The 123,666-nt window shown below is 48.0% G+C and overlaps 4 protein-coding genes across 23 annotated transcripts; 2 read left to right on the top strand and 2 right to left on the bottom strand.

Annotated features, from left to right (window-relative positions):
* The first annotated feature begins 719 nt into the window (after positions 1 to 719).
* Ttbk1 (tau tubulin kinase 1) lies at positions 720 to 35,360 on the top strand. 3 transcript variants are annotated; one of them, XM_087184583.1, is made up of 16 exons: positions 720 to 814; positions 3,414 to 3,575; positions 7,577 to 7,724; positions 7,991 to 8,064; positions 8,235 to 8,375; positions 8,538 to 8,642; positions 8,890 to 8,955; positions 9,247 to 9,339; positions 9,419 to 9,544; positions 11,648 to 11,802; positions 12,529 to 12,760; positions 12,898 to 13,073; positions 15,143 to 15,704; positions 20,332 to 20,610; positions 30,209 to 31,788; positions 32,540 to 35,360. In XM_087184583.1, the coding sequence occupies exons 2-16, from the start codon at positions 3,468 to 3,470 to the stop codon at positions 32,928 to 32,930; spliced, it is 4,236 nt and encodes a 1,411-aa protein (XP_087040709.1). In that variant the 5' UTR covers positions 720 to 814; positions 3,414 to 3,467; the 3' UTR covers positions 32,931 to 35,360. The 3 variants fall into 3 exon arrangements, with proteins under 3 accessions (XP_087040709.1, XP_021115436.1, XP_004846568.1); XM_021259777.2 differs by lacking the exon at positions 20,332 to 20,610; XM_004846511.4 differs by lacking the exon at positions 20,332 to 20,610 and having other exon boundaries at positions 32,543 to 35,360.
* Positions 35,361 to 41,440: 6,080 nt separating this feature from the next.
* Slc22a7 (solute carrier family 22 member 7) lies at positions 41,441 to 47,818 on the top strand. 9 transcript variants are annotated; one of them, XM_087184590.1, is made up of 10 exons: positions 41,441 to 41,707; positions 42,866 to 42,969; positions 43,090 to 43,244; positions 43,353 to 43,521; positions 44,422 to 44,545; positions 44,829 to 44,938; positions 45,278 to 45,492; positions 45,775 to 45,883; positions 46,465 to 46,671; positions 47,025 to 47,818. In XM_087184590.1, the coding sequence occupies exons 1-10, from the start codon at positions 41,501 to 41,503 to the stop codon at positions 47,068 to 47,070; spliced, it is 1,446 nt and encodes a 481-aa protein (XP_087040716.1). In that variant the 5' UTR covers positions 41,441 to 41,500; the 3' UTR covers positions 47,071 to 47,818. The 9 variants fall into 9 exon arrangements, 8 of the variants coding, with proteins under 8 accessions (XP_087040716.1, XP_087040715.1, XP_087040713.1 ...); XM_087184586.1 differs by having other exon boundaries at positions 41,584 to 42,181; positions 42,840 to 42,969; positions 43,419 to 43,521; XM_087184585.1 differs by having other exon boundaries at positions 41,590 to 42,181; positions 42,840 to 42,969.
* On the bottom strand, positions 45,704 to 60,217 carry Crip3 (cysteine rich protein 3). 2 transcript variants are annotated; one of them, XM_004846510.3, is made up of 8 exons: positions 50,219 to 60,217; positions 49,910 to 50,004; positions 49,622 to 49,679; positions 49,392 to 49,523; positions 48,665 to 48,736; positions 48,486 to 48,580; positions 48,335 to 48,392; positions 45,704 to 48,168 (listed from the first exon to the last, which is right to left on the bottom strand). In XM_004846510.3, the coding sequence occupies exons 1-8, from the start codon at positions 50,259 to 50,261 to the stop codon at positions 48,107 to 48,109; spliced, it is 615 nt and encodes a 204-aa protein (XP_004846567.1). In that variant the 5' UTR covers positions 50,262 to 60,217; the 3' UTR covers positions 45,704 to 48,106. The 2 variants fall into 2 exon arrangements, with proteins under 2 accessions (XP_004846567.1, XP_087040717.1); XM_087184591.1 differs by lacking the exon at positions 49,392 to 49,523.
* Positions 60,218 to 60,355: 138 nt separating this feature from the next.
* Positions 60,356 to 100,739, bottom strand: Znf318 (zinc finger protein 318). 9 transcript variants are annotated; one of them, XM_013072910.3, is made up of 12 exons: positions 100,162 to 100,735; positions 96,496 to 96,647; positions 87,597 to 88,233; positions 85,211 to 86,647; positions 83,759 to 83,858; positions 80,927 to 81,228; positions 73,885 to 74,088; positions 73,333 to 73,432; positions 72,261 to 72,379; positions 70,769 to 71,857; positions 62,764 to 62,914; positions 60,356 to 61,502 (listed from the first exon to the last, which is right to left on the bottom strand). In XM_013072910.3, exons 1-11 carry the CDS (start codon positions 100,528 to 100,530, stop codon positions 62,792 to 62,794), a joined length of 4,632 nt encoding a protein of 1,543 aa, XP_012928364.3. In that variant the 5' UTR covers positions 100,531 to 100,735; the 3' UTR covers positions 60,356 to 61,502; positions 62,764 to 62,791. The 9 variants fall into 9 exon arrangements, 7 of the variants coding, with proteins under 7 accessions (XP_012928364.3, XP_021115431.2, XP_012928363.3 ...); XM_013072909.3 differs by lacking the exon at positions 60,356 to 61,502 and having other exon boundaries at positions 62,570 to 62,914; XR_002395654.2 differs by lacking the exons at positions 60,356 to 61,502; positions 62,764 to 62,914 and adding an exon at positions 67,446 to 67,683 and having other exon boundaries at positions 67,805 to 71,857; positions 100,162 to 100,732.
* Positions 100,740 to 123,666: the final 22,927 nt, after the last annotated feature.

Consider the following 123,666-nt stretch of genomic DNA (forward strand, 5'->3'; position numbering starts at 1 on the left):
GGCATCTAACAGAAGTAAACAGTGCCACTATTATTACTGTTGTTATTATTGAAGATAGCAGAGTGCATTTGTTGCAGGCATACATGATGGAAAGAAGGCGGAATTGAGGAATTACTCAAAGAATGTTGAGTAACCCCATCTGTCGGAAGGGGAGGAAGAGCCCTATGGGTGCGTGTTGGGGAGTTTTTAATGTCAAAGAGTAAAGAGTGTGCATTATTTGGTAAGCAGCAAGAAACAATAACAGTTTGTCAACAGATGGGAGAAAAGGCCAGAGAAAGCACGGCTAAGCCGAGACAGAAGGCGTGGACGTGGCAAGGTGAGAATTAGGGCTGGCGTGTGGGTCCAGGCAGGGCGGGTGGCCGGGGTGTGTGTGAGGACAGGTGCAGGGAGCCGGCTGCAGAGGCGGGACAGCGACATCCCGGGAGTGGGAGTGGGACGATAGAGGGTGGTGGGGACAGGTGAGGAGTGAAGCGGCCCGCTGGGAGTCGGGCGGAGGCGGAGGCCGGGAGGCGGCGCCGGCCGGAGCGGGAGGGGCTGCGCGGTGCGGGCGGCGGGCGTGATGTCAGCGCGGGGCGGTGATGTCAGGCCCGGTGCTGATGCTGGCGGCGCGGTGCATTGTGGGCAGCTCCCGTCCGCCGCCGCCGCCCGGGGAGGATCGGGCCGGGCCGGGCCGGGCCGGGATGGTCCGGGTCGGGAGGCCGCCGCCGCCGTCCCCGCCGCCGCTGGGAGCCGGGCGACCCGCGCCGCGCTGAGCCGCCCCCGCTCCCGCCGTGCCCCGGGGCCGGCCCCGGGGGATGGAGCCGGCGCCCCGCAGGTGAGGCCGGGCAGGCGGGCAGGCGAGCGGCTCCTGGCCTCGGCTCCAGGCGCGGCTCTGCCGCTGTTGCCGCCCGGGGCGGGGCGGGGGCGCGGGGACGGGGACGCGGGCCTAGCCGCCTGGGCCGCAGCGGAGCCTGGGCCTCCCCGCGCGCAGACCCACCCGGGGACCCCAAGGATCGCCCTCCTCGTCCCAGCCTCCTCCATCCCCTCCTCACCCTCGCGATGCAGCAAGTCCCTCTCCTGGTCCGCTGGCTTCCTCACCTGTCACTGAGAGACCTGGCACCCTCCTCTGTCTCACCCTCTGATCCCATCGCTCCTGTCCCTTCCTTTCCTCTCTGCTCCCTTCGAACCTCTTCTCACCTGTTCCCAGTACCACTCCTGGGCCTCAGCACTCCTTACCTGGGAGTCCAGAGTCCCCTGCATACCCAGCTCACACGGCATAGTTACACACAGTGACTCTTATTTTCACACAAATACACACCTAGGGATTTACCTCTCCCTGAGTCTGTCTCTGTCACACACACACACACACACACCCCAGCCCCACACTCTCAAATACTATCTGAAAGACATTCAAAACTACCTCCTCCCCAATCCCCCTCCTCACTACCACCCGGCCTCCAACTCCCAGAGCAGCGTGAGTGGCAGTGGTAACGCTGAGTTTTTTCAGCATGTCTTTCGCCCTGATCCGAGCCCAGTGCAGTCCTCTGAGAGGGACAGAGGGAAGGATGGTACTTAGAGAAAGACAGATCTCCCATTTCCCACCTCACCTCCTTCTTTTAGGATTCCCCTTCTCTAAAATGGGAGCAGGACAGTTTTCCTCATTCACCTATAGACGCAGCCATTACAGGACTGCAAGGCCCCCCAGAGGTCACTCAGTTCAACTTCTTTTTATTTTTAATTTTTTGGTGGTGCTGGGGATCGCACCCAGGGCCTTGAGCATGCTAAACATGCACTCAGCCACTGAACTACACCCCGGGGCCAAGTTCAATCCTTAAGGCCCCTTCCTACCAGCTCCATCACTTCCTCAGTCTCGTCTCCCCATCTTCATTCCAGAACCCTCAACCCTGCCTCCCCATCCATGCCATGGCCCTCACTGTCCTCCAAATTCCCGATCCCCCATAGCCCATGTGGCAGGAGGGAAAAGCTTTTGCAGATTGGAGGAAACAGTTCAGTTTCATCATTTCAAGAAAGAGGATGACAATGTCCTTCCCCATGATGATCCCTCCTCCACGTGTCCCCAGGGGCACGCCATGACCGGATGTGCCCATGAAGGATGTCCCTCGCCTTTACATCCCACCCTGCCCCCTGACCAGGGGTCTGGATGCTCGAGCCCCAGGGAATCATCCCACCCCAAGGGAAGTCAGGTTAATGTCCTCACCTCATCTGTACACTCCTTTAGTCACTTTCCTCCTCTTCCAGAATCCCCAACCTAAGTAACTTCCTTTTCTTTCTCTTGTCTGTGACTCTCCAGGGTCAGTCTGAGGGCACAGCAGTGTGCATGTAAAAAGTGTACGGGACAGAGGAGGGCACCATGCTAGACTGGGATGGCAGAGATCTCAGAAAGTCATCTCTTCTGGCCCTTTGCCTGCACACATGCACACCACAGACACACACACACACACAGACTCACACTGACACACAAGCACACAGACACGCAGACAGGGAAATATCCACACACACAGGCACACTCATGTAGAGGGATGCATGCACAGAGCCACACACAGACATACACATATGCACACACTTTCCCTGGGAAACATGTGCCGCACTGTCCCACCCCTCATTTGGGATGCTCACCCTGATGTCCATGTTCTACACAGAGACAGATGTGGCCACACACTCCCCCAGACCCATGGCCCCCTATCACTCCTCCTGCCTGCTTAGGGTGTTCCCAGTATCCTGCTGTCCCCAATTCAGCCTGCCTTGTCCCTCTGAAGTGGTCACAAGGCTGTTGTCCTTCCTAGGTTCATGTCTTGAGTCTCTGTCTTGCATTCACCACTGGACTCCATTCCTGCTCCCTGGCCCCATGGTGGGGTGAGCATGTCTCCCGCCTCTCAGCTGTGCACCCGTCACTTAGCACCCCAAGGGGCTGTCCAGCACCTCTGCATTCCCTTGTCACATTGACATGGCTGACAGCAGGTCACTCCGCTGTGGGCCTCCCGTGGGTCACCCTCTGGTCAATGTCTTACCCTTTTACCAAGCCTGGCATGCACAGCTCTTTGGGCATTTTGTGGCACAGGGGGTAGAGACCACAAATGGGTCTTTCTGGCCCAGGTCTCCCAAACACAAGCAGAGGTCCGTCTCATGTGTTTCCTCGCGTAGCAAGTCTGCCCCACCTGAGTTAGCATGTGTCTTTGGCCTGTGTCCACGCCATTGTCCTCTCCTTTTCCACATGTGTTTCGGTGCTGATTCCTACATCTCCGGTGTGCAGTCGGTGTCCCCTCCAGTGACCCCCATTCCTAGGTGCATCCGGCAGGCGGTGGACCCCCTCCCTGTGTGAGGGCGTCCTGGGCCAAATCCTGCAGGCAGTGGAGCCCTCTCCCTGTGTGCTAGGGTCCTGGGCCCAGCCACTCACTGCTGCTCCCCACCTCTAGGTAGATGGCCCCCCCAGGGCAGGCCCTGCGGACACCCCTCCCTCCGGCTGGCGGATGCAGTGCCTAGCGGCTGCTCTTAAGGACGAGACCAATATGAGTGGGGGAGGGGAGCAGGCCGACATCCTGCCGGCCAACTACGTGGTCAAGGACCGCTGGAAGGTGGTGAGTGCCCCGGCCCGGCGCGGAGGAGGGGGGTGGAGACTTGGAGGGCGGGTGCCCCCGGAGCGCGGCGTCCCCAGCTCTCGGCATCCTGCTTGCAGTCCTTATTTTGCGCGCACGTGCCGGCCCTCGCCGGTTCCTGGCACCCTCGGCCCCAACCCTCTGTGGTCCTCTCCCGCGGGGTCGCGTGGGCCGGTCCGCCAGGAGCGACTCGGGGGTCGGACGCCGCGCCCCAAGCCGCAGAGGCCCGCACGCGGAGGGGGACGCAGGGCGCTGTCCTGGCCAGACCTTGGGAAGGGCAGGGAGGAGCGCGCTTCTTGCTTCCGCAGGGCCGGGGGTGGGATTTGGGGACCCAGGCCTGGGGCGCCCCCGCCCTGCGCGCCCTCTCGGCCCTGCGGCAGGTGCGGAGCTCTCAGCTCCCGCACCCGCCCCGCCGCACGGCCTGATGGGGGCTGTAGTCCGGCCTCGCGGGTGGAGGCTGGCGGGGACACTTGGGGTCATGACGAGGCCACGTTGAGGACCAGGCCTGTGGCCAATCAGACCCCATAGCCTCCCCTTCTTCCCGCTGCTTCGAGCGCCGCAGTGTCCTCTGATCTCGTGGGGGCGGTGGTGTCAGAGGAGCAGCGTGAGATTGGGGTCCGCAGGGCTTGGCGACGGAGGGGAGATTGAGGACAGCAGGGGTCAGGCTTGCACTGAGCGTATGTGCGCGCGTGAGTGAGTGTGTGTGTGTGCGCGCGCGCGAGCGCCGGCGCCCTAGCGGAGGGGAAGCTCAGCTCACCAGGGGTGCGGGGTTGGAGGCGAGGGTGGGGCCTGGCTGCAGGCGGGTCTCCATGGCAACTGTCACCCTGCCCCGCAGGTCCCCTAGGGGTCCAGGGAGAAAGGAAAAGGTGGCTGCCGGCAGAGATGGGGAGGGGGCTCAGAGAGGAGACTTTAGGTTCCCCGGAGTGAGGGAAGGAGCTATGTGACAGAGGCGTCCTCAGAGGAGGAGTAGGACAGACACTGGAGGCGGAGCCACGCAGTCCTAAAAGGAGGAGAGTCTGCGAGGGAGGAGGCTTCTTCAAGACCCCCTGGGTCCCCGAGCCAGAGCTGGTTTCTGGCAAGTGAGGAGCTGAGGACAGACTAGTGTGTTCAGACTGGGACTCTGTGCTCCTAGGGGATGGGGCAGGAGTGAGGCTAGGGGGACTTGGAGGGGGGCAAAAAGCCAATTTTGCCAGCCCTGGGTCCCTGCCCCTGGGAACTTAGGGGCTGGGGTGCCAGATTCTCCCTTCTCAGTGGGGAATGGGACAGAGATGGGAGACAGAGCTCTGGGCAGGACATCTGCACGGAGAGGGGCCGTGGTCAGGGAAAAATGGGGCCAGTGGAATATTTAAAATAGTCACACCTGGGCTGGGGATTTACCTCAGTGGTTCCACCACCTGCCTCGAAAGCCAAGGACCCGAGTTTGATCCCCGGTACGAAAACAAAAACAAAAACAATAATCACACCTTATTCTTTCTGAGGGTGCTTCTCAGGATGAGAAGAGCAGACAGTAATAAAAGTGTAGCATTTATTTTGCGCCTTTACTGTTGCCTGGTGCTTACATGGGTTTTCTCAACAAGCTGGGGGAGAAACTGCTAGTGTCCCCATTTCACAGGGGTGGAAACTGAGGCCCAAGATTAGCTAATTTGCCACGTTCCCTTGACTGCTAGGTGAGACCATCTGTCTTTCTGCTGGGTAATAGTCACCAAAAATCAGGCTGCCCAGGAATTAGAACCATAGCTGAAGGGGTCTTTGTGACCAAATTCTAGTCCAGCTCTCTTCCTCTTCCAGAAGACAAAAATGGAGGCTCAAGGGTGCCCCAGAACCGGGCCCAGTAGCCAGGTCTGCTTCCTGAGTGATGCTGGCTCCATGGGCCGAGTTTCTGCTCCAGGTTAGGGAGGAGAGGAGGACTCAGGGCTGGCAGAGAGGGACTGAGTAGATGCTCCCAGTAAGGGGCTGTGGGCAGGGCTGCGTGGGGACTTTCCTGAGGACTCTCCACTTCAAGGCCCCCTTCTTCTATAATCAAAACTATGTTATGGCTGCATTGGTATAAAGAGAAATGTGTTCACACTATATATTAAATTTTTCTCTTTGGCCTAAAAGTTCATGTTTTTCCTTTTCTGATTTCAAAATGAAAACATTTTTATGAATCCCTAACAGTATGCTGCTGCCCACTAGATAGCTTGGCCCCCGCCACAGGCAGAGGGCAGAGGGTGCTGGGGAGGAGGTGAGCAGACACCCGGCTCCCTGCCCTGAGTGTCTGAGCTGGGGTGAGGAGGAGACAGGCAGGACCGAGGAAGGAGAAAGGCTCTACTTAAAAATGAAGGGGTAGCAAAATCCCCTTGGGTGCCCTGGGAAGTTGGGGAATAGGTGTCAGAAGTGTCTCTGCTGCCCTGGGCCGGGGTTCCTTCTCTCCAGTGAGGATTGTGGAAGCTGGCAGACCTGGGCTTGGTGCACGCCTGTAGTCCCAACCCTAAGGAGGCTGAGGTAGAGGGATTGCCATGAGTTTGAGGGCAGCCTAAACTACATAGTGAGACCCCATCTCAAACAAACAACACAGCAAAGCTCAGGGATCTGAAGACATTAGTGGCTCCCCTGAGTCTAGAGCTCCCCAAGAAAGATGGACGTTGTCTCCCTAGAGTTGCATCTGTCCCTCCTGGCTCTGAAACCCTTGCAGAGCCTGATTAACCCCCCTCACTACTAGAAAGATGCTCTGGTCACTGGCTGTGCTTCCTTTTTCTTTCTTTCTTTTTTGGTACCAGAGATCAAACTCAGGACCTTGGGCTTGTGAGGCAGGCGGCGGAACCACTGAGCTAAATCCCCGGCCCTGTGCTTCCTCTTTCCGTTTCCTCCTGGACGCAGGGACCTTTGTGTTCCCACCCAGCCTTTGCCTTCTCTCCTACATCTTCCTTTCACCCTTCTCTCTCTGGCCTGGCTGCCATTGTCACCTACTAGAACTCCCAGTCTGGCACTGCTGCCTTCACACTGAGCCCCATTCCCACCCCTTTTCATTATTTATTTTGAGACAAGGTCGCCCAGGCTGGGCTTGAACTTGCATTCCTCGTGCCTCAGCCTCTCCAGTGCTGGGATTACATGTGTGCACCAAGCCAGGCTATGCTGTTGCTTTCTTAAATCAGCACTTCTGCTCTCCTTCTTAAATCAGACTTAGAATTCAGAACCTTCTCCTGCTCCCCAGTCACTGCCGACCTGTATTCTCACCCTTCAAACCTCCTGGACCTCCAGGTTGAAATGAGTTCCAATCCCTCCCCATTACTCACTTTGCCTAGCCCCTGCCAGCTCTTTGCCACAGCCCTCCTCTCCTTCTCTGTGCTTCAAGGAGGCTGAATAGGAGGCCCAGAGGGTCAGATTTCGGTTCCACTCTTTTGAAGAGTGCCCCGACCTGGGGAGGAAGTCACCCTGCTTCTGGGTGTATGACCAGGGGCAGGAAGTGATGTGAGCATCTGCCATGGGCATGGGCTGTGGACACCCTCTGCTGAGTCCCCTCTCCCAGCTACTCTTTCCCTCAGGGGACATATTTCAGGAGACTACCAGCCCCAGGAAGTGTGGCTCTCTGGCTAAGAGGTCCCGGGGTCAGTTTATTTCTGGATGAAAGTTGCTTAGTCTGGGGCCCTGGGGAGTGTGATGGTGTTGTCCTTCTAGAGAAGGAAAGGTCTGGGACAGCCCTGATGTCTAGACTCTTACCCAGTCGGGCTGCCTCCGTGTCCTCACAGCGCCACAAGTGTCTTGTGTTTCCTGCTGCCTCTCTGACATCTGGTCTTGCATGTGTGTGTGTGAAAGACTGTGTGTGTCAGGCATTAGGACAGGGCTCTCCTAAGCATCTGGGTGCACCGATGGGATGGACCAAGGACCCTAGTGTCCTCCCTCCGAGGACCCTGTTGTCCCCATCAGCGAGGATCCCACCCATGGGGGCTGGGTGAAGATGGATTCAGCCTGACCCAGAGTACCCCCTTCCCCCATGTCTATAGCTGAAAAAGATCGGGGGCGGGGGCTTTGGTGAGATCTACGAGGCCATGGACCTGCTGACCAGGGAGAACGTGGCTCTGAAAGTGGAGTCGGCCCAGCAGCCCAAGCAGGTCCTCAAGATGGAGGTCGCTGTGCTCAAAAAGCTTCAAGGTACAGGCCTGGGGGGAATGGAAGGGAGGAGGCAATGGAGCCAGGGGCTGGGAGAAGCTGGGAGGCCCCGTGGGTGGAGGCAGAGTGAGGCAGAGTGAGGCAGGGATGGCACTTATTGAATGTTAGAGAGATGATACGGCTGAGGGCAGGTGGAGCAGGTGGCAGAGCCAGTCCTGGCCCAGCTGGGTACCTGGGACCAGAGTGGCCAGGAGCTTCCAGGGGCTGGAGGAGAAGCAGGCCCTGGGAGGCCCTGTCTGTGTCTCCAGGGAAGGACCACGTGTGCAGGTTCATCGGCTGTGGCAGGAATGAGAAGTTCAACTATGTGGTGATGCAGCTGCAGGTGCGTCCCCCTCTGGCCTCCTTTCTGTCCCCTCAAGCTGGGCTGGGCCTCGGGTGGGAGTAGGAAAGACTGGAGCCTGCAGTTGCTAGGATGGGAGGAGCAGAGGTGGGCACACACCTGGGGTCAGGGCCAGTGTCACAGGATGTGCGACCCCTGCCACCTGCTCCCAGGGCCGGAACCTGGCCGACCTGCGCCGCAGCCAGCCTCGGGGCACCTTCACACTGAGCACCACCTTGCGGCTGGGCAAGCAGATCCTGGAGTCCATCGAGGCCATCCACTCAGTGGGGTTCCTGCACCGAGACATCAAGCCGGTGAGGGAGTGAGCGCTGCCCCGCCCGGCCCTCCTCTCCCTGATGTCCCCTAGTACAGCCCCTGCCTGCCCCTCAGGGCCTCTCCATGGTTCCTTTACCAGCCCTCACCCCTACTGGGCAATCCTTGAACCTGGGAAGGGCTCACAGCCGCTGTCCCCCCAGTCGAACTTCGCCATGGGCAGGCTGCCCTCCACCTACAGGAAGTGCTACATGCTGGATTTTGGGCTGGCCCGGCAGTACACCAACACCACGGGAGATGTCCGGCCTGTGAGTACCACTGCAGATGGGGGTGGGACTGTCCCCAGCTTCTCCTGCAGCTGCCTAAGCTGGCCTGCCCTTGTCTTCAGTATCAGCACCCTCACATCCACAGTTGGGAACTTCTTTCGGCCCACAGTGGGCAGTGAAGGGCGTAGCCTGGGTGTCAGAAGGCAGAGCTGGGCTTGGGACCAGGGCCAAGATGTGGCTGTGGTCAGGCACAGTGGGTGATGTGCCTGGTGGTGTCTCTCCTCGGCAGCCTCGGAATGTGGCCGGGTTTCGAGGGACTGTGCGCTATGCCTCCGTCAATGCCCACAAGAACCGGGTGAGTGGCAAAGCCTGGACAAATGGTTGGACAGGCAGAGTGGGTGAGGTCTTGGTGGGGCGTGCTGCTGATCTCGGGGCTAGAAGGAGGGAAGGAGGGCTCCCTTCAGCCTCCTCTTTGTTCTCCACAGCAGACACTGTGCAGCTACAAAGCACAGCGAGATGTTTTGAGTATGGGATTCCCAACATATGAGGGTCAGAGATGGAGCTGAGGCCTCAGGGAGACCCCAGCTTTGCCATTCGGGGCTGGGAACCAGGCCTCCCTGATGGATGTCCCTCCTTCTCCCCATAGGAGATGGGCCGCCACGATGACCTGTGGTCCCTCTTCTATATGCTGGTGGAGTTCGCAGTGGGCCAGCTGCCCTGGAGGAAAATCAAGGACAAGGTGAGGCTTCTCCTCCCTGCTGGGCCAGGGAGACAGAGGGTCAGAGCAGCCAGGCTCTACTGTCACCCTCTGGCCTCAGGAGCAGGTGGGGATGATCAAGGAGAAGTATGAGCACCGGATGCTGCTGAAGCACATGCCCTCAGAGTTCCACCTCTTCCTGGACCACATCGCCAGCCTTGACTACTTCACCAAGCCCGACTACCAGGTGGGAGCCTGCACCCCATGCCTGTGCCTGCCCCTGCCCCAGGGTCCTGCCTCATGGCCCTCTATATCTCCCCTGGTCTTCATTTTTATTTTTCCTTCTCTGTGGTTTTGGAGATTGAACTCAAGGCCTTCAAACTGGGCTACATCCCCAGCCCCTCTCATTTTTTTTGTTTTATTTTGAGACAGGATCTTGCTAAGTTCCTAGGTTGCTCAGGCTTGGCTTGAACTCGCCATCCTGCCTCAGCATCCCAGAGTTCTGGGATTAAATGTGTGTGCCACCATGCCCAGCTTCTCCTTGTCTTCTAACTGTCCCAGATTCTTCTGTGACCCCCTTTATTTTTTTTTCCAGTACCAGCGATTGAACTCTGAACCTTGTGGTTTTGAGGCAGGTGTGGTACCACTGAGCTAAATCCCTGGCCCTTTCTGTGACCCTTTAAATGGGAGCCCCAGCTAAGATTTATCAACAGTCGACCCTGTTCTCAGTGCATTCCTCAAATTAACTCATTAGAGGTTCAAAAGAAGCCTTTGATGATAATAAGTGTTCCCTGTATTATCACTACAGTGCTTAATTCCTGAAGCCAAGCTGGGCATGAGGAAGCATGCCTATAATCATTCAGGAGGCTGAGGCAGGAGGTTTATAAGTTCTGGGCCACCTGGGCTACATAATGAGACACTGTCTCAAAAAAATGCATTCAAGTCCTTTACACCAGAATCCTGCAGAGGCCAAGTGGGGTGATTGTTCTTATTTCATAGATGGGGAAACTGAAGTGTGATATCATGGGATATGATTAAGAGCAGGGCTGGGCTCAGGGACAGTCATACATCACGTAACAACAAGGATACATTTAAATCACTGCTGTGTGAACATCACGGGGCATGCTCACATGCTCACCAAGGCCTAGCTGCTGCACATGTAGGCTGTACTTCATGTGCATATGTTGTAGCACACATGTCACATGTTATAGCACACTGCTCCTAGAGCCAGGACACCCAAGACAAGAGTTAACTAAGGACAAGAGGAGACAATACAAACAGGAGATGAAGCAGGCAGAAGCTGTGGGAGCGGCTGCGTAACAAGGCACACTGTTTACAGTAGGTGTCTATATAAGTGGAGGTGAGCCCTGCCCTGGGTACAGGGTGCTGTATTCTTCCATGACTGGCAGCACAGTAGGTTTGTTCACACCAGCAGCAGCACACTGCGCTGCTCCACCTTGTTACCTAGTCAGGGGAGACCTGGCAACAGAAATCTTTCGCCTCTATGCTAGTCTTAGGGTGTCACTGCCATGCGTGCTGTCTGTTGATGACCAAGACCTCGTTACGGTGCACAACTGTGCCTCTAATTCCCAAGTCCAGTGCTCCTTCCGAGGGTCTGTCACTGGGCCCCGGGGGACCCAGCGACTGATTGGAGAAGGGGGTACTGGTCAGCCATGTCCTCCTGGGAATCTGCTGTGGGCCAGCGTGGTCTGCACAATGTGGGGGCACAGACAGAACTGGGCACACAGTAGGTGCTTAGGAGGTGGGTCCAGAGGGCAGAGCCAGGCCAGATGGAGGAAGCTCTGGGGGCCCTGAAGGGTCTGTAGCTGCCTGCTGCCTCCTGGACCCAGAGCCCCAGTTGTCAGTACAGGTGCCTCTGGGGGTCCTCCAGGCCACACAGCTGCATTTGCTTCCCACACTGGGCCCTAAGTGGGCTGCTCAGGAGGTAGAATTGGAAGAAGGCACTGCCCAGTGTTGGGAGGGAAGCCAGGGAGTGGGGCATCAGAGAGGAGAGGAGGGGAGGCTGCCTTCCAGGGGCATGTCCCACAGGAAGCTCCAGAGCTTCCTGCTGAGATGGTGAAAATGGCACAGGAGTTTGAGGATGGTAATCAAAGGACTGATCTCAGAGGACCTGTGTCCAGCTGGTGGGGCTTAATCCAAGATGCTAATTTGCATGCTAATTTGCATATCATATGCATGTTTTCATTTAAAATCAATGTGCCCTTCTCCTTCCAATGCCCCATCCTGGAAGTTTCCTCTCTTCCCTTCCCCCTGCAGTCCCTGCACCTCCCCTTTGCACCTGGCCAGCCCTGGGGTCACCTCTCTGTCCTCCCCCATCCTGCCCCTGCAGTTGATCATGTCGGTGTTTGAGAACAGCATGAAGGAGCGGGGCATTGCTGAGAACGAGGCTTTTGACTGGGAGAAGGCGGGCACCGACACCCTCCTGTCCACGAGCACCTCCACCCCACCGCAGCAGAACACCCGGCAGACGGCGGCCATGTTTGGGTGAGTCTCAGGGTGACAGCCTGACGGGGGTGGCTACCCTGTCCTCCTGAACCCGGATATGCTTGGCTGTCTCCACCTCACTAGCTCCTTGACACCAGGGTTGTGGAACTTGGGAGGTTCTGCCACAGCTCCACCTAGGGTGGGTGAGCTACTCATTTGGAGCTTGTGACCCTAGCTCAGGAGCAAAGAACCCTTGGTGAATGACCAAAGCCCTGAGTCGAGTAGCTCCTTAGTGTCCCGAGGGCACACACTTCTGCTGAGTCCAGGATGTTTGTGACTAACGGTCAGAACTTCAGAGCCTTGTGACAAGCACTGAGACCAAGGTGGCCTAAGAAGGAGCCCCCCACCCAGCCCAGGGCCACGTCTAGGAGGGAGGCTCCCCAGAACTTGCCAAGGTGCCCAGGTCCGTAAAGAGGCTACTTAATGAGCTCAGAGTGGCTCATCCTTTTAGACTCAGTCTTGCGTGGAAAGAACCCAGGTGCTGATGCCTCGGGGAACGGGCAGGGCCTGGAAAGACACAGGGTGCCCTGAGAAGTAGAGCTAGGTGGGGATGCATCTGGTCTGAGGCCTCAGGGGCCAGTGCTGGGCCCAGGACCCTACATCTGCTGCCGGGGAGCCTCCTCTGCCCACTTGGGTGGCCTCCAGGGCCTGCTGTTGTGGGAGAGGCCTTGGGAGCATGGGGACCCCCGGCCAGCCCTGCTCCTCACCCCCACCTGGCCTCTGCAGAGTGGTCAACGTGACACCCGTGCCTGGGGACCTGCTGCGGGAGAACACAGAGGACGTGCTCCAGGGAGAGCACCTGAGCGACCAGGAGAACGCACCCCCCATTCTGCCCGGGAGGCCCCCCGAAGGGCAGGGCCCTGGCCCCCACCTCGCGCCCCACCCTGGGGGTCCTGAGGCTGAAGTCTGGGAGGAAACAGATGTCAACCGCAACAAACTCCGGATCAACATTGGCAAAGTAATTGAGCCAGGGAGAAGGGCTCAGGCCTCCCCTCCCGATTCCCAGCCCTCGGCCCCAGCCCATTCCTCCCGGGCACCTCCTCCCCAGCCAGCAGTCCCTGAGCAACCCCCTGACCCATGGCACCCCTCCTGCAGACCCCCTGTGCGGAGGAGGAGCAGAGCCGAGGCACGGGGGTCCCCAGTTCCCCGGTGCGTGCACCCCCAGACTCCCCAACAACCCCAGTGCGTTCTCTGCGCTACCGGAGGGTCAACAGCCCCGAGTCAGAGAGGCTGTCCACAGCCGACGGACGAGCGGAGCTGCATGAGAGGAGGTGGGTGTGGGGGAGGGGTGGGCAGGGGTGCTCAGGGCTCCCATGGTCCCCTCTGCTGTCACTCGACTGCTGCAGGGTCAGAGTGAGGTGGCGGTGTGGGGCGCTGGGACGTGCTGTAGGGTCCTGCTCAGTTTGGGGTCCCATTTGGCAGGGGCCAGTGATGGCCTGAGAAAGGAGTCCCAGCTCTGCAGGGCTGGGCTTGGAGAGGGGAGACCTGGTCCCCTGGCCCAGGAGAAGGGTGGCAGGGAGGTAGGCCTGGTTCCAGGACTCTTCCTATCCACTAAGTACAGATCCTAAGAGCAGTGGAGGCGGGGGCCTGGGAGGGGAACTGCGGGAGGAGAGGACAGGAGATGGACCACATTTGGGGATTGGGGCTGAGGGGTCTTAGGTCAGAGTGGGGAGGGGGTGTGGGAGAGGGTGGGCAGGTTGTGCCTGTGGGGGGCTAGCTGGGGAAGGACCAGGAAGAGCCCCTCTTGAGCTGTTGATGCAGGGAGCACAGGGTAGAGAGGCACCTGGAAGATGTCTCTATGTTCCTTGGCTCCTCAGGGTACTTTGCCCCCAGCAGGCCTGGGTACATGCCTGCCCCAGGAAGGCCTCTCTCTGGCTCAGCCTGGGGTGAAGGGTGAACTTTGGGTGCCCAATAAGCATCTTTCCTCTTGACTCATCTCAGAATGGCCCCTCTGGACTCTGCCCCAAACTGTATCCCTCCTCCAAGATGAGACTGGGTACTTCTGTGGGGTGTGGACTTGCCCAAGACTGGCCCATGTAGGAGACAGTCCTTGCTCACTGGGCAGGCGCCCAGCACTGAAGACTACATCAGCATCATGGAGGAGGGTTCTGGATGCACTCAGAGAAAAGAGGAAGGGCAGATGGGAGGGGGTCCCTAGAGAAGAGAAGGGAGCTGCCCTCCGTGGGAGGCCTGAGCAGGTTGGCTTGGTCACAGTGAACCCCAGCTCTAGGAGCAGCAGGAAGTAGAGGGCAAGGAGAGCATTGTGAGAGGGCAGGTTCAGGATCACATAGCACAGCCGCATGCGTCTGTGTGTGAGGATGGCACAGATCCCGAATGTGTCAGCCCTTAGTTCTTGGGGTGCCCTGGTGTTCAACAGATGACGGTTCTTTGTGCCACATCCTCCCACTCCTCACACACTACCTACAAGCAGACGAATCCTCACCTGGGGGCTGGTCTTACTGGCACTGAGAAGCTCTGGAAGTAGCGTGAGATTCCCAACAACACTGAGGTAATGGTAAGAGAGATGTCTGCCACAGGACTAGTGCCCCTAGGGGAAGCTGGGGGGAGCCAGGCCCCATTCCAGAGCTCTCAACCTCCTGGGGACACAGACATGCAACAGATATAAGGTCTGCTATTGGGGACCAGAGTCCCGTGGGTGCACGGAGCCCTCCACACGGGACAGGAAGGCCCTCTGCAGGCATGCATTGGAGCCAAGCAGAGAGCAGGGGACAGAGGGACAGGGTGTGTGTGGGAGGTCAGGAGGAGGGACACGCTGTATGGGGTGCAGCATGTATAAGGCCACAAAGCGTGACAGTATGGGCAATTTGGAAAATGTGAGTGAATTTGAGGTGGATTTCACTAGGGAAATGAAGAAACCGAAGCTCTGTCAGGTCAGGAGGGGCCTTGAGTGCCAGATTGAAGAATGCAGGCTTTGTTCTTGGGGTGAGGAGTTTGTCAAACTGGGGGCTGACCAGGCCCTTCCTAGGGAAGGCAATGGAGGAGGCAGTGTTTGCCCGGGATGCAGCAGAGAGCCGCTGGCTTTAGGAAGATTAGGTCCTCAGGTCCCCGGAGAGAGCCAGTGTTCATAGGGCACAAGAGGTAGTTTGTTTTCTGCATGTTCCTGTCCCTGCAGCACAGTGAGCAGTCAGAAACATTCGCTGAGTGAATGAATGAATGATGAATGAATGAATGAATGACAAATGAACAATGAAGCCTTTCAAGGAAGCAAGGTTTCAGGGTGGCAGTGTAGAATGTGGCTGGGCCTGGTGCAGGGTGGCAGAGGAGCTGTGGTCCCGGGGTCTCAGAGAGGCTGACACTGACCCACACAGTGGCTTTGCAGGTCTCGGATGGAACTGCCGGGATCCCCCTCGCGCCAGGCCTGCTCCTCGCAGCCAGCTCAGATGCTGTCAGTGGACACGGGCCACGCCGACCGGCAGGCCAGCGGCCGCATGGACGTGTCTGCCTCCGTGGAGCAGGAGGCCCTGAGCAATGCCTTCCGCTCAGTGCCATTGGCTGAGGAGGAGGACTTCGACAGCAAGGAGTGGGTCATCATTGACAAGGAGACAGAGCTCAAGGACTTCCCCCCAGGGGCTGAGCCCAGCACATCAGGGACCACAGATGAGGAGCCTGAGGAGCTTCGGCCGCTGCCCGAGGAGGGCGAGGAGCGGAGGCGGCTGGGGACAGAGCCTGCCATCCGGCCCCGGGGACGGGGCATGCAGACACTGGCGGAGGAGGACCTGCGGCAGATGCCACCCCAGCCCCCACCACCCCAGCTGAGCCAGGCCGATGGCCGGTCAGAGACGTCGCAGCCCCCAGCGCCTGGCAGCCCTTCCCACTCGCCCCTGCATTCGGGACCTCGCCCTCGACGGAGAGAGTCAGATCCCACGGGCCCGCAGAGACAGGTAAGGCTGGCTTGCACCCTGCTCCCTGCCCTGATGCCTGAGTCCTGGCGGGCAGGCCTGGCACATCCCACATGTGTGGCCCTTGCCACCTGGGAACCCCACAGTCATAGCTTTGATGGAGGGACACAGGGTCAAGGCCCAAAACTGTGTTTGGGGGCCTTCCCAGAGGAAGTGCCCCAGCTCCTGAGTGGAGTCTTTCATTATGAGTAGTGAAAAAGCAGGAGAAAAGCCTCCCAGGACAAGGGCACCAATGACATAGGCTGGCCCAGGGCTATCATGCAGGGCCTTGAGCCATGCAAAGGGTGGGGGCTGACTCTGGAGGCTCCATGAGCCACTGGGGGCTTTAAAGAGACATGTGGTGTGATTGTGTTAGTACTTTTGAGTGGTCCCTGGGGCTGCTGTGCAGAGAATGGATCAAAGGAGCACAAAACTTAGAAGCAGGAAGGCCACATGGCAGGCGACATGAGGAGAAGCCCTGGTGGCCTGGATGAGGGGACACAGAGCAAGGAGTTGAAGCCAAGAGGAGTTAAGAAGAGGACGGGAGGGCTGTCATGGGATGGAGGTGGGGGCCTCTGGGTGGGCAGCCGTGTCACCACTCCACGATTCTGCAGGGACGCTGGGTTCAGACTTGGACACAGTGACCTCTGGTGTGGAAGGCTATCCACATGGCCTCGGCCCAGGCTCAGGGGAGACAGAGATTTGGGGGCTTTGGAAACCATCAGAGTGCGTGGTGAGGTCACCTGAGAGGATGTTCAGGGTGGGAAGACCTGAGGGAGGGAGCAGCAGGGAAAAGCCCACGGGGGGGGCAGGAAAAGGAGCCCTTCGGGGTGATGGAGGAGGGGGGAGAGGTGCCAGGCCGAGGGGCCGTAGAAATGGTAGCAGTGGGGGCATGACAGGTAGTAGGGAGAGTCAGGAGGCTGCTCCTATGGTCAGCACAGGCTGGGGGACAGTGGGGAGAGTGGACCAGGTTGGCAAGGACTCTGGATTGGGCACAGGGACAGGCATGTTGGGGGCTGGGGAGGGCCAGGCAAGGGTGAATCTCAGTGCTGGGCTGAGGGTCTGAAGCCAGCTCCTGGTACTGTGGTTATTCCTTTCTAAGGAAGGTAGGATGTCAGAGTAGGCAGTGAGCTCGGGCCTGGCCAAGCTCGGGCCTGGCCAAGCTTCTCTGTACGGGGTAGGGCTGTAAGGGAAGTGGACAGTGACCCTTACCCTGTGTGCTGAATGGAGTCCATGATCTTTGGGGAGGCTGGGAACTCATGGAAGGGGTTCTGGGGTGGGGCTGGTCCACTCACCGGTGCCAACATTGGGAGTACACCCAGGTGGCACTGGGCAGTGCCCAGGTGCAGGGTTAGGGGCCGTCTCTGCCACTCGCTCTGGCTGGAATCCCTTGGGTGCTTGGAAAGGGTAGCTCTGGGCAGGGGTGGATTAGCTCTGTCCCACTCTCCTAGAAAGGCTCTCTGGGCCATGATCCTGGGGAGTGTGCTTCCTGACTGCCCTGGACACTGGAATTTGGGGGCTCACTCAGTCCTCGCTGCCCTGAGTTGGAGGCTTAGCCCTGGCCGGGAGCTGTGACCTGGTGATGATGTCACTGTGACCTGGTCATGGCTCCCATCACAGCGGTGCTTGGCCAGCAGGAGAAGGAGCAGGACCCGTGCAGAGCTCCTTGTGCCCCCATCCTGCACCCTCCCCAGCCCCAGCACATACTGTATGAGGGTCCCAGAGCCTAGAGTGGGCAGGCCCCAGAGGCTGTGCCCCAGGAAGGGCAGCGTCTAGGATGTGAGGCACAGAGTGGTGGTGTGGGGTGCTGAGAGATCCCAGATCAATGCCAGGGGGCCTTGGTTCTAGACCTGTCTCTTCTGGTCCCTTCCTGGTGACCAGGGGCCAGTTGCTGCCCCTTCTAAGGTTTGGAGTGAGGGAGATGAACCATTGCTGAGATTTCCCTCACCTTACATCCCACCTCAGTCTCGGGAATCATCCTCACCTTGTGGACTTCTGGCCAAGGGGGTGAGGAGAGAGAGATTTGGGGGAGCAGGCCCGTGTCTGTGGTGCAGTTAGGCCCATTTGTGACATGGACAGGGGCAATGGGTTGTGTGCCTTTGGGGGTGAGGCATTGCTGAGCCTCAGTTTCCCCAGTGTGCAGAGACTGAGGTTGCTCAGCTTTCTGCCACCATGCGTGTGCAAATCTCTGTCAGTGAGTTCGAGTGTGCCTTGGCATGTGGGTGTGTCCCACACAGGCATTGGCATGGGGGGCATGAGGCAGGTCTCAGGCATGCAGGGCATGATGGCTGCCTGGGCAGTCCCAGCTGGAAGGATAATAACAGTCATTCAGGATGAGGCTGACGGCTCCGACTTGACCCTGGTCTCAGCGCTGTCACAGTTCACACATGTGCTCCCCACCCCAACACTGTGACCAGGCAACCCTGACTTAAAAGGTTAGGAGGCTGGCGCTCAGAAAGGCTAACTTTCCAGTGTAGGTCTCTCCACCTGTACTTGAACCCAGGTCCAGGGTCTGTGCTCTGGGCTCTGCAGCTTGAGCCTGTGTGTTTAGCAAACGGAAGCACAAACAGACTGAGAACAGATCAGCTGTGCAGGGTCAGAGAGTGGCTGGCCCAAGTTCCAGGGTCCCTGGCAGGTCAATGTGCATGGCGGACTGTGTGTGCCGTGGGGGTAGATGGGGCAGCATGTGTTTTGCCAGGTGTTTCAGGGACAGTGGATGAAGCTGTCCTGCCTCCAGGGCAGTGGGGGAGGGAGATGGGGCAGTACTGTCCCCTTCTTTGGGGGGTGGTGCTGCAGGGCACTGGCCAGCCTGGGCTGCACCCTGGAATGAGTGTCTATCCTGGGGTGCCTAAAAGTGGCTAGAGGGACACCCTGCCCCTGCCTGGCCCCAACCACCTTTCTGTGACCTGGCTGGTCTGCTTACTAGTGTGTGAAGTGTGAACCCATCACCTCTTCCTATGGGGACCAGGGACACTGGCCACGGTGTTCAGCGTCTGCTGTCCTTTGGTATGTGTGACATGGGACTGGGGATGCTCTCTTTGCACGGCCTGGCTTTCTTCTTGTGGGAATTTCAGGTGCAGATTTCCAGGGACAGGACCCTCTGGGGCACAGGGTGTGCGGGACAGCAAGTGTGTGATTTGGGGGAGGGCTGTTTGCTTTAGTGTCAAGTGCCTCTGGCCGATAACACAACAGGTCAGCGCTCCCTGAGTACACAGACACTTGCCGGGAAGCCACCAAAGCACCTCCTGGTCATGAGCTAGGCAACACACTCGGGGCTGGGAACAAAGATGAATGAGGCTTGGTCCCATCCTCCCCATTCGCAGCTTGTGGGTAAGAGGGGTGGGGGTGGGGGGACGTGCATAATCAGGGCCATCAGGAGCAGGACAGGCTAGTGTCTGCTTGGACCAGGGACAGGGGAAGCTGGGGTGTTCTCACAGAGGTGACTTCAGATGAGTGTTGAGGCTAGGAGGTGGCCACAGGTGGTGCCTGACCTGCAAGGTGGAGTGTGCTGGGATTCAGTGGCAGCCTCCAGAACCCCTCTGGCAGCTGACAAACTAGCTAGGGTGTCAAACTGCTGTGGCACCCATGGGTGCCTCGGTCCCCCAGTCTGTCGGGTGGGCCTCAGACTCTGTGCCACCTCTTCAGATGGGCCCAGCTAGGCAGGATCCTAACCTTGGTCCAAAAGAAGCTGACAGGCGGAACAGGGTGAGAGCAAGCAGTCCGTTCTTTCTCCCTCTCTGCAGCAGGTGCCATGCCAACTCCCCTCTCCCTCTTTACCATCAGCCAGGGATGCTGGAGATGAGTGTCCCCAGCCCCTCCCCTTTCAGCCCCTTAGTGCAGGCCCAGCCACCGCCTCACCACCAGCTGGCTAAACTAGCCTCAGTCCCACGTCAGGGTAGAATAGCCAAGTGACACCCAGGCCACTGTTTCCATCCCCACATGCCTAGGACATGTCCCTGTCCCTCTGAGGGCACAGGGCAGGATTTTTCCTCATGGTGCCATGAGAGGGCAGGGGAAAGACACGTCTGAGAAATAGTTTGGCGCCGCCGTCCTTCCCGGCTGTCGACGCCTGTCCCTGTTCTGAAGTGACTTCCAGGACACCCAACCACTCAGGAGCCCAGCCCTCCTGCACTAAGTGTTCACAGCCTATGGGGCGAGAAGGTCCCCACCCCACTTCACATAGCACAAAGCTGAGCTGTGGGGGGAGAGGGGCCTAAGCTACGGAGTGGGGGTCAACTCGTGAGTAGCTGGGCTCGAGGGTCCAGCCAGTGTCCCCAGACCCTGAGGCACATGGAGCTGTCGGGGGACAGAGGCACATGGCACGTGGCACGTGGCTGGAAGGTGTAGAGGGCCTCCTGCCAGAGAGGCTCCACAGCCCAGGGACCAGGAGCTGGGCAGGACGAGGCCAGCCGTCCTCAGCTGGCGGGGCGCTGGGGTCGGGAGGTGTGGTGCGCTCGGCCGGCCGGGCCAGAGCCCGGCTGCCGGGAGGAGGGGATGCCTGGCCGAAGGAGGAGGAGGGCAGGCAGGGACGCCGGCCGCCGCAGGGGCTGTGCGCGGGAGCCCCGAGCTGTGGAGCTGTGGAGTCTGTGCCTGACGCCTCTTTTCCCTCCACTCTCTTGGTCTCTTTCAGTTGGAGGAGGACAGACTCTCGGGGCACTCTCTCCCGCGGTACAGCCCCCTGCGACGACTGGCGTCCTCCGTGTTCTCCTCCTCCACGCTGGAGACCGAGCATTACCCTCACCCCGGCGGCGGCGGCTCGGCGGGCTCCTCCGGCTCCCTCATTCAGCGCAGCCGCTCGGCCGAGAGCAGCCCCGTGCGGGCGCCGCACCGGCGCCACGCGCCCCTGGCCGCCAGCAACCACAGACTCGTGCCCTCGGTGCTCCGCATCTCGCGGTCGCAGCTGCAGCAGGTGTGGGCCCGCTTCACCCACAAGACCTAGGCGGGCCCCCCATGGAGGGGACAGGTGGGAGGCGGGAGCAGGCAGAGACCGTGGTTCCTCCCCAGGACGCAATAATCACCCACACACCCTTCCCACCCCCGTGCAATATGGCCCCCTCCCTAGAGTGCTGGCCCAAGGTACTATAACCTCCTGCCCCCAGTCTCCGTCATACACCCCCACCTCGTGTCCCTTCGCTGGTGCCAGCCCCGTGGTGCAGGCAGAGGTGGGGCTGATGGCGCGGGGGCCGTGCTGGAGCCACCTGTGGGTCCAGGGCCTGCTGGAAACCTGGGCGTGGGGAGATGAGGTACGCCAGACCCGAGTGGCAGGCTGGGACTTGTGCTGTTTAGCTGGATCTTGGCATGGCTGGGTCTGTGCCACCCCTGAAGGGCCGGTGGAAGATCCAGACCCTCTCAGTGGGCCACGAGGGTCACGGGCTGTGTGTCCAATCAGCGGCGGAGGGCAGGTCACGTGGCCTTGTGAATGGGATGAGTGGGACAGCGAGCCTGGGTGGCGGGCAGTGGGGAGTGGGCAGCCCGATGACCTAGCAAGCCTTTCCATGCCACCATCGTGGAGGCCAGAGCCCCTTCTCCCACAGCTTATGCCAGGGGCCCAGGGGGCATTCATGCCAGCTGCCCCGCCCGGAGATCTCTGTGCTGTCACTCACCACTGGCACTGGTTGCCCTTGCTCCCCTGTAGCCAAGGACAGGGGACTGAGGGTCTGGGGTCTGCCCCTAAAGCTGGCTGGAGACACGGGGTGGAGAAGGGGGTTGCTAAGGGTGGGGATGACTGTCGAGATCTGTGAGCATAGTGGCAACACGAGCTGCCCCTCTGCCCTCTCGGAGGGGACCCCCTCGTGTAGGTGCTCTGCCGAGCAGGTTGCCCGTGGGAGCGGCCGTGAAGTCAGAGCCAAAGGCAGGCAGGGCAGGTGGGGCCTGAGATGGCTGGGGTCCAAACACCTGGCTGTTCTTGCCCTCCCTGCCTGTTTCTCAGCCTTCAACCTGTTACTGCAGGGACCCCGAGTTTCCCGTTTTTCATTCCTGCTCATGCCGACCAGCACCTCTGCTCCCTGGGGTGACAGAAAGGATGGTGCCTGTGTAGAGAGGGGAGGGGGGCCGAGGACTTGTGTAGTGTGTATTTCAACGAGATTACGCCTGTGTGTGCAATGGTGTGCATGCGTGTACACCGTGAATGTTCATGCATGTGGCAGGGGTGCCATGGACAGAGTCTCAGCCTGGGCCCTGCACAATTCTGGGGAGTTCCATTTACATAGACCCCAGTGTGACTGGCCCCTGCTGAGGTGCTGCGGTCCTGTGTGAGTGTGTGAGTGTGTGAGTGTCTGTGTGTGTGTGTACACACGTGTATGTTAGGAAGCCAGTAAGATGCCTGTGCAGCCCTTCAAAGTTTCCTCTGTACTCGCTCTTGCCCTGGCTCCTTGCTCCACCTTCTTCTCCCTCTGACCTCCACTTCCTCCAACTCCCAGAGTCAGCCCATCTACCCTCAGATGTCTCCTGCCCCAGCCTGGGGTGGTGGGCAGTGGCAGAGCCAAGTTGTCCCCACGGATGGCCATACCATGGAGTGGCTCACGGGCTCAGTCACTCAAGCTACTCCCATAGCCACCCCTTATTTCTCCAAAATCTCTCTTCTTTTTTTTTTTTTCTTTTTTTGGTACCGGGGATCGAACTTGGGTCCTTGCGCTTGCGCAGCAGGCGGCGAAACCACTGAGCTAAATCCCCGTCTCTCTCTTCTTTTTTTTAATGAATGCCAGGGTCAGTTCTTACTCCTTGTTTCCCTTTCCACCCCTATCCTGGCTGCTCCTCCCCCAAACCCCCATTCTGGTGTCCTTCGGGCCATTTCCAGTGACCTCACTCTCTGCCCAGGTGGACAGGAGGAGGGGTCAGGGTAGAGTTTGAGGAAGAACAGAAAACAAAAAGCACAAGGGGAGGGGATGAGCATGGATATTGCCCACTCCCTTCCTTCCGGCACTGCCCCCCTCTGCCCGGTACCCTCTGGCCCTCCAGCCCTCTTCCCGTCCCCCTGTGTGGTGGCACAGGTGGTGACGTGCAGGGAGTGTTCCACCATCCGCTTCACAGGTCAGCAGCGAGCACTCTGTCACCCGGCATCCCTTTCCCGAGGTTCCACCACCCACCTAGCAGAGCTCTAGCTCTGTGACCCTTGACCCAGATCTCGAGGTTCTCTAGGGTCCCAAAGTGCCTTGTGACCGCTCAGAGAGGAGGACGCTCCAGCCTCGTTATCACCTCTGTCTCGTGTACCTGTCACTGTTGCCACAGCCTCGGGAGGCGAGGTCCTGCTCTGCATTCCCCCACTCGAACTGACACCCATGGGAGAGTGTGTGTCCTTCAGAACAAGGCCATGACTCAGGACATTTCGTCACCAGGGCACGTCCTCTGTGACGGAGGAGCGTTTGTAAGCCATAAATCTTGGAGCTAACCGGAAGTGAGCTTGAGAATACTGTCTTCTCAGGGCGGCTTTGACTTGGAAACTGCTAAGATCATTGAAGCCACCTGTGTTAGATCAAGGTCACGTGGCTTGGGTCTCTAGTCCCCAGGCCAGGTAGGAGTGCTGGGCACTGTGTGATGTCAGACTTTCTCTGCAGGATTTCCCAGAGCAGGGCAATGTCCCAACAAATTGTGCTCAGCTTGGGGAAAGGGCACAGCTCCCCAAGCCAGCTTTGAAAACCGATGGCACTCGGTTGGACTTTGGAAATGGCGTTTCCATACTTTGCACTCCCACCCTGCCTAGAGCAGGGTCTTGCATTTCTTTTTTTTTTTAATTTTATTTGACAGTCACTGGCACACAGTGCTTCTCCGGTGCCGGCCAGTGATTTGAGCACTTTACCATATTAACACACGGAAGCCTTGGGCGAGCCTGCGAGGTGGATCCAGTATTACTACACTAACCAACTCTGAGCAGCAACTGCAGGCTTGCTCTGTGGCATTTTCAAGCTTCGGTTGGTGTGTTGTTTTACTAAGGGTCCTTTCTGGCTGACCCATCCTCCTGCTCTGCAGGAAGAGGGGTATTGACCCAACCCATGCTTTCCTTTCCTTCCCTTCCGAGCCCACCCCGTCATGGGGTGGGGTCCAGGTACGAGTCTCTCCAGGGCCTGGACCCTGTCTCCCTAGGACCCCACCTCTCCTCCCATGAGGCCCAAGCATCCCATGGTAGCCCTGGGGACCAGGTGGGCAGATTGAATGCTCTGAACTTGGCCTGTGGCATCCATGGGGTCCTCAGGGTCAGGCTCATAGTCAGGGCAGTTATTGGCACCACTGAGCACCAGACAGGAGACTTGAGGCAGGTGTCAGCAGCTCACACAGGAGCCAGCGGTACCAGGGGATTGACAGGTTTGAGTACTATGGTAAACAGCCCCCCCCACACACACACATACCTGGCCACTATCCCAGCTAAAGCACTTGTTGCTACTGTCTTCCGATTTTTATGTGAAATCTCCCAGATTTTAATTGTTGTCATCGAATTAACACACACATGTACATGCACAAACTAGGTTTTTTAAAAAAGGAAAATTAGTTCGTGAGCCAAACAAAACCAGCTTCCAGAAAAGGTGCCCCAAGCTCATTTTGTGCCTCTGTGAGCCTGAGGATGCCCCCTCTTCCCCCTGTCAGGACTCAGCACTCCAAGGGCGGGGAGTGTTCTTCCCAGGAACCCAAACCTGGTGGGCTTCCCAGGTTTGGCGGCTCATGGCTGGGGGGCTGCATGGTGTGTGCCATGTATACCTGTCGTGTGACTGTGCCTGTATGTGCGGGGCCAGCAGGCTTGTTCATGGTGACTGCAGTGGGACCTCTTAATAGGACCAGGACTGTCCCCACGGGAGAGGGTGGGGACCCTGCAACGGCGAAATGCACTCTATTAAATTCTCATCAGTTCACACCCTCCCCCCACCATGAAGGCAGCTGGGGCCACAGCAATAACCACTCAATGCTCTCATTCCAGGGGATCCCAACACCCCACAATCTCCCTTTGCACTTCCAGTTTTAGGGACAACAGACCCAGCCCTACCCAAGGGTGTGTGCAGGGATGGTGGCCTCTCTGAGCCAGGCTGGCCCCGCGCCCTCCTTCCTGTCTGTCCCCTCATTCTGGGGAGGGGTGGTGCCGTCCGCTCAGGGTGCTGTGTCCGTGTGCATCTGGGGTGTCAGGCAGGGACCGCGCGTAAGGAGGGTGTGCTCCAGTTGAGGACGGGATGTTCCACCTGTGGGGACACAGATGATGTCGCATCCTCTGCTGTCTTGGGTTGATTTGGTTCCTGGGGAGGGAAGCCTAGACCTTTAAGGAGGGCCTGAATGCCACCCCCTGGTGCCTGGAACCCCACTTAGATCTGGGGCACTCAGAATAGAGGGCAGGAGCCAGCCATGCCCATAGTCTTCCCTAAGGGAGAGAGGCTCCCTTTGAGGGTCACATCCAATACCCCAGCTCCAGAGGCCCCTGGGCCTGTGCCCCTCCCCAAGGACTGTGGGACCCTTCCCAGCCCTGCCTCCCATCCTTGTACAGGCTGGAGGGTGGGCAGTGGGGTTGCCCCAACACCCCCTACCCTGCACATGCAGGCACATACACGCTCTGCAGCTGCACACACTCGGCCCACTTGGGACAGCTGACTGCAGTGTCCAGGGCACAGGGTTCTAACTGTAATTCCTACCCCAAAGGCCACCTGTTCCTGCTCCAAGATCCCTGCCCCCAGGACCTTCACCCCAACCCCCTTGGCCATGAATGTACCCCATCCTTATAACTGGCTGCTCTGCCCCAGGCGGCCTGCTGCTAACCCCTCCATACCACCACCCCCCCGCCCCCATGCTAGGTCCTGTTTGCTTTTTTGCCTGCTGGGTTCCTGGCCCCGGGTCAGGGACAGAGGTGGGGCTGGGGAGCTGGGGGACCCCCTGAGTGCTCCCAAGGCTGGGGTGCAGACTGGGGTGCAAGGGCCCATTGCCTCACCCCATCCTGGTTACCTCGCTGTCCACAGGGCTGCGCCCTCAAAATTGGCCTTGAAATTGGATGCCAAAGAGCCCAGAGTTGTGGGGAGCAGAGCTTAGAGTCCAGATCTCTCAGAGCTACCCGATCCCCCACCACACTTTTTGCCCACATCCAAGTGTGAGACCCCTGCCCCACCCTATCCAACACTAAAAGCCCTGGGGGACCCTAAACGTATCCCCACTTCCAGCGCTTCTCCTATACCCACCCCCAAAATAAAACTCAGGGACCAACATCTGCTTCCTTTGCACTTGCTCTGTAATCCCCTCACCATTTGGAGGGGCTTGGGGGGGTGGGGGCGGGCCCTAGGGTGACAATGTTGGATGAGGAGGGGGGCTGGGCTCCTTCCCCCCAGGGACTGGGGTGTCCTCTCCTGCCCCTGGGTGGGGAGGAGCAAAAAGGGAAGGGGGCGGCGAGGGGACCTCTGCTCCCAGGGTCCTGGGTCCAGCTGGTTTATTCCCGAGCCCCCCCTGCCCATCCTAAGTCCTTTCCCGGGTGACCCGTTTTGTACTGCAATAACTGTATTATACGCTTGCACTACCCTGCCCTGGCCAGCCCGAGCATGCATAAGAAACTCGATACACGAAGACAGGACGCTGATTTTTGGTTTTCCCCTCCTCTTTCTCTCCGGGGTGCGTCCTCCTTAGCATACATAACAGCGTTGGGGGGCCCGGACAGGTAGAAAAGCATGCACTGAGCCCCCACCCCTAGATGCGAGTACTGTACAAAAATCCAACACTTGAAACCAACACACACACACGCAGCCCCCACGGGGTGGGACACGGACATGCACCCACCACACACGGCTGCGGGGCAAGGAGGGCTCCTGCCGACAGCGCCGCTGTGTGAGGGATCTTGTGCCTTTTCAGTCCCTGTATGTTCCTGTAGACAATCCGGAGAGCTTGTGTACTACCAAATCCTGATTAAAGACGCCTTCCAGGAACCTGCGCCTCTGCCTGCTTTCTTTTCCCCCTCCTCCAGGTGGCCTGTGGGCAGGGGCCGGGGTTGGGTCCCCTTTCCAGATGGACCCGAGTCACCTCCCCTGCTTGCTGTTCCTTTCCAGGGAGGTGGTGTGCGCACTCTGGTCTCTGAATTGCCAACACGCCAGGGAGGGATGGGTAGGAAGTAGAGGTCCAGGCTCTCTTGGAGTCTGGCTGTCTGTCAAGGCAGGCGGAAAGGTAGGCTGCAGAGAGCTCTGTGCAGTGGAAGGCCTGGGGTCACGGCTGTTCCTGCCCCTCTCTTGCCTGTGCAGGTGTTGCAGGGCCTGGGACTGTGGCGACAGGGTTGGGTAGAAGGAGCACCAAGTCGGTGGAAGGGCTGAGACACTCAGGGTTGCAGAGACTTATGGACTGCAGAGAGGCTATCCCTCTGTGTCGCCCACCCCATCCTCAGGGTACTGCAAAAGAAGGCACCTGCCATCCCCTCTGGCTCAAAGCAGTCGTGGGGACAGAAGGGCCAGCTGTATTTTGTAACTATCACACATGCACGCGCAAGCGTGCGTGCACACACGCACGCACGCACGCATGCACACTGGAACAGCCAGAATGGGTTGAGACCTCGATCTGAAGGTCAAGTGTGGCATCTGTGTAGACCCACAGCACACAGGCAGCCACGTTCCCCTCTCCTCTTCCCTGACCAGGGGGCCCTCGGGGCCAGCTGGCAGGTGGAATGCAAGGGGGGCTCCGGTGTGCCAGAGATGGGCGGGGAGGACGCTGGGGAGGTGGCAGTGGTGGCTGAGGAGGGTTCTTGGTTCACATCGTCTCTCCTTTCAGACTGGGCAGTGAGGCATTGCTGAGTTGGGGGAGAGGAGGGGAATGAAGCCTTCCCGACCCTCTTCACCCTGGGACTTGGGGCTAGAGTGAGTTCCAGGTCCTGAGCTGACCAGGTCGTCACACTCCCTGATTTTCGCAGAAGCCAGGGTCAGTGCGTACCTCCAGTTCTCAGTGTCCCTGTGTGATTTTAGGACTGACGAAAACTCCAGCTCTCATTTCTCCTGACAAGGAGGAGCTGAGGTGAAGGCAAGTTCCCCCTGTGCTCAGCCAATGTGGGCACCATGGAGGCGGGACAAGGGTCCCCTTCCTCTGGGTGAGAACTTTCCAGAAAGACCAGGGCCTGGCCTGAGAGCAGGGGAAAGGGTGCTTCTAACAGAAATGTCCTAGGTGTCTGAGACAAAGGTGACCTGGGGTGTCAGAGGACTTGCTTGCTGGGCGGGGCAGGAGAAAAATGTGATCAGAGAGCTGTGTCTGCCTGGTCCTGGCCCTCAGTCCCGCCACCTCCCCCAGTCCCCACTCACCCCAGAGCTCACAACAGCTGCCTCTGCCCCTGCCGCTTGCTCTGGCCTTGGTGTTGGTACCTGCACTTGGCAAAGGTGGCCTGGCAAGAGTCAGTCGTTAGTGTTTGCTGAATGAATCAACGGATGAATGAGAACAAATGAATGGTGTGGAAAGATAAATTTGTTGGGCCTTGCAGCCCACACATGGCTGGGACTGCGCTTATCTGGCTGTGTGGGGTGCTGTCTTGCACCCCCATCAAGTTCTTACAGAGGCGGATGATGGGGAAGATGGTGGCAGCTTGGCAGGGACAAGTCACAGCCTCAGCAGGTGCTCAGCCTTGGAAATCCCCACCTTAACCTCCACTGGGCTCTGTGCTGCTACCTGAAGTCCCAGCCAGCAGCTGTGGACCCTTTTCCCAGCCTGGCCCTCATAGATGTGGTTCTGGCTTTCCGAGGTAGGGAGGGGACAGTGATCCTTAATCCAGGGTGAGCAGAGCAGGGTAGCAGGTGGAGGGTTGGAGGGAGCTCTCTGCAGGCCCTTTGCCTGTGTGCCCTCAGTTAGGGTCATGGCCCATGGGAGCATGCCTTTCCCGTTCTTCCCTGGGTAAGGGGATGACAGGCTCCCTAAAGAAAAGCTGTATCTGTCTTGTTCAACACTGGCCCCCAGAATCCGGGTCCATAGCATGGGACAGCAGATGTTCAAGGGCTACTTGAATGCATGAGTGAATGAATCAATTAATTAATGATTAGAAAAACCATCCAGGGGGCCTGACTATGGAAGCAAGAACCAGAATCCAGGAATACAAGTGGAAAGGAGAAAGGCACAAAGTCGGTTTGAGGGGTAGACAGAAAGGCTTTGCCAGAGACGAGCTGTTGGAGGAAGAATAGGAACTTATCAGCGAGCAGAGAGGGTGGTAGGGACCCCCAGGCAGGGGAGAAATGCAGAATGCAGAATGCATTCCAGAACGGCTGGGACCCAGGATAGGGGACCCATGGGTGCTCCAATAAGAGAGATTGGAACAGGGCTGGGGATTTAGTTCAGTGGTTCCATCGCCTGCCTCGAAAGTGCAAGGTCCTGAGTTTAATCCCTGGTACAAAAAGAGAGAGAGAGAGAGAGAGAGAGAGAGAGAGAGAGAGAGAGAGAGAGAGAGAGACTGAGCAGAAGGAGAGCCACGGCAGTAGGGGCTGCTCATGGGATGGGAGCTACCTAAACTGCTAAGGACCCCAGGGACCTGGAGTCAAATCTGGGCTTCAGGACCATTACCAGGGCAGCGGTAAGGACAGAGAAAGCGGGCTGGAAGCTGGGGACCCCAGGCAAGACAAGGTTGTACTGTGGACCTGGGGGCGTGGACAAGGAGATGGAGAAGCAGAGCTGTGGCTGAGTGAGGTGGTGTTAGAGCCGTCAGAACGTCCTGGGGCTTCTGGTCTGGATGGGCTGTGTTGTGCTAGTTCAGGAAGACAGAGACTCAGTTGTTCAGAGAGCCTAAGATGCAGTGGACACTCAATGCCATCCCCTACTAGGGACAAAGCCAGGTTGGTCTGCGCTGCCTGAGGCCCCAGTGCACTGTGTGTGCTGAGCAGTGTTTGGGGACTGGGTAGGGGAGGGCAGCGTAGGGACCAAGAATGTGATGGAGACACAGCAGATCCTGATAAGGTGCTCAGGGCTGTCTAGTTTGGAAGGAAGAATGTGGCAGGAGTCTAAAAAAGAACCAAGAAGCATGAAGCTTCAAGGAAGAAAACCTGAGTGTCAGTCTCCCTGGCGGGCTTGGCAAGGGCAGGAGGGAAGAGGGTTGGGTGACAGAGGACAGCCCTAAATTCACCCTGGCCCAACACAGGTCCTGGGAGCCCTGGACAGCCAGGTGTCTGGCTGCAGAGGGGTGGAGAGAGCAGGCCATCTGTGGGCCAGCATGGGCCCAGCCTACCTCATAGGGGACACGGATCCTGCTGCCCCCCCTGGGCTGTTTCCATATCTGCGTAGGGAAAGTTGACCTGAACAGTGGCTGTAGTGCCTTCTGACTTGCATTTGCTATTGATTAAACTCCAAGGTTTGCTCTGCGGCTCAGGATGGGCACAGTGAGGGGCAGAGCAGGGTCATGGAGAGGGCAGGAGATAGAAGAGCCACTAGGGTCAGGGCCTGGGACCTCAGGGGACCTGGAGCGTGGACTCAGTCGTTCTTCAGATTTACCAGGGACCGTTCTAGGCTGAGGACAGCAGTGTGTGAAATGGACGCGGTGCCCGAGGTGCAGTCTCCTCGGGCCTGGGAGGGGTGACCTCAGCGGGTCCCTGTGTGTGCCCCTGCAGGTGTTCTCGGTGGCGCCCCCATTCGAGGTGAACGGGCTCTCTCGAGCTGTGCCTCTGAGCCTGCCCTACCAGGACTTCAAGAGAGATCTCTCTGATTGCCGGGAGCGCGCGCGGCTGCTGCACAGGGTCCGGAGGGTGGGCTTCTCGCACATGCTGCTCGCCACCCCCCAGAGCCCACCGGCTCCTGTCCAGCCTCAGGCTAATGGGAAGGAGGAAGAGGAGGAGGAGGAAGAGGAAGAGGAAGGGGAGGAGGAGGAGGAAGAAGAGGAGGAAGAAGAAGAGGAGGAGGAAGAGGAGGACGAAGAAGAGGAGGAAGAGGAAGAGGAGGAGGAGGAAGAGGAGGAAGCAGTGGCTTTGGGGGAGGTGCTGGGGGCACCCAGTGGCTCCAGCAGCGAAGGCAGCGACAGGAGCACCGACCAGAGCCAGGAGGGTGCCCCGTCCACGCTGCTGGCTGATGATCAGAAGGAGTCCAGGGGCCGGGCCTCTACGGCTGACGGCGACCTGGAGCCCGAGGAGGGTTCCAAAACGCTGGTGCTGGCCTCCCCTGGTGACATGAAGAAGTCGCCTGTCACTGCCGAATCGGCGCCTGATCCCGACCTGGGCACCCTGGCTGCCCTCACTCCTCAGCACGAGCGGCCCCAGCCCACTGGCAGCCAGCTGGATGTGTCAGAGCCTGGCACGCTGTCCTCTGTCCTCAAGTCCGAGGCCAAGCCCACTGGGCTCGGGGCAGGGCTGGGGGCTGGGGCAGTGACCACAGGAGCAGGAGGTATGGCAGTCGCCTCCTCACCCTTCACCAAAGTCGAGAGGACCTTTGTGCACATTGCTGAGAAGTCGCACCTCAACATCATGTCTTCCGGAGGACAAGCCTCCAGACCTGAGGAGTTGAGTCTGGAGGTGCCCTCGGAGGGGGGCGCCACGGAGGAGAGGGTCCGGGTGCCCCTGGAGAATGGCGCAGCCCTGCTGGGGCTGGATGGGGCCGGGGTGGAGAGCTGTGCCCTGGCCAGGCCCCGCGGGGAGACCCCCTCGGAGGTGGCCACAGACTCACTGCCCAGTGGCCCGGCCCTTGCTGATGGGCCAGCCCCAGAATCCCTGCTGGAGCCAGGCCCTGAGAAAGCAGTCACTGTCTCCCTGGGCCTCCAGCCCAGGCCAGGCCCTCGGCCCCGGAGCCGCATCCCTGTGCTGTTGTCCGAGGAGGACACGGGCTCAGAGCCCTCGGGCTCGCTCTCAGCCAAAGAGCGCTGGAGCAAGAGGGCCCGGGCACAGCAGGACCTCGCACGACTGGTGATGGAGAAGAGGCAGGGTCACCTGCTCCTGCGGCTGCCCTCGGGGCCCTCATCATCCTCCAGCGAGGAGCAGCGCCGGGCCTCGGAGACACTCTCCGGCACAGGCTCGGAGGAGGACACGCCGGCCTCTGAGCCCGCCAGGGCTGCCTTGCCGAGGAAGGTTGGGCGGGCAGCCATGGCTCGCAGCCGGATTCCCCGTCCCATCAGCACCCTCGTGCCCACGCCCACCGCCACCCAGGAGCTTCCAGGAAGACCTCTCGGCACAGCGCCAGCACCTGACACCACCGTCACCAGCAGGTGAGAAGCCCTGCCTGTCCCAGGGTGGGCAGAGGGTGACTGCAGAAGGCCTCCCCAAGTGGGAACTCCCAGACCCAGGGTCAGGGCTGGGAAGGTTTGGGAGGGACCCTCTGGCTCGCCTCCCTCCCATCTGCCATCTGCCAGCTGTTGATTTAAGTGTCAGCCCTGTTACTGGGCCCAAGGGAGGGGGCACCAGGGAGGCCAGGGATGGGAAAGGTTGATGGGGACCAGTAGGGATCAGTCTCCAGGGTGACATGAGGTGTTTGAAGCCAAAGGATAAACCCAGAGCTCTGAATGAACGAGAAACACATTACTTCCTATTAATCTAACCATGCAGGCTGGGGTGTTGCTCAGGGATCCAGCACTTGCCTAGCATGTGGGAGGCCCTGGGTACCGTCACCAGCATGGAGAAACAACACACACACATGCATACACAAACACACATGCACACGCACACTCAACACACATGCACATACACACATGCAGATTATAGATTCCAATGCAAAATCTGTGAGGATTTTAAAAATGAAACAAGGCCCCCCAAGAAATCTCTTCCAGCTGCAACCTGGGTATACATGGCCCTCAGAGGTCCTAGCCTGAAGGATCAGGCCTCAGGTTACCCACATGTGCCTCTGTTGGCCATTTCTGGAGGTGCAGGGCTTTGGGACTCTAGGAGGATTCTAAAAATGTCTCTCCTTTTTTGTTTCTCTGCCCTCTTTTCTCTTGCCTGCCTTCTTCTCTGCCCTTCAAGTAGGCTCCAGCTGCAGAAGCCCCGAGGGTCGGCCACTGTTGCTGACTCCTGCCCCAGGCAGCCCCCCGGGCGCAGTCCCTGCCCTGGGAGAACCCCAACCACCAGGCCCCCGGTGCCCCGAAGCCCTGGCCTCCCCGCCTCCACCGTGCGACACCCCACCGTGTCCCCCCGGAGCCAGTCCCTGTCTCGCAAAGAAAGCCTGTCCCCCTCGCACCAGGCCCGGCCTGGGGTGCCCCCAGCTCGGGGTGTCCTTCAGGCCCGAGCCCAGCCTGATGGTGGCACCCCCTCCCTGGGAGGCCCTAAGAAAGGACCCAGAGGGAAACTCCAGACTCAGCGTGCAGCAACCAAAGGCCGGGCAGGGGTCTCGGAGGGCCGGACAGGGAGCAGATAGTGACGCCTGAAGCTCTCTGCGGCCCCCACCCTCACCTGGCCCCCTACCCGCAGCCGGCCACCCTGGAACCGCGCCCAGCACAGCCTTATGCGCCCCATGCGCGCACCCGCCTGCATCCACCAGGACCTTGTGGGAGGGGTCACCTGTCCTTCCTCTCTCTGCACCTCCCCAACCTGGTTCCTCTCCCCCCTGGAAGGCTCAGCCAGTTTTCTCCAGAACTCCACTTCTGGGGGTGCCCCACATCCTGCAGGCCTCAGCCACTCTCTGCCCCCCAGGGCCCTCTGCTTACACCTCCTATGGCACCTTGCCCTCCTTCCCACTCCCTTCCTGATACCTCTAACCCCTTTTCAGAGAAACAGCCTCAAATTCCAGCCCTCTCCATGGTCTCCTGGGAGCCTTGGTACCCAGGCTTGATCACTCAGCTGCCAGGCTGAGGTTGGGGAGGTGGGACCCCGGGGCCACCAGCCTACTCAGGTGTGAAGGGACAGCTCCCACCTGCCCCAAAGTCAGCTCCATCCTGGTCACACTGGTGGGAGGTAGCAGGCAGGTGCTCCTAAATTTGGGTGGGGACTCCATGGTCACAGTGGGAGGAGTGTGGGCTGCCTTCCTGGGCAAGTGATTCCCCATGGGAGGGGCTTTTAAAAGGTTCCACTTTCTTCCTGGCCCCTGATCCTGAGACCCTGACGATCAGGAATTTTCCTGCTATCTAACCTCAGTCCTGCCGGCCTGCTTTTGGCTAACTCCCCTCTCTCCTGGGTTCTGAGCAGGTAGAGAGAGGCTGGCTGTTATCAATTCTGGGCTGGCTTTGGAAAGTCCTGGACTCAGTTCTGGCAGGTCCTCCCAGCTGTGGGAGTGGAAGGAGGAGGAACAGCAGCCTACTGGCCCCTGGAGGCACAAAGGCCCTTTCAAATTCCAGACAGTGTTTGTGTGATGGGTCCCCACCCCATGCCACCCCTTCTCCAGCACCCCTACAGCCTGACCCCCCCCATTGCCCTGGGGACTTGGGGCCTCTTCCTGGGTCCCAGCTCCTGCAGAGCTCACCCTATCTTATCCTGAGCCTCGACTGCCGACGTCTGGGCCAAGCAGCATGCTGGCTAATGAAGGGACTGCCACCCCGGCCTGGCTCTTGTGTCCCTCCTGGAGCCACAGAGAGCAGGCCAGGGCTTCCAGGGGAAGAGGAAAAGAGGCCTCCGCATGCCCCAGCCATCTGGCCACATCTGTCACCAACACCCAGAAAGATGCCCTCAAGGAAGCCAGTCCAGGAGCAGCCTGGCAGTGCCCACCCAACTCCCTCAAGGGCTCAGCAGGCCTGGGCAGCTGCTTCCATGCTTCTCTGCAGGGGGCAGCTTCTCTGCAGACCACCCCATGGGAGAGCAGCAAGTGAACAGCCTTTGAGGTCCATCCCACGTGGACACAGGAGCTCCCAGAACACTCAGGAAACCTCTTTGGACCCAGCCCTCCTGTCCACCAAGGCCCCAGGCCCCGTGCTGCCCTCTGGGCCCAGCAGAAGGGGAGCAGGGGCCATGGCCTCCCACCCAGAGCTTCTCTGAATGACAATCAGCTCCAGCTTGCTTGTCCTCGGTGGGGCCCAGGGCCTAACCCCTGGGGCCCAGCCCTGGGCCTGCTCCTTGCCACCAACCGAACCGTGAATGTAGGGCCCCAGCCTCCCCTCTGCCCAAGGACCAGCAACACCCTGCTTTGGAGTTGGGAAGAAGGGCTACACCCACTGTGGGCTGGCAGAGACGAGAAATCAGTCTGGCCTGGGGTTTCCAGACCTCGAGGGGCTCCCAGCTGACCTCAGGCTTCTGAGTGTCAAATGTCACCAGGTGAGGGGGACAGGGTAGAGGGCCAGCAGAGGGGCAGCTGGGGCCTGGGTCTGCTCCTCTCCCAAGAGGGACCCAGGGCAGAGAAAGCCACATTTCTCAGCCCATCCAGCTGCAGCCTCTTTCTCCTTGAGCCTCCAGGTCCTGAGTGCCCCCCGAGTGTCCCCAACCTCTGTCCCCCCACCTCCCCCAGCACTTGCCCGCCATGACTGCCCAGTCAAGGGCTCAGACTCTGGGTGTGCTCATCCCAGAACGTACCTCCCCTCCCCAGCCGCATCACGTGCAAATGGGGTGCCAGGCACAGGGCTCCCCTTCCCAGCTCCTCGCAGGGGCCTGGCTTGCTCAGTCTTCTCAGCTCCGGGGACCAGCCCCGTGGGCATGGGGTGGGGGTACAGGGACTCGCCCTCCCCCTCCCCTTGGAAGCCACCGAAGAATGTTTACATGCCAAACAGAATGTAACCCCCGTCCCTCCCAGTCACTGCATGGCCTCTGCCCACCCCTTGCTGTCTCCCCCACTCCAGCACCCTGGAAGCCAAGCCGCTGTCATGATTAGATCGATCTTGGAAGGGAAGTAGCCATCACACCATTAAAAAGCCTGTGGACCTTTCTCTCTATTGGCCTGGACTCTTCTTCCCTGGGGAAGGGGGCAGGGCAAAACCCATTCCCAGGGATGGGGGTGGGGAGGGCAAATGGGCAGGGACACCGTGGAATAGAGCATCCTTTCAGGACCCATGCAGGTGACGGACACTGTCCTGCTGTCCTCCGACAGTGAAGCTGCTACTCGCCCCGCCCCCCGCCCCGTTACTTCCGCTGGGGGAGGAAGGAAGGACTTTCATCGCTTCGGGTGTCCTGTGCATTCACATGTGCTGTGGGCAAAGTTACACGTGAGCACAGCTCATCGCAGGACTCTCTGTTCCACTGCCCAGAGTCTCGAGTGCAAACCTGAAGCCAAAATTCCCCTGGAAGAGGGGAAGTTCCTCGTCAGATTGGTACAAGATCATTTGGGGTCAAAACTTGACAAGACCATTGATCTTTATTAATCCCTCTTCTTATATGTTTTCAGTGGAAATATTAACGTCTTTGATTATGGGCTGCCGCTGTAGATCCTTCAGGGTATTTCATAATATATGGAATATGCACTGAATTACCTTTCTTTTCCTTTTTTTTCTTTGTCTCTCTCTCTCTCTCTCTCTCTCTCTCTCTCTCTCTCTCTCTCTCTCTCTCTCTCTCTCTCTCTCTCTCTCTCCTGATTGGTTTGGATAACAGGCAATCTGCCTGTCCATTACTGGGGGTGGTCAGAGTGGGGCGGGGTCTTCCACATAGTGGGGACCCCACCATGAGGCACTGTCTTAGTTACTTTTCTCTCATTCCCGAGACAAAATACCCCACACCCAAAGTTAAAGCGGAAAGGGTTTATTTATCACACAGTTTGTAGAGGTTTCAGTCCGTGATCAGCTGGCTCCAAGCAGGGTGGCACATGGCGTAGGGGCATCGCAGAGGAGAAACAGTTCATGGTGCCCGCACAGTAGCAAAAGCTATGAGGGGCCTTAACAGCGTCTTTCTGCATTTTATTCAGACTACTTAGGGTGGACAGCACTCACACCCTTAATCCTAGTGCCGTCGGGCCTAGCCTCACCATGAATCTATCACACACTGTAGATTCAGCCACTTCTGAAAAGGCATGAGGCTTAGGAAAGACATCTAAACACAAGCCATAACAGGCACTGTTGGGTGGTGCTCTCTTCCTATGCACTGACGGGAGGTCTCTAAGCCAGGCAGTGTGTGCAGCATGTGCCCAAAGGTCTAAGTGGAAGGTGGTTGCTACACGGGCGGGGAGCTGGTCAGAAGGGAGAAGGTGTGTGATACACCTTTTGCATTTTGGGGGTGGGTAAGGGTATCAAACTCATGACCTTGTGCTTTCGAGGCAGGCATGCTGCCACTGAGCTAAATCCCCAGCCCACATCTTTTGCATTTTAAATAAGTTCACTTAGCAAAGCCTTCACCTAGTTATCACATACATGATTTCACCTTCCTTCTTATTTAAAATAGCAAAAGCAGAACATACATGTAGCAGATGCTAAAAACATAAAAACCAGGAAAAGCTCCTGTCCACAATCCGACTTCCTGTGGAGGGTGTGTTGTGGGCCAGTACAGACCTCCTTTTTATGTTTATAATAATAGCTCGCGCTCTCTCTGTCCACATATACAGGTTATACATAGTATATTTCTTATGAATAGAAAGAGAAGTACAGCTGGGCCTAGGAGTGCATACCTGTAATCCCAGGATGTCGGGGGCAGGGGTGCTGAGGCGGAGATGCAGCCTGCAGCTTGGTGACTTAGCAAGACCTTGTCTCAGAATTTAAAATGTTGGGGATTGCAGCTCAGTGGGAAGGTCTGGGTTCAATCTCTAGTAATATAAAAAAGGGAGGGGGATTTTATATCTACTACTCTGAAATGTGATGTTTATGCCCACAATATGTCTTAAAATACAGATTTTTTTTGGAGACAGGGTTTTGCTATGTAATTCAGGTTGAGCTTGAATCCACTATGTAACCCAGGCTGGACTTGTCTACATTTTTTTTTTTTTTTGCAGTACTGGGGTTCAAACTCAGGACCTTGTGCTTGTGAGGCAGGCGCAGCACCACTGAGCTAAATTCCCAGCCCATTTCCATCTTTTTATTTTTTTTATTATTTATTTATTTTTGGTAGATGGAACTCGGGAACTCGGGACTTGTGCTTGCAAGGCAGGCGGCGGAACCACTGAGCTAAATCCCTGGCCCATGTCTCCATCTTTTTAAAGTGACTTTATTGAGACATAATTTACATACCACACAATCCACCAATTTTAAATGCACAACTCTATGGCTTTTAGTATATTCAGAGTCATGTAACCTCACTGCAATCAATTTCAGAACATTCCATCACCTCCAAAAGAAACTCCACACCTTTCAGGAGTTGTGTCCACTTCCCCAACCCCTGCAAGCCCTAGGTAGTCACTAATCTACTTGCTGACTCTAGATCTATTTGGGATGTTTTGTATAAAGGAACTCATGATGTGATCTTTCTGTGAGAGCTTCCTTTTTGAGAACCCTCCATATTGTGAGCATTTATCCCTATGTCATATCTTCTTTATTATCAAGTAATACTCTTTTGTATGGATGTACCAACTGATGAATGTTTATCCACCAGAAACAGTGAGGATCCTTGTTTTTAATGGCCATGTAATATTCCACCACATAAATGTTTCATAACCTATTTAACCAGTCCCATATTGATTTTTCATTAGACTCTTTCCCATTTTTCACTATTTCAAAACATTGCCAGAACGAACATCTTGGCTCTAATGTTCACTTATTTCTGCAAGTCTAATTCTAAAAAAAATCCAGAGAATAATTAAATAGATAAAAATGGTATTTTATTACTTAAAATTTGTTTTAATATTGAGATTGAATGAATGAAAGAATGCTGTGGATTATTCATTATTTAGTGTTCAGTCAGTAAGTCATTCTCACAACCCATTTATGCAACTAACTCTGCAGGCTCTCTCGGAGCTGCACTGCTGCCAGAGGCTTTGCCAGAAGCCAAAGACTGTCCAGGCCCCGGTGAGAGTGCACAGATGGAGATTAACGTTCACTTGCACGTGGCGTGTGCCTGGACACACAAAGCTCTCGCAGCCCACACTGGGTGTGTGAAGAAAGATCCCGACAGATGCACTCCGGGGACCTGAGTTCAAAGGACAAACAGGAGTTGGGCAACTTGAGAGTACATTCCCAGGAGAGGAAGCAGATGGGCAAAGTGCAGAGGCAGAGGTGTGAGGCTGCGTGGATGCGGAGGCACGGGGTGAACGGGGAGTGGAAAGGGAGTGTGAGGGGAGCAGGGCTGGGCTGGCAGGCCCAGCTATGCCGAGGAAGACGCATGAGTGGTGCAGAGACCCTGCCTGTCCCCTCCTCTCAGAGCCTGAGCTCCACCGGGGAGTCACTCCCCAGGCCTTGCTCCTGTCAGGGATCACTGGATGGCCCCCAAAACACGAGTCTCGCCTCTGCCTATAGTCAAAGCTGGGTCTGAGTTCTGGGGCCCAGAGAAATTAGTGGGTTGCTCAGTCAGAGTCTAGATGAGGGGACAGAACCATGGCACTGGGAGATTTTGATACTTAAGAGGGTCCTTGGGGGAAGAAGACTGGAGTGGAGGTGGCTGTCTGCCATCAGCAGACTCTGAAGCCTGCTGAGACTTCCCCTTTGGCTACTCACAAGTCAAGGCCTGGATGAGGGCTGAAGGAAGCCAGAACTCCTCCTAAATCCTCAACATCAGGAGCCTGGCATTGCCAAAGGTGATGGGTGGAGTCCACATGGCTGGGAATCTGGCCTTGAGCAGATGGAATACAGAATACGACAAAGCCCATTTCCTACAGCTCCCAGGAGTGGCTTCCAGGTTCCTCTTCACCCTGCATACCATTTAGCCCACAGTGTGTCACCCACCAGTCACTGCTACTGGGCTGTGTGACAGTGACAAATTAGAAATGAGGTCCTTACCCTCAGGGAGCTATGTATCATCATCACCTCCATCACCACCACATCACCAACCTTACTGCCCCTTAAGCACATTCCCCTTCACCACCACCATCACTGGCACTGTCAGAGCCCCAGCTAAGATGGGGAGGTCAAGCTGGGCCTGGTGGCACATGCCTGTGACCCCAGCATTTGGGAGGCAGAGGCAGAGGCCAGCTGTTGGCAATGAGGCCAACTCATTGCCATGAGTTTGAGGCCAGCCTGGGCCACATAGCGAGTTCAAGGCCAGCCTGAGCTACATCGCGAGACCCTGACTCAAAAAAAAAAACAAAACAAAAAAAGATGGGGAAGTTATCTAAGGTCACTTTGTGGGGAGAGGGGCGAAAAGCCCACGAGGCCTAGAGTGTAGGAAGTCTCATTGCAGGCAATCCCAAATAGAAAACCGTTTATCCCAGGAACTTATTCTCCCCCGAAAGCCTCCAGCAATTGTAGTGACAACTTGAATTAAGGGGTTATGTGTCTAGCCCACAGGCTTCTTCCCATCCAGTTAGGTGTGCATGAAGGCTCCTTGTTGACAGCTGAGCTCAGTCTTGGATTCCCAGGTTGGAGGTGTGTGTGGCTAAAATACAGTCAAACCCAGCGCTGTTGTTTAGAGCCGGTCTGCCCTCTGTTAGACCTCACACCTGCCTGTCTCACTGTGGCCTCCACACATCACCACTCTTACCGCCATTCCCCAGGACATCAGAGAATAAGATGACACCAGGGATCTAATTCACTCTGAACTGCTCCCTGTGGAAGGAGCTGCAAATTAGATCTGAGCTCCAGAGGTGGCCTTGCATGATTATTGGCTATGTCTGGAATAAAAGCAGGGGAGAAAGTCTTATTGTCCAAACTGAGCCAGTAGCCAAAGCCAGTGCCCGAGTCTGGCCTCACTAAGGGTATAGTGTTTTACATACTTTATATAAAGAATGGGATTTACAGAACTGAAGAGGGAGGAAGCAATAGCACGAGGGGTCACATGTGGGTGACAGCAAGAGGGACAGGAGGGGGTCCCCCTTGAGCTGGCCTGGGCGGGCAGGCATCCAGCAGGTGGATGAGAAGCCCAGGGTGGCCCAGGGGACCATGGTGAGGTAAGCTGCTAAGGGGCCGGTGGGTTTGGAGGATGGAGGGAAGGGGGCTTGCTGCGGAGGGATCAGGGCAGCTGCAGGGCAGGAGCTGATCTTGGGGCTTCTTGCTTCCTGTGAACGTCCTCAGGGCAGGGATGAGTCTGAGACTTCTCTGTACTCTATAGGCTGTGCTAGACACACTCCGACCTTTGTGCCCTCCTGCCACCTCTCCAGCTTTCTCTTGCCCTCAGCCTCCCTACCCCTGTTGTGCCACCCACCACACCCAGCATGCCTGACTCACTCCTTTCCTACAGCCTTCTTTGGGAACATTCCCACAGCAGACAGGGTCATTGCCTGCCGGTCATCACTTCAGGTCAAAGGTGAGAGGCCTGGGCTGAGTCAAGGGCCCTGTCCTCCTGTCAGCTGTGCTGTTCACTCAATCCCTGTGGGACCCAGCAGGTCCCTGCCCTGGCTTTGGCTCCTTATTTGTTCAAAGCAGGAACTAGATTAAATTAGTGGTTTTCAACATTTTTTTCCCCCTTGGCATAGATCTTTTCTTCAAGTGAGCCTTTGGAAGTTCACTTGCTTAGAAATCTAGAGCTCCTCAGAACCCAGTGTGACAACCTCCCAGTTCTGCTGGCCTAGAGTGGGGAGAGTCTGAATAAGCGACAGTGAGTTTGCCCTGCTCATGCCCTGCCTTTGCTACCGGTCAGGAATAGGAACTGAGCAAGGGTAGGAGACTGAGCAAGCCTGGCTTTTGGGCACTGCAGGACTCCAGCAGGAGCCCTCCCAGGTGGCACCGAAGGACTCCTGGAAATAGCACTGGGGCAGTGGGAGGACTCACAGGGATGAGGGCTCCTGGGGCAGCAGGACTGTGACAGGGCTGGGGCTAGAGGAGACCTTGAGGCTCAATGGGAAACCCCCCCCCCGCCCCGGCCAAGGGCTGAGCCACCAGTCCTGAGTCCTGGGCTGCAGGTCAGACTGGGTGTGAATGAAAACAGACAAAAGTGACCTAAAGCTTCATAGCACAAAGGGCATCCAGGACAGGAACTGCTCTGCTAAGCAACCCTTGGGGCTCTGCACTCCCAGCTACTCCACTGTGGTGGTTCGAGGCCCCCTCCTTGGTCCCTGAGCCAATGGGAAGTGCCAGAGCCACAGAGCACTGGCCTCTGGATGGACAGCAGGCCCTCCCCTCAGGCAGGAGGCTAGACTGGCAGGGTCCCTTCAGGCAAGGATGTCTGGGGAGGGCCCAGGCCTGGGCCAACCCCCAGGGGTTGGATTCTGGTGCAGGCTCCCTTCATCAGCCCATTGGCCCCCCACTCCAGAGTCCAAGGATCTGTATGGTGAGCAGGCTGGGCCTGCTGGGTACTGCAGGGGGACAGCCGAGTTAGGCAGCATGCACTTTGAGGAGCTGCTGGACCAGGTGGGCGGCTTCGGGCCCTTCCAACTGCGGAACCTGGTGCTCATGGCCCTGCCTCGGATACTGCTGCCCCTGCATTTCCTCCTTCCCGTCTTCCTGGCTGCCGTGCCCTCCCACCATTGTGCCCTGTCTGGCGTCCCTGCCAACATCAGCCACCAGGACTTGTGGCTGGAGGCCCACGTGCCCCGGGAGCCTGATGGCACATTTAGCTCCTGCCTCCGCTTTGCCCACCCGTGGGCTCTCCCCAACTCCACCCTGGGGAGAGCGCCGCAGAGCCTGGGGGAGCTGGAGGGCAGAGCCTCCGCAGTTCCCTGCTCAGAGGGCTGGGAGTATGACAGCTCAGAGTTCTCCTCCACCATTGCTACAGAGGTACTGGAGCCCAGAGGGCAAGGGACACGTGAGTGGGACAGGCCTGCCTGAGCCTTGGGTGGTTGCTGTGAGCATTAGGGTCCTGCCTCTACCTCCTTGAGTCTCAGATGGCACGTCTGTAGAATCCATGAGCATCAAGCGAGGTATCAAGGAGTTTAGCTCACAGCCTGTAATGAGGGCCCCTTCCACAGGTGCGCTGCGCTTGCCATTCCCTGGGAGGTGACTAAGGTGAGAAAGGGCTATAGTGGCTCCTGACAGAGAGCAGGGACAGAGTTGAGAAGGGTGTTTCTGCAGTCTCCCGTCTCCTTTCCTCTTTTCTGGCCCCAGGTGTGGGATTTAAATAATCTATCTGGGTTTTATTTGTTTTTTGTTTTTGCAGCACTGGGAATGGAATCCAGGGCCTTATGCATGCTAGGCAAGTGCTCTGCCCCTGAGCTGCACCCCAGCCCTGCATATCCATCTGAGGGGAGGTGGCAGGACTCTTGTATTGTGGTCCAGGCCCGGAAAGGAACTGTAGCTGTAGGATTGGGGAAGGGCAAAGTCTCCCACCTGTGATGCAGGGGTAAACAGTTGAGGGGTGTCATTTCCTGGCATCAAGGTAGCTGATAGGCATGGGTGTCCTCAGAAGGCCCCAGCATCTGGAGAGGAGAGGCTGGTGCCAACTGGAGAGGGGGTTCTACCCACAGGAGGCCCCACCTGCTTATCCTTGCAGTGGAACCTGGTGTGCGAGCACAAAGGCCTGAACAAAGTGACATCCACCTTATTCTTCATCGGCGTGCTGGTGGGCGCTGTGATCTTCGGATACCTGTCCGACAGGTAGATTGAGGCCTTGGGTGAATACAGGAGCAGGCAAGGTGGGGGGACCCCTCTTTCACCAGTGGGGGCTGGGGCTCCTTGGCATCTCTACGGGCAATGACACCGTGTGACTACCCACAGGTTTGGGCGGCGGCGCCTGCTGCTGGTGGCCTATGTGAGCTCCCTGGTGCTGGGCCTGGCATCTGTGGCCTCGGTCAACTACATCATGTTTGCCATCACCCGCACCTTCACTGGCTTGGCCCTGGCTGGCTTCACTGTCATTGTGCTGCCACTAGGTGAGGCAGACCAGGGACAGACAGGGCCCAGAGGGCTGGAAGGAGCAAGGGCAGCACAAGAGGCCACCTGGCCCCACTAACTGCCTTCCCTGGTCCGCCCGGGTGTAGAGCTGGAGTGGCTGGATGTGGAGCACCGCACAGTGGCTGGTGTCCTGAGCACCATATTCTGGTCAGGAGGCGTCACGCTGCTGGCACTGGTTGGGTACCTGATACGGGACTGGCGATGGCTTCTGCTGGCTGTCACCCTGCCCTTGGTCCTGGGCATCATCAGCATCTGGTGAGGAATGCAGGCAGCTGGGAAGTGTGGGATGCAGGAAACCAAAGAGAGAATTAATCAGAGACGAAGACTGGGAGACAGAGACACTGAGGGACAAAGGGAAAGAAACAGAGCCAGTGACCCAAGAGACAGAGAGAGTCACCGAAAGAGCCACAGAAACAGAGAACAAGACACAGAAAGATAGAGGTAGAACCAGTGAGAGACAGCAACAGAGACCAGAACTGAAAGGTAGATTCAAAGAGACAGAGGGAGAGACAGTAAGGCAGGAGAGACAAAGATAAAGACAGTGCTGAGCAGAAGCCCAGGTTAGCCTTGGAGGGGTGGGCTGAGCAGGGGCGGGGGTGGGGTAACAGGGCAGGAGGCCAGGCAGGGTGACCTCCCATGCTTCCCAAGATGGCCTGGCTCGCTGGTCTTTCTGGAAATCAGTTCATCTGTCCCTCTTGTGCCCTGGGGGAGAAGTGTTTGGCTGGTGCCGGGAGCTAAGGTTTGGGGAGTGAGCAACTCAGTTGGGTAAAGAAGGAACCTTCAGGCTGAGCAGGGAAGTGTGGGAAAAGGGGGCTTTTATAATGGACCTTAGAAAAATACTAAGCTCAAATGGGGAGTGGGAGGAGATGACCTTCAAGTGGAGGGAACTTACGGCACACGTGTTTTTTGTGGGTTTTTTTTTAAACAAAAGATGTTAATGTGTGAGTTGTTTTTTCTAAACTAAAACCTCAGTATTCAGGTTTAATTGCAGTGCTGATATTTGGGATAAATAAGTGGGTTTTGAGTTGCAGTTTGGGCATTCATCTCTGAAAGGTTTGCATCACTGATCTAGAAGCTGACTGCCTATGATGGGCCAGGAGGGAGACTTGGTTAATGGGGCTGACTCTGACTGAAGGGCCTCCTGCTGTCCTCTAGGTGGGTGCCCGAGTCTGCACGCTGGCTTCTGACCCAGGGCCGTGTGCAGGAGGCCCAGAGCTATTTGCTCCACTGTGCCAGGCTCAATGGGCGCTCTGTGGGCGAGGATAGCCTGAGCATGGAGGTGAGGGTGTGTGTTTGGGGGGGGGGACTGTGTGCAGTACCCCTCTCAGGGAGCCCCACAGGTAGTAGGAAAAGTGTTTGACCCCAGTGCAGAGTTCCAAACACATTATGACATCCTGTCTGGCCTGGGAGATACATAACTCACTCAGGGTCCACCTTGAAGCTCCCTGTGCCCCTCCAACTCTGCCACAGCAGGGGGAGGCACAGAGACCCAGAGAGAGAGCAGGAACCCCATGAGCCTGTTGAGACCAACTCTGAGCCACAGCATCCCCTTCTCCCTGAAGGCTCTGAGCAAAGTGGCAGCAGCTGAACGGGTGGTCCGGAGACCCTCGTACCTGGACCTGTTCCGCACACCGCGGCTGCGACACATCTCGCTGTGCTGCATGATGGTGTGGTGAGGCGGGAGCTGGGGGTGACTGGGGCTAGGAGGAGTCATCTGCCTGGGGAGGATGTAGATGGAGCGGGCAGCAAGGAGTTCAAATTCAGGCTTTGCTTCTCTTCCCTGCCTGGCCCTATTCAGTCCCTTCCAGGGACTGTAAAATGGACTACTGGTGAAGACTGTGGTCATGACCCTCTAGCCCTGGCATATCATAGGCTCAGAGGGCTCATGGGTGGCGGGAAGTGCCAGGCAGGCCCAGAAAGGGCAGACCGTTCCTCTAAAAGCCCAAAGCTCCTGAGCAGAGAGAACAAAGGGGCGAGAAGGGTCCCTGAATGGTGCTGCTGCTCCTTCCAGGTTCGGGGTGAACTTTTCTTACTATGGCCTCACGCTGGACCTGTCGGGGCTCGGGCTGACCGTGTACCAGACGCAGCTGCTCTTCGGGGCGGTGGAGGTGCCCTCCAAGCTGGTGGTCTACCTGTTGGTGCGCTACGTGGGGCGCCGGCCTACGGAGGTGGGCATGCTGGTGGGCGCTGCACTGACCTTCGGTGTACGACTGTTGGTGCCTTCGGGTGAGCCCCACCACTGCCCCGCCTCCTGAGAAACAGTTTGCCCCCCAGGGACCCGCCCCTTATGAAAAAGATCCACGCCCATATATCCACACTTAATCCGGGATCCCGTCCACCCAGCCTCCTACAAAGGAGATCCACCCACCAGGGCTCCGCCCCACTACGGCCCCTCCTCCTGTGAGCAAGCCCCGCCCCCGTCCTACACCTCCCCTTGCAGAGACTCCGCCCCCATCCTGGGTCCTCCTCTTCCTTCTCCCTCCCTTTGCGGAAACCTTTTTTCTTCAGAGACCAAATCCTGGCGCACCGCCCTAACGGTGATTGGGAAAGCGTTTTCTGAGGCCTCCTTCACCACTGCCTACCTGTTCACTTCAGAGCTGTACCCTACTGTGCTCAGGTGAGGGAGCCAGAGAGCAGGGTCCCAGGTAACAGACCTGGGCTCAGGCTTGTTAGTCCCTTCCCTTTCTTTACGCTGCACCCACAACGCAGCGCTAATCCGGGCTGTGTTGACTCAAATCCTGGAGTCGGTGGAGCATCTCATCTTCTGTACTGTGTGGTCCTAAGCCAAGTCAGACAACTTCTCTCGGCCTGCTTTGGAGGAAAACAGTCCCAGGAAGCCCCATCCTGCCCGCCCGGTCCCGTTTATTGCTGGCCGGGCAGAGCTGCCTGGGGCGCCCCTTCGGCTCTCAGCAGCTGGGAGCGCAGAGCTTCTGGGTTTCAGTGTAGAAAGAGTTGGGCTCCTCTGACATGGGAGCGTCCAGGCAAACTGGTCTTCCACGCTGCTCCTTCCTATCCCGCCTGTAGCTTTTTTTCTCTTTTGGTGGTATCTGACTGGCACTCTGGTGACACTGGCCTGGGGCTCTTGGGCTGGGAGTGGATGGGCGGTGTCTGGGAAAGGGGCAGAGAGGGAGCTTGACGAGGCAGGCGTGGCCGGAAGGAGGGCGAGAAGCAGCTGCCTCCCTGCTCCCCTCTGAACAGGCAGACAGGGCTAGGGCTGAGCTCACTGGTGGGCCGGCTGGGTGGCTCCTTGGCCCCCCTGGCGGCCTTGCTGGACGGAGTGTGGCTGTCACTGCCCAACATTGCCTATGGGGGGATCGCCCTGCTGGCTGCCTGCACTGCCCTTCTGCTGCCAGAGACGAGGAGGGCACAGCTGCCAGAGACCATCCAGGACGTGGAGAGAATGAGGTGTGTGCACAGGGCTGGCAGTGTGTGTGTGTGTGTGTGTGTGTGTGCGCGCGCACATGTGTGTGGGTGCAGGTGCTTGGTGACCTGCCCCCTGCTCAGGTGTACCTGGGGCACATGTGAGTGTGCACAAGTGAGCCCAGGCCCTGAGGGAAAAGGTGAGTCTGTACATGTGTGCACACACAGATCCCTGGGGCTGCTCAGGAGAGGGCTATGTGTGCACTGAGCCATGCTTGCACATCAGAAGGGTACAGGCGTGTGAGTCATTGTGGGTGTACAGTGTGTCTGCCAGGAGCAGGGGAGAGGCCAGGGCAGCAAGTTCTAATCCTGCCTTGTTCCTCCTCTGTCCTTTCCAGTGCCCTGCCCAGTGTTCAGGAGGAAGAGATGCAGGCCCAGAACTGAGTGCGGCTGGGCACAGCCCTCCACAAGCAGCTCTTGAGCAGGCGCTAAGCACAGAAGGGCAGGCTCTTAAGACCTGGGCTGGGGCCACTGAAGCCCTCTGCCCAGGGCTGGAGTTGCCATGGGAGCCCCTGCCTGTGCACATTCAGCTTTAACTATTCAGCTGCCAGCAACAGGACTACTTCCCAGGAAGCAGTGGTCTGTGGGAGATCTTGGGCACCCCTTTTGGGGCTGGGGGGATTCTGTGAATAAAGGTGCCTCTTAGGTAGGGGCAGCAGTAAGGAGCTTTGGGAACAGCCCTAGATGGGAAGCTATTGGATTGGCTCTGGGCTCTGATCTCAGCTTTGCCACCAATTTTCTGTGTGACTTTGGGTGTGTTGCTTTCCCTCGCTGGGCCTCAGTCCCCTCATCTCCCAAATGATGATGATGATGAAGCATCTCAGCTGACCTCACCACAGGATCTGTTTTGCTGCAACTGAACAAGGTGCTTCTTGTAGATGGCGCTGGAGAAGGGACTGTCCCATGTTGTCCCCTACATAATGCTAGGGGCTGCCCAATGCCAGGGCCAGGGGAACCAAAAGTACAGTCAGGGAAGGCCAGCCCTGCCTCCTCTAAGACACTCTGCAGGGACCCCCAGGCCCACTCAACAGACTGTCTATCCTGATGCCCAAAGAACTGAGGGCATGGAAGCCAACATTTTATTAGAGAAGCCAGAGAGGCTGGGGCTCAATAAACAAAAGTTTGATAAGTACCTTTAAGCCTCAGAATTTGCTGGGACAAGGGATGAGAAGGCGCGGGGCGGGGGGGGGGCACCATTCGTAGTGGGGTGGCCTGTGTCCCGACTAGGTAGGAATGGGAAAGGGAAGAGTTGGCAGAGAAAGTCTAGAGTAGACTCTGGCCTATCATGGAGTCTAGGCCCAGGGACCCAGGATCCTGCCTTCTCCACCCCACAGGACCCAAGAGAGAAATCATGGCTCCCACTGGACCACAGAGGGGGTGGCAGGAAGCCTGCATTAGGGTGACCTCTCCTGGGAGCTGCTCATTTGGGTTTTATCTCCACTGGGTCATAGATATAGCAGCCCACATCGCCGATATTCACACCTATGGGAGAGAGCCCTATCACCATAGGCCTTAGCCTGGGGGGGGTGAGGGCTGGAGGGAACTGGGGGGCTAGGGTTCCAGTAGCTGCAGGGGAAGTTGTCCACACATCCCTCACACCACATACACGCCATACTCTAGGCCCAGGGTCTGGGGTGGGGCTGCCCACCTTTGGGGCCGAACAGGTAGCCATAGCAGGGGATGTGGCAGTAGGGGACACCATCATGCTGGAACACAGAGAGATGAGAATTTCTTAGCCTGGTGCTCTTCCTAGCACCTGTATCCTCATCCCAGCCTAACGCCACCCCTGCCCTGCCCACCTCAGCATGGCTCCCGGCAGTCAGGGTCTTCCGGCAACGCTGGCACCTCAGACAGGGTCGATGCCAGTTTCTGCCCAAAGACATCACCTTCTCCGCTGGCAGTGGAGATAAGTGGCAGTTCCTCCCTGCCTCTGCTACCCACCCCAGGTCCCCTTCTCAAGCTCTCCATTGTCACTTACCGAAGAAGACAGGCTGCCCACAGCCAGGGCACAGTGAGGTCTCTCCTGTGAATGTTCTCATTCGGGGTAAGCCTTTCAGGGTGGTAAGAGGCCCTAGCTAGGGCTGCATTGGGGCCAAGGCCTCGGCAAGGCCCATAGCACCTGCTTGCCATGGCATCCTCTCCCCAAGCCCATGCTTGCTCACCACAGAGCCCCACCCAGGTGGCTACCACCCACCTTCCTTTAGGCCATGGGCCCACCCCCTTCTGGATCAGGGACTACCTGCCTCCTGTCAGGGCCACCACCCCAGCCCTGTCAGCAACTCAATCCTTAGGAAACCTGAGCCGATAAAGGAGTCAGCCAGGGGCAGGGTGTCAGGTGTTGGGAGTACAGTGTCACTGCCCACTCCGGGATGGCAGAGGAGCAGGGACCAGTGGAGAGAAGTGAGGAACCCACTGCTGGTCTAGCCCATGACTCCTCACTTGTAGATCTTTGCCCCATGGCATGGCCTCTGCTAGCTGTGTGACTACCAGGTCACTTGGCCTCTCTGGACCACGGATGCCTCAAACACAGAATGGGTGACAATGCCATCTGCCCTCTCTACCTGTTAAACTTGGCAGCTGGCATGAGGGAGTATCAGAGAAGGGGCCTGGGAGAAAACTGCAGGGGCAGAGGTGCAGGGATGGGACTTAGAAAAAGCAGAGGGTCCTGAGAAGGCACAGGGAAGGCTGCCACCAGCCTCACTTACTTTTCTTGCCCTGGGGGAGGCCGTTCCTTGGCCTGGGTGGGCTGAAGCTGCTGGGGCTGAGGGGGGTGATGCTGGCAGGGGAGGGCGTGGGGGGATTATAGAGATAGGAGCCCACACCACCGATGTTCACCCCTGCAGGGAGAAGGCGGGCAGGGAGGCCAGGGTGATGGATCACAGGCAGGGCAGGACAGGGTGGGTCCTGATGCCCGCCCTCCTGGGCTGGTACTCACCTCTAGGTCCAAAGAGGGCCCCGTAGCACGGTTTGTGACAGTAGGGCCTCCCGTTATGCTGGGCACAGCAGAGGGAAGGGGGTCACTAGGGCCAAGATAGGCTGGGGCAGTGAGGGGTGGGCAATGGGTATCCTGACAGAACTGCCACTGTGGTCCAGGTAGGCAGAGCAGGCCATGGGGTAAGGGCACACTGCAGCTCACACTGCAGCTCCCAGCCCTGGCTGTGGGTGGCCCCGAGTAGGGGTCTGGGGTGGGGCGTGATGTGGGACTGGATCCTGATCTCCTCACCTCTGCATGCCCTCCTGGGGACAACACGCTGTGGCAGCGCTCACATTTCAGGCAGAAGCGGTGCCAGTTCTTGCCCAGGGAGCTCACTTTTTCCGCTGCAGGGGACAGGGTGGGCAGCTGCGGAGTAGGGAACCCCGCCCCGCCCAGCCTAGGAACACGCAGCCTTTTGCTCGGGATCCTGCATCCAGAGCCCGTGCACTGGGCAAAGAGGGAACCGCACCAGGCTGTGAGACTGCATCTGTGGCCACCCGGGCCCGCCCTGCACCCCCTGCCCACGCGCGCCCGTGCCCCCTTCCTGCCCGACCTCACCGAAGTACACAGGCTCCTGGCAGCGCGGGCAGCTCCAGCTCATGGCTCCACCGTCGCAGCAGTCGCTGCCAACCGGCCTCCACACAGCGGGCTGGTCCCGCCCCTCCGCAGCCCCGCCCACACCCTTCGGTTGTCCCCCACCCTAGGAATGCAGCCCTGTTCCCTCGGGGGTCGGCAAAGCCCGGACCCTCGGGGAAGAGCCCGGGGCTGCCGCTGAGCCCCATGGCGCTGTTGTCCCTAGGCAGACTCCGCGGAAACACTACTCTCCCCCTCTGCGCTAAAGCAGTGGACGTTCCTGCAGAGGTTATTCTTTTCAGGCCGTCTCAGTCCGGGCTGCCTCCCACGCCAGGCGGTGCCCGGCTCCTCTGCCTCATGTCCTCATCCACACACACAGTGCACATCCTGACAGCAGTGTCTGCCTCACAGGTCATGAGAATCAGACGCGGTCACACACATGCGCTCAACAGCGCCGGCACAGAAATCAGAGGAGCCACAGCTCTCACCAGGATACGTCAAAATAGGGTCTGCACATAGTAATGGCTGTTCATAACATTAAAATGTTTAGAAATATACTCAAACACTAATCACACACTTCTACTTTAAGATTTAAAAATATTTATTAAAGTAGCCCACCTGGCAGGGATGGGATACCTGCAGTACCTGCTACTCAAAAGGTTGAGGCAGGAGGATCACACGTTTGAGGCCAGCCTAGGCAACTTATCAAGACCCTGTCTCAAAACCTGGAGTGTAGCTTTGTGGTAGAGCACTTGCCTAGCAGCAGTGAGGCTCTGAGTTCAGTACCCAGTACTGGGGAAAGGAGAGTGGCCCATTAGTGCTGCAAAGAATTTCAAGGAACTTACCCATACAATGAAGAAATCATTTGTAAGCATGTATCTGCTAAGGGTCTAGTAACAAGGATGTGTAAATAACCTATAATACAATAATAAAAAGGTAGGGATGCAAGAACATGGCTATACTGGATCCCTCATACATTGTTGGCGGCATTGTTAAATAAGGTATTAACTTTCGAAAACAGTCTAGCAGGTTCTCAAAGTGTTCAATGGAGTTACCATAGTACTTGCAAGTCCACTTCCATGGAGATACCTGAGAGAAATGAGTATGCAAATGTTCACAGGAGCACTATTCACAATACCCAAAGTCTATCAAATGGTAAGTAGATAAATAAAATGTCCATCCAAATGACAGAACATGAGCCACGAAAAGAAAGTACTGAGGCATGCTACAATATGGGTGAGTCACAAAAACATTAAAACCCAGACATAAAAGGCCACATACTGTATGATAGCATTTGTATGTCACCTTACCAATTCCTGCTAACCTAAGCTCGCCCTCATTTGCTCAGTACCAGGCTCTGGGTCCAGGCACTCACACCTACAGCACTGCTCTCTGCTGGAGGGTATTGTGGGGCCCAATCCATGATAGCTATGCTTCCCTGTCTGGGTGCTGAACCAAATGAGAAAACAAAGCCTGATAGAAAGTCATGTAGCACCTCTGTCATTGATAAAGGCTGAGATGTCACACAGGGAGAGAGTCCAATCTAGTCCGTGACTAGGGCTGCCTTGCCAACCACCATATTTTCAGTGCCTTGCTCAGCTTCTGACACACAATGCTCGACAAACCAATGTTCAGTGTTATACTCAAGTCCTCCAGGTGTGAGTGAGGGCTAGTGAGAGAGATGTGGGAGTGGGAGGGGATGGTATGGTTGGAGAGTTGGCAACAAAACCCTGGAGGGAAGCTCAGCTCCCTAGGCAGAAGGTCTTAGGAGTTTGTTTCCTAAGATCAACACGTGTGATGCAAAACGGGGAGTATGATTTAAACCGATATTTTGATTATAAGTACAAGGTATAAAATTTTTTTAAAACCTGAAAATTTGCTTTGGCGGCAAACCAGTCCCACTATTTACAGTCATTCACAGGAACTTACTAATTAACCATAATTAATATGTAGCACAATTTATGTCTCTCATTAAATACATGGCAAATGAAAGGATGTGGGAAAGTGTTAGGGAAACTTTATAGCACCTTTTATATATGGCTGCTATTATGTGTCAGGTTTACTCCTATAAATTCCACCTACTTTATGTCTTTGTAGACTTAAGTATGCTTGTGACTTCTGTTTTATTTTTGTGGTACTGGGGATTAAACCCAGGGCCTGAGCTACTCCCTAGCCCCAGCCCCAGTGACTTTTATGGCATCAAAAGCTTTGTTCCTAGATACTTCTGAAAGGAAAAATCACTAAGTTCTGGTAAGTCAATGAAAATTCAGTCTTATTTCTTCATAGTTTTAGGGTTTTTAAACCCTTATTACCATTAAACCTTGTGCTTTCTCATTGTATTTTCTCTCAACTAGAAAGCTTTACTTTCTTTTTTTTGGTACCAGGGATCGAACTCGGGTCCTCGCACTTGCGCAGCAGGCGGTGGAACCACTGAGCTAAATTCCCGGCCCCTGAGAAAGCTTTACTTTCTGTAGTTTATATTAGTTAACAAACAGGGCTGGCCATGTAGCTTAGTAGTACAGCTCATGCTTAGTATGTGTATGGCCCTGGGTTCAAACTCCAGCACCAAAACAACAAAACCACATACAGCAAAACAGAAAAAGACTGAGTTTGCTTTCTTAAAAACACATCCATTCCCCTACCTGTAGAGAACTGCTGTTAATATCGTCTATGGCTCTGGGAGACTGTTAGATTTTCTTGATTCCCAGCATCATCTTGCCATGAACCTCTGAGAGAACTCTCTCTATAGCCAGTAGTGCTCAGCTGCTCAGGGCTATGTGAGTGTTTATGTGCTGTGATTCAACAGCATCAACTGGATTAATTCAGAATCCAAATTTCAGGAAAGCCCCTCTAGCCCTCTGCCTTCACCCTATGCATGTGAAGAAACCAGCAACAGCTTTGAGTTTTTCAAGCAAGGTTGGATTTGGCTTTTCAAGAATCACTTGGAAATGTACATTTCACCTGAGAGTATGTAAAGATAATTACCTTCAAGTAAGTTGCAAGATGAAAATATATGTATACTGGAAACTGAGGGAAAAAAGAGGAGTGAAACTTGTCTATAAATTTGAGATGATGGGAATGCTCCTTGGAGTTGCTGTAAAGTAGTAGAAACTTCCTTATCTTCATACTAAGATCTGGAGGGCTGGGGATTTAGCTCAGTGGTTCCAGCACCTGCTGTGCAAGCGCAAGGTTCCGAGTTCAATCCCCAGTACCAAAAAAAAAAAAAAAAAAAGCGAAAATATATACTAAGATCTGGGAGGGAATTTTTTTATAATATACAAAAATAGGTCTTCCACAGGGGTCATCACAATTCCTGACTTGAAATTAATACTACAAAGCTACTGTGATTAAAAACAGCATAGTGCTGGCAAAAAAACAGACCTGAGGATCAATGGAACAGATTAGAAGATGCAGAAATGACTCCAGACACACTCAGCCATCTTATCTTTGACAAAGGTGCCAAACACCTTCACAGTTAGACAGATAGCCTCTTTAATAAATGGTGTTGGAAGGGCCGGGGATTTAGCTCAGTGTTTTCGCCACCTGCTGCACAAGTGCAAGGACTGGAGTTCGATCCCTGGTACCAAAAATAAATAAATAAATAAATAAATAAATAAATAAATAAATAAATGGTGTTGGAAAAACTGGCTTTTCACATGTCAAAGATTGAAACTAGACTCATATGTTTCACCATGCACTAAACTAAATTCAAACTGGATCAAGGATCAAAAAAATAGATCGAAGGGCCGGGGATTTAGCTCAGTGGTTCCACCGCCTGCCTTGCAAGCACAAGGTCCTGAGTTCGATCCCTGGTACCAAAAAAAAAAAAAAAATGGATCGAAGATCTAAATACTAAAACAGAAATACTTAATCTGCTAGAAGATAGAGTAGGTAGACGTCTCAAAGACATTGGTGTAGGCAAAGACTTTATGAACAAACCCCCGATGGGACAGGAATTATCACAAAGAATCAACAACTGGGATCTCATCTTATTAAAAAGCTTTTTGCACAGCAGGAGAAGCCATCAACAGAGTGAAGAGACAACCCACAGTATGGGAAAAAATTTTTGCCAGGTATTCCTCAAAGAACTACTATCTAGAATATAAAAAAACTAAAACAAAAAGAGACCCCCCCCCAAATTTAAAGACCCAATCCAACAATGAAATTCTAGAACTGAGCCAAGCTATTGAACAAATGGATTTAATAGATGTTTACAGAGTGTTCCACTCCACACAATCAGAATACACATTCTTTTCAGCTGCACATGGGTCATTCTCCAAAATAGACCACATGCTAACTCATAGGACATGTCTAAGTAAATGTAAAAGAATTGAAATTACCCTCTTGTATATTATCAGACCACAGTGCAATAAAATTGGAGATCAATAACATAAGAAACTCCCAAACTCCCACAAACACATGGAAATTGAATAACACCCTCCTGAAGAACCAATGGGTCACAGAGGAAATTAAAGAAGAAATTAGACAATTTCTACAAGTAAATGATAATGCCAGTACAACATACAGGAATCTGTGGGCCACAATGAAAGCAGTTCTACCCGGGAAATTCATAGGAGTGAATGCCCATATTAGGAAAACGGAGAGAACTCAGATAAATAACCTAATGCAGAACCTCAAGCTCCTAGAAAAAGAAGAGCATAACAAACCCAAAGCTCGTACAAGAGAGGAAATTATAAAGATCAGAGCAGAAATCAATGCAATGGAGACTAAGAGAATGATACAAAAAATTAATCAAAGAGTTGGTTTTTCAAAAGAATAAAGTCGATAAAACTTTAGCCAACCTTATCAAAAAAAGGAAAGAAAAGGCTCAAATCTATGCAATTAAGAATGAAAAAGGTGAACTCACAACAGACCCAGCAGAAATCCAGAGGATCATCAATACCTACTTCAAGAACCTGTACTCTAATAAAATGGAAAACACAGAAGAAATGGACAGATTCCTAGATACATACAAATTGCCAAAGTCAAATGAAGAAGATACAGAAATTCTAAACACCCCAGTTACAGTGAGTGAAACTGAAAATGTAATAAAAAATTTACCAACAAAAAAACCTCCAAGTCCTGATGGCTTCACTGTTGAATTCTATAGGACATTTAAAGAAGAACTATCATCATTACTCTTTAAACTCATCAAGGAAATTGAAAGGGAAGCTAGGCTTCCAAATTCATTCCTGGAAGCAAGTGTTACTTTGATTCCAAAACCAGGGAAAGACCCAACCCAAAAAGAGAACTACAGGCCAATCTCCCTAATGAACATAGATGCAAAAATCCTCAAAATACTGGCAAACAGAATACAGAGGGTCATCAAGAAGATCATACACCCTGACCAAGTCGGATTTATCCCAGAGATGCAAGGATGGTTCAACATCCATAAATCAATAAATGTAATACACTATATTAACAGAGTCAAAGACAAAAACCATATGATCATCTCAATAGATGCAGAAAAGGCATTCGACAAAATCCAACACCGATTCACGATAAAAACCCTACAGAAAATTGGCATAGAAGATCTTTATCTCAACCTGATAAAAGCTATCTATGAAAAACCAATAGCTAACATCATACTAAATGGTCAAAAACTGAAAACTTTCACGCTAAAATCAGGAACAAGACAAGGATGCCCACTATTACCACTCCTGTTCAATATAGTTCTGGAAACATTAGCCACAGCAATTAGACAAGAGAAAGAAATAAAAGGAATAAAGATAGGAAAGGAAGAAGTTAAACTGTCATTATTTGCTGATGATATGATACTTTACATAGAAGACCCAAAAAACTCAGCCAAAAGACTTCTAGACCTAATGGACAGATTCAGTAGAGTAGCTGGATATAAGCTCAACACTCAAAAAGTGATAGCCTCCTTAGACACAAATAGCAGGCTCACTGAGAGAGAAATTAGGGAAACAATTCCTTTTACAATAGCATCCAAAAAACTGAAATATCTAGGAATCAACCTAACAAAGGAAGCAAAAGACCTCTACACTGAAAACTATAGCACTCTGAAAAAGGAAATCGAGGAGGGTATAAGAAAATGGAAAGACATCCCTTGTTCCTGGGTAGGAAGAAACAATATAGTGAAAATGGCCATACGTCCAAAACCACTATATAGATTCAATGCAATGCCGATTGAAATTCCAACAATATACTTCAGAGAACTAGAGAAAACAATCCAAAAATTCATTTGGAACCAGAAGAGACCCAGAATAGCAAAAGGAATTCTAGGCAACAGAGACATGGCAGGGGGTATCACAATCCCCAACTTGACACTATACTACAAAGCTACTGTGATAAAAAACAGCATGGTACTGGGACAGAAACAGACCCAAGGATCAGTGGAATAGATTAGAAGATGCAGAAACAACATCAGATGTACTCAGCCACCTCATCTTTGACAAAGGAGCCAAACACTCTCATTGGAGGAAAGATAGCCTATTTAATAAATGGTGTTGGAAAAACTGGATTTCAACCTGCCAAAGATTAAAACTAGACCCATACCTCTCACCATGCACTACACTAAGATTGAAGTGGATTAAAGATCTAAATATTAAGACAGAAACACTGAACTTGCTGGAAGATAAGTTAGGTAGAACTCTTGAAGACACTGGCATAGGAAAAGACTTTATGAACAAAACCTCAGTAGCATGGGAACTAGCACAAAGAATCAGCAACTGGGATCTCATCTTATTAAAAAGCTTCTGCACTGTAAGCGAAATCACCAACAGAGCTAAGAGACAACCTATAAGGTGGGAAAAAATTTTTAGCAGCTGTACCTCAGACAAAGGACTACTATCTAGAATATATAAAGAACTGAAAAAAATCAGACCCCCTCAAATTCAAAGACCTAATTCAAAAATGGGCATCTGAAATGAACAGACATTTCTCAGACAAAGAAGTAAAAGCAGCAAATAAACATATGAAAAAATGTTCAACATCACTGGTCATTTGAGAGATGCAGATGAAAACAGCACTGAGATTCCACCTCACCCCAGAAAGAATGGCTGCTATCAAGAAATCAACCAATAACAAATGCTGGCAGGGGTTTGGGGAGAAAGGAACCCTTCTCCATTGTTGGTGGGAGTGCAGACTGGTGCAACCACTGTGGAAATCAGTATGGAGATACCTCAAAGAACTAGGGCTAGAGGTCCCATTTGACCCAGCTATTCCCCTGCTGGGTATCTTCCCCAAAGAATTAAAAGAATCATACCACAGCGATTTTTGTGCACCCATGTTTATAGCGGCACAGTTTGTAATAGCTAAAGCTTGGAAACAGCCCAAGTACCCATCAACTGGAGACTGGATAAAGAAGATGTGGGTTTTTTAAATAAAATGGAGTACTACTCAGCCATAAAGAACGAGAAACTAGAGTCATTTATAGCTAAATGGATGCATATTGAGACCACACTCTTAAGTGAAATAAATAGGACACACATGTGTAAATACCAAATAGTTTCTCTAGTGTGAGAAACTGAAAGTGTAAATAAGGATTAAAAGGATTAATAACGAATAATTGATACTTTGAAATAGGAAAAGGTCCAAAGGTGTAGGGGTGGTGGGAGGGGAAGGGAAAAGGAAAGAAGGGAAAGGAAAAAATTATAAGAAAAGAAATTAAAAAATGGAAATGAAGCCTATGTTAATAGGGAAGGATGGAAGGGGTGAAGGGTGCACAGGTAATGGGGAAAAAAATAAAAACCAAGATACATCATGTACAGGTACAAATACCCAATGGTAAATGTAAATGTATTGTATACCTAGAATGTACCAATAAAAGAATTTAAGGAGGAAAAAAAAAAGACCCAATCCAAAAATGGGCATCTGAAATGAATAGACACTTGTCACACAATGAAGTAGAAATAGCGAATAAATATATGAAAAATTGTTCAACATCACTGGTCATTTGAGAGATGCAAATTAAAACAATGCTGAGATTCTATCTCACTCCAGAAAGAATGACTGTTATCAAGAAATCAACCTGGGCCAGGGATTTAGCTCAGTGGTTTCGCCGCCTGCTGGGCAAGCACAAGGACCTGAGTTCAATCCCCGTACCAAAAAAAAAAAAAAAAGGGCCTTCTCATGGCTGGGGATTTAGCTCAGTGGCATGTGCCTGCCTTGTAAGCACAAGGTCCTGAGTTCGATCCCTGGTACTATGGGGGTGGGGGAGCTCCCAGCTTCTAAAGCTATGTTAATGTGGCTGAAACAAGTTTTTCTTATGAATCCAGACATATGTAAATTTTTTACCTTTCACTGGAGACTTTCATTTCCTGTATGAAGCTCAAGGTCACAGAATCAAGAGTCAAGTGAATTCCAGCCTCTTTCCAAATGCAGAATGATTGGGCCTTTCCTCTTCTCTCCTAAGCTTGTTTTTTTAAGTTTTGTTTTCTCTTTTGCTTTAGGCTAGGCCAGCATTCTGCCACAGAGCTACATCCCAGCCCATGCCCTAAGTTTTTGGAATACGCAGGGCATTAAAGTCCTTGTCTGTTATCACTATTCTCCCACCAGGACCATCCCCCTCCCCAAAGGCAGTGTCTTAGGGGAGAACTTGAACACTCACCTCTTGATAAAAAGCCCCAGAAATAAAGTCTACACATAAAGAGGGCACGGAATCTTTGCAGCTTTACAGGGGACATTTAAAGTTTCCACTTAGGACCATTTCATTTGGAAAACCTCACCTCCCCCCATTCCAGGTTACTTCCACTTAATCCATTGAGGTAGACATTTCCTTTCCTTAGAGTACTTGCGAGCTGGGCCTAGTCTAAGTGCTCTATCCACCTGGCTGGCCATGGTAACTGTTCAAGTATAGAAATATGGCTCAAATTAGACTAATCAGCATCCTCCCTGTTACTTTCTGGTATCATAAGGAAAGACACACTCTAATTTCCAGATAAAAACTTTTAAGGGTTATGGGAGTTTGAGGCTTCAAGGAGTATCTTGCTTCTGAGTGGAGGATTATAAGAATACCACAAACTATTGTATGCCAACAAATTTGAAAGTCTAGATGAAATGCACAAATTCCTAGAAACAGAAAAATTACCAAAACATGCCGGGCAGGGTGGCGCATGCCTGCAATCCTCCCTTCAGAAAGCTGAGGAAAGAGGATCACTGGGAGTTCAAGGCCAGCCTGAACTACACAGTGAGACCTTGTATCAAAATTTAAAAACTTCTAGGCCAGGTGTGGTGGTTCATGCCTGTAATCCCAGCACTCAGGAGGCAGAAGCAGGAGAATCACTGAGTTTGAAGCCAGCCTGGGCTACATAGTGATATCCTGTCTCAAAAGATAAAATAAAATAAAATAAAATAAAATAAAAACTTCTAACAAGAAATGTTGGCTTCACTGGTGGTAGAGCTCTTACCTAATATTTGTGAGCCCCTGGGTTCCATCCCCAGCACCACACAAAAAATAAAACATAGAATAACCATATACCTAGCAATACCACTTTTAGATATATACTGAAAAGAACTGAAAACAGAGACTCAAATACATATAAGAACACATATGAGTGGTCATAACAGTATTATTCACAATAGCCAAAAGATGGAAACAACTCAAATGTCTACTAACGAGTGGAGAATGAGATCTATCCAACCAACTATCTATCTATCTATCTATCTATCTATCTATCTATCTATCTGTCTGTCTATCTATCTCATTCTGCTGTAAAAGGAACAAACACTGCTACCTGGATGAACTGCTACAGCCTGCTACAGCCTGGATGAACTTGAAAGACATTATGTTAAGTAAAAAAATACTGACATAAAAGGTCACATATTATATGACTCCACTTATAGGAAATATCTAGGACAGGTAAACCCATAGAGACAGTAAACAGATTAGTGAGTGCTAGGGACTGCAGGGAAATGGGAATGATCACTAACTGTTTAAGGGATACAGGGTTTTAATTTGGGACAATGAAAATATCACATATTTTATGATGTGAATTTCACTTCAGTTTTTTCCAGAAACACCTGAGAGAGCAGTCACAACAGTGCTTATACTTTGGGAAAGTGGAGACTAGAAAAGGTTATGAGAAGGGATTCAGGCAGTGTTGATCATATTCTTTTTTACGAGATATTGATTATAAAGGAATTTCACTGTATGGTAAGTACTGATCAAAGGTATGTTTACTTCATGAAAATAGAGCTTAACAATTGTAGCATGTGTGCTTTAAAAATATAAACATTATAATTTAATCAAATATTTATTTTTTAAAAGTTACACAATTACCAATAGCAATTCTATTCCTAGGTATACACCCAAAAGAACTGAAAACATATGTCCACACAAAAACTTGCACATGAACATATCATGTTATTCATAATCACCCCAAAGTGGAAATAACCAAAATGTCCACCAACTAATGGATAAACAAAACATGGTGTATTGCCTTAAAATATGGTGAAACTCTGATACATGACACCATATGGATTAAATTTGAGAACATAACTAAATGAAAGAAGCCAGACACAAATGAACACAAATTGTATGACTCATGTTCAAAATAGGTAAAGCCAAGAGATAGAAAACAGACTAGTGACTGCCCATCTGAGGAGCAACTTGAGAGTGGTGGTAATTGGGAGTTTTTGCTGATGGGTATATCAGCGGGATTTTTTGGGGGGGAGTGATGGAAATATTCTGGAATTAGTGGTGGTGGTAGTTGTTCAATCTGAAGGTATTAAAAACCGGGACCACCAAAAAGAAAAAAAAAAAAAACGGGGCTGGAGATTTAGCTCAGTGGCACCATGCCTGCCTCGCAAGTGCAAGGTCCGGAGTTCGATCCCTAGCACCAAAAAACCCCCCAAATAATTGTATACTTTAAGATAGTGAATTTTATGTTTTGTAAAATTTACTGTTTTATTAATTGTATTTCAATAAAAAGTAGATCTTGGGCCGGGGATTTAGCTCAGTGGTTCCGCCACCTGCCTCGCAAGCGCAAGGTCCCGAGTTCGATCCTCGATACCAAAAAAAAAGTCGATCTTAAACATTTCCTCACTTATATGTGAACTACAGCATATCAAATAAAAGAAGTACAAAGTGGAAAATGTTATTCAAAAATGTTCTCTTCCTCACTGCCCACTCTCCAAATCAGTGTGCCTCAGCCTTAGACTTTAGACATCACTGCAGAACGGTGGTCTGAGCTATAAGACAGGGGATGGAGGTATAAGTGTGGATCACAGTTCAGAATTCCGGCCTGTGACCAGCACCCTTGCTTGTCTCTGGAAAGGATAATTTGATGGTTGATGAGAAACAGACCTGGGTTAGGAGCAAGAGAGATAAAGTGGTGGTGACAAAGTGTTGGCAGCCCTGGCACCACCCTGCTTTTCACTGCTTCATCCACAAGGTCATGTTTTAGGAATGACTAGAGCTTAATGGACATAATCTCAGTTGCAAGATGCCCTGGGATGCTTTCTACCCTCTACCTTTTATTGTACCAAAGGGTTTGGTTATATATTATATGCTTTTTTGGGGGGAGGGGGTACCGGGGATTGAATTCGGGTCCTTGCGTGTGCGCAGCAGGCGGCAAAACCACTGAGCTAAATCCCTGGCCCTATATTATATGCTTTTTAAAAAAACATTTGCAGTATCACAAGAATTTCTAAAAGTTACTAAAACCATAGATTTAGTTAGGCAGTAAACTAGACCTCCAGGACTCTAAAAGTGCCTGGATTTACCAATCAGTAACAAAACTTGGTCAACTGTTTTCCAGGTGAATCTGGAACTGAGACACCTCAAATTTAAGCAAATCTTAGGAGTTTTAAAGACTAGGCCGGGGATTTAGCTCAGTGGTGCCACTGCCTGCCTTGTAAGCGCAAGGTCCTGAGTTTGATCCCCCGGTACCAAAAAAAAAAAGTTTTAAGGACTTACAGGTCAACTAAGTTTTACTGGTTTCTGGTTCTCATTTTCACTGGATTGCTAAATCCATAGTTCCAAGTACAAAGAAGGGTAAGAGAAGCACCTATCGGCATTTTAGATGGACACAGAGTCAGGTATTTCTTTGGTATTTTGGAATGATGCAGTGTAGGGGAGGTAGTAAACTGAATGGAAACCAGTAGACAATGCTTAAATCTGGTATCTGAGAATTTTTTAAACATTCCCTTTGTGATTGGCTCCCTCCCTTTGGCTCCTTTGCCTACTGCTACTCCACTCCTCTAAAGACCTATCCAATTTTACTCTGATTTTTACAATTTTATTCTTGATTCTTAAGGGAGCTAGAACCAAGACAGAAGATATTCTACTTGCTAGGGATTTGAAGGTATAGTAGAATGGGAAGGCCTAAAGCCCACAGTTTCAATATAAGTATCATGGCACAAAATGAGAGATGGAAATTGAACAGAGAATTTATTCAATGTTGAATAAGATATGGAGTGACAAGTCTAAAAAAATACACACCCATTATGTCATCTCATTTTGTCCTCTTCTACTGACTCAAAGACACAGATATATTCACTCATATATTCAACTCACCATTTCCTTGTAACTAAAATGGCAGGGCATTCTCCACAGCCATACCCACCTTCTGGAAGTCAGGCCCTAGAGGTTGCCTACTGGCCACAAGGACGCTCATCATTTCCATGGTCTCTGTGGCTTCTATCCTTGTCTTCCTGGAGCAGAAATGTCTGCAGCAGTCCTTCTTTTTGTAAATCTGCGGACTTCTGGAATTGCTCCTGAAAAGAAGGGAGAGTGATGAGAGAGAACCAGTAAAAATGTGATCATATTTCTTATGTAAATAGGCTATGGGAAAACTAAATGGAACCTTAGCAGGGACAGAGTAAGAGATGAAAAAGAAAGTAATACTTCAGTGTGGTTGATTATATCTTTTTGCTTTCTCCACATCCTCTACCTTTTATTCTCTGATTATGTAACTATGCCTCTATTTCAATCCTGCTCAATCACCTCTTTTAAACATACTCATTTCCCTTATTTTCTACAAAACTCCTTTCATGTCTGATTCCCCATGAATGGAAAGAACAGAATCATGTAAAGCTTTAAATCACTATAACTACATATAAATTATCTTATACCCTTTTGCATGCAACAAATTGATTAGCATTTGTGTTCCTAGATGAAAGTAAGCTTTGTGCAAACAAGTATCTTGATTCATATAATTTAATGACCAAGTACTTGAACATCAGTGGACATGCACAATCAGCTCAACAAAGGAGGCAAGAGGAAGAGGGAGGGAGAAGGAAAGAATGGTAGGAGATTCTTTAAGAAGTTACGTTGCCCAGCATGGGTGGGAGCAGAGGGGTTTAGAAGTCTTGAGAGAAAAAGTAGGACCTATTTGTAACTATGGAAAGTAGATGAGGGCTAGGATTTAGCTAAGTGGCACCATGCCTGCCTGGCAAGTGGAAGGTCCTGAGTTTCTCAGTACAAAAAAAAAAAAAGTAGACAAGTGTGAAAATAGGACACACCAAATAACAGCTCTAAAAAATTCTTTTAATACATAAAAGTATCCAGAAGAGAAAAAAAACTAGGCAATAATTCTGCAGCACCAGATAACCCTTACTGACATAAACATATTTTTATATGTGTACATGCATATTTTATGGATATAAAATATTTTTATATAAAATGCATTTTCATGGTCAGAAGGTAGAAACACAACAGAAAAGACAAAAAGTAAAAAAAAATCACTGCTCATTCTCACAAAATAAACTTTAAAACACTTTGTTTCCAGCCACAAATGAAACAGTTTTAGTCTTGATGAGATGACAAGAGGATGCTGGGCCATAAAATGGTGAATTATTCCTGCAGCCAAATCAGAGGGATTTAGGGTTTGGCTGACTTCAACATACTTATCTGGCTGGAAGAAGATAGGGAACCATCTGAGCATCAAAGCCCTCAAAGTCTTTGTTTTTGTGGTAACTCTACAGTCAGTCTGCCCTCCTTCCCATCCTTAGTTCCTCTTCTAGGAGCTGCAGGGGCAGTGTATATCCTTCCTAGGGTGGCATCCCTACTCCAGAATACTGCTGAAACAAGGGGGCCACTCACAGCCTTGATATACATATCCTACTACAGATGATGTTTTGTATGAAAGACCACAGGCAGTTGGCTTCTGGAGTGCTATGCAACCACAAACTACAATCAACAATTCAGTTTTTACTAACTTATAAATTGCTAAATATTAATGATCAGTTAAGAAAAACAGCTACTATTACCACACTGATTTTTGCAACAAATTTTTATTGCACACCTTATGTGCCAGGCAGCTGTGCACTGTGAATGATGAAGCAGCAGCAAGCAAAGACAAATGCCTGCTTTGGAAAGTTTATAATGCAGATGGGCTGGGACATGTATTATTCAAAGAAACACACACATGTAAAATTATGACCATGTTAAGTGCTGTAACACAAGCATCTATATATGAATTATCTTCCTCCAAGAGCATAATATGGGTTGAGGGCAGCTCAGGATGGTGGTAATTTTTTTTTTTTTTTAAAGCAGCAGATTCTCAGTGAAAGTTCAACTGCTTGAACTTTGTTTACCAATGAATACTGGTATTGTATACATAACTTTTAAAGCTAAAAAGTAAAACTTATAAACTCTAAGAAGAAATGTTCTTATAATCTCTATTTTCATGTGTCTGTGTTCTTACATAAATCACTGACTTTGCTTAGGATCTCATCCTGGACCTACCTAGTAAGTCTTGTTAAGGTGAGGAGAGGCCAAGTTTAGAGATTTAAAACAAAATGAAAAACAAACCACCTCCTTTAACTGTTACAGGCTATCTCATCTGAATCCTAACCTTTTAAAAACAGGACATAATGTTCCTATTGGATTCTTGTGTCCTGTATGTTTCCTAGCTATTCTTCTTCAGACCCTGAATCTGGAAATTTGATTAGAAAGTCATATTCTGGTATGCTCTACTATCAAAACATTACATAATTTATGGATTTTGATATCTGAGAAAAGAAGAAGCATGGGTAAGATGGGATTACTTTCCTGTATTACTGCAGTATTAGCAGAAAGAAAAATATTAAGAGCATTACATGCCTTGTGAATAGGAAAATGACAGTTTACAAGGCAGGAAGCCTCCATTCACAAAACCAAGGGAATTTTTAGAGGGTTATTTATACAAGTTAGGTCCATGTGGGTGTTTGCCCACATTTAACCGAAACTGATGTTCACTTGTGCTCAAATGAGGGGGCCAAATAAAAATTCATGATGTTTGCAGAAATTTAAAACAGTTTCAGTATTCATAAGCTACATGTAAAGATCAGGGCCCGTTCCTTGCATGTGCCTTGTGTCCAAGTTGAAACTTTATTCAGTACTGTGATGGGCGGGCATAAAAATACGCCCTACCTCTTGTGCCAGCTACTGGGTTAGAACCCCCCCCCCCGCCTTCTTTTCACAGGGTGAGCTTCTCTGGCTGAGCTCCAAAGCTAGATCCCACTGATTAACGGGTAGAAAGCAACATTTCCTGTCCAGACTAAGGAATCCTAAAAGCTGTCCCTCTGATCAAAGGGGCAGAAAGCAGCAACACTTTCTGCCCAGACTATGGAATCCTAAAAGCTCTCCCTCTTCTGGTTCAGAGCAGATATGAAGAATGCCATTCCTGCAACTCTTAGAAATGAGCCTTCTAAAACAGCTCCAGATTGGTAGACAACTTTGGTATAAATCCTGAAGCTACCCAGAAATTACTGTCATTACCAAAATTTTGGCTCTAAGTACTCCAGCCCCATCTACCTAAACTAGCTGTCTTTCCTGAAATGTGCCTGTCTTCCCTGATCGTCCCTCTCATATGGATCCCCTCCTAACTCTAGGTTAATTCCCTGAGGTTAAGACCTGCATATGATTAACTCCTCACTCTTTCCCTAACTCTATCTTTCCCCAAAGAGAAGTGGAACTTAATAAATTAACAGGCCTGAAAATCAGCACAAACTTTTTTGAGGCAAGGTCTTGCTATATAGTTCAGGCTGGCCTTATACTATGTAGCCCAGGCTAGCCTCAAACTCATGGCAATTCTCCTGCCTCAGCCTCCCTAGTGGTGGGACTATGGCTATGCACCACCATGCCTGGCCAAAGTAGTTTTTTGGTACTGGGGATCGAACTTGGGACCTTGCACTTGCGAGGCAGGTGCCGGAACCACTGAGCTAAATCCCTGGCCCTCAGCCAAACTAGTTTTTAACTCTTATGTCCCCCAAATTCCTACAGATAACATCCTAGGATAGGAAAAAATAACAGAAAACAAATTTCTCCAAAGCTCATGGGTTTAAGCTCTATTAAAAGACATCTTTTTAAGCCTGTGATTTCCAGATCAGAAAAGTGTGCTCAATTGTCTACAGCTGAAAAAGTCAGTCTAGAGATTACTCAGAGGATAGCTTGACCCTGAGTAATCACCCTCAGCTTGGTGCTGAGAAGATACTGACCCCTCATTTTAAAATAACCCTGTGACACAGTGAGATAAAGCAACTTGTCCAAAATTACAGCAAGGCAAATGATGGAGGCATATTTAATGACTAGTTCTCTCAAATTTGTATCCTTTCCACAACATGAAGAGGGGCCAGGATGACTTCTAAATTGACATTACTTAAGGCTCTAGAAAAATTAAGTAGCCTCCTGAAATTCAGCTTAAGGATTCTACAGCTCTGTACACATGGAAATAAGGGAAGAATAATTCTGAGAGGGTCGGGGATTTAGCTCAGTGGTTTCACCACCTGCTGTGCAAGCGCAACGACCTGAGTTTAATCCCCGGTACAAAAAAAAAAAAAAAAGAATAATTCTGAGAATAAGATTAGTAATATTATATATTACCTTTGAGGAATAGGTGGGAGAAAAGGACTCAGAAAACTATGTTGAGCCAGGTTACAAATTGCTGACAACAGGGATGGCAGAAGGAAACTGGGACAGAGGTTAGAATATCTGAGGACTGACTCCCTGATTCCTAAGAGAACCCTCAGCAAGAACCTGATTGCCCTCAGAAAAATCAGTGCCTAGAACAGCCTGAGCCAACAAAAGGGTATATAAGAGCTTCACAATAAGAAGACACCAATACCAGACCACCGAGGCCTCTGACCACCTATCTGGGAGCACAGGGGCATAGACTATCTAACCTAACCTTTTGGTAGGAAGGAAGTAACTCTGACAAGTGGGGAAAAACTCAAGGTGGGAACAAATAGGGCAGTAGGGGTTCATTATTTTAGTCTTCCTTTAAGTTCAAATGTGTGTGGTTTCAAAACAATCCAGAAAGAAACATGAGATTAATGCATTTATTCCATAAAATTAACACATTAAAAATAAAGTTAAACATGTTCAAGCCAACTTATAAATTCTTTAATCTTTTTAACAATGTACAACCCAAAACATCACACTGTGGTGGAAATAACTTGGGAAAGGGAGAGGTAGGTAGAGGAAGGGATACACATAGGTTGTGGAACAGATGAGTTCAATCTCAAGTTTCAGATCTTCTGCCTCTTCAGAAGAGAAATGGTTGCTAAACAATTTAATATAAAGTGTTACTGGAGTACAATGAGCAAATGTCATTTTAAAAATGAAAGTGATTCCCCCAAAACATATCTGCTCCTGGGATTAGGCCATGCATGAATAAACCTTACCGATTTGTTGTCTTCCAAAAGTGAGTCTGCCAGATTTTCTTCCATGTTTACTGAGGCCATTTCCAAATAGGTTTCTGGGCCAGCAGGACCATCTCAAACAACAGAGTAAGAAGGGAAGTATGGGACTTGACATGCCAATAAGGGAAGTAAATAAACAATAAACAAAAGGGCTACTCACGCTGCATTTCAAACAATGTTAAACCAGGCCCATCCAAATGAAAGCCTAGAGACAAACAATTCTTTCTTTATTAGTAGAAGCTTTCCATTTCAACAAGCTTTCTGGTGTTTCTCCCACAGATCAATCAATTGCCCAGGATATTTGGTAGGAATACCACACAGCACTTGGAGAAGTCAGTTGTTTCCCTCCTCCCCCACATTCCAGAAATGAGAGCATCAAAGCCAAAATACAATCAAAGCACACTATGTGGTGAGCAGGCAGACATCTGACTTTAATGACAAAGTAGGAGAAAATAATTTGGCCAAAAGATAAAAAAATTAACAGAAAATATTTTTTTACAGATACATACAGAAGTTATGATTGATTTGTCTGTATTTTAAGGGGAAAGGAAAAAAGGAAAGGAGGTACATATTTTAGCTTCCATAAATATTTACTGTTAAGATGTTGACTACATCTCATGATGTAGGTTCTAGATGAGATTGCCAACCAGTCCTAGATCATCTGGGCATCCAATTTCTAGAAGCCAATTTGGTTCATCCACAAGGAGCCCTGGGTGTTTAGTCATGAACATTGGATTCTGTTTGGTTCTGGAAGGGATCAACTGCAGCTTCATCAGCCATTTCCTGAAGGACCATATTGCCTCCAACTACTTGCTCCTCTGAAGGGGACCCTGAAACTGGGGGTTTGACGACATTCAAAGGGTTGTCACTGTCCTCATCTGCTTGAAAAACTGCTACCTCTTTGATGGAGGCATTCGGGATTTCTAGCTGTAGTGGTCCCATATCCAGGGAGCTACACTTAGGAGGGTCACCTGGATCAGAGAATGGAGAACACAGTTTCTCTTTCAGAATGCCAGATGTCCGTGTGACAAAGTCAACGAGATCTGGGAGGCATGGAGATGGCCCAATACCTGCAGGACTAAGTGTTTCTGATTCCGACCTGAGTGACTCTTGCTTCTGTAACTGGCAAGTTTCTTCTACTTCTTCATGTAGCCTTCCCCCTGACAAGAGGTCAAGGGCCTGATGTGTTCTCTCTAGGCTGCCCAAAGCAGAGTCAACTTTTTCTGTAGGAAGTCCAGTTTTCACAATGTTCGGAGAAGTGATCCTCCCACTTCTGGGATTAGAGGAATTGTGTTCACCCTGTGTTGCAAAGTTAAGCACCAGGGTTTTGGGAGAACCTAATGGAAACCCAGAAAAAGATGAGACTCCTTCAAAGTCGCTGCGGGTAGAGGAATTATATCCTGTAGGTGATACAGAATTTTCTTCACATGCTTTCTGAGACAGGGTAGTTGGGGGTCTATGTCCTAGGTCTACCCGAGTATCACAGATATCAACACGCGTATCTCCCAGATTCCCCAGGGCACCAAGATTCTTTACTTTTAAGTGTGTAGCTTCAAGGTCTGCTAAGGCCTTGCTTTCTATTGTTGCTGTTAATTCTGAATGAACATCTCGTAGCTTTACAGTTTCCACTTTAGTTTTCTCTGGGCTCTTGTTCTCATCCCAAATGGCCAGCTCATAGATCATTTTACCTTGAAAATCTTTTGATAATTCTCTTTGGAGTTTGAGACTTCTGTACCTAGAAGTTCTGGGAGCTAATTCTGCAGCTGAATTTTCTAGCCACTTTTCACTACCACCTGAAACTCCTTGCTCCCAGGGACTATCTGTTAAACATGCATCTGATCTTGATGGATACTGAAGAAACAATTCTGGGGTGGAAATTTTCCCAAGTTTATCTTGTGAGTGCTGGAGTAAAGACTTATCTTCCGATGGAAATGGATCTATTTTTGCCTTTGTAGAAGAGAGAGCCTGTGCACTCGATTCAATGATTACTTTACTTGGAGTTTCATGTCCTGTCATTAATTTCTTAGACTGTTCAGCTTCTTTGCCAATCATTAGCAACTCTGGCTGTTCTACTTCTCCCTCCCACATATATCTATTCCCATGGTTCAAATTAGAATCTTCTATGCTGTGGGGCCCAGTGTTGGCACTTGCTCCCTCTTTAACTGCTACCCTTCCTTTTAGTTCAATGTTGGTCTCTATGTCACTTTCTCCAAAATCTTTACAGCTGTGGAGCTCCTGGCTTTCCTTATATTGGTTACCAGAATCTACGAGGTGAACTTCTACCAATTTCTGAGACTCCTTAGTATGACAGTGTATACCTGACAGCTGAGGAGCCGGGTCTATACCAGGTGGCCCTGGCTCTCCCAGGTCAAGTTCAATTTGCCCCTTTGGAGCTAGATTCCTATCATCACTCTGGAAAGAGCTAGAAGTCCATGTTGCTGAAGTGTCCGTCTTTGGGGTAGTAGTTTTATACGGCCTGTTTTGGCACAACCTTGTCAGAGGCTGTAAGAAACTATAGCTACGGTCTCTGCTTTTCGGGTCTAGTTCCTTTACAACTGACTGTTTTCCTACAGACACCACAGTTTTTACAATGGCATTTTCATGGTTGCTGACTATAGAAGCAGTGACCAACCCTCTATCTTGAGGCAATTCCTTTTGGGATGCACTGCTCGTCAAGGGAGAAGTGGAAGAGGTATGTGAATTTTCAGTTTTAGAAAGGTGGCTATTTTCCCCATTGGCCAATGGCCCACTACTCAGCTTAGTCTCAGGGGTCCCCTTTCCACCACTACTATAGAATATGTCATACAGATCCTTAGCGTTGGCTGTGGCTAAGCACGAATTTCGCTTCTCCACCTTTTTGGCCTGTTCACTGAACACACTTGAGAGGGGTGGGGGAGGACGAACTAACATAGAGAACAGGGTCTGATCTCGGTCACTTTCACTCACCCCGGGTGCTGTCTCATCAGAAGGAATGGCAGCTGGCTGTGCTGAGGCCTTGAAAGCTACTGGCAACACTGGGTTCAGAATGTTAGGACCCAGGAAGCCAGAACTGAGAGTCTGAGATACAGCAGAGTTTGATTTTCCTGGAGCCAAGACAGCATTTGCTTGAGCAGGAGATGGAGCAGTGGGATGAAGTATAACTGGGGGTGGTGGAGGTGGAGGAGGTGGGGGTGGAGGTGGTGGCGGTGGAGGAGGAGGAGGAGGAGGTGGTGGTGGCAACATCTGCTCAGGTATATGGGATAGCTCATTCTTTTCAGCCAGCACTTTTTCTTCTGGAGACCCTTTTAGAATCACCTCCTCTCCTCCAAAAGCTTTGGAGATGATGTCTGGAGGCAAGAGAAGATCAGCTGAAGACTCCTTAACCACTGGCAGAGGTTTAGCAGTGGTTCCAGAGGACTTGATGGATAGAAAGGTGTTAAGAGGAGCAGGCTTGCTCACTGAAGCTGAACCTGATTTGCGGAGGACTGTGGATGGGATAGGCAGGTTGGGTCGAATTTTAGTTTGTGTTGAAGTTGTCACGACAGGCATCCAGGGGCTGGTATGTGCAACAACAGTTTTCCCAGACAGCTTGATTTTGATGGGCTTTACCTTCCCTGTTTCAGCTTTGCCATCTTCTTTGTCCTTACTGCTTTCCACAGTTTCTTCTTTAAGGATACTTGGGCCCACCACTGAACTCTTTTCCTCTTCTTTTTCTGGCTTCTTCCAGCTGAATTTCCCAAAAGATGATAATGTTGGTGATTCCTTCTTCACTTCTTTTAATTGGAGTTTGATGTTCATATTCCTTTTATTTTCAGCTTTTTCAGGGGTGTTCCAACTCTCAGAGACTTGGTCTTCTAATTCCATACAGAGCTTATCACCTTCCTTTGTTTCCTTCACAACCTTTGCCTTTTTTTCTTTCTCCTCATTTTGTTTCTCCCTAAGTTTGCGCTTTAGCTCACTTTGCCGTCGCCGTTCTGTCTCTAGGACCACAGCCAAGCCAGCCTGGCGGTCCAGATTCCGCCGTTCCTCGTACAATGGGTTTTCATCCACATATTTCTGGGAAGAGAAAAGATAAAAGGTTCAACAACTGGTCAAAATACTGTAAGAAAGGGCTGGGGATTTAGCTCAGTGGCACCGCGCCTGCCTCACAAGCGCAAGGTCGTGAGTTCAATCCCCAGTACCAAAAAAAAAACAACAAAAAAAAACTGTAAGAGAAAATCTTGGCTCCTGCCACTGTTAGAATTCACTTAGCAGAAATCCCTCGAATAATCCTTTCAAGTGATCTTTTCTCTGCTAGCTGTTCTGTTACCTCAGTTTCTCTCATCAGGATTGAGGAGAATCTCCTAGTGGGTATGTGAAATTTGAAGTATCAGTGACTATTTCTGACTCTGAAATTCTACAAAGTTAAAAGAATTACTACAGAAGGTGGTAAACTCCACAGGGTATTACAAAAACCAACCTTGTATTTCTCATTGTGTTGGTGACCCTTCACATGTTGCTCTCCAGAAATTGGATCCCCCAAAAATTCTTCACAGAGTTGGCAGTAAAATCCAGTGGTAGGAATCAGAAACTCAGAGCCTGAAAGAAATAGAAGTTAAGGAAATAAGTCTTTTCCACCAAGAGTGACAGTAACCAAAGGAAATCTCACCAACCCTTTGTAGGGTTGTACCTTACTCACTCCGGAGTCAGAAGAGGCATTTTGGATGAATTCCAAGGGCATAGTCCTCCCAGTCTAAGGCTTGAGTTCTCAACCTCTATTCCTTCTACCTCTTGGGAACACTAATTGGCTAAATAAGGCGTTTCCTTTGCCAGACCTATCTTTGTCACTGATTCTTCTCTAACTCTAGGTAGCATAAGGCATCTTGGGAGGTTTAAAACAGCCAAAACAGTCCCTTTTTTTTTTTTTTGTACTGGGGATCAAACTTGGGACCTTGCACTTGCGAGGCAGGTGCTGGAACCACTGAGCTAAATGAGCTAAATCCCAGGCCCTGCTCACTAGTATTTGTATGAGGATCTCTCATGTTAGTATTAATTACTCAGGAATCTATCTTATACAGAGCTAAACCATGTGGTAGCCATCACTGATTACTTTGTGAAGGTAAGAAAGTGAAAAGTTTAAAAACGAACTTTTTACTTCTCAACTTACCCCTTAACTCCTCAAAATACGTTATAGTTCTTAGTTGAAAAGGTAGTTAAATTACTACACCTTTTATGGTCCTTTATACCTGGACTTGAAATCAGTAAGATTTTAGGGCATAAGCTAATGACAAAGACAGCTGTTCTGCTCTATTTTAAGTGGTACTTATATATTGAATATCTATTAGATTTCTAGCCATATGGGTAGAGATCATTCTTTTTCTACCTTTAGGACTTAATACATGTATACATCAAAGCCATTCTTACAGCTTTGTTAAAAGTTTAAAAGGAACAGGTATGACTAGGCTATGGTACTTCCTAGCACCTTAGTATAGGGACATCTCTTCCTTAAATGAATGTAAGGAAACCATAACAGAGTTAGAGAGGAAACATACCTTTTGCAGGAACAGTTATCTTGTCAGTGCGCTTTATGACATCTTGCTTGGCCTCACTCTGGGTCTTTGAAGCCCAAGGTCTGTGGTAGGGATCCAGTGTCTATTTGCAAGAGGCAGAGGTGCTCATACAACAGTACTAAAAACTCAATGACCCATTTTTCTCTTTTTTCCCCCCATATATAAGATCAGGGAAGCAGAAGCCCCTAGCTACCCACCCCCTACCCATTCCCTCTGCCAACTGTTTAAATGGAAATCACCTGTGGAAAAGGTAAACACATGTTAGAGCAAGTACTAGAAACAGATAAAATGAAACCAAAAAAATCAGACATGTAAAGAATCAAAAGAGGCAGAGGCCTCACTTACACTTGTCCTGATGGTTAGTTCTAGGCGGGTCCCCGGGACTGAGCCCTAGGGACAGTCTCCTTTGTTGATTATCTCTTGGCTCTTCAGATTGAGAATGTTTCATCTTCCAGCTTTGTAATACAGATGGGCACATAGAATTTGGAAGGTAATGAGGGTGATAGTGCAAACAACAGAGGGCAAGATACCTACCTGTATGTGCTTCTTATTGTGCATGTGGGTGAAGAAGTCAAACATGGTCCCACAGATGGTATTGCAGTCTTTGCACCAGTGGTTACTAGCATCATAATACTCGTAACTAGCAAGAGGCTGATCAGACTGCTTAGCAGGCGGCTGGGGGCTTTCAGCAGGCTTAGGGCTCTTAATATGGGACTTCTCATGGTTTACTTTTGATTCCTAGAGGGGAAAAACCTGCACTTACAAAGGAATTCAAGACAATCCACATTTCTTTTCTGTCAGGAAAAAGTGGCCATAATAATAGGAATATGGCTATAGGACCATATTTCCAATGCCTAAAGAACCATATAAGCTGGGAAGAACCAAGGCTCCAAGCCTTAATGAGAACCAATTAGACTTCATTTTCTCATATCATGGAGAAAAAATCATAATGGTAATATAGTTGCTTATACATCCTAAATATCTCTAGAATACCACTCAAGATTGTGAACTGGCTGCCTCTGAAGAGAGTATCTAAGAACAGAGTAAGTAGGACTCTTTTTATTGTATAACCTGTGGTAAATGCTGAATTGTTACCTATGCAAACAAATATGATGTTTGAATATTAAAATTATAATGTTAACTAAAGAAAGAAGAAAAATCAAAATCCAAAGGTAATTGATAATTTAGGGTAAATGAAGAAAACTGTTGATAGTGAACTCAAACATCACATGTATTCTGATATGGAAAACTGGACAGTGGTGCTGGTTAATGATAGTGTGTGAGGGCTGGGGATTTAGCTCAGTGGTTCCGTTGCCTGCATTGCAAGCGGAAGGACTGGAATTCAATCCCTGGTACTAAAAAAAAAAAAAGTTAGTGTGTGAGGTACAGAAAAAAGGTAATTTTGTCACACAGAAAAAATAAGTATGCATGGGGCTTTACAGCAGAAAAGAAAAGGAAACTAGGCATCTGGACTACTGGCTGATCAGTGAAGATAAGAGACATTTAAAGGGAAAAATAGATACTTAACAGAGTCACTAAAGAGATCACACTCAGAAGGAAGGAAATCAGAGTTTCTCCACTGCTGATGGGAATATTAACTGGCACCATCTTCTGGAAGGCAATCTAGGAATATGTATTCTATACCTCAAAAATTCTGGATACTCTGACCCAGCAATTCCATTCCCTGACATTTAGCCTAAGAAAATTACTATGTCAAGCAAAGGTGATTTGATTGGTCAGCTAAATTTTGCTATCTATGTAGGAAAAAAACATAAAACAAGGTCATTAAAAGTTAATATTGGGCCGGGGATTTAGCTCAGTGGTTCCGGCGCCTGCCTCGAAAGAGCAAGGTCCTATTTATAGCTAAATGGATGCACATTGAGGCAATACTCTCAAGTGAAATAAATAGGACACAGATGTGTAAATACCGAATAGTTTCTCTGGTGTGAGAAACTGAAAGTGTAAATAAGGACTAAATGTATAATAGGTCATGTGAAATAGGAAGAAAAGGGGAAAAGGGGAAGGAAGTGGGAGGGCTAAGGGAAAGGATAGAAGGGAATGGGATTAATATGAGAAAATGGAAAAATAGGAACAAAATTTTTGTAAATAGGGAGGGCTGGAGGGGTTGAAGGGAGGGCTGGGCAAGGGTGAAAAACAAGAAGCAAGAGAGACTATGTAAAGGTGCAAATTTCCAATGATGAATGTCATTATATTGTATACCTAAAATGTACCAATTATTAGAATGAATAATCAATAATGTAAAATAGGAAGAAAAGGCCCAAAGGGGTAGGGGTAGTGGGAGGCACAAGGGAAAGGAAAGAAGGGAAAGGAAAAAATGATGAGAAATGGAAATAAAGTCTTTGTAAATAGGGAAGGTGGAGGACATGAAGGGAGGGCTAGGAATGGGGAAAAAATAAGAACCAAGATGCATTATATAAAGGTACAATTCCCAATGAGAAATGTAATTGTGTTGTATACCTACAATGTACCAATAAAAGAATTTAATACAAAAAAAAAAAAGAAAGAAAGAGCAAGGTCCTGAGTTCGATCCCTGGTACCAAAAAAAAAAACCAAACAAACAAACAAGTTAATATTAAAGGGCTGGAGTTGTAGCTCAATAGCAGAGCACTTGCCTAGCATACACAAGGCACTGGGTTCAATCCCTAGTACTGAAACACAGAAAAAAAAAGTATAGAAGCCTGTTCACTGACATGGAAATTTGTTCATGATATACTAAGAAAAGTAACAAAATACATATGAATAAACAATAAAGATATGTAAAAAGATATAGAAGGTGAAAAGTTACTTTATCCAAAAGATCTTCTCCAACAACTTTGTAACCCTCTTCTTAGACTCTCTCTATATAGTTCAGGTTGGCCTTTAACTCACCACGTAGCCCAGGTTGGCCTCAAACTCGAGGTGATCCTCCTGCCTCAGCCTCCCAAGTGCTGGGATTATAGGCATGCACCACCATGCTCGGCTCCTTTTAGGCATTTTTCATTACCTAATATCCCCTTGTATATTTATTATGTCTTCTATTTCATGAAAACATAGTCTATACTGTTTCCTGCCATACTTCCCATATGTAGAATAGTACCTGACACTTTCTTGGTGATCAATAATTATTTGTTAAATGAATTAATGAACAAAAGAATATATAAAATGATATACATCAAGATATAACAGGGCCAGGGGTTTAGCTCAGTGGTGCCGCCACCTGCCTTGTAAGCACAAGATTCCAAGTTCGATCTCCAGTACCAAAAAAAGAAAAGATATAACAGTTATCTCTAAGTTGATGCAACTACGGGCTTGTGTATGTGCAAAGTTTTCTGAATTGAACAGAAAGAGAAAATATCAAACCCAACTACATATTAAACAAAAAAAAGCAAGGCCTAGGGGTATAGCTCAGCGGTACAGCACGTGCTTACATGTAGCACATCCTAGGTTCAATTCCTGGGAGAGAGAGGGGGAGGGAGGGGGAGGGAGGGGGAGGGAGGGGAGGGAGGGGAGGGAGGGGAGGGAGGGGAGGGAGGGGAGGGAGAGGAGGGAGGAGAGGGAGGAGAGAGAGATATAAAGAAAAAAGAAAAACCTAGGACAGGTAAGAAGTTCACAGGCTCAACATTCTGTCTTACTGAGCTGAAAACTGAATTCTAACCTATCCCAACAGTAGCTTTAGAGAATGTAAAGACTTAGCCATGTCAAGACAACATATCATCACAGTATTAGTATACAAGTAGAAGCCCACTGTACAAAAGGTATAACTGAAAACTATGGTGAATGTTTAAATTTTTTAAAATTATGATAGTAGCTGGGCGTGGTGGCACACGCCTGTAATCCCAGCACTGGGGAGGCTGAGGGAGGAAGACTGCTGCAAGTTTCAGGCCAGTCTAGGCTATATAGTGAGTCTCAAAAAAAAAAAAAAAAAAGGGAGGGGCCAGGGATTTAGCTCAGTGATTCCACCTCCTGCCTCGCCAAGTGCAAGGTCCCGAGTTCGATCTCTGGTATCAAAAAAAAAAATGGGGCCGGGGATGTAGCTCAGTGGTGTCACACCTGCCTGGCAAGCAACCGCAAGGTCCTGAGTTCAATCCCTGGTTCCGCCAAAAAAAAAAAAAAGAAAAAAATTCATTTGTCCTTTGCTGCTTGCTACCTTCTGCCTGCCATAAGCTGTTTGTCTTCTGCAATGCCCCTCTGCCATGACACCCTGCCTTGGAACCAGCCAACTATGCACAGAAACCACTACAAACTGTAAGCTATAATAACCTTTCCTCCTTAAAAAAAAAAAAAATGACACTAAAGGATATACTGCCATTAGTCCGCTCATAATACTTCCCTTTACTTCAAACACTTATCCCATCATTCTTACCACTTTCTGAAGCAGCTCTGGAAGTCCTCTTTCCTGAGTGTCTCTAGTTGCACTGTCGTGGTTGCCTTGATGTCCTGAATTGATTTAAAATGTTTATTTCATGGTCATTTTGACTTTGAGGAAGAGGTAGAAGTCACAGTGCCAGATCCAGTGAATAAGGTGCATGAGAACACACCCTCATGTTTTTTGTTTTTGTTTTTTGGTACTGGGGATTGAACTCGGGACCTTGTGCTTGTGAGGCAGGTGCCAGAACCACTGAGCTAAATCCCCAGCCCCACCACCATAATGTTTTTATGAGCCAGCTTTTCACTGGTAGCACTCGGCGGCAGTACTTTTGATCTTTAGATCACATCTTGTAAAGATACTCACAAAAGGACTTCACTAGTGCTTCAGAAAGTGGCAAGAATTATGGGATAAGTGTTTTGAAGTTAAGGGGAGCATTCTGGGGAGGGAGGTAATGGAAATGTGTCAATGTGTTTACTGTTCTACTTTTTTAAAAAATTTAAACATTCACAGTGTATTCTGATCACACCTTGTAAGTTAACTAAAAAAGGCCAGAACGTTTAAGCTCTTCTCCCAACAAAGGTCCTGGACTCAAGATCTAGGTTTAAAGCTGGGGATTTAGCTTAGTGGTTCCACCGTGTGCCTCGCAAGTGCAAGGACCCAAGTTTGATCCCCGGTACCAAAAAAAAAAAAGGTCTAAGTATAAAGAGACTAGAGTCTATCTGCTTGAGAGAACTCTCCAAGAAGACAGAAATTAGAGCAAGGTTGATAATACAGGACATGCTCTTCCTTATCCCTCAACATTAACGGAGCACCTACCATGTGCCTAACATACTGGATGATGTTTGAAAACAGAAAGATAAATCAGTTGTGTTTCTTCATCTTCAAGAATCTTTCATTTAGTGGAGGAAACAGATATGAGAATAATTTTTAAATAAGATAGAATGAAATAAATCTTATAAACAAGAAATTTATTAATGGGAATGCTAAAGAAAGGCTGACTAAATCTGGACAGAATTCTGACAATTCTTCATGTCGGAAGGATTATTCATCAAGTTGATCCTCAATGGATGAGTAGGGTTCCAAGAAAGATTAATCTTGGCTTTATTAATGTAAAATCAGAGAGGTTTAACAGCATATTGCACATCTGGAAAACTGTGAGCATTGTGAGGTGGTAAGAGTGTAAGATGTAGTGTAATATTTTGTGAATACTACTCATTACTACATGCCAGGCACTTAGCTATATACTGGGGACTACACTGGAGAACGTGACAGATTTAGGTCCTGATCTCTCGAATGTTAAAATCTAATTGGGAGAACACATGTAATTATATAATTATAACTGTCATAAATTCAAAAGGGGAAAATTATAAGGTATTACAAGCAAATATAGTAGTCTGACAAATCAGGGAGGGGAGTCAAAGTAATTTAAGTTGTGATCTGAAGAATAACTATGAATTAGAGGAGAGAATAAGGAAAGAGTTGGGCTTGCATGGTAAAGAAAGGGAAGATGTAAAGGCACTAGAGTGAATGATATGTTTGAAGAAGAAAAAGGCCAGTAAATTACAGTAACCAAGGACAAAGAGGCATGCAGTGAGACTGAACAGGTAGGTCAGGGAGTATTACAATCACTGGCTGTATGTGAAGAAAGGACTAAGAATGTTGCAGTACAAGCAAGAACTGAAGTGGATGGAAATGGAGATGGTAAGGTGAATGCAATTGAGATTTATTTTGAAAACAGAGCTATAGAATTTGTAATTGACTGGGAATAAGGTAATCAGGAAGAGGAAAGTACTAAGAATGCTCTTGAAGTTACTGGCCTGAAAACTGTTGGATACCCAGACATTGTGGCAGAGGCTTACAATTCTAAGCTACTCAGGAGGTTCAGGAAGGAGAATCATTAGTTTGAGGCCAACCTTGGCAATTTATTGAGACCCTGTGAAAAAATAAGAATAGGCCTGGGGATTTAGCTCAGTGCACCATGCCTGTCTCGCAAGTGCAAGGTTGTGGGTTTAATCCCCAGTACCAAAAAAAAAAAATTAAAAAAAAAATATATATCTCAGTGGGAGAGTATTTGTCTAGCATGCATGAGTCCTTGTTCAAACCCTAGTACAGGAAGGAAGGAAAGAAGAAAGGAAGGTAGGAAGGTAGGAAGGTGGGCAGGAAGGCAGGAAGGTGACCGGGGAAGCTACTGGATAGTGGTGCTGTTCATTAAGAATGCATAACACCAGAGAGTGGGCTGTTACACACTCACAAGGATCATTTCAGCTCAAACATAAAACTGGAAGTTGTCACATAGTATTTCCAAATAAAACTAGATGAAATGGCTTAAGGAGAAAGTAGGATTCTGAAGAACTGGGCTAGGAATGAGCCCTGACAAACTCAAATATTTAAAGAACATGTACAGAAAGACAGGCAGTAAAGGAGACCAAGTTGCAGTAGTCAGAGGTAAAGAAGGATGAGAGAAGATAAAATAAGAAAGCATTTGAAGAACAAAGTACTTTCCTGTGTTAAATGCTGCTGACTGGAGAGGTGAAATGTAGCCACTGGTTTTAGCAATACAGTGGTACACATGAACATGATTGCTAAATATAAACCTCCCCAAATGGCATATACTGTATAAACTGTGAATACACTGGATGGGAGTAGGTTAAGGAATAAATTCTATAACAAGAACATGGAAGGCCTTGAATACTAAGGATTTTAGATTCTATTTTGTGGGCAACAGGGAACTGCTAAAATTCTAAAAGAGAGTACCATGATTTGATCTATGCTTTAAGAAAATATAAATATTATGAACTGTAAATATATACAAAAAAAGGAACAAGATCAAGAGATGGATGGAGCAGAGGGAGGGAAGGGAAAAGAGATGAAAAAAAGGAATTAAGATGTATTATATACATGTACCAATTCCCTACAAGGAAGGTACACATTATGTACTACATATGTATTAACAACAAAAAAAAGAATGAACTGAAGGCCTATACATGGTAAATATAAAACTTAAATTCCTCAGGACACAAATCATCATCTTGTGCTAGAAAATATAAAAGTCAAAAATACCAAAAAAAAAAAAAAAAAAAAGAATGAACTAAAAAAAAGAATATAACTCTAAGAAGAGTTAAGAATACTTTCTAAAATGAAGCCAAGAAAATGCTGCAAAGCTTCTAGAGGAGTTCGTGGAAAGAAAGATATAAGCCGAGTTATTACCTTATTGCTAGAAGAGTTTGAGGAAGCCAATACTTTCTCTGGGCTCTTAGATTTTTCTGCTTTCCCAGGCTTCTCAGCAGGCTCTTTACTGTCATTTGAAGATTTCTGCGATTTATCAAAGATATTAATTCCCAAAATCTGAGCCACTTTGTCAAGTTCAGATTGCTTCTTTTCTGCCTCTTCTGCTTCCTGCCGTAGCTCTGCAATGTCCTTCATTATGTTATCCTGCAGCCGACTCACCTCCACCAGGAGTGGGTCTTTGTGACCATCCTTCTCCCTTCGCTTCTTGCGTAACATCTCCCCTGAATAGTCAAATGCCAACAAAAAAGTGGGGGAAATAGTGAGTCATTTTTCATTTAAAGTAATGACCTGTCAGAGCTTTATGGTTACAAAATCATTTTCCACAAGTTTCTAAGGGCAAATGAGACTCTCCTTCCATCTCATATGAAGGGGCAGGATAGGTGATTGATCACATTATCCTTTCTGTAGTCACGGTGACTGCTAAGGATGTATAAATAAGCTTCAGGGTTCTACCAACTCTCCAAATAGTACATACACATCTGCGTGCATGGTCCCCTAAAAAGAGTAATAAATACTGTAACTATGAATATAACAGCTGTCCTCTCTTCAGAGAGCCAAATAATTATTCAGAGGGTAAAAAAAATTAAAGTCACATATTTTATCTGATTTAAGGACACTACCAACTCCCACAGTGAGTTTTAGGTTTTGCCTCAGGCTCACCTATTGTTATCCCCTATTCTAAACTGCAGATCCTCATAGACTGATCTTAGCAGGATAAATGAAAGTTTCTTAACCCTAAACAATCCAAGCCCAGACAAAAGCAATTATATCTTCTACTGTTATTTCATTCTATCAATAAGCTGCAATATGCAGAGGCCTTGTGATATTCTTTTTTCACTGTGTATATCAATTCCCAAAAGCATAGATGAAGAAATAGAATAAAAAGTAAGGCATTACAAGGGCCAAGGATTTAGCTCAGTGACGCCAAGCCTACCTCACAAGCGGAAGGTCCTGAGTACAATTCCTGGTATGGGGGGTGGGGTGGGATAAGGCATTACAGAACATTGTGGAGCAAAAAGTAAGGATGTGCTCAAAAGAAGATGAGGGACTACTGTAAGGACATGGAGCCAGCTCATGGGGGTCCCACCAGTTAAATCTGAGACACTCTGATCATGAAAATAAATGATAATGAAACATTATAACCTGCTACTATTGAGTGAAGAATCCATGAATTCACACTGATATGAATGAGCAAACACATACAGGCTGGGAAGTTCCTTCTTATGACAGAAGCCAGACAATAAAAGTACAATGATGAAATTGGAAAATCATTATTTAATAATCATAATAATTGATTTGGGCAAGAATTATTAATGGATGTTTAACTAGTGAATGGAAATCTAACCTTAAAGTATCTTCTTTATAAGATATTTATTAATTTAAAAGGATAAAATAGTAATTTATGGTGGGAAAACCTGGCAGACACCACCTTAACCAAACGATCAAAGTTAATATCATCAGTAATGGAATAAATCAACATATGGTATAAACTTATCATTGCTTCTGTAATATTCCTGCCAAAAGTGAATACCCAAATTTAATCATAAGGAAACATTAGACAAACCAAAATTAAGAGATATGCTACAAAATATGTGACCTCTTCTAAAACGTCTTGTTACAAAACACAAACTCAGGAATTACTAAAAGATAGAAGACTAAGGGCAAGGGATTTAGCTCAGTGAGTTTTCCATCACCTGCCTCGCAACCACAAGGACCCAAGTTCGATCCCCGGTACCACAAAATAAATAAATAAATAAATAAATAAAAGAATATAGCAACGAATGTGATGAATAAGGTGTTTCTTTTGCTGTAAAGAGCATTACTGAGAGCCTGGCATGGTGGCACATGCCTGTAATCACAGCATTCTGGGAGGCTGAGACAGGAGGATTCAAAGTTTGAGGCCAGCCTGGACAACTTAAGACTTAGCAAGACCCTACTTCAAAACAAAAAATAAAAAAGGGCCAGGGATGTAGCTCAGTGCAAAGGCTGTGGGTTCAATATCCAGCAACACATACACACATAATACATACATGCATGCATACACGCACGCACACACACAACTTATTGAGACAACTGGTAAAATACAAGTAAGACTGGTGAACTAGATAATAGTACCATTTTGCTGTTAATTTCCTAATTTTGATTAGTACACTATGGTTATGCATATAAATTCTTTATTGTTAGGAAATATACACTTAAGTACTTACTGGTAAAGGTGGGCCATATCTACAACTTACTATAAACAGAGTTCAGAAAAAAATCACACACATACACATGGACTGAGATAAAGAAATAAAAGAATAGAGCAGGGCAACCCACTGGGGATCCCTCCTATCTCTCAGGAGCTATTCTTATTCCCCAATAAATTTTCCTACTCTTAAAAAAAAAAAAAGAGGGCCGGGGATTTAGCTCAGTGGTTCTGCCCGCTGCCTCACAAGCATAAGGATCTGAGTTTGATCCCCGGTACCAAACAAAAAAACAAACAAAAGAATAGCGCAAATGTAATAAGATGTTAATAATCTGGGAGAACAGTGGCTTCTTTTTTGTGGTCGAAGAGACTGAACCCATGGTCTTGGCCTCATGCATGCAAGATAAGCACTCTATTGCAAAGGTACATTCTCCACTCTGTTATAATTTTTTTTAGAAGAGGCTTTGGGTCACCGAACCTGCCTGAGAATACCAACACCTCCCCTGTTCAAGTCACTACAAAAAAGGCACTCATGCACAGGAGTTGTTTGATTTGTTTGATACCTTGTTGTTTATGCAGTCGCTCCAATTCAGTCCTAAGATAGTACATTTTCTTCTGGCGGGCTTCCCGATCACTCTTCAGTTTTTCCCTCTCTTCAATAACCTACAGAGAACAAAATGGTAAGAGAGTCCCTCAGCCTCCAACATTCTCTTTTTTCTACTGCTCTCTTCCAGAAGCCCACATGCTAGGTATCTTAATCCAAGGATCAAATGCCTGCACAGTGAGGCACTGTTTGTTTGGGGTTTTTTTCCATAGTATCTATTATAAATTTTGGCCTCTATTTACACTTCGCATTTCTCACACCAGAGAAACCATATGATATTTTGAATGTGTGTGTCTCATTTATTTCACTTGAGTATGGTCTCAAGGTATGTGAGGCACTGATTTTGTAGTCAAAAATGCTATTTCAGGGTCGGGGATTTAGCTCAATGGTTTCACCTCCTGCTGCACAAGCACAAGGACCCAAGTTTGATCCCTGGTACCAAAAAAAAAAATGCTATTTCAGTCTGATCCAGATTCCAGAATAAAATTATTCTTCTTTTCAGAGCTATACTACCCAGAAAGCAGTATTCTTATGCAGCAATCACCTAAAACCACTGACAACAACTACTGAACAATGGTTCTGAGCCAAAGGGAGCCATGGAGAAAGAAATTATGTGGCATGGATGAGGCACTGTATTACTGTATTAGTCACATTACATATTTCATGCTATTTAATCCTCACATTTTCTCTGTATTATAGTAAGAAAACTCAGCTGATGTAAAGTTAACTTACCCAGTCAGTAAGAGATTTAAAATACAGGTATATTTGCCCTAAAGCTCATGATCTTTAAACTGTATTATTACCACCTAATAGAAAAAATACATATGGCTTGTCTCTGATAGGCCAATAGAAAAAAAGTCTATGCATTATCAGCCCTGACTTAAGTGTTAGTCTCTTAGAGGGAAAGTGATGAGAGAGTACTCAGTCTTCAAATACTGTCTCTGAAGTCTGAAGTGTTGCCTTTATTGAACCTTTTCCAAATAACACTTCAATAAAACTAAAGCCTGAAGTTCAGGGTATCTGAGTATAACAGAAAATTAAGAGGAAAAATAAAAAAAGAAAATTAAGAGGATTAGCTAATTTTTTTTTAATCTGGAAAAAAATGAGACTATGGGAGACTTTAAGGCTCTTAGCTCCCACCCTCAGTGTTCTCTAAGGCCATCAACATGGATAGAGAAATAAATATGAAAAATCTAGCAATCAGAATGGGACTTACGGGCAGACTCTACTTAGCAGTAGGGACAAAACACATGAGAAGATTAAGGGGCTATTTACATTACATACTTAGGGCAATAACTGCAACCTCCAAAGGACTTAAGAGTAGAAGGCTCTTACAAATGTTCAGCCCCCTCTAAAAGACAAATTTCTGTTAAAATAAACTCAGGCACAAGAGTCCGAAGCGAATATCTACCTTCTGCTTCTGGGAGGCGCGGTTCTTTTCATCAGAGATCTTCTCTGGGTTGTATCTTATGAGTGGTGGGATGGACACCTGGACAGGCACTTGGGCAGTAGGAACTGAGTCTGGCACTGGCTCCTCCTGTTTGGGCTTGTCAGGAGTCACAGTGGGGATCACACGGAGGTTGGGACGGCTCCGAGAAGCCTGTTTGGTTAGTGGCATTATTCTGTGTAGCTCAGGAAGAAGGGGGCTTGCTGGCTGAGATGCAGGGTACATGGGCCATCTTGCAGCTGCATAGGCCATGTAGGACCTATAGGCATCAAATGAGGCAGCAGGGATGGCAGGTCCCTGATAGTTTGGAGGTATCCGAGCGGCAGCAAACTGAGAGGGCTGTGGCACATGAAACTGAGATAATGAAGCAGAGTGGGGAAGCCTAATCGGGGTAGATGGTGCAGAGGGCAATACGCACCTGACTGCAACAGCTGACTGAAACCCACTACCAACCACCTTGGGTCCTGAAACATGACTCACTGGATGGTCAGATTTTAGGAAGGGAGGGCTGTGTTTTGTGAGCAAGTAAGGATCCACTGGGGAGGCTGGGTGTGGACGGGACCCCTCTGGAGAGTGGGCACTGCCATGGTGTACATCTCTGTCATCCAGCCTGTGGGGATCTGAGGAGCACTGATCAACTGAGAAACAGTGGTCAACAGAAGAGCAACGGTCTGCTGAAAAGTGTCGGTCAACAGAGGAACGGCGATCAGCTGTGGAGCGTGATGATGGCTTCTTGCCATGAAGTCGCTCCTGTGTACGCACAGCCAGCTGACTAATCTCTGCTACTCCAATATCCAGCCCTATGGTCTTTAGCAAGTCATGAATCTTGGCATATTCAGGACTGGTCTCTTCTAGGGATTCCAGCTTTATAGCTGGAGATGAAGAGGGCAGGGAGCTTGCCTTCTGCCTCATAACTTCAGTCTCAGAACTCCCAGGGGGCTTTGGTGGTGACTCTGCCTTAAAGTCCTCTTCTTCATCACCATAGAGAAATTTCTCCTCATCCTCAATGTCAGGGAAGCTTCGGCGCCTTTTCTCCTGTGTGCTGGTAGAATCTGCCAACATGCTCAGAATTCGGGAAAACCCACTTCCATCCTGGCTAGCTCTCTCATGGGGCAGTAAGAAGTCTGTGTGTCCCTCAGCCTTCAAATCCAGTTTTTCTTTGTGGCACAGAAAGCTTCCAAATTTTTCTCTGAGAGGACTGTTGTCTTTGGGCACCCCAGGGAGGGGACCCCATTGGTAGAGGTTGCCCTGAGGTTCCTTCAGGGCAGCCTCCACTGTTGTCCCCTTGTCTTCAATCTCTGTAGCAAAAGCTGCAATAGCACCACTCAGCGGAAGAGATGAGTGTCCAGAGTACCCTGGGTGATCCTGGCTGGTGCTGGTGCTGCTGGAAAAACTGCCAAGCTGCAAAGGCAAACATAATTGATTTAACCTCTTGCAGAATCTCAGGATATTAGTAGCTGAGATAAATACTTTAAAGCTTTGTTCTTTCTCAGTCAATAGGGGAGACATAAGTCTAAAGGACATGTTTTTAGCCAAGTTTGAGATATGGGTCCCCATCTCTCCAGATGTCTCTGCTCCAACAAGAAAATGAGGCAGACTTCATGGAATTCCCACTTTCACCCTTTCTAAAAGACTTTTTCAAAGAATGTGATTTCAAAAGGATTTTAGAGATCCCACAGCTTTTCATTTCTATGGCTCTCCAAAAGAAAAAACATACAAGTGGTGCTGCTTTGAAGTGACAACAGTAAGTCTGGAATTTTAACCAACCAGGCACCACTTGCTTCAGTCACTTCTTTTGACCCCTATAGCTAGACTAGTGGTCTTGCCTGATCATCTTTTCATAACAAAGGAAAAAATAGCAAGGCTTAGAATGATGAGGTGACATCTAAAAATCATGCACCAAGCTGGTGGCACCAGTGGGTCCAAAATTAGAATTACTTGGTTTCTGGTCTACTGTCCTACAACTTATACATTTGTCTTCTCTCTAAAAAGACATGAGGATATTCAGGATCAACTCCTTCTTTTGCCCCTTAAGTTTCATGTCCAAGAAACCCATATTTGAAGATTCCTACAGGACTATTTACCATAAGGAAAAAAACTTTCAGTAGCTACTCTCTAAAATGTATCTTTAGGAAGCCTAAAAATATGATAATGGAAGCCCTCTACCAATGCATTATGAGACCTATGGTTTCACTTGGACACTCCTATAAGGTGTAGCTCATGTATATAACAATGTTGGTCCAGTATATATTACAAATATACCACTAGGGACACAGCCTCCAGGAAAATAACCAGGGTTTATGATACCAAAGGGACTAGCAAGTGACCCCAGAAAATATTTAACAGAGACCTGTACAGAAGGCTCCATATCCACCTCAGTCCGCTTCTTCAGAATGGACTTCTTGGGCATTGCAGATACTTCCTCCAGCCGATGCAAAGAATATCCAGGCTCTGAAGCTGTCAGGGAACCTGATAATCCAGGGATGGAACAGCCAGTACCACTGTCACCTTCTCCCACCAGCTCCTGACTCAAGCTCCTACTTTGTTCCTCTTCCTCTCGCTTTCTCCTGGCAAGGTCCAGCTCGCGAAACTCAGGATCTAGAAACCTAGGACTTGGGCTTCGTCTACGCTGCCGATAGTTGCGAGTTCCTGATGTAAAACTTGGGTGATCCCCTTCCATGCTGTGTATCTTTTCTGTATCATCATAACGGGGCCTTTTGGCCTCCCGGCTCCTTTCCTCAGATCGAACAGAGTAGGAGCTTTTGAGTTTATCTCTATTCCGTTCTGTTCCCCGCAACAGCTCATCATGACAACTGACATGGGGACTATAATCAGATCGATGCAGGAAAGTTTCTCTTGTTCTGTAGTCCTCATCAAGTTGTCCCAAGAAGGGACTAAGAGGCCTCTCCTCCTGGGAAATATATTGCTCAAGACCCCGAGAGCATTGGGAGCGTCGAGTGAAGACAGAATCATCAATCAGGTCATCCCTGAGGAAACAGACAAGCACCGCTAAATATAATGGACTTGAAAAGGACAAGACCAGACAAGATTAAGACTGATATTTGACTAATGGACTATAGAATGCTTAGGACAAAAGATAATAATTATGAAATCCAAGAACAGATCTATGCAATACATGAAACATTTGAAACATTTCTCCTCCCTTTCCCCAGGGGCACAAGGAGCTTCAGCCTCTAACCGGGGGTGATCTTACCAATACATGTAGACACAGCTTTCAGGCTGATTTCTTTGATTAGACTGGGAATGTAGAGTATCATATTAGGGTTTGAGAGATGCGAAAACACCACTAACAGAATATAGAGAGTCTCAAGTTTGCACAACTCCAGACTAACCAAATTCAAGCTCTTGGCTACCAAAAGTATAATCTGGACCAGCAGCATTGGCATTAACTGGGAATTTATTAGAAACACAAATCCTCAGGTTCTGCCTACTATAGTCAGAGCCTGCATTTTAACAAGACCACCAGTATAGGACCTGTCCTCCAGGTTCAAAGTCTGAGGAACACCAGTCCAGAACAATGGTTTTTAAGCTGTATTCCACAGAGATTATAAAAAATGCTTAGGCATTCTCTAAAGGAAAAAGGTGTGAGGAAAACAGAACCAGAAGACTCTGGGCCTTCCACCCTACTTACATCACACCAGCCCCAACTTCATGTCTACATGTTAAAAGTTCTATGATATCTCACTTGGGAAAAATAGGTGTAACTGTGGGGGAGAATTGAAAACCCATAGAACTGTGCTTTGTCACCCTTCTTCCTATCTCACCTGGATATCCACAAGCACTCTGCTAATCTTTGGCCCATACAAAAGTGATGGTTTGGCTCACTATGTTTTTATTTCACAGAAATATAAAAGTCTCAGCTCTCCACGGCATGAAGGAAAAAATGCAGGATGGGACAACTCTTTTTAGCCCAGAGCTCTGCACCATCCACACTGACCTAACCTTTTTGGGCACTGTGGCTACAGACCTTCTATGACCCAAAAGAGAAATTTAAATCATAGATAGAAATACAGATCCTCTGCACCTTGAGACCATACTCTTAAGTGAAATAAATCAGACACACGTGTTTAAATACCACATTGTTTCTCTGGTGTGAGAAACTGAAAAAGAAATAAGGACTAAAATGTATAACAGACACTGGGAAATGGAAAGAAAATGTTCAAATGGGAAAGGAAACAAGGGAGAGGGGAGGAGGAAAGGAAAGAAGGGACAAGGAAAAAAAAGAAAATAGAAGGAAAAAAATGGAAACAAAGTTCTTGTATATAAGGAGAGGAAGAGGGGTTGAAGGGGAGAGGATGGGAAAAAAAGGAAGCCAGATATATCATGTACAGGTACAAATTCCCTATGATAAATGTTATCATTATGTAATATCCAAAATATACCAATAAATTTTTGCCTCAGAAAAGAAAAAAAGATAGTATTGGCTAAATGGTATTTGCTAGACATGTTCTTGGTCATAAGTGGAAGTCTTGCTCAAAAACATGTATTCTTAGTTGGTAAATTATATACTCTATTCAAAATTATTTATCATTCTGTATGTGTACCAAAAAACACTCAACTCAGGTTGGAGATTTAGCTCAGTGGTTCTGCACCTGCCTCGAAAGCACAAGGTCCTGAGTTCGAGCTCTGGTACTGGAAAAAAAAACAAACCAACAAACCCCGAACATGTTACTAAACTACAATTCTTGGTCTTGAAAAAAAAGAAATAAAAATCCTCTAGTACTTTAAGCATATAACTTTTAAACAATCTAAATGAAAAATGGAAATTCATCCATGTTACTCATGTTCAAATAAATTACTATGTAAAGGATGGCAATTATTGGCATACTATTTGTAGTAGTTACTCTGCATGTGTGCGCACATGTATGCTTCTAGGGCCAGGGATTTAGCTCAGTTGTTCCAGCGCCTGCCTTGCAAGCACAAGGACCCAAGTTCAATCCCCGGTACCAAAAAACAAAAAACAACAACAAAAAAATATGTATGCTTCTAGAAGTGATTTTTTTTTAATAATTGTTTTCCTACCTCTGGGACTACCCTAGCAGAACACCATGAAGTTCCCTTTTCTTATCCACCAGTACTGCCTTTGTTCAAAGCTATAGAATTGGGCAACAGCTATAAATTACTTTATGAAAGGCTATCAAGGTTAAACTTTCTCACTTCCACTAAAACAATGCTACCTGTGGAAAACCAGATTGGAATCTAGTAAACTTTGAGGTCTCAACATAGTATGAAACAGGATGGAATGTGAATGTACCAAGGATGATCTCTTAAATCAAATATAACTGAAAAAAAGTTTTTACTCTGTAGGTCTACCAGTCATGACCATACCTACTTCCAGGAAGGAATGGCTATGAGTTGAGTCACTCCATTACTAAAATACCATCTACCATACAAAAAAGTCTTATCATGTGAGTGTAGGGAAATAACATAGACTACATGGGTAGTGGCAAGTCCATCCATGCTTTTATGGTCAGCTCCACACTAAAACTATTATGTGGAATATAGCCCTTGCTTTAATTCAACACTAAATGTCAAGAAGCTAGGAATGATAAGATGCTTCTCAGGAAGCCTCACTCCAGATGTAAAATTTCCAGCAAAAGGAGACATACAATTAAAGAAAGCATATAAATAAGTTTTTTTAAGCTATCATATAGTCAGATACCTCAAAAAACTAGGATTAGAGGTCCCATTTGACCCAGCTATTCCCCTGCTGGCTATCTTCCCAAAAGAATTAAAAGAATCACACCACAGTGATATATGCGCACCCATGTTTACAGCGGCACAGTTTGTAATAGCTAAAGCTTGGAAATATCCCAATTACCCATCAACTGGAGACTGGATAAAGAAGATGTGGGCTTGTTTTTTTTTTTATAAAATGAAGTACTACTCAGCCATAAAGAATGAGAAACTAGAGTCATTTATAGCTAAATGGATACACATTGAGGGCATACTCTTAAGTGAAAAAAACAGGACAAACATGTAAATACCGAACAGTTTCTCTAGTGTGAGAACCTGAAAGTACAAATAAGGATTAAAATAACTGATAATGTGAAATAGGAAGAAAAGGTGCAAAGGGTTAGGGGAAGTGGGAGCCGTGGGGAAAGGAAAGAAGGGACAGGAAAAAATATGAGAAAAGGAAAAAATGGAAACAAAGTCTTTGTAAATAGGGAGGGGTTGAGGAGTTGAAGGGAGGGCAGGGGAATGGGGAAAAAATAAGAACCAAGAGATATCATATAAAGGTACAAGTTCCCAATGATAAATGTAAATGTATTGTATACCTAAAATGTACCAATAAAAGAATTTAAGGGGGAAAAAAAAAGAAACTAAATAGAGTCAGAAATCAGGCTGATTATTAGAAGCTCAGGTCCTCTTTCCACAGGACTCCTAAGAAATAAGAGAAAACTGGCTATGATAAAAGCTAAGCCCTAAGAAGTACCACATCTCCTGGAGTCTGAGGAGTCCAGTCATGGACATTCTCTAGAAGCCTAGGGTAACTCCCACTGTTTTCTAATATAAAGTCTATTGTAAAAATTGATTGCTAGGGGGCCAGGGATTTAGCTGAGTGGTTTCGCCGCCTGCTGTGCAAGCGCAAGGACCCAAGTTCGATCCCTGGTACCAAAAAAAACCCCCAAAAACTGATTGCTAGTGGCCCGGGGATTTAGCTCAGTGGTTCCACTGCCTGCTCTGCAAGCTCAAGGTCTGGAGTTCGATCCCCGGTACCAAAAAAAAACCAAACAAACAACTGATTGCTAGATATAGGTAATGGCCACATGAGGGTTCACTGTACTAATCTATTTTTTTGTGTTTACAAATTTCCACTAAGCAAGTTAGAAAATGTAGGGCTGGGAGTGTAGCTCAGCAGTAAATGCCTGGCTAGCATGCACAAGACCCAGGGTTCGATCTTCATTACCACCAAAGGAAAAAAAGAAAAAAGAAAAAAAGTACATTAAGTCCACATAAAAGCTTATACATTAACATTCACAGTAGCATTTGTTTGTTTGCTTGTTTTGAGACAGGGTCTCACTATGTAGTTCAAGTTGCCCTTGAATGTAGCCCAGAATAGCCTCAAACTCAGTGATTTTTCTGCCTCAGCCTCCCAAGTGCTGGGATTACAGGTGTGTGCTACCACACCCGGCTTAGCAGCATTATTTGTGATAGCCAAAAAGTGAAAACAACTCAGTGCTGTCTATCCGTTCACTACTAATAAATACACAAAATATGGTTATGCATACAATGAAGTATTTTTGGCTATAGAAAAGAATGCTATCCACATGAATAAACCTTAAAAACATTATTGTAAATGGAAGAAGCCAGTCACAAAGGACAATATAACATACAACTGTATTTATAAGAAAATGTACAGGGGCCCAGGGATGTGGCTCTGTGGTGCCATGCCTGCCTGACAAGTGCAAGGTCCCGAGTTCAATTCCCAGTACCGGGAAAAAAAGAAAAGAAAATGTCCAGAATAGGCAAATCTATATATAGAGAAAGTAGGTTAGGGCTGGGACTAGGGTGAGGAGAGTAATGGCTGAAGATGACAGGTTTCTTTATGACCTAACAAAAATGCTATAAAACTGACTGTACTGGTGGACCCACAACACTGACTATACTTAAAGCTGCTGGATTTAGCTCAGTGGCTCCAGCACCTGCCTCACAAGCCACAAGGTCCTAAGTTCGATTCCTGGTACCAAAAAAAAAAAAAGAAAAAGAAAAAGAAATTAATAACCTCTGTAGGGCTGGGAATTTAGCTCAGTGGTTCTGCTGCCTGCCTCGCAAGCACAAGGTCCCGAGTTCAATCCCCAGTACGAAAACAAAAAAAAGAGCAAGCAATAAAAGCTCCTGAACTATACACTTTAAGAGGGTAAATTATATGGTATGTTAATTATATCTTAATAAAGTGGTTAAAAATATATATGATTTCTTTAAAAATGTCCTTTATGGCTACAGGTATAGTCCAAGTGCCAGAGAGCACTTGCCTAAATGCCCTCGTTCAATCTCCAGCACGTTAAAAAAAAAAGTCCTTCAGAGTCTAAACTCTCCATTCTTTTCCTTTGCTGAGTCCTCAAAATGCCCCCAAAAAGTTTCTGCTTGTGTCTTTTCCTTAAGTAAATCAAAGGGAAATATATCCTATTTCATCAAACTCTATCAGGGCCAGGAGGAGTTAGGAGATAAGAATTTCTCCTAATTGAGAATGTTTTGGCGGGGGTTTAGTTCAGTGGTTCTGTCACCTGTCTTGCATGCGCAAGGTCCCGAGTTCAATCCCCGGTACCAAAAAAAAAAAAGAAGAGCGAATGTTTAGTGTACAAAGTACTTTGATAAACAGGAGAAATTGACCTCATATCCACTAGTCTTGAGAAACCCAGTTTTCTCAGAATTTTTCATACAAACTGGTCATGCTGTATTTTGGAACAAGTTATAGTTAGCTAAAGGACTGCTAAAGTAGTAACAACCCTGGTCACTTGGCTGTTGTCCAACTTGATATAATAAACATAACAGACTCAATAGGAAGAAAAAGAATACAGTATATCCCCGCAAAATCACAGTTCAGAGTTCATGGCCTCAATCATATGCAGATTTTTCCTTAGGACCTAACTAATGATTGTTCTTGGAAACCCCCACAATTTTGTGGAAACAGCAAATATCCTCTGCAATTTTTTTTTTTTGTTTTTTTGTGGGGTTTTTTTGGTGGGAGGTTTGCAAGCAGCCAATCTGAGAGTGTTACTCAATTCTTCTTGCTGCTGATTAGCTGCTGCCCTGTAACCCAGCTATGGTAGATTCATCAGCATTCCCACATCATAATAGGTTGCTGTAACACATGTAGCTATCTCAAGTGTTCTTGATTTTGCTCCTCTTAAAGCTCTAATATCCCTAAGATGCCACCAAAATTCCCTGCACCAAGGCTTAATTAATACAGTATTTTATTTTATTTTGGTACCGGGGATCGAACTCAGGTCCTTGTGCTTGCGCAGCAGGCGGCAAAACCACTGAGCTAAATCTCCAGCCAATACAGTATTTTATTAAATTACATACTGTGGGAGACACAACATATTTATGGCTTAAACTATAAAAATAGGGATTTTTCTGACCATATCTGAAATTTGCAGTTTTTCACAATTCACAGGTGCTCAAGGAACGTAACCTCAGCCAATTTGGGGGGTTCACTGTATTAGTGTCTCAGGAAAAAGAAAATAAACATCTATAAAGGCTGGAAATGGCCTATTTGATTAGTGGAAGATGAGAATCACTGTCAAGAGACATCTGAATATGTCAATGGTCCCATGGTCTGGTGTTACTAGACAGTAACTATCCCCACAAACCATACTGAAAGGGTGGGGGCTTCAGTGGTTCTGGCACCTGCCTGGCAAGCACAAGCTCCCGAGTTCGATCCCTGGCACCAAAAAAACCACAAAACCATACTGAGAAAGTGCAAAAAAACATAAAATGTACAGGTGGTAGAAAAGAATGACCCTGTAACATCCATTCAGAACCTTAATCTCAATTTCTCTAAAGCATGCATCTCTCTGAAACACATGCTTCTAAAAAGATGATTATAGTCCTAAACTTTTACAACTTTGGTCTAGGGTTGTTTTTTTTTTTTTGGTACCAGGGATCAAACTCCGGACCCTGTGCATGTGAGGCAGGTGCCGGAACCACTGAGCTAAATCCCTGGTCCAAACTTTCACAACTTAAAAAGACAACAGATTATCTGAAGCTCAAAACAAAGTTTATGCAGAGGGGAAGTGACAACCTAGGCCTAAGAAGAGGAAATGCTGAAGTTCCCTCAAAACCTCAGCAAGGAAGGAAAAGGATTGAAACCCACACACCACCTACCCAAACTGCCTACTCAATCACCTTCCAAAATAGAAACCACAGGAAGGGCGAGAGCTGTTGTCTCCTGAAATATAGGGTCACAAACCTTGAAGCCCTGCCCTCAGAACCTGCACTGTTTTAGGACATAGGACTGCTCTGCCTTGCTTCACCATGTCCACAGCCTCTGAAACTTTGAAATCAATGTTACCAAGAGCAGCACTGTCCTCAGTCTTCCTGCCCAACTGTCCCCATCTGCCCACCTCTGCTCTGAGCACTACTGAACAGACAGGCTCGGTATGAAAGATCATTTCTTTAACCTTTGCTACTGCTAATCATTTATGGAAACTCTTGAAATGCAAGCAGAGACCATAAAAGACCCAGTCTCAGCCCTGCACTCCCATTCTGACTTTTTTGAGGTGAAAAACATCTAATGAGATTATTTACTTTCCATATATAGTGAACTTCCTAGTACCTGAGGTCTATATTCCATGTTGTGGGTCTATTTGCCCTTTCTTAGCACTCAATAGTTGTAAATAATTGAATAAAGATTTCTAACTTTTATCATTGCTTAAATGTTTAATATACATACATATATCAGGCATATCTAAACCCTGTCTGAATCAATATTTGGATGTGTACAAACTTCAAAAAAAATTTTAAAAACATCTTTCCTGCAGCCAGGCGTGGTAGCACATGCCTGTTATCCCAGCAACTCAGGAGGGTGGAGCAGGAGGATCACAAATTCAAGGCTAGCCTGGGCAGTTTAGCAAGACCTTGTTGCAAAATGAAAAATAAAAAGGGCTGATGTAGCTCAGTGGTAGAACACACCTGAGTTTGATATCCAGTATCACACACACACAAAAAAAATTCCCATATCATCTAGAACTTTTCTTTACATAAGGGACCCCTCACAGTTCCAGTATTTTAGAATCCACATTATTTCAATTAATTTTTTTGCTTTAGAGACTCTGATTATACCATAGACATACCAAGATGAGCTTTTTCTTTTTTTTTGGTACCAGGGATCGAACTCCAGTCCTTGAGCTTATGAAGCAGGCGGCAGAACCACTGAGCTAAATCCCCAGCCCACTAAGATGAGTTTTTTTGTTTTATTTTTTCCTTTGGTACCGAGGATCAAACTCAGGTCCCTGCGCCTGCATAGCAGGTGGCAAAACCACTGAGATAAATCCCCGGCCTGAGATGAGCTTTTTAAAAGTCTCTTCTCTCGTACAAGTAATTCAGAAACAGAGTCTATATTAATACACTCTCCTCCTAAAAATGTCATACTTTGTTCAGACACAGGGATATAGGGAATAATTTCGGTGTTGGGACTGTCCTTTCAAAGACATCATTCAGAAAACAGCAACATTTCTGCCTGTTAGGACTAGTACAGTGCACCTGCCTTAACGGAGGCCTACCTGTCCATGTCCTCCGGATTATCCACTGGTGACCCCAGCCGATCATTAAGGCATCGCCGTTCTGGTGTACTAACACAAAAGTGGTCATTGCCAACAGTGATCCTTAAGCTCTGTTCCAAAGAAGAATCAGAACGCAGACTGGGAGAGCGTCTCTACAAAGGCAAAAGAGTCAATATGGTCAACACATACGTATTGCCAAAAATATTCTCCTTACTCACAATGTTGTGGTCCAACAGAGTAAGAAATGGGTATGTTACACGTTCCAGATTGAGCTATCTCTGACCAAATGTGGCTTCGGGGGGACATCCAGGCCTGAACCATAACAGAAGAACATAGAATTCTCTGCTATTCTTGGAAGAATTTTCTCAACACCTAACAACCTTGTCCTCCACAACAGTCAGACACTAGGGGACTAAGGGTCAGCTTCTATATGCTGCGCTTCATATTCCCTAAGAAGAATTTATAATATGGGATTTCAATTCTTACCTCTTAGGTGTCCATTGTTTGCTAACAATTTAACAGATCCAATTAAAAAAAAAGTTTATTCAAGTAAGCTTTGTTAAATGCTTTTAAAATGCTATTTTGTAAACAATCAAAACCACCATACTGTATATGTAAATTCAAATACAGAAATTGCCCCCATTCCCAACTTTTGCCCCCAGAGAAGTAAACACTCTTTAAGTATCCTTGCATATCCTTTTGGAGATTTTTTTTCACATTTATAAAACTTATATATGTAAGGAAAATCACAAATTTGGTTACACATGTGAATTGTGCAACTCGCTTATCTTCACCAGACAAAAGAGACCGGAGCTCTTTCCCTAGCAGTGCACACACAGCTACTCACTTGATTTTTCAAATCATCACCCTCTCCGGGATAGATTTAACTGTTCTCCACTGATGGACACTTAAGTTGTCTTTGACATTATTAAATATAATAATATTAAAGTGTTTCAGTGAACTCATTTATGTGGTATAGATCCTAGAAATGGAGTTAGTTTTGGCAGATATTTCTAAGCTGCCTTCCAAAAGCCTGGACTTCTCCATGCTCTCCCTGTGACACGCAGGTCAGCGCCCTACTTTCCAAGCCTGTACCAGCATGAGATTTTTTTTTTTTTTTTTTTGGTACCAGGGATTGAACTCGGGTCCTTGTGCTTGCGTAGTAGGCGGCGAAACCACTGAGCTAAATCCCCGGCCCACATGAGACATTTTGATGTTATTTGTTAATAATGTTTAACTGTTAATTTAGCTTTGCATTTCCATCTTTTTAGCTTAATGTGTAATGATTTGTGACTGGCATAAAAGGTGGTAATCCTTAACCAGCATGAAGTACTGTTTATTTAACTTAATGGTTTTTATTTCAAACCACTCTATTTTTCCTGTTTTGTTACCACTTTCCTCTTTATTTATAAAGGAATATATTTCACTTATAAATATTTATTATTTATTTATAAAGGTGCATATTTTATTTATAAAGCTATTATGATTGAACTTTGCCTTTTTACATAACTTATGAGACTTAATTGAATAAATCTGTATTGTGAAAAAAAAAGAAATGGGTATGGTAAGAAAACTACTCCAAAAATAAAGCATTTTTTAAAATTATCATTTTCTTAGAGATAAAAGCCCATACCTTTAATCTTCCCAATGATCTCTCATTCTTACTGGGTATGGAAACGAGAGAAGTGAATACAGTCTTTGCTCTCAGAATCTAAACACTTCTAGTGAAGGAGGGAAGCCAAAAACAGGTGTGCTTTTTTCAAGTACTTCTCATTGAGGGAAGTGCTAGAGTCATTAAAACATGGCACCATGAAAGACTGGGGAAGAGGAGGTGCTTCAGATAGGATGGTTAGCAGCTTCTCGGAGGTGGCATCATTTAAACCAGAGAACAGAATGAGATGTCAGCCATGCAAAGAAAAGACAGAAGGGTGTTTCAGGCAAAAGGAAGAACTACCTGGGTAATGAACTTGGCATGTTTTGGGTAACAAGTCTGGTGTGGCTGCAGCAAAGTGAAAGAGAAGACGGAAACCACAGTTGGGATTTTTCCCCTCTGGAACTCAGGAACAAACAGATTGAGCTCTACTACTGAGCTACAACCCCACCCCTTCTTATTTGACAGGGTCTTGCTAAACTGTCCAGCTGGGACTCAAACTTGGTGATCCTTCTGGCTCAGTCTCCCTCAGTGGTGGGGACTGGTTGTATGTTACCATCCCCAGTTTATAATTAGGAAATTCTGATTATATCTTAGTATAATAAGAACTACAGGAGGATTTTAAGTAAGGGTGTGATCTGACACTTCCTGCCCACTCCCTCATCCTCTCCCATATTTACTCAAGTCACCTTCTCAGAAGACCTTCCTTGGCTATCCTACCCTAAAAACCTTAACTCCTTCCTTTATCTGCTTTATTTTGCCCTTAGTACCTAGTCACATTTAACATGCCATGACATTTCTAACTTCTCCACCTCATTATCCAACCCACCCAGTTAAGACTTATAAACTCAAAGAGCAATTCCTCAGTTTGTTCACTCTTATATCAAACACATGCCAGATGCTCAGACACTTCACACATATAAAATAAGTTTTTAAAACAATTCTGATTACTATATACAGAATAAACTAGAGGATAGCAAGAGTAGAATGGAAAGGAGCCACGTGCAACCATCCCAGGAGGGAAGAGTTTAGACTAAAATGATAGCATGAGGATAGCTCCGGGGCGCCACTTGGAGGTACAGATAACTGGTTAGAAATACGAGGTGTGACAGGTTAGAAGAGGGAAGAAGGGACATGATGACAGTCTCTGACTTGAACAAGGGATGGTACCATTTATGATGATACCATTTACTGAGACAAAGAAGACTAGGGTAAATAAACTACGCTGGAGTAGAAAACAGAGGTTTCGGAAACAAGTATTCTGTTCTTGCTCCCACTGCAGGGTCTCAGCTTTAAAATTTTAAGAGTGACAAGTCAATTTGCCCGTGACCAGAGGACACAGAAGACTTCAGAGACCGTTAAGAGAGCTCCTCAAAAGAACATTTTTGCCACTGGGTTTAAAAAAAAAAAAAAAAAAAGACTGATGAACTGTAAATAGAAACACCGTCCCGAATATCAGCCCCACCAGGCTCTGTTGAGCTCTGGTTACCTGGGAGGTCGGTGTCACATCTACCTTGTTTCCCTGTGCCGGGGGCCGGACCCAGGAGCCCACAGCTGCACCCCAGTCCCGCAAGTTCACTTCTAACCTCACGCTGAGCCGTTAGTCGTGAACCTAACGGTGCAAAGCGTGGGCTGCGGGACCGGTCAGACGGGACCTAATCACAGCTCCACTACTTCTCTCCGCCAGGACACTCTCGGCCTTCTTGGGCCGGGTCCTCAGCCAAGCAAGGAGGTGCCCACTGCTGCACCTCCAAGGCTGGAATCGCACGGTGCCGGGCCCGGCGACAGTGACCGTGGCGACGTGTCGCCGCTAACAGGTGCGGTGTCGCCAGGTCCTCACCCGAGGCCCTGACAGCGGCTCCCCGGGGCCGGGGCGGCTTGGCCGCCCCCTCTCGGGAGTGGCGGGCTCGCGTGTGGCCCCGGTGCCGCAAACTTTCCCGCACCACGGCCGCGGCCCGGGACGGAGCCCGGCTTTGTGCGAGACGCGGGGTCCCTCCTGGGAGGAGTGGCATTACCCGGCTGCCGCTGTCGCCGCCGTGGTCCCCGCGGCCGTCCCGGGAGAAATCAGCGCGGGGCTCGCCGCGGCTGCTGCCTCGGAAGCTGCCTGGGCCCGGCGGGAAGAGTCGGCGGCCCCGCGGAGGGGATGGGGAGCTGCGGCGGCTGCGGGGCGGAGACGGCGAGGCCCGGCGGCTTCGGTGCGCAGGGGGCGAGCGGGGCCGGCGCGCCGGGGTCCGCAGCGTGGGGGCGCAGGAGGGAGGCGGCGGCGAGGGACGGCGGGCTGGGCCTGACGAGTAGCCGGGGCCGCGGCCGGTACGCAGGTCGCCCCCGCCGCCGTCTTTAGCCCGGTGCGACGAGCCCGAGGCGCGGGGCCCGCTGCGGTACATGGCTCCGGCGGCTGCAGCCACCGCGGCGGCTTCGACTCGGGCCCAGAGGGCGGGCGCCGCTGCCACCCCCTGCCCTTCGCTCGGCCCCGCGCAGCTCCGGGGGCCGAGCGCGCCGCCGCGGGTGCGGCTGGCGGTTACAGGGAGCGAGCGAAAGGCCGACACCCCGCCCTCTAAAGCTTCCGCGCCTCGCTTCGCCTGTCTCCTCAGAACGCTGGGCGGTGCGACGGAGGGGAGGGGAGGGAGTTGAAGCGCGCGCCCCACGCCGCGCATGCTCTGGCACCCAGCGCGTAAAATGGCGGCCGCCAAGCCGCCCACGTCCCGCCCCCAGGGGTCACGTGGCGCCCGGGGGAGGGGGTCTCCGCGCGTGGGGGACGGGGAGGAACAACCCGGGGAGCCGAGAGCCGCAGCGCCTTCGCTGGAGGCCAGAGACGTCGGTCCCTGCACGATCACGTGCTTTGTGAGCGCGTTGGCGCCGTCGCTGCGCCCTCCACCCTGTTGGGGGCTCAAATGGTGGGAAGATAAATACCTCTGTAATTTTTAGTTGTGGGAGGAAGGAGCCCGCGGAAGCCCTCTCGCCCACGGAGGCCGCGTGACAGCCGTCAGGTGACGTTCCGGCCCCGCAACCTCCAGAGTTAAATTGAGGATGGGAAGTGGGGCCTGGGGTATAGTGGTGCGAAACGATCACAAACAGGCCTCAAAGAAAGTGACCTGAGGTTTTGAGCACCTTGCCGCCACCAGGTCATGACATTCACATGCCCCTTCCTCAATCCCGCAGTGTAACCAGGATTTCTCTGTGCGCCTTGTCTCTGGGCTTTGCATCCTAAAACCAAAAGTTGAAAATGACAGCACCCAAAAGAAATATTACTGTGTGCAAAACACGAAAGAAAATGTTGATTAAACAATAGCTTAATATTTTTCATCTATCAACTAGATAAAAATTCAGGAATATGAACTAGGCATAAAAGGTTTCTGATTTCAAAACAAAGGCAAAACAAAAAAAAAGTAATTATAAAATCTATTCATTTGCTTAGGGTTTTTTTTGCTTAAATTCTTTTATTGGTACATTTTAAGTATACAATACGTTTACATTTATCATTGGGTGCTTGTACCTGTACGTGATATTTCTTAGTTCTTATTTTTTTTCCCCATTACCTGTGCGTGTAGGGTGTAGGGTGTGAAGGCACCCACTCCACCCTTCCCTATTTACATAGACTTTGGTTCCATTTTTTTCTTTTCTCATAATTTTTTCTTTCCCTTCTTCCCTTTCCCCTTCCTTTCCCACCAACCGTACACCTTTGGACCTTTTCCTATTTCAAATTATCAATTATTCATTTTAATCATTTTAATCCTTATTTGCACTTTTAGTTTCTCACACTAGAGAAACTTTGGTATTTACACATGTGTGTCCTAATTATTTCACTTAAGAGTATGGCCTCGATATGGATCCATTTAGCTATAAATATCTAGTTTCTCATTCTTTATGGCTGAGTAGTACTCCATTTTATAGAAAAACCACATCTTCTTTATCCAGTCTCCAGTTGATGGGCACTTGGGCTGTTTCCAATGCTTAGGTTTTTATTAAATTTAAAATATATCTGATTCCATGTGTGTTTGATGACATATACTTACATTGTAGCTCACTAAAAAAAAGTATAATAATTTTACTAGTGGATTTTTGTTACACTTAGCTTCACTTCTTTTATAAAAGTATATAAAAAGTGGGGTTTTTTGAGACAGGGTCTCTATATGTAACTCAGGCTGGCCTTGAACTCACTGTGTCATCCAGGCTGGCCTGGAACCTGTGGCTGTCCTCCTGCTTCAGCCTCCCTAGTGCTGGGATTACAGGTGTGCACCATGCCCAGCAAAAAAACCAAAAAAAAAACCCCAAAACCCTGTATTTAATGGAAAAAAATCTACCAGAGTTGTATGCCTTGTCTTTATTAGCCTTGCTCTGGATTTTGCTTACCCACACTTTGGTGGGAGCTATGTACACGTAAAGAAAATGTGAATCAGTGTGAATACTGATACTTGGAATCAGCACATTTTTTTGTTTTTGGTACCGGGGATCAAACTCTGGTCCTTGCACTTGCACAGCAGGCAGTGAAACTACTGAGCTAAATCCCCAGCCCTGGCACATTTTAATCAGGATTTGTTGTACTATTCTGTGTATGAACTTTTCCTCCTAAATCCTTCTCTAATACTGAAGAAGAATTTTTATCAGAGGAGCTGATCTCGTATTATGAAATCAGAAGATTTTTCTGCTTCCTCTTCACACCTTCCCTATGTATTGTTCTGTGTCCCACATGAAATCTCCCGCAGATTCCTTCACTCTTTGAATATTTTCCAGTTACACAAATAGTCTTTCTTTTTTTTTTTTTTTTTGTACGGGGCATTGAACTCAGGGACAAATACTCTTATTGCAGTGGTGAAAATGTTAAGTCCAGGATAACAAGGAAAACTTCAAGCTTCCTTTAAACTACAAATTCTTTCCTCCTGCTTCAAATTTGGAGCTTGTTGTGATGATGGGAGGAAAGGAGGTGTTCTGGGCTTCTCCACTTTCCTGTCTTTACTCCTCAGAGTCCACTCTTCCTCTCTGGATAGCTGGCTGCTATTCCTACCTGGTCTCTAATGCTGGCCCAAAGATTTGGTGCAGGAAGAGAGGGGTTGGGCGGAAAAAGCACAGACTTTCCTGGCCAGTGCAGGATGCTGTTTTCTTTCAAAATTGGTTCCCTTTGTATACACAGATGACTCACAGTTGTTGGTTCTTCTCTGTTTCGTCACCCTAGTGGGCTTTAGGACACTTCCCAGGATTTTCCCTCTCTACATGGCTGCCTGTGCCTCCCTCTTCCAAGGCCTTGGCCTTCTGGAGGCTCACTCTACGTAAAGCTCACTCCTTCATTGTCCTTCCTCTCTAGACATCCCTTGTGAGAAGGAGCCAGTTTAAATAGCTCCCAGCTGGTTACCTTCTAAGTATGCTTGCCTCACAGGATAACATCTGCATCTTTGCTCTGGTGGCAAGGGCAGTGCATCTGGGTCCCATACCCCCACCTCACCTGCTGTTCCAACACAGTTACTCAGCCAACATCTTGCTTTTGAACTTTCCCTAGATAAGAGTTAAGACATCATCCCCTGTGAACCTCCAAACCCCAGGAGACACAAGCCAAATGTTCTGAGAGTTTCTAGGGAAAGGCTCTGTCTCACTTGCCTTTAGGCAAAAAGAAAAATCCATCATACACCCCCCACCATGGTAGGAGAAGAAATAGAGAATAAAAATAGTGAACTACTTTAAGGCTTTTGCACACACATTGTAGATATATAGCAATGACAGATTAAACCTGAAGAAAAGGCTAGACCATAGCTGTATGCCGTAGACTGAATTGTGTCATCCGCCTGCCCTGCAGAATTCATATGTTGAAACCAGCCCAGCATGATGGTTTAGAGATAGATCTTTTGAGAGATAATTAGGGTTCCATGACGGGGGACTAAGGAGAGACACAGAGCACTCTTTCTTGGCCATGGGAGGGCACACAGAGAAGGTAGCCATATGCAGGGCTGGAAGAGAGCGCTTACCAGGAACTGAGTTGGCTGGTTGACCTCACTCAGCCCTCTCAGCCTCTAGAGCTATGAGAAATAAATGTCTGCTATTTAAGCCACCCAGTCTATGGCATTTTGTTATAATAGCCTGAGCAAACTAACACACTCCATGAATATGCTGAAATTGCCGATCTTCTGGGCTTTGAAGTGAATCTAGAAGCAAGGGGAGGAGTCAGAGATTTGGCTACTGTGAAGTAAGAGGGATGTAAGTGCCTTCCAGGAAGAGGAGGACTTGGGCCATTTTTCAGCTTGCAGCCCAGGGCACCCCTGCCCTTACATGCAAGATGAGCAAAATAGTTGCCAACCTTCTACTTGGGGCTACAACTTTATGAGAAGCTATGTGCCAAGTGCATGGAAAGATAAAAACATTGACAGTCCTTAGAGGAGAACTGAGGTTAAACACTCCCTGCTCAGTGACACAAATAGCTGTGCCTTAACAGTATCAGTGCTCCTATATACCAGGAGCAATCAATTAGAACATACAGTTTTCACATAGTGGATTCAATCCATGCATTTATCACTGTTAAGTCCCTAACTCTCATTAAAAATAGTTCTGTCTGTTTTGGGGGGGGGGGTTGTTTTGTTTTTTTTTTTTGGTACCGGGGATCGAACTCCGGTCCTTGCACTTGCACAGCAGGCGGCGAAACCACTGAGCTAAACCCCCAGCCCGAGTTCTGTCTGTTTTTATAAACTCACTATATAACCTGAAAGTGTAAGGGAAATAATGTCCTACAGGATGGAGTTTTGATCAGTGAGAGACAGGAACGAATGAGTGATCTTCTTCCCCTATCCTATATCACTTTTCCCAGGATGTTTTTGTTTGTTTTTGTAACGGGGTCTCCCTTTGTTGTGCAGGCTGGTCTTGAACTTGCAATTTTCTTGCTTCAGCCTCCCGAGTAGCTGGGACTAAGGCATGCAACACCACAGCCTGGCTTCATTCACCCCAGGAGGGTCTTGAGATGCAATTTGTTTATTAAGGACAGTGCCCTCCCTTGAAACTTCAGTTTAATCAGGTGGTGTCCAGGTCATTACTACACCCTCATATCAGGTCTTTCTTTCCCTGCTGGATGCCCCTCAACCCTGCTCCTTGGACTTTCTAACACTAAAATCAAGCTGTGGTTTCTGAGGAACCCAAGCTTGATATATTTGACTTCATTAAAATGAATAAGTTCTGTTTATCAAAGAGTGGGAAAAGATATATGCAGCACAAAAAAGTGCTTATGTCACAATATCTGAACAACAGCTGTAGAGCAAAAATGACAGATACATCAATAAAAATAAGGACAAAATATCTGAGTTTGTACTCAAAAAACAAAATTCAGGGCCGGGGATTTAGCTCAGTAGTTCTGACACCTGCCTCGCAAGTGCAAGGTCCCGAGTTCAATCCCCAGTACCAAAAAACAAAAAAAAAAACCCAAAACAAAAATTCAAATGGTTAGTAAACATACAACACCTCATGGGTAATCATGAAAATGCAAATTAAAACCGCAATGAAGCTTGGTGTGGTGGCACATGTCTGTAATTGCAGCACTTGGGAGGCTGAGGCAGGAGGATCGCCATGAGTTTGAGGCCAGCCTGGGCTACACAGTGAGTTCAAGGCCAGTCTGAACTACATAATGAGATCCTGTCTGAAAAAAACAAGCAAACATAATTTTAGTCAAGGAAAATAGATACAAAACAGTATATCCTGCATGATCCCACTTGTACAGAAGCAGGAGTTAAAAAAAAAACAAGTTCTTCCCAGCATTGGGCAGTTCTCTCCCCCGCCTCAGATCACCCCACCTGTAACTCTTTGTTCTGGTACAGATAAAATTGACCTCTACCTCCTGTAAACAAAGTCTATGAGACTCTGTTGTCATATGATTCATAAGGCTCTGTCTTCTTTCAAGGCTAAATTACAAAACTGTCTGCCCTTGTCCTGTTTTGTATAAACTTGCTGGTTATGCCACTAGAAAGACCACCTCCCTTCAACCAATTGTATAAATGTACTCATTGTTTGACGTTCCTTCTTTGGACACTAGTCCATTGAGCCAGCATTCACCTAAAACCTAGAATAAAATCCTCCTGTTTCCCAGTGGTCTTTTTTGTCTCTTGAATTCTGCAACATTTCTGGTGACCACAAAGGGACTGGAGATAACAAAGTTGCTTTCTCCTTTGCCTGCAGGCCCGAGAAGGGCTGAAGCTGCAAGAGTCCTGAGATCTCTGATGCCACCAGGTTGAGACTGCATCTCAGAGAGAGAATCAGCCCTCCTGCAGGCTGGAGACCTCTCCCCTGTCAGCACAAAAGGAACCTGTGAGGATTCAGGATGATTCTGGAGGAGCAGCATGCTACAGGACCACAGTAAGGTTTTGGGGGCCCACAGGGGAGCCCATCCCATTGGGACAGAAGGGGAGACTGATCACCTCCAAGGCGTACCGAGTAATCTGACTCAGTGGGAGTCAGACGAAACCTACAACCCCAAGTGGAACATGGGGGTGGCCTGAAATGAGAGTTGGTCACAAAGAGGGTGTGCCACCATACGTATCCCATTGTATCTGATTTTGCATTACTGTTTCACAATGAAGCTTTGCTTAAGGCTTTGATTTTTATGATTATGAAAGAAATAAGGCACAACCACAGTTTTTCTTTCTTACTTAAATTTCATCACTGTTGATGTGGTTCTTTTGAGTTAAAAAAAAGTGCAACTATCGAAACTAAAAAATTATAGACTAATATTACTGTTCTGGTGATTTTAAATATACAATACATCATACATACTTTACAAGCAAGTTAAATGGAGATAAAGTTGAAATCATTGAAGATGCAAATGACCTTTCAAAATCAACACAATGTGTTCTGAAACTTTTTGTAACCAGTGCCATGCATCTGTGATCAATGAACTATCTGGTTTTGAATCGGACATAGACCATTAGTACTACTACTTGAGCTAAACTTCTACATGGTTCATAATTTTTAAAGTGTGTAGATAATATTATGCATGTTATTGTCCTTTCTTCCATTCTTACCAGTATATGCCCATTTGCAAAACAAAAATGCTAATAACCAGTAATAGTCCTATAAAAATGTTAACTCTGTTTAGTCATTGATCTTGCTCTAACCTTAAAATTTTGTGATTATTGACCTCTGTTGCATTTATTCTAACCCCCCCCAAATTATCTAGCCATTTCAAATATCAACATCACCCTGGTGTATTTACTGCTGTATGCATTATTGTTCTTTGTTGCTGTTTTATGCCTTCATATTAGAAAAATATGAAGTTCTGTGAAGAGAAAAAAAACCTTTGATCTTAAAAAAAAAAATACCACCCCCCCTTTCTGTAGTAGGAAACAAATTGCTTGTTCTTGAGAACTTTCCCATCAAGAATTTAGTAGAAGCAAGTATACTTCTATCATTTTAATGTTTTTGTTAATGTTTCCAAACAATGTGCTTTGAAATCAGTATCACTTCTTATCATTTTCATATACTTCTGATGCTCTTCATCATATTAGTGGTCAGAAATGAGGTGTAATTCCCCAACCCCTGCCTGAAAGAGCTAAGTAGGATCTCACTGTAAGTTGAAGGGAGTTCTACTGTAACTCACGGATTTTGAAGAATGAACTGCTGTTGGGTCTGATTGACTGTCAATGGATTGTGGTGTGGCGTATCTGGAGGCTATTGAATGCAACTTACAATGCTTAATAAAAATCTTTATTCTTTTAGTATAAAAAAAGGGAGTGTGCCAAGCAATCAGACTCGGGGAATCAGATGAAACCCACACTTAGGCTGAAAAAAACTGGAAATAGAGAAGTACATGAGTGTATGTGAATAAATGGAAGAAAAAATCTGGGAAAACATTAGAGTGCACAGAGTGAGATAGTGAGAGGGGTATTCCCTGCTTCAGGAGCCCCAAGGGAAGCACTTGCTTGCTTGGTATCATTAGCCTGGCTCTGCTTGAAAGCATCTAAAAGCAGGAACAACTCCAGCCTGGGGCTGAATGGCTAAAGTTGAGGAAATATGACTGAGTCCTTCTGGGATTCAGGAGGTTTTACAAGAGAAATCAAATTACAAATTTTAGCTAATTGATAAATGTACTTTTGGTTTCCGATTTGAGTTGATGCTTTTGTTTAACTGGTGTATTTAAAACATTTCTTGTGGATTGCAAATTCTTGAATTCTAATTATAGGGTTAACTTGCTCTTTTCTCTGGTCTGTTGGTTTGAGATAAGAACACTGACTCAAGGTTAATTAGAGGTCTGTTGCCAGTCAGTCAAATTTAAAATGTAACAATATGAGAACAAACAAACAAACAAAAAGGAGACTTTATTTTATTTTTATTTATTTATTTTTTTGGTACCAGGGATTGAACTCGGGTCCTTGTGCTTGCAAGGCAAGTGGAGGAAACACTGAGCTAAATCCCTGGCCCAAAAAAGGATATTTTAAAATCCAAGCAGCTGCAACCAAGTTTGTTATAGGAGGTTTATAGTAAGTGAGATAGAAAAAAATTAAGAAGGCTATGAGAGATAAACTTTTGATATAAGAGGATTTTGTATGATGAAAGTTTCATCCTGTTAAAAAAGATAAAAAGAGAGATAATGTGACTCAAAAGCTTACATATGGCAAGGGAAAGCTTGTGGAAGTGGTTTATCAAAAAAATATGTATGTTTGCTTGTTGGTTTGCCAGAGCTCAGGCTGTCCCTTCTAAAAACTCCTGCAAAGGGAATAATCTAATCTGGCTAAAGCAAAAGTGCTTGAGAGTGTGATTTCCATCACAGCAGAGTAGATACTAGAAGAAAAGTGTTAAAACCCATCCCATTAGAATATATGTTAAAGAACTTTAAAAGAGGCTACACTGGGGACTATAGAATAAAGTTGGCCCCCCAGAGGTTGAGAACTCTTTATAAAATAGATTGGCCCTCCTTTGATGTTGGGTTGCTGGCCAAGGGGACAAGGAAGATAATTGGGCATGCACATAGGGTGTTAACTAGAAAAGGAGAACAACCAGGGCACCCAGATCAATTTCCCTACATTGATTTATGGTTAAACATATGCTGATAGCTCAAGCCAAACCTAAGGCAAATGAGAAAGAAAAATCAGCTCTACTGGGATGCTCTGCAAAAAAAAAAAAAAAAAAATACAGCAAAACAAGAGGTCAACCAGAAGCTCAAGAGCATGGACATGGGCAAAACAGGAGCCAAACTGAGCCAGGATCTGACAGTCAACCAAAGCTGGATTAGAATCAATGTGCATGATATAAAAAGTATGGACACTAGAAAAATGAATGTCCAGAAAATGATGACAGAGATGATAAAAACTCCAAAACTAGAAAGTTGCCTTCACAAGGTTATTGCCTCTGGAAAAAAAACAGATGGTAACCTCATTGGACTGGCAGAATTAAAGGTTACAAGGACTAGGCTTGCCCAGGCTCCACCCCCTTAGGGCCCCAGGAGCTCACGGTCACAATAAGGTTAAGAGGCCAATTGATAAACTTTATGGTAGACAACAGAGCTGAGTGCTCGATGGCACAAACTATTGGGCCATTATCCAAAAAAAAAGTGTGACTATTGTAAGAGCCACTGGGGTTTCAGAAGAGAGACCATTTTTGTCAGCCTAAAAGATGTGTTATAGGGGAACAAAAAGTCCAACATGAGTTCCTGTATCTGCCAAACTACGCAGTTCCCTTGTTAGGGAGAAACTTACTCCAAAAGCTACAGGCTCAAATTATCTTTGGGCTGCAGGGAAATATGACTTTAAACCTGGCTCCACCAAAAGCCATGATGTTAACTCTTGCCATCCTAAGAAACTGAAACAAACCACCACCATAAAAAACAAATAAATTATATGGGCTAGCACACAAGATTTCCAGGGTATGGGCTGAAGATAATCCACCTGGGCTGGCTATAAATCAAACGCCAATGATGGTAAAACTAAAACCAGGAACAATTTCGGTTCAAGTCTAACGATACCCTCTCCTCTGGTAAGGCATACAAGACATTCAAGGACATCGAAAGCCACTTTTAAAACATAAAATCTTGACACATTGATGGAGCTCATTCCAGCAAATACTGCCTGGTTTACTTGCTTAGACTTAAAAGATGCCTTTTTCACCAATCAGTCAGCCCATCTTTTCATTTCAATGAGAGGATTATAGGCACAAAAAAACAGCTGAGTTGGACTAGGCTTTCCCAAGGGTCCAAAAACTCTCCTACAATCTTTAGAGAGGCACTGGGTACCAACTTCAAACCTTTCATCACACCAAGGGACAACTGCACCTTGCTGCAGCATGTAGATGACCTCCTTTTGACAGCCCCAAGCCGAGGACTACTATCAAGAAACTAAAGACCTCCGTCATTTGTTTTAGAGGGCTACATATAAAGTATCCAAGAAAAAGGACACAAATTTGTTGACAAGAGGTCAAATATCTAGGCTTCATAGTGACACAGCGGGAATGCCAATTAGGCATAGAGCAAAAAACAGGCTGTCTGTGCACTCCCAACCCCAGCCACCATCTGGCACCAAATAAGAAAGTTTCTGGGGGCAGTAGAATTCTGCCATATCTGGATCCCAAGTTTCTCACTTATGGCTAAACCCTTAATAAATTCACAGACGGGGGGAAAAAGACTCACTCCTTTGGAAAACTGACCAGAAGAGAGCATTTAAACAGATCAAAAGAGATTTCACTCAGGCCCCAGCCTTAAGACTGACAGACAGATCTAACCAAGCCTTTCTTCCTATATGTCCATAAATGCAAGAGAATGGCTATAAGAGTCTTAACTCAAGTCTTGGGATCCTGGCATTGTCCAGTGGCATACTTGTCAAAGTGTGGATAAGTGTCATAGGATGGCCTCTATGCTTCAGGGCACTTGCTGTCACTGCCCTGCTGCCACAGGAAGCTGACAAGCTACCCTTGGGACAACAACTGACCATTCAAGTAACACATTCAGTCATAATCTTGATAGACCAGAGAGGACACCATTTGTTATCAAACCCAAAAATGACCCAGTATCAAGGGCTCCTATGTAAAAATCCCCACATAACTCTAGACACAGTAAACACACTTAATCCAGCTATCTTGCTCCCAGTGGAACTGGGAGCCCCCCTTTCATGATTGTATGGAAATTATGGATGAAGTATTCTCCAGTCAGGGGAATCTCACAGATCACCCTCTTGGAGACCCACATATTAAATATTTCACAGATGAAAGTAGTTTATAGCTAAAAGGAGTCCAACAGGCAGGATATGCAGTGGTAACATTGAACTCTGTGGTAGAAGCCTAGCCTTTGCCTACCAGAACCTCACCCCAGAAGACAGAGCTAATAGCCTTGACAAGGGCCCCTTTGCTAGCAAAGGACAAAAAGCTAACCTCTATAATGATTCCAAGTATGCCTTTGCAACATGACATGTACATGGGGCCATCTATAAGAAAAGAGGACTTTTGATTGCTAGAGGGAAAAAAATACAAAGAAGAAATTTTATAGCTGCTAAATGGGCCCCGGAAAAAAGTGGCTGTTCTACATTGCAGGGAACACAGACTAGAACATTAAAAGTAAGACAGAACCAAAAAATGGACAGAGAAGCTAAACAGGATGCTATGACAGCCCCCACCAGAGGGACCCTAGCCATGCCCTTCATCCCAGAGCCTCCTCTCCCAAAGACCCCAAATTACTCTCCAAATGAGAAAGCCTAGTTTGTCCAAAAAGGTGGAAAGTCTGTAAAGGGGGGATTATGGAAATTTGCTGATGGGAGGCTAGCCATCCCTGAAGTACTGGACCCCAGGTTCATAAAACAATTAATCAGCAATCTCACATGGAAAAGACAGCATTAGAAACGTTACTAGGCAACATTTCTATGCACCACAGCTCACTGCCATTGCTTGAGCTGTTTGCAAGCAATACTTAACCTGTGTTCAAAACAACCCACAGCAAGGGGCCACCTGGCCTCTGAGTATCCAGGAAACAGGAGCTGCCCCATGTAAAAATTTACTTATAGACTTTACTAAATTTCCTCAAACCTGTGACTATTGATATATGTTGGTGCTTGTCTGCACCTTCTCAGGATGGGTTAAGACCTTCCCTACCCAAACAGAAAAGGCACAAAGAGATGACCAAGGTGCTGTTGAGAGACATCATCCCAAGATTTGAACTACTTTCGATGTTAAGATCAGACAATATGGCCAAGGATTTAGCTCAGTGGTTCCGCCGCCTGCCTCGAAAGTGCAAGGTCCTGAGTTCGATCCCCGGTACCAAAAAAAAAAAAAAAAAAAGATCAGACAATAGACTAGCATTCATAGCCAAGATAGTCCAGGTTCTTATACAGATGCTGATAAAATGGAAGCTTTATGGCTTACCAACCACTGAGCTCAGGAAAAATAGAACACATGAACTGGACAATCAAAGAACTGCTGAAAAAATATTGTCAAGAAACCCACTTGAGATGGGATAAATCTAGCCCATGGTCCTCTGAATCCAGTGCAAACTCACCAAACTGGGTATTCTCCTTTCAGATTTTGTTCAGCCAGCCACCCCCAATCATAAGCCAATTTAAGGATAATCTTTATAAACTAAAAAACTGTCCCTGAGGAAACAGGTGCAAGCTTTTGGAATACCCATAAGAGATATCTATAGGTAGGTACAAGAGAAAATAAGCCTGAGAGACCCAATACACCTCTTCAAGCTCAAGGACTTTGTTTGAGTCAAGAAATAAAGTCCAGGGCCAGGGATTTCGCTCAATGGCACTGCCCCTGCTTGGCAAGTGCAAGGTCCTGAGTTCGATCCCAGGTACGAAAGAATGAAAGAAGAAAGAAAGAAAGAAAGAAAGAAAGAAAGAAAGAAAGAAAGAAAGAAAGAAAGAAAGAAAGAAAGAAAAAGAAAGAAAGAAAACCCAGCAACTCTGGGGCCCAAATGGGATGGGCCTCATACTGTAATCCTGTCTACCCCGACTGGTGTTAAAATTGCAGGAATGTTTCTTAGATCTATCACAGTTGGCTAAAGCCAACAGCTTAAGACAAGTAGACCAGCCAGCAGGATCCAGACCACTGAAACCAGCTGATCCTGTGACAGATCAGACCACCACCAGAAACGACAGTGCTGCTCTAGTCACCCTAGAAGCTGATCAGTCTCCACATGGCTAAAGCTTGAGGATCAACATAGAGTCACAATGACAACGTAACTTTCTTATCTTCTTTGTTACAATTCTCCCTTGCCTTTTAACCCTACTTGTCAAAAACATTCAGTCGGGTGCAGCCGGGGATTTAGCTCAGTGGTTTCGCCGCCTGCTATGCAAGCACAAGGACCTGAGTTCGATCCCTGGTACAAAAAACAAAACAAAACAACATTCATTCGGCCATAGAGACTCTGATAAACAGACACACCACTACCCTACTAATGGCTCCAACCAAGAACCAACCTCTGCTCAGTAGAGAGCCACCCCCTTGTGACAAAAAAAAATTAATGATGATGATAATGATGCTTTCTATTAAACGTGTTATAGAAAACATCAAGGAGGAGAATGAAGCAGGACTTAAAGAAAAACAAGTTCTTTCCAGCCTTGGATAGTTCCCCCGACTTGGGTTACCCCTTTCTCCTGTAGCTGTAACTCCTTGGCTCTGGTACAGATAAAATTGACAACTATATCCAGTAAACAAGGTTTATGACATTCTGTTCTCATTTGATTCATAAGGCTCTGTCTTCTCTCAGGGCTAAAGTACAAAACTGTCTGCCCTTGTCCTGTTTCATATAAACTTGCTTGTGGTGTCACTAGAAAGACCACCCCTTTTTGACCAGATATATAAAAACTAAAACTTTTCTTTGACACTCTTCCTTTGGACACTAGTTCACCAAGCCAGTGTTCACCTAAAACCTAGAATAAAATCCTCCTGTTTCCCAATGGTCTCATCTGTCTCTTGAATTCAGCAACAACAGAACATTTTATTTTATTTATTTCTTTGTTGTTATTGATTTTGTGAGACAGGTTCTCACTATATAGTTCAGCCTGAACTTGAACTCATTATGTGCCCAGGTTGGCCTCAAGGTCATGGCAATCCTCCAGTCTCAGCCTCCCAACTGCTGGGATTACAGGCATGTGCCACTATGCCCAGACAATATAACAAATTTTAAACTGCCAGAACTAAACTATAGCAATAGAAGTTCATTCTTAGGTAGTAAATAAAGAAAAATACAGTGGACCCTTGACTTACAAACTCTGTTCGCAAGGGCTGCTTATAATTCAAATTGGTCCAATTGAAGGCTCAGGCTCCTCTACTCAGCCTTTAAAGTCCCTCTCCTCTATACAAGCAAATCTGTGTCCTTAGAGAGACATTGGCCCAGGATTTCTCAATTAACCCTACACAGGAAAGGATGTTGTAATGTTCCTTCCAGAAGTCTTTAAGGATTAAATCTGTATCGGAGACCATCTGGAAGCCCAAGACGCCATCATTTGGTTTGTAATTCAAGACTTTGTTCATAAGTTAAAACTAAAATTTCGGTCATAACCCAAGTTGTTCATATGTCAAGTTGGTCGTAACTTGAGGGTCCACTGTAGGTTTAAAATTATAAAAATGAGGTCATCACCATGAGGATGGGGGTCATTTAGATTAGACAGGAGATTGGAGGGAGGCTTCTCAGGTGTTGGTGTTGTTTATCTTGGTTGATTGTTTTTAGTAAGCTGCCCATTTGTTTCATATTCATTTAGGTATATGTGTAATTTTCACAATAAAAAGGCTAAAGAGAAAGAAAGCAAAACTGCATCCTAAGATTTTGAGGTGTAAGTAGCAGTGCTTTTATGGTAGAAAGCAATGTATGTTTCTAAGATATGACAATCAGCCTCCATGATGGCTTTAGTTATCCTCATCTGCTAGTGTTCACACCCTGGTGCTGTCCCCTCAGATATCGTGCAGGGTTGGTCTGTGTGGGCAATAGAATATGACAGACATAAAGATGCTTCACTTCTGAGATTAGGTTATAAAAACTAATTGCTTCCCATTCTGAGCATGCTTTCTCTCTCGCTCTCTCAGACCATGTACATTGGGGACAATATAGCAGCCTTGTTGAGTAACCCACCCACATAATGGGAAACTTCTGGGAGTTCTAGTCACAGGCAGTGAAGAATCGAGGCTTCTAGCCACTGGCAATGATAGTGACTCATCTTATGAGCAGATTGTACAGTGTGTCGAGTTAGGATGAGAAAAGGAGGCCTAACTGCCCTCCTGGCCAGCTTTTCTCCTACAGCTTGTAGGTAGCCCTGTAATTTGTTTTTGTTCTTTTGTTGTTGTTGTTAATTAATAAATTTTATTTTATCCCATCCCCCCCCAAAACCCTCCTGTAATCGTGTAATTTATTACAGGAACATCTGTGACTTCCCTTTAGCTTCCGCTACACAGCTGCGGTTTTCCCAAGTCTACAGGGAAGGCCACACCAGGGTATAGATCCAGGAAGGAGTCACAGTCCCAGTCCAAAGGCAGTATTCCTTTCTACCTTTATGGAGGAAAGTTTTGTTCTGTTAAGGCTTTTAACTACTAAATGAAGCCCACACATTTTGTGTTGGCTAATCTGCTTTATTCAAAGTCTACCAATTTAAATGTTAATCTCATACAAAAATAAAAGAATAAAAACATTTTCACAGAAACACATGGAATAATGTTTGACCAAATATCTTGTTACTGGATGGGCCAGGGATTTAGCTCAGTGGTTTTGCCACCTGCTGCACAAGTGCAAGGACCCAGTACCAAAAAAAAAAATCTTGTTTCTGGAATGCCAAGGTCATGTCCCATGGTGACAAACAATGAAACTGTGGCTGTAGGAGGTTGGGTGCAAGTAGATTTATTAAAAAGATATAAAGTCAAGAAAGTAAAAGAAATAAAGGTAAGGAAATAAAGCTCCGCTAGCTAGGAGAGGATTCTGAGTAGGATACCCATGAGGACTCTGTCTAGACATTCTTTTTTTTAAAATTCTCCTTCTTTTGTTTTATTGGTACGTTTTAGGTATACAATATAATGACATTCATCATGGGAAATTTGTACCTTTATGTAATCACCTTGGTTCTTATTTTTCCCCCATTCCCTTGCCCTCCTTTCAACCCCCCCACCCCTCCCAATTTACAAAGACTTTGTTTCAATTTTTTCATTTTCTCATATTAATTCCATTCCCTTCTTTCCTTTCCCCTACCCTTCCCACTTCCTCTTCTCCTTTGCCCCTTTTCTTCCTATTTCACATTATCTATTATACCTTTTAGTCCTTATTTACACTTTCAGTTTCTCACACCAGAGAAACTATTCAGTATTGTCCAGATAGTTTTAAGGGGTCTAAAAGGGAGTTCTGGCTGTTGTGTAAGCAATATAGTCTCTACCCTAAAGGAGACTACATAGGATCCAGGTTCCAGCCCATGCAACATAGCAAGAGGAAATTAAGGTTGCAGATAGAGTTAAGGTTGCTGATCAGCTGATGGGGTATGGAAAGATCACCCTATATGACCCAGGTGGGCTCCAGTGTTATTTTATCAAAGAAAGAGGGAGGCTGCAGAACCAGTGCCAGAGTAATGCAGAATGAGATATAGTTAACCAGCAACTGCTGGCTTTGAAAATGGTAAGGGGCCAGGAAACAAGAAATAGGGGCCATCTCTAGAAATTGGAAAAAACATGGGGATAGTCTTGTCCCTAGAGCCCACAAAAGTAACAGCCCTAATGATCCCTTCCTAGTGAGACCCATTTCCATCTTCTAACTTCCAGAATGGAGAGAGAATAAATGTGCTATTTTTAGCCACTGAATTTGTGGTAATTTGTTCCAGAAATGAGTGTCGTTTTAAATGGCAACATATCACATATACACTTAATCCTCAGACTTGTTGGAATCCATAGTAAGACTAAGGCTCCCACAAGAGATGGATTGTGTGCCCAACCACCTCATTTCTTTCACTGTAAAAGTGACTTGGTCAGATGTGCTGTCCTGCAGGTTGTCATCTGATCTGTCTTTCAAAGCATCCAGAAAGTCTAGATGGTAGTGCTGGTAAAAAATATGGTATTGAAGGAAAACAGACAGAAATCTAGAATAACTTTCATCTTTAACTAGGGGTTTACATTGGCAGCAGGCAGGCCACTTTTAGTGTGAAACAGTCCACACTGTCAAGTACTTGCTTTGCCTTCCCAGTGGCCCCTTGGTCACTTTGTTCATGAGCTGGTACAACAAGCTCTAGTGAGTGTGGAGGACTGACACTACCCCAGAGCAGGCCATGTGATCTACCTGGTTGTTGAGAGTGTCTTTTACTCGGGGCACAAGGAGTCTCATAGTAGACTAGGTTGCTCAACACACCTTCTCATGTGTCATTCTAGACTTAAGAGTCTTGAGAGCTCAAAGCTATATATATTTTGCCAATTGTCCACTTACATAAGACGTGAATGTGAAACTAAATGAACTAGTAAAGTAGAGAAAAAGACAGGGTGTGAAGAACCCACTGGCTTCTATGGGCCATGGCAGAGGAAGTGTGGTTCTGCGGTCACCACTTTGCTGATTTACTGGTTTCCTGCAATGACAGCTGTAGCTTCCCCAACCACCCATGAGATTCCAGGTGCAGAAAGAGCTCCTGCAAGCTCCACCCAGATATTGTACACCTCACCTAGGCCCTGGTGATTAACACCTTTTCTCTTCAGCTATGTAAAGTGGTATCTATAGTCTACAACTGAGTCATGGTGGACTTGGGATCCACTATGAGAGGTGCATTCAGACGATGTTTGTCCAAACTTCCTTTCAATACTACTAATTCCCTAATCATCTAGAGAGACCATTAAGCTCTGTTCGAGAATCAGTGCAGATTCTTGCCTGAGGCTCTTTCTCCTTCTGGCAAAACTAGACAGTTGTATTTCTTGAAGTTTTTCCACCCGCAGAGCCCTTCAGTGTTACCCTTGATTCAGGGCCATAATATCACAAAAGTTCATTTCTTTTTAACACCATGTAAAGACTGTCAACTGGTGGAAGAAGCAGCAGTGCGGCCACAGTGGGACTGTGGTCCTGGGAGCCACCCAGGTCCTTAGGGTCTGCTCCCATCACATTTTGGGTATATCATTTCTACTTGATTCATGCTAGTGTCAGACCTACTGTAGGAAGACCAGATAAAAGCCAGCTCATGATGAACAACTTGAATTCCACAATCATACTGTCCCAAGAGCCCAGCATCAAGCTGATAGCTGATTCTCTGAGGGAAAATATGTACTTGCTGAAGGTCATGGTCAGTGGTCAATGAGTGTCTACTGTGATTCACCAGCAGGTGTCATCACAGGCCCCATTCGATACTTTCACCTGTCATAAACACTGAAAATCCTAAGGATTGGAAGGACTAAATTCCACAGTAGGCTGGGCCAACTAGAGGACTTTTTTCCTCTCATTCTCATTCAAATGTGGCTTCCTTTCAGGTGACCAGAGAAGGAGGTCAGAGCAATAACCCAAACATGCTACGCATTGCCTATAACTCACCCTAATGATGTGGTGTTTGTTTGTTTGTTCGTGGGTAAGTAGCACAAGTAAAACAATGTGTCCTAGCCAGGTATGGTGGAATACGCCTGTAATTCCAGCACTTGGGAGGCTGAGGCAGGAGGATAACCAAGAGTTTGAGGCCAGCCTGGGCTACATAGTGAGTTCAAGGCCAGCTTAAACTGCATAGTGAGACCCTGCCTCAAAAGAAAACAAAACCAAAAGAAAACAAACGAATGTGTCCTTTATTTTGGAACAGACACTCGTATGCAAGATCACTAAACACAAGCCAAGCATGGCAATGTACGCCTGTAATCCCAGCTCTGTGGGAGGCAGAAGCAGGAGAACCACAAGTTTGAGATCAGTCGAGGCAATTTAGTGACTTAGTGAGAACTTGCCTCAAAATTTCAAAAATTTAAAAATTTTAAAAATTAAATCTTTCAAAATTTCAAAAATTTGGCAGTGCTGGTGATGCACTGCCAAGGCCCTGGGTTCAATCCCTAGTAAGGCCAAAAACAAAACAAAACAAAAAATCAGTCAACACCAAAAAGAATCAAAGAAGTAAAAGGCCTTTCGTACTTTAGTCTCCCATCCTCTGATATCCCTGTTTCCTAAAGGGTGTCAGGTATTTGCTATTTTATATGCTACAGATCCTACCAGCTTGATGTCATCAGTTCAGAGGACCAGCAAGTTGTCTTGGGGATGGATAAGATGGTCAAGATCACTATGTACTGAATTATGGAAGAGTCAGAAAATTCAGGTAACATGAGACAGTACAATAAATGTATGTCATTGTATGTTACTTCTGTTGATTTTTGTTAATTAAGCTAAAGAAAGAGTCTCCCTGTCTTCTTTGAGTTCCTTCCTAACACTCCTTCAGAGAAGGCATAATCACTTGAACCTCTAATATCCTTATTAGTCTTTCCTAATATTGAACTTGGTACACTGGCAGTATATAAGCATTCCAGTTGCTGGTCTCATATTGGTATTATCAGTTTTTCCCTTTAACTTTAGCCTTTCTAAAGGTGTAGTGCAGTTCTGTGTTGTCTTGGATTCTGCATTTGTCTATTTGGCATTCGTTAATCACAGGACCACACAAATTTTGTGTATGTTTCTTCTGGATCCAGCTTTTGCAAGCAAATCCTATTCCAAACCTCTAACCAATCCCAAATCCATATCCCCAATTTTTTCCTTTTAATACAGGGTCTTGCTATGTAGTTCATGCTGACCTCGAGCTCACTATGTAGCCCAAGATGGCCTCAAACTCTCAATGATTCTCCTGCATCAGCCTCCTGAGTGCTAGGATTACAAGTGTGTGCCACCGTACCCAGCTCCTTACTTCTTGTTTGTTTTTTCAGTATTAGGGATTGAATCCAGGGTTTTGTGCATTCTAGGTAAGTACTCTATCATCTAGCTACATCCTCAGTTAGAATGTTTTACTGGAGACAGAGTTGTTGAGTTCCCCAGGCTAGCCTCAAAATCCCCCTGCCTCAGCCCCAATTAGGTGGGATTACAGGGGTGTGCTGTTCTGCCTGGCCCAAAACACCTCCTTACCTGTCACATAGCAAGGAGATAATTCACCTACCCGAAATCACCCAGGGCCAGGTACCAGACCACCCCTAGAACCTAGACCCTTCACCATTATTCCAAGTGGCCAATCTTAATCTGTTTCCTTCCTGCCTTGTTTCCCCTGCAGGAACCCCAATAAAGGCTATTACTCATGTTTTCCTCTTGCTCCTTACTAAAGCTGGCGTTCCCCAGCTGCCCTGCTGACATGGTAAGCACCTTTCTCTTGAAAACTGTATGTAATAAAAATCTTTTAATGGCATTAGCTGCTCCATATCATCACTTAGTCACCTTAAGTTCAAATCCTACAACTAAATGAGTGCTATCTCATCCTGACTTCAATTTCCATGTCTGAAAGACAAGTGAGATCTGGCATCTTTTAATATATTAATTGGTCACTGTAATATCCTCGTTTACTGCTTATTCAATTTGCTGACCTATTTTTCCACCAGATTGTTTTCTTATTATTGATTTTTAAGAGTTCTTCATGTATCCTGGTTACAAACCCTTTGTTAGTCATTATATGTTTTCTGCCATATACGTAGTTGGTTGTCTTTTTTACTTTCTTAATGGTTTCTTATCTTTTTGGTGTTGTTGTTTAGTTTTGTTTTTGGGGTTCCAGGGATCAAATCAGGGTCCTGCACACACTAGGTAAATCCTTTACCACTGAGCTACACCTCCAGCCCTTAGTGGTATCTTTGAATGTTTTATAATAATTATTTGATGTTTGATAATAATTTAAAAATTGTTATTTTTATAAATGTTTTTGGTACTGGGGATTGAACTTGGGTCCTTGTGCTTGTGCAGCAGGTGGTGAAACCACTGAGCTAAATCCCCGGACCCTAAAAATTGTTATTTTAAACTTGTGGCAGAGAAAATAGTTGAGAGGAAAATTTTCAAAATGAAAAACTAGAAGCCTAAAACTGCCGATCTATAAATTTTATAAATAATAATTGAGAGAGCCAGGGATTTAGCTCAGTGGCACCATGCCTGCCTTGCAAGCACAGGGTCCTGAGTTCGATCCCTGGTACCAAAAATAAATAAATAAATATAATAGATAATATTAATAATTGAGAAAGAAAATTTTCTAACATATATCTTTTTCTCTACAGCTCTGGAAGAAATTAAAAATATTTTGGTACTGGGGATCGAACTCAGGACCTTGAGCTTGCAAGGCAAGCGGTGGAACCACTGAGCTAAATCCCCGGCTCAAATTAAAAATATTTTGGAAGGCAGCTATGCTCACCACTATACCACCAATGCAGTAAATCTTTTTTTTTTTTAATTTTTTGGTACGGGGGAATCAAATTCAGGACCTTGCACTTGCGAGGCAGGCGCCAGAACCACTGAGCTAAATCCCCGACCAAATGTTTTTTTTTTTTTTTTGGTACCTGGGATCAAACTCAGGACCTTGAGCTTGCAAGGCAGGTGTGGTGCCACTGAGTTAAATCCCTAGCCGTAACACAGTAAAAATATTTTGAGCCAGGGACGAACGGGGAAATCAGAGGTAAAGCAAAGAACTTGAACTTGAAGGATTCAAGGGCTTCGTGATTTACATCTGTTTTCGTTCCGCCTCTGCCATGGTAGAAATGCCAGCATGGTTATGTATCATAACCAGGCAAAGGGCGCCAGGCGACCTGCAAGGTTTCCTAAGATCCTACCCAGTGTCACACAGAAATAACTTAGCTTGAATCAGAAACTTATGCAGACCATGAATGAGATGTAGAGAGATCTGCGGTATGCATGAGAAGCCAGTAGGATGCCCAATGATCAGAAAGACAGAGAAGGAAAACCAGAGGGGCCAGAGACCCTAAAAGAGCAGGGTAAGAATCTCTCTCTCATTCTCCAGGAGGTTGCCCACCTTTCCACAACCCAGAATCAAGGACCAGAGGAGGCTATCCGGAGTCTGGAGAATAGACCTCAAGTTGTTTTGCCCAGAACAGCATTTAAACCAAAAGAGGTGGAGATTTTTGTCAATTGGCAATTCAAAGTCCCAACCAAGTGTTGTATTGGGGTGATGCAGAAGATTTCATTGGTTATAGAAAATAAACGTTTCATGGTACATGGGATTGTGTGATTTTGTAACCACACTGCTGTTATAAATGTAAAAGATGATTATGCTTTCTTGCCTCTGGAGGGAGCTTTTTTCACAATTATTCCCATTCTGTGCTATTAATTTAAATGTGACCAGACTTGATCTGCTTGTGCAAATTTTAAAATCTGCAGTTACATTACATCAATCATCCTGTTCTGATCTGAGGAGACGGTATTCTGTACTTATAATTACACCATTCATAGTGTTTAGGAATATAGAAATGCTGATTAGCATACTATTATTAGGGCAATAAATCAAATAAATGACCATTAAGAAAATTAAGGGCTGGGGATTTAGCTCAGTGGTTCCACCACCTGCTGTGCAATCGCAAGGACCTGAGTTCGATCCCCAGTACCAACAAAAAAAAAAGAAAGAAAGAAAATTAACAGGCACTATTATGTATATTTTGAAAGTAATTTTCATAGGACAAGAATCTTACATGTCCCTCTTCATTCAAATTATATTTCCAAGGACATATTTATATGAATAGAGAACAAAGCAAGTTGATGGTAATTATGAATAGACACCAAGTCTCCATTTGGACAAATGTAAATGAATAAGATTGATATTTTTCTAAAAGTTCTCAAATTCAACACATTATCAGAAAAAGTTTTTTGAAGTGGTTTCACAAAGAATGTCTTTCTCTGTTCCTTCAGTGAAGAGAAAACATCATTCTTTTATATACATCTTTCTGCTAATTTTCAACTTTTTTTTTTTTGAGGCAGTCTTGTTATGTAGTTCAGACCGACTTTGAACTCACTATGTAGTCCAGGCTGGCCTTGAAATTGTGGCAATCCTCCTGCTTCAGCCATTTGAATGCTGGGATTACAAGAGTGTGTTACCACACCTGGCTCTTATAGAGCTTTTCATAATCTGAGTATTGTTAGAATACAGCTAATATTGCATCCTTATAGTATTGTCTCCTGCATTTCTTGCAAGTAGATAATTAGGCTTGCTCAGATTCAAGCTAAGTTTTTGGCGAGGATATTTTATTTTTTATTAGGAGCATGCAATGTCTGGTTGCCACTCTTAGTGAGTTAGCAGCCACTAGTCACTATTGCTAAGATAACTCATTATCAAAGATTTTGTAATATAAATATACATTTTTTTCATTCTTCAAGCTAGGAACCTTAATTCCTGGCACAGGGGGAATACCAGATCTCTCATTAAGATTAGATGGAACAGCCAGTTACTTGTTGAGTTTCTTTTCTTCAGGTGATGTAACAAGTGATGTGTGAATACATAAATACATCCCTGGTAAACATAATAAAACTAAGATGCAGAAGTAACTTGCCTGGCACTGCAGTGGTAAAAACTGGTGGGGTCAGCATTCAAACCCACATCGTTCATTTAACTATAAAGACTGTTTTCCCCATTACTTTTCTATTTTTTGGAGAATTCCTTTTAGCAAACCACTTACAAAATGTACTTAAATTATTTATACAACTT

Source organism: Heterocephalus glaber, unplaced genomic scaffold (genome assembly GCF_053883595.1).
Source record: "Heterocephalus glaber isolate CG9 unplaced genomic scaffold, H.glaber_assembly_v1.0 deba00001497, whole genome shotgun sequence".
Classification (NCBI taxonomy): domain Eukaryota; kingdom Metazoa; phylum Chordata; class Mammalia; order Rodentia; family Bathyergidae; genus Heterocephalus; species Heterocephalus glaber.

Excerpts from the sequence above, each read along its gene's own strand:
- Ttbk1 (XM_087184583.1), top strand. The coding sequence starts at position 3,468 with ATGCAGTGCCTAGCGGCTGCTCTTAAGGACGAGACCAATATGAGTGGG. Across the intron at positions 8,956-9,246 it reads TCAATGCCCACAAGAACCGG|GAGATGGGCCGCCACGATGA; the intron begins GTGAGTGGCAAA and ends TTCTCCCCATAG. Across the intron at positions 9,340-9,418 it reads GGAGGAAAATCAAGGACAAG|GAGCAGGTGGGGATGATCAA; the intron begins GTGAGGCTTCTC and ends CTCTGGCCTCAG.
- Slc22a7 (XM_087184585.1), top strand. The coding sequence starts at position 41,599 with ATGTCTGGGGAGGGCCCAGGCCTGGGCCAACCCCCAGGGGTTGGATTC. Across the intron at positions 43,522-44,421 it reads CTGGGCATCATCAGCATCTG|GTGGGTGCCCGAGTCTGCAC; the intron begins GTGAGGAATGCA and ends GCTGTCCTCTAG. Across the intron at positions 46,672-47,024 it reads CAGGACGTGGAGAGAATGAG|TGCCCTGCCCAGTGTTCAGG; the intron begins GTGTGTGCACAG and ends TGTCCTTTCCAG.
- Crip3 (XM_004846510.3), bottom strand. The coding sequence starts at position 50,261 with ATGAGCTGGAGCTGCCCGCGCTGCCAGGAGCCTGTGTACTTCG. Across the intron at positions 50,005-50,218 it reads CCAGGAGCCTGTGTACTTCG|CGGAAAAAGTGAGCTCCCTG; the intron begins GTGAGGTCGGGC and ends TGTCCCCTGCAG. Across the intron at positions 48,581-48,664 it reads TGGGCAGCCTGTCTTCTTCG|CGGAGAAGGTGATGTCTTTG; the intron begins GTAAGTGACAAT and ends CTCCACTGCCAG.
- Znf318 (XM_013072911.3), bottom strand. The coding sequence starts at position 100,530 with ATGTACCGCAGCGGGCCCCGCGCCTCGGGCTCGTCGCACCGGGCTAAA. Across the intron at positions 74,089-80,926 it reads CAAACTCTTCTAGCAATAAG|GAATCAAAAGTAAACCATGA; the intron begins GTAATAACTCGG and ends TTTCCCCTCTAG. Across the intron at positions 73,433-73,884 it reads ACAATAAGAAGCACATACAG|ACACTGGATCCCTACCACAG; the intron begins GTAGGTATCTTG and ends TCTTGCAAATAG.